This window comes from Mustelus asterias, chromosome 21 (assembly GCF_964213995.1).
Source record: "Mustelus asterias chromosome 21, sMusAst1.hap1.1, whole genome shotgun sequence".
NCBI lineage: Eukaryota > Metazoa > Chordata > Chondrichthyes > Carcharhiniformes > Triakidae > Mustelus > Mustelus asterias.
Genome location: NC_135821.1, coordinates 66,338,494 through 66,482,672, shown reverse-complemented (window position 1 = coordinate 66,482,672; position 144,179 = coordinate 66,338,494). Strand labels below are relative to the sequence as shown.

At 42.5% G+C, this 144,179-nt stretch overlaps 3 protein-coding genes across 16 annotated transcripts; 1 reads left to right on the top strand and 2 right to left on the bottom strand.

The window, feature by feature from the left end:
• Positions 1-10,500: 10,500 nt before the first annotated feature.
• Positions 10,501-26,234, bottom strand: LOC144509369 (zinc finger protein 706). The gene is made up of 4 exons (XM_078238102.1): positions 26,118-26,234; positions 20,467-20,615; positions 19,147-19,264; positions 10,501-12,483 (listed from the first exon to the last, which is right to left on the bottom strand). Exons 2-3 carry the CDS (start codon positions 20,596-20,598, stop codon positions 19,169-19,171), a joined length of 228 nt encoding a protein of 75 aa, XP_078094228.1. The 5' UTR covers positions 20,599-20,615; positions 26,118-26,234; the 3' UTR covers positions 10,501-12,483; positions 19,147-19,168.
• Positions 26,235-34,118: 7,884 nt separating this feature from the next.
• Positions 34,119-114,764, top strand: LOC144509366 (homeobox-containing protein 1-like). 12 transcript variants are annotated; one of them, XM_078238089.1, is made up of 11 exons: positions 34,119-34,246; positions 58,717-58,796; positions 63,922-64,378; positions 64,967-65,052; positions 73,002-73,112; positions 74,299-74,446; positions 75,853-75,935; positions 77,601-77,696; positions 78,626-78,720; positions 96,889-97,031; positions 113,785-114,764. In XM_078238089.1, exons 3-10 carry the CDS (start codon positions 63,930-63,932, stop codon positions 97,027-97,029), a joined length of 1,209 nt encoding a protein of 402 aa, XP_078094215.1. In that variant the 5' UTR covers positions 34,119-34,246; positions 58,717-58,796; positions 63,922-63,929; the 3' UTR covers positions 97,030-97,031; positions 113,785-114,764. The 12 variants fall into 12 exon arrangements, with proteins under 12 accessions (XP_078094215.1, XP_078094219.1, XP_078094214.1 ...); XM_078238093.1 differs by lacking the exon at positions 113,785-114,764 and having other exon boundaries at positions 58,713-58,796; positions 78,626-78,740; positions 96,889-99,186; XM_078238088.1 differs by lacking the exon at positions 113,785-114,764 and having other exon boundaries at positions 96,889-99,177.
• A 1,878-nt stretch (positions 114,765-116,642) lies between these two features.
• On the bottom strand, positions 116,643-135,292 carry ppie (peptidylprolyl isomerase E (cyclophilin E)). Of its 3 annotated transcripts, none has more exons than XM_078238082.1 (10): positions 135,232-135,292; positions 131,116-131,214; positions 130,707-130,750; positions 129,592-129,618; positions 128,974-129,055; positions 125,199-125,302; positions 123,445-123,568; positions 121,677-121,862; positions 118,763-118,905; positions 116,643-116,859 (listed from the first exon to the last, which is right to left on the bottom strand). In XM_078238082.1, the coding sequence occupies exons 1-10, from the start codon at positions 135,260-135,262 to the stop codon at positions 116,791-116,793; spliced, it is 909 nt and encodes a 302-aa protein (XP_078094208.1). In that variant the 5' UTR covers positions 135,263-135,292; the 3' UTR covers positions 116,643-116,790. The 3 variants fall into 3 exon arrangements, with proteins under 3 accessions (XP_078094208.1, XP_078094209.1, XP_078094207.1); XM_078238083.1 differs by having other exon boundaries at positions 135,133-135,237; XM_078238081.1 differs by lacking the exon at positions 135,232-135,292 and adding an exon at positions 134,288-134,367.
• Between the last annotated feature and the right edge of the window lie 8,887 nt (positions 135,293-144,179).

The following is a 144,179-nucleotide window of genomic DNA, read 5'->3' as shown; positions in this document are numbered from 1 at the left end:
GCCAGTTACCTATCCAATCGGCCAACTTTCCCTCTATCCCACGCCTCCTCACTTTTATCATAAGCCGACCATGGGGAACCTTATCAAACGCCTTACTAAAATCCATGTATAAGACATCAACACCTTCATCAACACTCTTAGTTACCTCCTCAAAAAATTCAATCAAATTTGTGAGGCACGACTTGCCCTTCACGAATCCGTGCTGACTGTCCCGGATTAATCCGCATCTTTCTAAATGGTCGTAAATCCCATCCCTAAGGACCTTTTCCATCAATTTACCAACCACCGAAGTAAGACTAACCGGTCTATAATTACCAGGGTCATTTCTATTCCCTTTCTTAAACAGAGGAACAACATTCACCAGTCTCCAGTCCTCTGGCACCATCCCCGTAGACAGTGAGGACCCAAAGATCAAAGCCAAAGGCTCTACAATCTCATCCCTTGCCTCCCAAAGAATCCTAGGATATATTTCATCAGGCCCAGGGGACTTATCGACCTTCAGTTTATTCAAAACCGCCAGTACATCCTCCCTCCGAACATCTATTTCCTCCAGCCTATTAGCCTGTAACACCTTCTCTTCCTCAAAAACATGGCCCCTCTCCTTGGTGAACACTGAAGAAAAGTATTCATTCATCACCTCGCCTATCTCTACTGACTCCATACACAAGTTCCCACTACTGTCCTTGACCGGCCCTAACCTCACCCTGGTCATTCTTTTATTCCTCACATAAGCGTAAAAAGCCTTGGGGTTTTCCTTGATCCGACCCGCCAAGGACTTCTCATGTCCCCTCCTAGCTCTCCTAAGCCCCTTTTTCAGCTCGTTCCTTGCTAACTTGTAACCCTCAATCGAGCCATCTGAACCTTGTTTCCTCATCCCTACATAAGCTTCCCTCTTCCTTTTCACAAGACATTCCACCTCTTTCGTGAACCATGGTTCCCTCACTTGGCCATTTACTCCCTGCCTGACAGGGACATACCTATCAAGGACACGCAGTATTTGTTCCTTGATGCTTGATGTTTCATTGCTGCCTTTCCCTGACAGTTTCTGTTCCCAACTTATGCCCCCTAATTCTTGCCTAATCGCATCATAATTACCTCTCCCCCAATATACAGACAAAACATACCATTCATAAAATACATAGGGGAAAAGGATTTGATTTATTGTTGTCACATGTATTGGGATAGTGAAAAGTATTGTTGCTTGCGCACTATACAGACAAAACATACCATTCATAAAGTACATAGGGGAAAACAATTTGATTCATTGTTGTCGCATATATTGGGATACAGTGAAAAGTATTGTTTCTTGCGTGCTATACAGACAACCCATACCGTTCATAAAGTACAACTTAAAGTTTATTTATTATTAGTCACAAGTAAGGCTTACATTAACACTGCAATGAAGTTGCTGTGAAATTCCCCTAGTCGTCACAGTCCGACGCCTGTTCAGGTCAATGCACCTAACCAGCACATCTTTCAGAATGTGGAAGGAAACCGGAGCACCCGGAGAAAACCCAGACACACACACGAGAAGAACATGCAAACTCCACACAAACAGAGACCCAAGCTGGGAATCAAACCCAGGTCCCTGGCGTGGTGCAGCAGCAGTGCTAACCACTGTGCCACCGTGCCACCCATATTATTGTAAAGTATTGTTTCTTGCATGCCATACAGACAATCCATAGAGTTCATAAAGTACCATAGGGGAAAAGGAATTGATTTGATTTATGACTGTCACATGTATTGGGATTCAGTGAAAAGTATTGTTTCTTGCACACTATACAGACAAAATGTACTGTTCATAAGGTATATAGCGGAAAAGGATTTGATTTGATATTGTCACATGTATTGGGATACAGGGAAAAGTAATGTTTCTTGCACACTATACAGACAAAACATACCATTCATAAAGTACATAGGGGAAAAGGATTTGATTTGTCAAATATATTGGGATACAGTGAAAAGTATTGTTTCTTGCACGTTATACAAACAAAACATACCGTTCATATAGTACATAGGGGAGAAGGAAAGGATAGGACACAGAATATAGTGTTGCAGTTAGTGATAGGGTGAAGAAAAAGATTCGCTTAATATTTGATTTGATTTATTGTCACATGTATTGGGGTAAGTATTGTTTCTTGTGTGCTATACAGACAAAGCATACCATGCATAGAGTACATAGGAGAGAAGGAAAGGAGAGGGTGCAGAATATAGTCGTACAGCCATTGTTAGGATGTAGAGAAAGATCAAATGGTTATTATAGAGTTTTGGACATTTTATTTTTTGTTTGTGGTTAGTTATTTTGAGATTTGGACATTTATTGTTTTTCTTTTTTTGATTTAATTTGTCACATGTATTAACATACAATGAAAAGTATTATTTCTTGTGCGCTTTACAATCAAAGCATACCATTCATAGAGAAGGAAACGAGAGAGTGCAGAATGTAGTGTTACAGTCATAGCTCGGGTGTAGAGAAAGGTCAACTTAATGCAAGGTAAGTCCATTCAAAAGTCTGACAGCAGCAGAGAAGAAGCTGTTCTTGAGTCGGTTGGTACGCGACCTCAGACTTTTGTATCTTTTTCCCAAAGGAAGAAGGTGGAAGAGAGAATGTCCAAGGTGCGTGGGGTCCTTAATTATGCTGGCTGCTTTGCCGAGGCAGTGGGAAGTGTAGACAGTCAATGGATGGGAGGCTAGTTTGCATGATGGATTGGGCTGCATTCACAACCTTTTGTAGTTCCTTGCGGTCTTGGGCAGAGCAGGAGCCATACCAAGCTGTGATACATCCAGAGAGTACGCTTTCTATGGTGCATCTGTAAAAGTTGGTGAGAATCGTAGCCAAATTTCCTTCATTTTCTGAGAAAGTAGAGGCGTTGGTGGGCTTTCTTAACTATAGTGTCGGCATGAGGGGATCAGGGCAGATTGTTGGTGATCTGGACACCTAAAAACTTGAAGCTCCTGGCCCTTTCTACTTCGTCCACGTTAATGTAGACAGGGGCATGTTCTCCTTCATGCTTCCTGAAGTCGATGACAATCTCCTTCATTTTGTTGACATTGAGGAAGAGATTATTGTTGCCGCACCAGTTCACCAGATTCTCTATCTCATTCCTGTACTCTTGTCTCGTCATTGTTTGAGATCCGATCCACTACAGTGGTGTCGTCAGCAAACTTGAAAATCAAATTGGAGGGGAATTTGGCCACACAGTCATAGGCATAGGAGTATAGAAGGGGGCTGAGAAGACAGCCTTGTGAGGCACCTTGTGGTTGTTTAATATTGTCTGTATAGCACACAAGAAACAATGCTTTTCACTGTATCCCAATACATGTGACAATAATAAATCAAATCATTTTTCTTTTGGGAGTAAACTTTTGCAAGCTTTTGACCATGGTTTTGCCCCCCGAATCCGATTGTTCTTGTCGTTGCCGTCACTTTCTTGAACCATTTGCAGTCCATGTGGTGGTGTACTGTAGATGCTGCAGTTCTTTTGTGTAGAGGGTGTTTGATACAACGGATCAGTGTTCAAAATTAAGGTAGCACAACACAAAACTTGGTAAATATGGTTAACTGAGGATTGTAAGTAAGCTTAAGCAGACGGTTTAGCTGGATAGATATCAGGGGAAACTTAATGGATAAATGCCAGTTGGTAAATTTGGGAGCAGTGTTGTAATGGACAAGGAGAAATCTTGTGCTATGTGATAGACTGTAAAAGAATAAATTTGATGGTTCAGACATGTAAGTCGATACAAGTGGAAGGACATGTTGTTAAGCCATTAAAGAGCTCTTCCAGGTACATTGATAAGTAGGGGCACAGAACACAGTAAATAAACATGGGTAGATTAATGTTAACAGAATTCAAATCATTAGTTAAGATCTTGGGGTGAATTTTACTGTTCCGCCTGCCACGGGAATCGGAGCAGGTGAGGGAATGACCATGGAAAGGTCTGTTGACCTGGGATGGGATTTTACGGTTTTGGGATAAGCACAGCTGTAAAATCCCACCGTTTGTCCAGTTTTGGGTGCCTTTAAAAATATGGCAAGGGCTTAAAGAGGGTTCTTTTTTAAAAAAGGGATTCAGAGTCAATACCAGAGATGAGGCTTTTATAATGAGGAAACATGATGGAAACTCCAATATTTTTCATTAGGGCAAGGAAGATCCGGGGGGGAGGGGGTGTGATAGATTCTCAAACTAAAAAGCTTTAATAAGGTTAAATCAGAGGAAAAATAATTCTACTGCTCAGTGATTCAGTAACTAGATGTAGTATGTGTACAAAATGATCACCAAAAAAAGGTGGTTAGGAGATTTATTATTTTCAATATACACTGTTGTTAGCATGTGGAATACTTATAAGTAACTTTAAGAGAAATTGGAAAATATTTGAAAGTATGAGAAGGGGCAGGGAAATGGAACTTGGATAGTTTTTTCAGGCATGATGGGCCAAACAGGCACCCCTTTAAATACAGGACAGGGGTTCACGTTAACAGCACTAATTTCTCCTCTCCCTACTGTGGCAGTATTGTGCCTTTAGGAAATGTATTTAAATCATGTTTCTCTGCAGGATGTTTTGTCAACACCATGCTGTCAGTAGCTGGTGTCCTTTATTGTTACTGAAGCAGTATAATTGATATCATGTTGATTTTAATCTGAACCGATTTGATTTGAATGCAGTGTTCTGTGGTTTTAATGTTCCCCTGGGATTGCTGAGGGGAGCTTGATTGGGGGTGATTGACAGGTTGTCATGTGACTGAGGACAGTTATTTTTCAGAGTATTCTGGCTTCAGGTTTGCTTTCAGAAGTAGCTTGAAGAGAAACAGCAGTCCCCCCTCTTTGGGGTTTTTACTGTTGCTTTGTTTGATGCTGCCAGAGACTGGGTTTACCTCAGGTGGTGCTGTTTGGAGGATATATCCTTCCCTGAAAACTGCTCAGTTTTGTCGTCCAGAAGTGTTAAAAAAGCTGGAAATCTGGCATCATGTGAGAATACTCAGTTTTGTGCTAACTAATGCTGAGAAGGGTGTATGGCTGGGGGATATTGCTTTACCTTGGAACAACAATGATAACTAGCTATTAGGAGTCATATTGGTACTTAAGTCTTGCAATTGGTAAAAGTTATGCTAATGTGTGTGTTATATTCCAACTTAAATAAACTTTGATAAAAGCTTTCTAGTGGGTCACTTGAATCATACCTGGAGTGAGACAGCTTATACACACCAATGCCAAAATCAAGTGTAAAATTTAAGGTCTAAACTAACTTCACAAAACACTTTGGAACGGGTCTTAATACCACCCTTCTATAAAAAAGTGTTCTGATTTGTTTCTGTCTTCTCACATGGTGGCATATTTTCCTACCCCTTAGTTTTGGTGTGAACCGATTTTCTATTAATAAACCCACAGCACACAAGTTTAGATAAACTCATTGGGTTAATTTAGTTGCACAAAGTGGAAAGGGCTGTCACAATGTCACCCCCTCACATTCATACAGTAAAGGGTTAGAGAGAAGTTTCACAGATAAACATTGTTTCAGATGTGTTCTACAGTCCAGAATCAAAGTCCAATGGGGTTTTCCTTCATGGAAGTCGGCAAGCTTAAAAACCAATGCTGTATAATTCACTTTTCCAGTGGTACTGACTTCACAAGAGGAGCTGGATAAAGATGAATCAGTCTTGTAGGCGATATAGAATTTCCAGCAGAAGCAGTGTAGGTAGGGCCAGGTGTTCCACCTGGACAGGGCTCCTTGTCAGAGAAGCTGCAAGTCAAATGGTAAAGAGCAGACTGAACTATTCAACTCAGCAAGGCAATGTTAAACATGTTCAACAAGCCAGAGGTCTAGTTCATATGATTCTCCACCAAAGGATGTGTATCCATTGTTTGGAAGATTGCTAAATATCTCAGCTATTACAAATTGAAAGGTTGTGGAGCCTTTTGTCTTAGACTAGTCTCCCTCTGGCCAAGCTGGGTTATTAAATGCAGATGGCCTTTGTAGCTGCACCTTGCATTTCACAAGTGTTCATTAGTGGCTCCTCAAGATTTGAGTTTCCCTGAAACTGCAGAATGGTTCCTTGGGATTTTCACAGGAACTTCATTGCAGCGTTAATGCAAGCCCATTTGTGACACAAACTTTTGTTCAGGGGTCATAAACAGACATATGTTCTGCCATTTTAAGAATCTTCAGTTTCAAAATCTAACAATGAGGATATTTTATAAAACTATACAGAGAGAGTTCTTAAGTCCTCAATTCCAAATCATAGAATGTCAATTTGTTATACAAAGAAACACCCCAGGGCAGAAGTCAAAATACACAAAGCCATTTCCAATCCTCCTTATTGAATCAAAGGTAAACAGACAAGACCATTGGACTCTTTCCTGTTATGCAAGGTTTTATAAAATGGTTGTTTTAGACGGTCTCTTATAAAAGACCTATTAGTCAGGCTCAGAGACCATGAAGACAGAGGGAGAGTGAGTGAGAAGATGCAGGGAAGTGATTGCATGAAAGCATGACATTGATGAGAATAGATTCCACACTTGAAAATTTACCATAGAGATTTAAAGACTAAGTCATGAAGTGGTGGCTTTCTGCCTGAAGTCCATGCGAGTACAGTCAGGAGAATTACATGAAGGAATTTTTAAAAGGACTTTGGAATACTTGCCTCATTGTAACAGGGAGGAGAGCCTGGCAAAATGCCAGGGGTGAGTCAGGACTTTAAAAATAAGGCCATATTGCTAAGATGACAGCATAATTCATTAATGTGGCATTGGATTGTTAGTCATGTTAACAAATAAGGAATATCTGTTTAGTTCAGTATTAGTTGAATAAAGATCACTTGGTATGCAATATTAATTAGCTTGTTACAGTAGGATAGAAACCCTACAGTGCAGAAGGAGGCCATTCGGCCCATCGAGTCTGCACCGACCACAATCCCACCCAGGCCCTACCCCCACATATTTACCCACTAATCTCTAACTACACATCTCGGGGACAATTTTTAACCTGGCCAATCAACCTAACCCGCACATCTTTGGACTGTGGGAGGAAACCGGAGCACCCGGAGGAAACCCACGCAGACACGAGGAGAATGTGCAAACTCCACACAGACAGTGACCCGAGCCGGGAATCGAACCCGGGACCCTGGAGCTGTGAAGCAGCAGTGCTAACCACTGTGCTACCGTGCCACCCCCAGTAAAAGTCTTCAAACTTGAGATCTCCCTTTAAATCACTTTAAAATGTTAACAATCTCCTCCGATCATAACCTAGTTATATCATGACATCTCTTGTTACTTACAATATTGTACCCAAAAATCCATTCTATTTGATCAATCTGAGAGAGCTTTGATACCCATGATGAAGGGTCTAATACAGTGGATAGGAAAGCTATGGCCCTCTTGGTTGAGAGGTCCATAGCCATGGGGCATAGATTTAGGGCAAGTGATTTAGAACAGATGAAAGGGGAAATCCTTTGTGTGAAGGGGATTTAGAACATTGGATGGATAAGAGGCAAAAACATTCATTTAGTACTTTCTGTACTGCAAGTGCTGTAGCCTACAAACTGAAAAGCTTAGAATGGCTAGTGGTTAACTGATTTGGACAGAATGGGCTGAACACCATGGTGTAAACTTCTACAATTCTAGTACTATAATGGTTTGGTCCAAAGGAGATATACCTTTAAAAGTTCACCATCAAAATTGAAATTGTCCACATTCCTCATCTTCCTCCATTGAATCGCTAGTGCAGAAGGGGTCATTCAGCCCATCGAGTCTGCAGAGACCACAATCCCATCCAGGCCCTATTCTGGTTACACCACATACTTACCCTGCTAATCCCGATACCAGTGTCAAATTAGCATGGCCAATCAACCTAAACGACATCTTTGGACTGTGGGAGGAAACTGGAGCACCCGGAGGAAACCCACAGACATGGGGAGAATGTGCAAACTCCACAGACAGTGATCCGAGGCCAGAACTGAACCTGGGTCACTGGTGCTGTAAGGCAGCTCTGCTAACCACTGTGCCACCCACCCCACTTAATCTCCTGATGCTAGGGAACTATGTTTGAATGTTTCCCTTCCCATCTCAGCAACCAGGGAACATTCAAGCTATGCTCCGACCAAGGGTATAGCTCAGACAACTTCTAGAATTTGAAACTCCATTGTTTTGATACTATTTTATATAATATGCAACTTTATTGATTACTGCTCAACTCTCGAACACATTGAATTTACTTGAAATAGAACCCGAAGTCCACTCTGGTCATCTCATACTTTATACCAATTTTCATTATTTCTCACTCAAGTCTACGAAAGCATTTTCATGGCAACCTATCTCCTCCCAAAATACCTTCAAATTTCCTTTCACAACACCAGTTACTAGTCTTTGTCCAAATTAGATATTCGGGACCACTTTGGTAGTGCTTGAAATGCTTTCACACTGTCCCTCATGGTTGAGTTTGTACTGCATTAACAGTAAATTTTCAATGTAAATTGAGATTCACACTGATCCAGAACAGTCCATTGTCTCAAAGGCAAAAAAAGCCCCTTTAATCCTATTCAATTTCTCATCCATATTGGCATTTCATCTCATTCTTAACACTTCAAACTTTAGTAACAGCCTTGAGTGGAATTCTGCAGCTTTTTTTACAAATCAATCCATAAAATGCAATCATTCTAGTTTGTTCCCTAACACCATGGCTCCAGCAATTCAGTTTAAAATTGAACAGCCTTTGTTTAGTTTGAAATATCTGTTGACATTTATGCCTCAATCTGGATCCTTTCAAAGTCAGGACAATAAATTACATTAAAACCTTTGAGAATAAAGAGAAAAGAGGTGAAATACCACTTATTCAGAATACAGGTCCATACAAGAATCAACAATTGGTAAAATTCTTAGTCCAAAGGTTCAACGATTCTTGGTAGACAAAACAAGGGGACAATGCATCACCGTTAGTGAGGGTAACAATAAAGTTAGGTTATGCAAGATATTTTCCAAACAACAATTTTACTACATATTCTACACCAAATGAAGTGGCTTCCCATTTCCAACATTTGAGGATTACTATACAAAGTTGTCTCCCCATAAACATTATCTCCCTGGCTACAATTAAAAACCACATTCCTTGGTCAATATTCAGTAGAAAGTTTTCATTTTTGCCAAATTTCAGGAAATTCTCTATTGATAAGATATTTGAAAGTAGTTTGTTCTTTATTTGGTGGTCAAGGACAGATAGTAAACTTCTCCATGGGGAAGGGGAAATCATTTCAATCTCGTCCTTCCACAAAGCAATCGGCAAATACACATGGTCATCATTCCTATATAAAAGGAAATTACTGCGGATGCTGGAATCTGAAACCAAAAAGAGAAAATGCTGGAAAATCTCAGCAGGTCCGGCAGCATCTGTAAGGAGAAAAGCAGCTTTGACAAAGGGTCATCTGGACTCGAAACGTCAGCTCTTTTCTCTCCTTAGATGCTGCCAGACCTGCTAAGATTTTCCAGCGTTCACTCTTTTGGTCATTCCTAGTTTGATTTGAACTAGTCCTTGACAATTTATAATGAGCCCATAACCACTGGTAATGTTTCATAGTATTTTATGACCTTTAGATTCATGCAATTTTTCTCATTTGTTTTTGATGCGCAATTAAACATTTCTGGAACTAAACAGTATTAATGAAAGCTGGAGCAAATGGTGTTTTTAAAATCTATTTTTGCCTTAAATGTCCAGTCCTAAACATCTTGCATAACTTATTTTAGTACTAGCTGATTTATTTCAGGAAAAAATAGGAACTCACCACTTAAACATTTCACTGGTAATTTAATAGCTGTCAAACGACCAATTCTCTTGACTGAAATCCATCTGTAAAGATCTCTTACCACCAGATGGCTCCCCATTTGCCGGCATTACACAGAATTCCCCACTATACGTACTCTAAATGTCATTAGAACAGTTTTTCTCTAATTTCTTTGTACCTCAAAAAATCATTTGATAAGAGACCAACAAACAAGTTCTATTGGGAAAATAATGTAAATCTATTGGCACACTATTATAATTGTATGAAATATGTTGAGTTAAGATTGAGGTTTATTTCAAATATTCAAAAGCACAAAACTTTAGGAAATGAGAAATTTTAAATTACAAATCCCCTGCAAATAGTTCCCAGAACATTATATTTCTGATCACAGCAGTTAAAAGTGAATTACCATCCAAAAATAAAGCTATATGTATATATTGTGTCAATGTTACGAAGATTTTCCTGTACTCCAACTGCTGAGCCATTTTTACAGAGTATAAATCCCATTTCGTCTCTCTCCCCCCCCCGCCCCCCAAGATGATTCCCTCCCCACCCCCCCAAAATCTACATTTAAAACACATGCAAGCAAGACGAAAGCTGTTGAAGGCAGGAATTAACAGAAAAACAGGAGATACAAAACGAGACCGACAACCATTTGATGACATGGCCGTAAGCAAATGTAACCAAATTTGAACCATGTTTCAAAATCAAAAATTTTTGGAAGTGCAATTTTAGAGAATATTTTTAATTTTTAATACAAGGCTCAAAACAAGACCATTTTACAGAAATTGCCATAATAGATTTTAAGTTTTGGATAGATTACAGGGCAAAACTAATCCAGCCAATTTGATGAGCAGTGAATGAAGCATGTCAAAACATTAATAGTGTTAAATTGGCTAGAAGCTATTTTTCAAATTTGTACAGAGGTTTAACACCAAACCTGGCAAATTTGAATTTATTTGCTCGTTTTCAGATCAATTCAGTTTTGCATCTGATTTGACTTCTACTTGAAAGAAAGCCTTTCAACTGGTTTCTTCCTTGATATCCTGGAAGACAGTATACTCGAAATGAGTATTTGACTCATTAGTAAATGGATACATTATCTTACTGTATCCAATTACAACTTAACAGCACACCTCAAGAAAACAAATGACTATTTTACTTAAACTCCCACACTGCAAACCACACCTGAACAGCAGAAATATTTTCATTTCCACATTTTATGTATTTGTAGAGCTGGTCCTGCTTCCATTCAAACCAAAGCAGTCGTAAGAAACGCAGTGCTAGACTACACCATGCAGTTTACAGTACAGGTTCACTTTAATCCAGAAATGTTACGGATAATGAAAATCAAGTGCTACATTTTCTAGGAAGCAATACATTACATCAGCAGGAATACCAGACTCAGTATAGCACTAGGAAGAATAAGGAATTCCGAGCCATTCCATTTACAAGAAAATGTGCTTCTGATATTTATTAAAGAAATTACAATGAGCTCCAGATAAATCACAAAATACTGCGTGTATGATTATGCAAAGGTTGCTACAGAACGAAGACTTAAAAACAGGGCCAAAGGATAGGAGTAGAACTAGGTGAAACACACAAGCTATTGCAACCCCAGTTACTGTGATTTCAAACAGGAATTTTCTCAAGTCAATTTCAGAATTAGCTTCCCTCTACATTTGAGGAGCCTCCAACTTGAGTTTCAGACATAAAAAACACAACTAGTTTAAGACATGTTACTATCAACCTGCCAACTTTGCGATGTTAACTCTACAATTCGTTAGCTACAAAGCAACAGTTTAAAGCAGTCAGCAAAGCTCAGACACATCCAATTATTAGCACTTATGCATCTAGAGACTGTGTCTCCAAGTGTCTGCTCCACATCAATGTATTTTAAACTGTTCGGGATACTACAGTATGATCTGCAATAGAAAAATCATGGAGCTCAGATGAAGTCTGTTATTTTCATCTAATTAAGCACTTCATAAAATAAGTGGTTTTAAAACAAGAAAAGTGGTTACAAGTTTAAACTGTTCTGCAATCATCTGGAAACATCCACTTTATGGCCAGTGAGAAAGACCCTATTGTCATCTTCAGAATTCTTCATGGGTTTGATCGCAATCATCATTTAAGTTAAGATTGCAACAGGGAAACAAATTTTAATATATTGCAACAACCCTTCTCCAAAGGTGAACACAAGCTGTACAATGGATACATATCCTGTTGTGGACAACTGGCCTATGCTTAGCAAGGTCAAGATTTATTATTGATAGGCCAGTACACGAACCTAACCAAACTTGTAAAAGCAACACAACATTCACTGATAGAGGTTCCCACAAAACCAATGTAACTATAAGCCACAGATTATATGCTTCCACATTATGGTTTTGCAACAGTCTCCAACAGTACAAGTATCACGATGATGCCAGTGCTTAAAAATAGTGAAGGGAAAGGATAAGCAAATATTAGTACTGGTCTATCACTAGGACAGTACCCCTTTCTCACCCAGCTCACTTGAAGAATTGGCAGCTTTGTAATGTCTGAAAAGAAAAATGTTCACTCCAATGCTCCCTTGTCCCCAAAACATAAGGAATAAACATTGATAGCTCAGTAGTAAGTAGAAAGTGAAAAGGTTGAAGAATCAAATATTCTTCATCTTTTCCAGGCCTTGTGTAGTAGGTTCAGTGCATCATGTCAGCAGAATTCCAAGTCTGAAAGTAATCACGAAATACAAGTTAGCAAAAAGTGCCATAAACTCACTTTCCACCAGCAAATGTCCACAAAATCTAACTGATTATTCAAATGAAATATATTATTCATTTAATAAAATATACATAAACAGTATGGACTACTGTTAATCAACATGGTTGTGCAATAGTCAAACAAGGTTAATTGTTTAACTTGAAATTCTCAACTTTCAGTAGCAGAGATAACTTTTCACCTTTTAGTCTGAACAATAGATCTTCAAACACAATGGAATTATTTAAACAAAGCTTGAACAACAATAGGGAAAAGCAGATTAGTTTTTGATGAATATGCTGATTGGGACATGAGTTTTTAAGGATTGGTTAACATTGTAAAGAAAGTCAAATTTGCCCCATCTCCCAAGTGTTGTTCGATTTAGAAATGTTGATTGCTTTAAGAACATTATGGATCTCAGCTGTTGCAGTAGAATTTGTCACAGCTGTCAAAATGTGGAAGCTCTTCAACAGAAAGATTTTTCTTAGCTTTGTAGTTAGAGCATCAGCCAGCCAGGGAAGCGCCTCAAAGAGCAGCTGTGTAATTGTAATAATGTTAACACAGCATGGTGGAGATATCGCTGAGTGTTCTCTTCACATGTTTGAGGATGTTAACATCTTAAAATCATTCTCCTAACAACCTGAAATGTAGATTACAATAATGGTTTATCTATATAAATAAACCCAGAATTAGTTAGCCAAATTATTCAATCTGGTTACAAACAAAGAAAATTACAGCACAGGAGCAGGCCCTTCGGCCCTCCAAGCCTGCACTGACCATGCTGCCAGACTTAAAACCCCCTACCCTTCAGGGGACCACATCCTTCTATTCCCATCTCATTCACGTACTGTCAAGACGCCCCTTAAAAGTCACTACCGTATCCGCTTCCACTACCTCCCCTGGCAACGAGTTCCAGGCACTCAAAAAAAATTGCCTCGTACATCTCTTTTAAACCTTGCCCCACACACCTTAAACCTGTGCCCCCCCAGTAATTGACTCTTCCACCCTGGGGAAAAGCTTCTGACTATCCACTCTGTCCATACCTCAATCTTGTAGACTTCTATCAGGTCTCCCCTCAACATCTGTTGCTCCAGTGAGAACAAACCAAGTTTCTCCAACCTCTCCTCATAGCTAATGCCTTCCATACCAGGCAACATCATGGTAAATCTTTTCTGTACCCTCTCCAAAACCTCCACATCCTTCTGGTAGTGTGGCAACCAGAATTGAACACTATATTCCAAGTGCAGCCTAACTAAAGGTTCTATAAAGCTGCAACATGACTTGCCAATTTTTAAACTCAATACCCCAGCCGATGAAGGCAAGCATGCTGTATGCCTTCTTGATTACCTTCACCTGAATTGCCACTTGGTGACCTGTGTACCTGTACACCCAGATCCCTTTGCCTATCAATACTCTTAGGGGTTATGCCATTTACTGTATATTTCTTATCTATTAGACCTTCCAAAATGCATTACCTCACATTTGTCCGGATTAAACTCCATCTGCCATCTCTCCGCCGAAGTCTCCAACTGATCTATATCCTGCTGTATCCTCTGATGGTCCTCATCGCTATCTGCAAATCCACTAACCTTCGTGTCATCCGCAAACTTACTAATCAATCCAGTTACATTTTCCTCCAGATCATTTATATATATTGCAAACAGCAACGGTCCCAGCACTGATCCGAGGAACACCACTCGTCACAGCCCTCCATTTAAAAACACACCCTTCCACTGCTACTGTCTTCTTTGACCGAGCCAGTTTTGTATCCACCTTGCCAGCTCACCTCTGATCCCATGCGACTTCACCCTCTGCACCAGTCTGCCATGAGGGACCTTGTCAAAGGCCTTACTGAAGTCCATGTAGACAACATCCACTGCCCTACCCTCAATCATCTTCGTCATTTCCTTGAAAAACTCGATCAGGTTCGAGAGACATGACCTCCCCTTCACAAAACCATGTTGCCTCTCACTAATACGTCCACTTATTTCCAAGTGGGAATAAATCCTGTCTTGAAGAATCCTCTACAATAATTTCCCTACTACTGATGTAAGGCTCACCGGCCTGTAATTACCTCAACTACAGCCATATGTATTGATAAATCAGATTCCAGTGAAATATCTGGTGTGCCACATGAATCAATGGGGAAAAGGTTAGATGGAAAGGATAATGTGCAGGTGTCAGGTTAAAGTAGGAACAAAACTAACATCCATTTTCCAAGGCACAGCTGAATTTACAAAAAAAAAGTACAAATGACTCAGCACAAACAGAACCCATGTTTGAACATTTCAGTGTATTTATTTTCTACCACTCCTGAAAATGCACAGCAAGTAGTCTTGCTGTGGTTAAACTCCAGAGGAGATGCCGTAGCTTCTCCTCCGGAGCCTTCAACATGTCATTGATGAAGACGAACATCTCGCCAAGGCCATCCCCACACCCCCACTTCTTGCCTTCAAACAACCGCACAACCTCAAACAGACCATTGTCCGCAGCAAACTACCCAACCTTCAGGAGAACAGTGACCACGACACCACACAACCCTGCCACAGCAACCACTGCAAGACGTGCCGGATCATCGACACAGATGCCATCATCTCACGTGAGAACACCATCCACCAGGTACACGGTACATACTCTTGCAACTCGGCCAACATTGTCTACCTGATACGCTGCAGGAAAGGATGTCCCGAGGCATGGTACATTGGGGAAACTATGCAGACGCTGCGACAACGAATGAATGAACACCGCTCGACAATCACCAGGCAAGACTGTTCTCTTCCTGTTGGGGAGCACTTCAGCGGTCACGGGCATTTGGCCTCTGATATTCGGGTAAGCGTTCTCCAAGGCAGCCTTCACGACACACGACAGCACAGTGTCACTGAGCAGAAACTGATAGCCAAGTTCCGCACACACAAGGACGGCCTCAACTGGGATATTGGGTTCATGTCACACTATTTGTAACCCCCACAGCTTGCCTGGACCTGCAAAGTTTCACTGGCTGTCTTGTCTGGAGACAATGCACATCTTTTTATCCTGTCTTGATGCTCTCTCCACTCACGTTCTTTGTATCTTAAAGACTTGATTAGCTGTAAGTATTTGCATTCCAACCATTATTCATAAAAATTGAGTCTGTGTCTTTATATGCCCTGTTTGTGAACAGAATTCCCACTCACCTGAAGGGGCTTGGAGCTTCGAAAGCTGGTGGCTTTTGCTACCAAATAAACCTGTTGGACTTTAACCTGGTGTTGTTTAACTTCTTACTGTGTTTGCCCCAGTCCAACGCCGGCATCTCCACATCATGACCTTCAAGTGAGTGCAGGATTTGTTTCACAAACAGGGCATATATAGACAAACTCAATTACACGATAATGGTTGGAATGCGAGTCTCAACAGGTGTAGACAATGCGAGTGGAGAGGGGGTTAAGCACAGGTTAGGTGGTGTGAATTGTCCAAAGCCAGGACAGTTATAATCTCCCAATTATCAAATCAATCATGCCAAATCACAATTGTCTCATATCCTTGGTGATCACATGCTGAAACCACACCTAGAATACTATGTACAGTATTAGTCTCCTCAAGGAATATAAATGCAGTTGAGGTTTACCAATGCCAGGAATGGGCAGGTTACCTCAAGATTGGATAGGCTAGACTTGCATTCACAGGAGTTTAGAAGATTAAGAGGTGAATTAATTGAAATCTGCAAGATCTTGAGCACTTGACAGGGTGGATGTGGAGGATGTTTCATAGAAACCCTACAGTGCAGAAAGAGGCCATTCGGCCCATCGAGTCTGCACCGACCAATCCCACCCAGACCCTATCCCCATATCCCCACATATTTACCCGCTAATCCCTCTAACCTACACATCCCGGGACACTAAGGGGCAATTTAGCATGGCCAATTAACCTAACCCGCACATCTTTGGACTGTGGGAGGAAACCAGAGCAGCCCCACGCAGACAGAGGAAGAATGTGCAAACTCCACACAGATAGTGACCCAAGCCAGGAATCGAACCCAGGTCCCTGGAGCTGTGAAGCAGCAGTGCTAACCACTGTGCTACCATGCCACCCTTTTGTGCGAGAATCTAGAACTTTAAAAATAAAGGGTCACCCATTTAAGACAGATGGAAGATCAGGGGGTTAGTGTCTCTGGAACTCTTCCTCAAGTGACAGTGGATGCAGTCCTTGAATGTTTGTTGGTAACGAGGAGAGATTTAAAGCAGTTCTGGGCTTCAAATGCCTACAAAATTCTGACTTCTGGCAATCTGCAAACCATGTGCATCATTCCACAATATTTATGTCAGATGTTACTGGGAAGTGAACTGCTAGCAGGCAGTAACTTAAAGCAGTGTTGAAAAAGCACATGTATATGTGGAATTTTATCAAAGAATTAAGCACCTTCACTTACATCTGTGCAATGGAATATAATTCACATTAATACGCAGGAGGATGCATACTCAATGTATGCTGTGGCTGGTTGCATTACACGAGTTCATATCAATGGTCTGGGTCTGCTTTTGTCTTACTGCCGCATAATTTCACTGCCTCCCTTCCTCAAGGTTTATGTGCATTTCCTCTAGTCGTACTCTTCCCACACCAGAATAGTCACCGTTTGCATACCCCGATGTTTCATTCTTGGCCATCTAATCCTTATCTAGTCACAGCACCATTTGCAGACTTATTTCTGTATGATGGCACAATCACCATCCGACATCAAACTGCAGATGAGCCAGTCAGAATAATCTGAGGCTGGAAACAGCTTGGACACTATCAAAACCTATCACCCCATCCAATGAACCAAAAACATGAATTCCATTTCACTTGAGACAGACGCCGGACCTGCCAAACACTCTTCATGTTTTTATTCCATCTGTTCCTGCTTGTTAGCAACTTCAATAGTCTGTTTGATCCTTTGAGCTTCAAACCCCACATTCACGGAGACATGCTTCCCACCTCACTTATTAAATCAGTACATCCAGACACCTCAAACGCATCCCAAATTCCACTTGCAACCTTCGTACTCATTCTTGCTTACCCATCACTTCTACCTTGGCCAGTATCCTCAGTACACTAATTTCAAAACCTTCGCCTGCAAATTTCTCCATGTGCAAATTCAACCAACTTTATTCAGTCCTACAGCTGTTTACATACCAATTATGCCATGTTTCCCCCCCAGTGGCAAAGCCAGCAGTCATTCTTACTTCATCTACCCTCACCTTCAAAACTCAAAATTGCAACTTCAGTAATTTACTCTAATTCCACCTTTCTCAAAGAGGATTACTGTTCCCCCACACCTGAAGCAGCACCCCAAGATGGTTTGCTATGTTGAAGCTGCAATAAGGACAAGTTGTCTAACAAAACAGGATTACTATACAGTCAAGTTGGATTCAAGGCAGCATGTTGGCTGATGCAAGATCAGGCTTGAGCAACTCAAGACAGAACCCATCAGCAGAGACCAATCGAAAGTGCAGGGGTATGTCAGTGGTGTGGATAACGTCTTAAAATAGTTTGAAGATTCTTCAGCAACATGATAAGCTTTAAAGCAAAGACTGACCAAAATAAAATTGTTACCTAGCCACATTTTTCAGTTCCTTTGTCAGCTGGTTTTGCAGATGCTGAGCACAGGTGACCCAGACACTCAGCTTGGGTTTAAGTATTTGAATTTTAGCCAACTCCTGATAAGAGCAAATTTCAATGTCAATTTAACAGTCAAAAATGTAGTTCTCAGCTTTAGACCATTGAATGCAGGAATCAGTTATCAAGTCTCAACTAGATTAAGCAGCCCATTAAATAGGAAATTTGAATGTGAAACAGTTTGAACAGTATTGTGTTCTGGCTCCAAAGTGCATCATAAAGGTACTGTGCTTAAATGCCAGTCCTGTAAAATTGGGACAGGTTTGGCTCACTACAACTCAACACCTGGCTGTCACATCTTGTCAGGTAAGATAGCCAAAGTTCAGGCACAGTTTTAAATAGTTTAACATTTCTAAATATTATTTTAATTTGGAGCATTTTGAAAGCCTGTCCCAGGGTCTACATTTTTGTTGCAAAAATCAGCTTGGCTAAAATTTGTTTCGCTCTTGCAGAATTCAAGGGACCCTGTTTGTAACTACGGAAAAATGTGAAATGCTACAAACCATCCAGTTACCCATACCCAATTTATTATTTTTAAAAGCTCTGCTGCAGTAAGAGGGGACTAAGTCAGAGCAAAGCATTTTCTGCTGGTAAAAAAGCAAAGACATGCCAAACCACATTAATTTACATGATTCCCAGTGATTTATTAGCCAATCTTAGTCAGGCAGCTACAAGGAGAAAAATGAGAAAAACATTTAGTAGAAAAGTGACAGTTTTTCATTAAAGCAGCAATACCTACAAGATTTTTTAAAATTACAAAACTTTGTAGCGATTAGAATTGGTGCTTTTCGTTTCATGTTTTGATTATTTCTAACTTTTTATAAAATCTTCACCAGACTTAAACAATTAATTACCATGTGACTCAATCAAACAATTGCACAAGTTCTTGAAAGTGCCTCATCAGATCATTCAGCAAAGCCAAGGAATCGTCAGCTCTGAAATTTAAAGACTGCGTAGAGTTTCTTTTGTGCCCATTTAGGGATGAACTTCAAAAAAATTCTCACCCAAATCCAAGTTTTGCTTTCTTTATGCCTGTACATCAACCAATTCAGGAGGCAAAGGAGATTTCGGGTGTTTACTCTCAAAATGCTGTTTGAAAGTTTTAGGATCTGGCATCTGCGTCTGAAAGAAATGATTATATCACAGCTGTAAGTAACTATTATAATTCTCAGTGCCTGGTTACTTAAAACAGCAATAAAAAGCTGAGAATTATCCAATCATTGCACTGCATTGTGACATTTAAACATTTAGCAGTTGCGATTGAAACACTAATCAGTGTTGAAGTCAACTGATCTGAACCAGGGTAGTAGTGCAAGCGTAACAATTCTTGTGTGCTGGAATTAAACTCAAGAACCAGAGTTGAAAACACTATGGTTCAAAACTGACTTTTCTCCAGCCTGATCCTTATACTTTGATAAGGCACAGTTCCACAGGTTGGGGCCATTGTTCATAATCTTGTACAATGTAAATTCCATATGCAAACTAACAGCTGGCTGGCTACTTAACCTCAAGAAACACCAGAGCAGATTCAGTGTCTTCTTCTGTCCTAGATTCAAACCTTCCCCTCAGTGGCATCCATAAATGCACACCATCAGCTTTCAGGAACTGAAACTGTCCCTGATAAACCCAGAGGCAGTGAAACCATTGGCAAATCCTGACTATGTCCCAGTTCATGATCACTACTTGGTATCATAGAATCCCTACAGTACAGAAGGAAGCCATTCAGCCCATCAAGTCTGTATTGACCACAATCCCACCCAGGCCCTATCCCTGTAAACACAGGTTTACCCTAATCCCCTTGGCACTAGGGTCAGTTTAGCATGGCCAATCAACCTAAACCACACATCTTTGTGTGTGGGAGGGAACCAGAGCACCCAGAGAACACCCACGCAGACTTGGGGAGAATGTGCAAACTCCACACAGTGATCCAAGGCCAGAATTGAACCTGGGTCCCTAGCGCTGTGGCAGCAGTGCTAACTAACGTGCCACTGTATGGACAGAGGTATAAACCAGATCTTTCTGGTCTGTATGGCTCAGAAATGCAGTGTTAATCAGCTGTGTTTTTAGTGAAGATCTTGCTATTATCGTTAGCAATATAGAAATACAAGGTATGAAACTGATACCCATGATAGAAATGAAATTAATCGATTCAGTGTAAATACTGTCATTAACTCATGCTCTTGAAATTAGTCTGTAATCTCAGCCTCAAATTTTAAAAAGAAAACCTGGCAATTAGAACAGAACACAGCAGTTGATCTAAACAGCAGAACTGATGCTTCCAAAAAGAAACATTACAGCACTGCATTGATGGCCTAGATCTTTACCTTGCAGACTGGACACGTGTGCACAAGTGCTGCTTTTGCTGCTGCTTTTTGATCAGATCCTCCCTTTTTCTTTTCAGCCTGCCTCTTGGCGTTCTTCTGCTGGGCCTGTATCTTCTGCTGTCCACGAGCCATGATGAAACTCAGGAAATCTAGCAAAGGATAAAGCAAAGTTTCAGTTACTGTACTTGATAATGAAAGCCACTACAGGCAACACTGGAGAAAGCTGTCATATGAAAGCAAATGCATCAAATTATAAAGCTCTCAATTTGAATGGGACCACTTTTAAGCACCCTAGCAAATTAAAGCAAATCACAAGAGTGCAATCCCAGCAGCTGAATGCCAAGTGGGAAAGAAACAAAAAGGGTGCAAATTAATCATTGTAGCAAGGAAACATGTATCGATCATTTTGAATCATTGTGCACGTTAATTCAAATTTGAAAGTATTTAGTGCATGCTGCTTAGGCAAAAATGAAAGTTTGGTTGAATACAAAGAACCAGCAAATTACCTATGGCACTACCAACAAACACCATGCACAAACACAATGTTCTGCCCAACGAGTTTAATTGCATTTGCCATTGTGCAAATCACTCAACTTGGTAAAGATACACAAGTTGCTGCAAAATTTACACTGCTCTGCCATTAACCAAAAGGAGAGAGAGAAGCTTGATGCTGTTCATGTTGCTGCAATCACGCATTAATTGTCAAATAAAGCCACCTAGAAGGTTAGGGCCACAACCTCATGAAATAAGTATCCTTTGTGAGGATAGTTATCAGCCTGCAATACCAATTCATCTCCAGTCCAAAAATGGAACCTAAACTGCAGTTTGAACAAACATTATCCAGAAGAGAAAAAGCACAGATTTACAAACCTGCAGCAAGATACCATTTGAGGGGCTTATGACAAAGATAATGCAATACATGAATAGAGAAATGTTTAAGGATAGAGCGGAGACAAAAATTGTAATTATATAGCTCATTTAAAGTAATAAAACATGAATACAAACGATTGGTCTAGTTGGACCAAGGAGCGGCACAGGCTTGGAGGGCCGAAGGGCCCGTTTCCTGTGCTGTACTGTTCTTTGTTCTAAAATGTTGCAAAGCACTTCAGAGAAATTACAAAATAAATACAGCCATGCAAGGAAATTAGCATAGATGACCAATCGCTTGATCAAAGGGGTAAGTTTTAAGAAATGTCTTCAAGGAGGAAAATGAGGTAGAGGGGTTAGGGCCCTAACAGTTGTATGCACAGCAACCAATGGCGGTGCAGTCAAAACTGGAGATGCTCAAGAGACCAGAGCTGGAGGCGTGCAGATATCAGAATGTTGTAGGGCTAGAGATTATAGATAGGACCCAGAACAAAGAGGATTTGAAAATATGAAAATTTTAGACTCAAGGGTTTTGGATGAATTGAACTTGGGATGAGTTAGGACATAAGCAGGGTTTTAGATGCCGCTACGTTGAGGGAGGAACATGGGAGGCAGACAGGACTATGACAGAACAACCAAGTCTACAGGAAACAAAGGCATTGTTAAAGGTTTCACCAGATGAAGTTTAAAGTTTGTTTATTAGTGTCACAAGTACACTTACATTAACACCGCAATGAAGTTAGTGAAAATCTCCTAGTCAGACTCTGGTATGTGTTCGGGTACAGTGAGGGAGAATTTAGCATGGCCAATGCACCTAACCAGCACATCTTCCGGACTGTGGGAGGAAACCTGGGAGAATGTGCAAACTCTGCACAGTGACCCAAGCCGGAAATTGAACCCTGGCGCTGAGGCAGCAGTACTAACCACTGTGCCACCCCATATGCATGATATATGAGGCAGGGTAAAGCCAGGCAGCGCCAGAGCTGGAAATAGGGAATCTGAGAGATGACATATGACAGCAGCTCATCTCTGGGTCAAATATGATACCAAGGTTGCAAGCAGTCCAGTTCATCCTCAGACAATTGCCAGGGACAGGGATGAAGTCATTAGCTAGGAAACAAAGTTTGTGGCAAGCACAGGAGACAATAGCTTTGACCTTCCCAATATTTCATTAGAGGAAATTTCTGCCCATCCAGTACTTCATATGACAGTCTGAATTTAGAGTGGAAGAGTGGCACTGCAGTAAAGCTGGGTACCAGTGTACATGTAGAAACTGAGGTTTTTTCAGATGATGCCATGAGGCAGCATGTAGATAAGTGAGGGGGCCGATGGACACTGGGGGTAACTGCAGGAGTGTGAGGAGAGGCCGCTGAAAGTGAGTTCCTGGCTATTATATAAAGAATGGAACCACAGCCCAGCCAGCTGAGGCAGTCAAGAGGATGATATGATCAACCGCGCAAAGAGCTGTTAATAGGGCAAGAACAATGAGGTACAGTTTGTCTTCAAATCGAATAGGATCGCATTTGTGGCTTTCATAAAAGCTGTTTCTGTACAAAACAAGTGAAGGAAATTTCACAATCTGGAAAGATGCATGTCAGGGTAGCAAAAAATATTTGCAATTAAGATCGAGGGAAGAATGTCAATTTGATAGAATTGGGGAAGTGCAGCTATTCAGCCCCTCAAGTCTACTTCACCATTTAAAGAGAGATCAGTCCACACTGTTGCCATTGCCCAAGTAATCGTTCTAAACAGTAGCAGGGTGACCTTGATGTGCAGATACAGGTTATTTTAAAGCTGGTAGTACAAGTAGATAAGACCACAAAGAAAAACAGTAACCTTGTATTTTGTGTACGCAAGAACAGTGACAAATATATATTAAACCACAGCTGGAACACTTAGTTTTTCTGCACCTTAAAATAACAAAAAGGAAAAAGTGACCAAGATTGTTATTTTAGTGAGAAAGGATAAAAGCTGAGACTCAAGCCACTGACTTGATAAAGCTTTAATTATAAAGAGCAGTTATAGATTATTTCCCATGATGAAGAATGAGAACTGTTAAAATCACAATCTAGGGGGGTTAGAAAAAATTAACCAAGAAAGAGGGCTGCTGCCAATTATTGTTGAAACTTATGAAATCTATTAAGAGAAACAAGCTACTGATTTGCTGAAGCACACCCTTGCCTCCACCATCACTAGTCCCACATTAAAACCTTGACACTCCCTCACCCTGGCTGTTCCCCCAGTTGTGTTCATCACCACCCCTCAAGTTCAAGTCTGCACCTTTTGAATAATATGGTAATTAGATTGGCAATTCACTGCCAGACCCAGTGCAATTGGGTCCAATGATTGCCTACTGAAATTGTTCAGTCGTCCAAGATCATTTCTGGCGTTCCTCTACTACCAATCTTAAACCCCACTCTTCCACGCTCATTTCCAAGTGGAAGGAGCACATGAGCTTTTCTAACACCAATTTTGAGACCACCTTATCAGGTACTGTTGCTTCGCTCTCCTTGGTCTCCCCCTATCCTAGCCCAATTTCCATTTTTCTTCATCTCCACTCATGCCCCACCACACCATCCAAATTAAAACTTGAGACCAACCACCTACACCCTCAACTCCCACTAAACTGCTAACCATCTACTCTAGCCCTTTTATATCTAGTTCACAACAGCTGAGTTTTAAAATTCTGATCCTCTTTTTCCATTTCCTCAACCTTCACTATCGTTCATTGCTTTCAGCTACATAACCCTTGAAATTTCTGCACTTCTCCAATTCAGGTCTTTTGAACATCCCAGAATTAAATCACCACCAATTCCCTCCCTCAACTTCTCTTTACTCCTCAAAGACTGACCTTAAAACCTACTTCTAAACAAGCTTCTGGTCAACTGCCCTAATATCTCCCAAGGTTTGGTGTCAATATTTTGTCAAATAACATTCCTACATTTTTGGACACTATCACACTAAAGGCAGTATACAAGTCCATGCTACCATCAACTTGGATAGCTACATCGTTATTTTAATAGAATTATTAAAGGACATGTATGCAGTGCAAGAAAATAGAATTAGGCTATATGCTCATTAAGGAAAATCAGCAGACAAGATGGGTGTGATGAACTGTTGCTGTCAAGCAACATGCTCGATTTTAACCCATATAAAACTCAGTTTAGGGACATCACAGCTTCAAATATAGGATCAGGAAATGACAAGATTTATATTTTGCAATTACTTGCCACCTGTAATACAGGGCTAGTACAGTTATTCCAGGCCACCATAATTCTTAATTTTACCTCCTAAAAATGTAAAGCAACCTTTACCCCTACAAATATAAAGACTGGCATATGAAGCCCAACTAAACAAAGTTTTACACACAAGGTGCAAACCTTGACTCAGTGATAGCAAGCCTCACTCCAAAGACAAGGACATAACCCAAAATGAAGTGTTCAGGACAGAGGGAATGCTGTACACCTTTTAGTAGATCCTCAGCCAGAACACTGCATTCATCTGAGCACCGTACCAGATGAAAATTATACTGCTGTAAAAAAGGTGGTGCAGTGTAGATTCACCAGATTTATAACAGAGGTATAAGAGCTTAAATTAAGAAAACAAGTTGCATATAGTTGGCTTGCATTTAGAAGATTAAGTGATCCAATTTGGATGATTACAGCAAACAAAGACATTAATAGAATAGATGAGGAAATAATTTACTCTGACAGGAGAGTCCAGAATAGAGTCACAGCCGAAAAATTAGTTAGGCTCAAACAAAACAGGATGCTGGAAAATCTCAGCAGGCCTGACAGCATCCGGGGAGCGAGAATAGAGTTGCGTCTAGATGATCATAGAAAGAAGAATCAGAAACCTTACAGTGCAGAAAGAGGCCATTTGGCCCATCAAGTCTGCACCAGCCACAATCCCACCCAGGCCCTACCTCCATATCCCTACATATTTACCCACTAATCCCTCTAACCTACACATCTCAGGATATTAAGGGGCAATTTTTAGCATGACCAATCAACCTAACCCACACATCTTTGGACTGTGGGAGGAAACTGGAGCACCCGGAGGAAACCCACACAGACACAAGGAGAATGTGCAAACCCCACACAGACAGATCCTTCCTCATCCAGACTCAAATTAGTTAGGCTATTCAGTAGTGATGTAAGAAAACACACTGACAGAAAGGGTAGTGGAAATATGGAACTTTCAGCCCCCGAATACTGTGGAGGCTGGAAGTCAATTGAAAATTTCAAAGCAAATAGACCCAGTTAGGCTACAAGAACTGACGCAGAGGGATGAAACAGAAATCGCAGAGTGCTGGAGGGGCCGAATGGCTTTCTCCATGAAAGCTGTGTAAACCACTCAAGCTTCACTTAGCACCCAGCGCAATGGCGGTGCGATATCCGCCGGAGGAAATGCAACTGGGATCCTCTGCTGGGTGAGGAAGGCGACATTTATCCAAAGTGAAGGGGATTTTCTCCCCAGTGAAGCGGGCTCATTCCTCCCTAAACGGAACAAAAGACAAAAAACCTGATTGCAAAGCTTCGCCCAATGGCGCAGAGATATTGGGGGGTTGGGGGGGGGGGGAAGACAGCGTCCCTGGACGACCTCAATCCAAAGTTAGACGGCTGCAGGCAGCAGGAAAGCTCCGGGGAACAGGGAGGAGAGGCTGTGTGGCCTAGCACCAGAAAGCTGCGCCACCGCCCGGACTCGGAGCTCGCACTCCCGGGAATGGGGGCAATCACAGATCGATCCCTCCCCCCGGGGAAAGGCAGCCGCGGTAAACTCACCTGGCGGGACCCGCCCGGGTAGCAGCGGGACTCAGACAGGGGAGGGGAGAGGGGGGGGAATGAGGAACACGATCTGCAACCTCTTCCTTGGCTCGGCGGCGGACTGACTGTTGCGTCGACGGAAGTGACGCAGTTACGTCTGGGGTGGGCGGGATCAGGAGGCGAGTCACGTGCAAGAGGGGGGAGTTGTGGAGAGGCGGGGCCGGGCTCGGGTAGTAGTCACGTGTGGATGGGCAGGGCCGGGTCGGGATGAGGGGGCGGGACCGGGGCGCAAGGGGAGGGGGGTAGTCACGTGTGGGGGCGGGGCCTGGAGGATGGGATTCACGTGCGCAGGGGCGGGGCTGGGATGAGGGGGCGGGGCCGGGTCAATGGGGAGTCACGTGCTCTCTGGGAGCTGCAACAATAGTGTCAGAAAGATACAGCTCGGTTTTGCAGCCCAATATTTGTCATATTGCAGCTAGTGTAATTCTCCACCCTCACCCCAGACAATTAAACTTGCAAAGAATGCAAATCCATTTACACAGGGGGAGCTGCATTCATTTTTTAAAAATATGATTCGTAAAAATAGGTATTTTTAAAGCACTTTATTATGCTTGCAATTGCCACTTGGACAGCATTTCATCCTGGCAGCATTTGTAAAGTAGGTCTTTCTAAAGCACCCACATCATGCAAAGGATATTTTGGCTTACTCATTATGCTTGGCAATTTGTTTTATTTATTAGTGTCACAAGTAAGTTTACATTAACACTGCAACTAAATTACTGTGAAAATCACCTAGTCACCACGCTCCGGTGCCTGTTCGGGTACGCTGAGAGATGATTTTTTTTAGTACGGCCAATGCGCCTAACCAGCAGGTCTTGCCCCTTTTACTTTATCCCTGAGTTATTTTGAGTTGGTTTATTTGGTTTGCCCTAAAAGAGACCTAACCAGCAGATCTTTTGGATTGTGGGAGGAAACCAGAGAAAACCCACCCAGACACGGGGAGAATGTGCAGACTCCACACAGACAGTGACCCAAGCGGGAATTGAACCCAGGTCCCTGGTGCTGTGTAGGCAGCAGTGCTAACCACTGTGCCACCGTGACACTTGAACAGCGTTTCTCCCGACGCATTAAAAGAAACCTGCATTTCAACCACTTCACAGAAAGGGGAGAAAGCGTGGATTGAAACAAAGTAAGGGATGGATAATTAGGCATTTGGCAGAGCTGACAGAAATGGCCAATAGTCAGAGTTCTGAAGGATAGAGCCAAGATAGTTAAGGCTGTGCTTGGTGTGGCTAAAGGTGGAAGTGCCTTATGGAAAATAATATATTACAACCCCAGTCAACTGGCAGAGTAGTGGGTATTGAGCCTATTGATAGGATCAAATTTCATTTAAGATGGTGTCTGTTGCAGATGCATCTATCCAAGCAAGCAGTGTGTATTCCATCATGCTGCTGATTTAATGCCTTATAGTTTGTGGATCTATCAATCCACAGCTGTTGGAGTACCCAGCTTCTCCCTCATTCTTACAGTATTTATATGGCTGGTGTTATTAATCTTCTCATTAGGAATTTCTAAACTGTTAACAGTGGAGAACATGGCAATGCTAGTTGAAAAGGTCATTATGTTTTACACTTATGTGGTGCCTATGTTAAATGTCACGTGTCAACCCAAACCTGGATATCACCCAGCTCCTACTTTAGTCTGGCATTATCTGTTTCAACATCAGATTAATTGCAAATTGAACAGCACACTGAAATCATCAGTAATACAGAGTGAAGGTCATTGATGAAGCTGCTGAGAATACTTCTTCCATCATCATCAGCAAGTACAGAAAGACCAAGGGCTTCTTTATCAGCTTGCAAGAGAATTATCACTAAGATTGAGACCATCTGTAAGGCTTCCTCTTGTGTACCCCCCCCCCCCCCCCCCCCGGCCTTCACTTTGCCCAATAAAAATATCTTGCACCAATCTTTCCCCACAACAACCTCACCATTTCCTCTAGTTCTTTCCTATTTCCTCCATGTCACCGCTGAGTTCATCTTATCCAGGTGACTCAATTTGTTCCTGCAAAGTCAATTACATCATCCTCTTTCTTCTATTGTCCAACTCAGTGAGACCAACCACATTGAGTTCCGCTTACCCATGCAATTATAACCAGAACATCTCCAGAAAATGTTCCTCTTTCTGTCTCCATGCACCCATTTCCCACCCCCCACCACGACCTTTGATTCCATCATTACCCCTCTTCATTCTCACCTATATGCTGTCTCTTGCAAAATGGGGTCATCTCTACCTTTGCACTATCTCTCTCCCTATCTGCTCCCTCTGTTGGTTTGCTTCTTTTGTCCAACATCCAACCTTTGATAAACCACAATTTCCAATTAAAAATTGGGAAGACCAAAGTCATTATGGCCAGTATTTGCCATAAAATTCCTACCCTCGCCAGCAATTCCATCTCCATCCATGTTTCAGGTTGAGCCAAGACTTACCACAATCTCAGTCTCCGATTCAACCCTGAACTCAGTCTCCAGACTCAAAAACTGACAATGTTGGTCATATTTGATTTGATTTATTATTGCCACATGTGTTGGTATACAGTGAAAAGTATTGTTTCTTGCGCGCCATACAGACAAAGCATACCGTTCATAGAGGAGAAAAGGAGAGGGTGCAGAATGTAGTGTTACAGTGATTGCTATGATGTAGAGAAAGATCAACTTAATGCGAGGTAGGTCTATTCTAAAGTCTGATGGCAGTAGGGAAGAAGCTGTTCTTGAGTCTGTTGACCTCAGACTTTTGTATCTTTTTCCTGATGGGAGAAGGTGGAAGAGAGAATGTCCGGGGTGCGTGGGGTCCTTGATTATGCTGGCTGCTTTTCCGAGGCAGTGGGAATTGTATGCAGAGTCAATGGATGGGAGTCTGGTTTGAGTGATGGACTGGGCTTCGTTCACAACCCTTTGTAGTTTCTTGCAGTCTTGGACAGAGCGGGAGCCATACCAAGCTGTGATACAACCAGAAAGGACGCCTTCTATGGTGCATCTGTAAAGGTTTCAAAAATAAATGAAGGTGCAGCTTTTGAATAATATAGAAGATAATAGATCAAAACTGATATATTTGTAAACCATTTTAAACCATCAACTGTACCAAATGGAACTCGAGTTTTTCATTTTTTGAATTTATATTTATAAGTAAAATATGCTACTGTTGATACTATTGTTCATGTTCACATTTGAAGCAATTATTATACATTCCTCTGGTGTCATATATTACTTAAAGCAGTGCAAATGTTTATCAGAAAGTTTTGGAACTACTATAAATTGATGGTTCATAGACTAATAAAAGCTTATTAGTATTTCATTGGGTGCAGTACTTAATACTCTAATTCAAGATGCAGTCTTTTGCAATTTTAAAATCCTGAACTTTCAGATCTTTACGCGGCAAAATATTACATTCTCTTTAATTGTCTTATGCTCTGTTTTGTTTTACTCCCCACTTTATTATTTGCCCAGAACATTTTGTCAGCATGGGTGACATTCTGTTCCGAAGAAAGTTTAAGGAGGTTGGGATTAGTTTCTTTGGCAAAGATTTGATTTCAAGGCCATTTGCTTAACAGTTTCAAGAATATTAATGGATCAATGGGACCAAAATTCTATTCCACGTTAGCTAGTTTTGGGGACTTAACTTTCCCTCTAAATTTCTGGTCTTGGTGAACAGAACTTTCACATTAAGGGTGGAAGCATATTGTCCAGCAGTTCTTTTAATCCAGACTGAGTGAATATTCATCTCAATAACAATGAACAGAAAATGCTGGAGAAACTCTGCAGGTCTGACAGCATCTGTGGAGAGAGAATAGGGCCTACATTTCGAGCTTGGATGACCGTTTGTCAGAGCAGAGTCATCCAGTCTTGAAACATTGAGCAGGAGTTTCTGGCCGCGCCTGCCCTAAGGTTGGAAAATCATGTCCGAGGTCATCGGACCTTTGTATGGTCCGTACCCCGCCCGCTATGATTCCCGTGGTAGGTGGGACAGGAAAATTCAACCCATTGGCTTTATTCTCCCTCCACAGATGCTGTCAGACCCGCTGAGATTTTCCAGCCTTTTCTGTTTTTGTTTCAGACTCCAGCATCCGCAGTAATTTGCTTTTAAATAACAATGAGCTCTATCTATGCACATACCCAGGACTGGTCAAACAGAACTATATAAATATAGATTCAGAGACCGGTTCCACTTATGTACCAGAGTGTACAGAAGCTTTTCAGAGTACAATGTGTCCAAGACTGAACGATATCTGCCTATTTTTTTGATGTGGTAAAACCAGGAACCACGTGACTCAGTTATGTGTACATAGCACCGATTTTTAATTTTAAAAGCTAACATTTATTTGATTGATGGTAACAACAATCTCAAAATGAAGACAGATCATAAACCATTCAGCGTCCCCCAATGAACAAATCTCTCTTCAGATGCAAAGAACTCAACAGATTTAGGTATTGTCATCTGAACTCACATATTACCTTCAGTTGGAACAAATGATCCAACAATTAAATGATTATCATGCAGCCCATTGACTATTGCAGAAGTTTCACAATGTCCCACTGCTACCAGGTTTCATTGTTTTGGATGAATACCACTACAAGCCACAATCAATAATTAATATTTGCCATAAAATGGGAGAAACAGGGTCAATTTTGGAGGGAAGAGGTCTGAGTGGGGACAAAACTAGTAATAGGGAGGAAAGTTATAGTATGTAAACTTACTCTTCTTTCTCTCACGCTACTGCAGGTTTACGAATATATTGTTTCATGTGAGAGATTTCTATCAAATGACACCCAAATAATTATTTAAGATCATCGAATCTACAATGCAGAAGTGAATTATAGAATCCTGCAGTGCAGAAGAAGGCCATTTGGCCCATCGAATCTGCACCAACCACAATCTCACCCAGGCCCTATCCCCATTACCCCATGTATTTACCCTAAGCTAGTCCCCCTGACACTAAGGGGCAATTTATCATGGCCAATCCACCTAACCCACACATCTTTGGACCGTGGGAGGAAACCGGAGCACCCAGAGGAAACCCAAACAGACACGGGGAGAATGTGCAAACTCCACACAGACAGTGACCCAAGCCAGGAATCAAACCCGGGTCCCTGGCGCTGTGAAGCAGCAGTGCTAACCACTGTGCCATCGTGCTACCCCAGAAGGAGGCCATTTGGCCCACCGACAACAATCCCACCCAGGTCCTATCCCCGTAACGCCACATATATTTATATTTGCTAAGGGAATGTTGAGTTTAGATTGGCAACTGATTGTAAATGCTTGGTTGCTACCTTTGGGTAAAGACCAGATTGGAAAAAGGCAGAAAAATACTAGCTTTCTCACTTTTACTTTTATATCTTTTCAAGATGCTTCTTGCCTGTTGCTAATGATTCTTGTGATTTGCTTATATTTATAGTATCTGAGAGATGTGATCTGTGAGATGATCAGTGGCAGATGTGAGAAAACCAGAGACAGTAAGATTCTTCGATCAATCAGTTTGAAGAATGCTCACTGAGACACACCATCTAAACCAGGAAGTATAAACCACAAATTATAAATTAGATTGAAATACTGTAACATAAATTTAAAAAGGTTGGGAAAGAAAGATGGGATTAAGAGGGAAAAATAAAAGAAACAGGAAAAATCTAAAACTTTAAGTCAGGAATGAGATCCTGCACTTGCACGATACAATTTTCAGGGCCAGAGGTAGTTTGGCAGCAATTATTGCCAATCGTGCCATCACAAATTTATCTACTGTCTAAATGTACCAGTCCTAACTTTCCCTAAGTGGTGCAAAAGTACAGAAACTTTCAATGCTGAGTCTACCAGTGAGGTACTGTGTTAGTGCAGTCTGTGGAGATGCAGTGTAACACAGACCACGACTGGCAAATTTCCATGTTTAATTGTGTATGTGTGCACTCTGGAAATGGCTGTCTGATTGACTCCATAATAATGATGCATGCTCACCATTATTCTCAGTGCAAAGTCCAAGCCAATACATTACCAGTCAACCACCCACATGATAATAGAGAAGGAATCAAGACCAAGTATAGCATTCAAATGAAGCAAGGTTAGAATAGCTCAGGGCTTGTGGATGTCATTGATGCATAATTTAGTAGGCTTCTTCTTCTTCTTTGGCAGTCCCTCAGGGTCGAGGATGACTTGCTTCCTCTCCAGGGAGGTGGGTTCTGCCACGGCTGAATAGTCCAATCCGGGAGCTGCAGATTCCGCCACCGGTGGGACAGGTGGTGTTTGATGAAGTGGGTGGGTGGAGTGTTCTGGATTCTGCACTCTCTTTTCACTGTTTACCCTTGGCCTCCGTGTGCTGCACCCGGTGACACTCGAGGTGATTGGCACCTTCGCAGATGCTTCTTCTCCAGTTTGTGCATTCTAATGCATGCGTCAATGGGGATGTTGTGCTTATTTAGGGAGGCTTTCAGAGTGATATTATAGCGTTTCCTCTGCCCTCCTGGTGATCGCTTGCCATTGCGGAGCTCAGAGTAGGGCCCTTGTTTCAGGGGTCTTGTGTTGGGCATGCAGACATGGCCTGCCCATTGCAGCCGGTCGAGTGTGACCAGTGCATTGATACTGGGGACATTGGCTTCACATTTGGAATGAAAAGCATCAATGTAAACATATCACGATGTAATTACACCCTCCTGCCAGTGGCAGGGCTATAGTGTCTCCATGAGAGGGGAGAAAGCGACTACAGCAAGGATTCAATTTTTTTGATTTATTACTGTCACGTGTATTAGTATACAGTGAAAAGCATTGTTTTTTGCATGCTGTAGACAAAACATACCATTCATAGAGTACATAGGGGAGAATGATTTGATTTATTGTCACAAGTATTAGCATACAGTGAAAAGTATCATTTCTTGCGTGCTATACAAGCAAAACATACCATTCATAGAGTACATGGGGAGAAGGATTTATTGTCACATGTATTAGTATACAGTGAAAAGTATTGTTACTTGTGTGCTATACATAGAACATTACAGCGCAGTACAGGCCCTTCGGCCCTCGATGATGCGCCGACCAGTGAAACCAATCTAAAGCCCATCTAACCTACACTATTCCAATATCATCCATATGTTTATCCAATGACCATTTAAATGCCCTTACTGTTGGCGAGTCCACTACTGCTGCAGGCAGGGCATTTCACGCCCTTACCACTCTCTGAGTGAAGAACCTACCTCTGACATCTGTCCTATATCTATCACCCCTCAATTTAAAGCTATGTCCCCTCGTGCTAGCCATCACCATCCGAGGAAAAAGGCTCTCACTGTCCACCCTATCTAATCCTTTGATCATCTTGTATGCCTCTATTAAGTCACCTCTTTAACCTTCTTCTCTCTAACGAAAACAACCTCAAGTCCCTCAGCTTTTCCTCATAAGACCTTCCCACCATACCAGGCAACATCCTAGTAAATCTCCTCTGCACCCTTTCCAATGCATCCACATCCTTCCTATAATGCAGTGACCAGAACTGTACTCAATGACCAAACATACAGACAAAACATGCCATTCGTAGAGTACATAGGGGAGAAGGATTTGATTTGTCACATATATTAGTATAGTGAAAAGTATTGTTTCTTGCACAGGCAGTTCCCACAATAAAGTTGCGCCACCAAAATGTATAACTGATCTCTAATGTATTAATAGCTGTGTAAAAATGGGTCATATTTAATCCAGAGTGAGAGAGCCTCACTCCATGGGTGAGACATGGCACTTAGGTAAAAGTGGCATGTCAACATTCCAGCTGTGAGGCAAAAATAAATAAATTAAATCTCCAAACACTGGAGCACTTTTTTAAAAATGTGTGGTTGCAGCAAGGACTGTGTGTGTATTGTAGCAGTAATGAGGGACAAACCCACCTCTCCACAGGGGCACCTCCAAGTTGCCCTGCCTCCCGCCCCATCGCAATCAGTTCCGGGGGTGCTGTGTGTGTGTGTGGGGGGGGTCAGGGGAGGGGTGAGAGGTGAGGGGTCAGGGGTGAGAGCTCCTCACAGGCTGTCATGGCGAATGATGGAGCCCAGACTTTGGCTTCAGTGTAACTCGGAGCGGCGGCTCTGAAAGCGGCCCGGGCGGGGGATCGCCAGGACGAGCCGGTGAGTTATTTTGTGTGGGGAGGGGGCGGGGAGTTTTTTTTTTATTTGATATTTTGCTGCCGGGACGGCTGGATCTGTCCCCCCCCCCCCCTCTCGCCTCCCCCGCCTCTTCTCCCGGAGAGACCTCGGCCGCTCAGGAGATGAGAGCTTCTTATTGCTGAGAAACCCCCCCCCCCTTCCTCCACACACACATTGTTCGCTGTGTTTTGGTGGCGAGTTTTCAGGAGGACAACACTCCTTCCTGAACCCAAAGCCGCCGAGTTGTCCCCCCAGTTAAAAAAAAATTTCGACCGGTCTTTTGTTTAATGTTCGGATGTTTATTTTTTTTAAATCTCCTCCTCCCCCCCCTCAATTTGTGAACTGAACTGTAATAAAACAGTACAAATCAGCAGCTTGGAGATTCCTTCCCCCCCCCCCCCCCTGTGTATTGTTTACAATCATCTTCCCCCTCTTTATAAAAGAAAGATCTGCCCATTTGGATGGTGTTTTTTTTGTTTATCTCCCTCTCCTACTGTTCGCCATCAAGGATATCCGAACCAGTGCAAAGTTAAATATCTCTCTCATCTTGTAAAGGGGAGAGAGTCGAGGATTGTTTTTCTTCACCACCCCCCCCAGAATTTTCTTTTACAAGCCATTACATTTTCAGCGATTGGGCAGATTGCAAAATAATTTAGGTGCATCAAGTTCTGTTCCATGCATTTTTCATATGTATATATACATTGCAGTTGGCTCCGGCTAAAGGGCTAAGATGTTTACAGCAAAAATGGATGTTGGAACTCAAAATGAATGAGACTTGACTATAATACAAAATGTTTAATACAATAAATCCCCCCCCCCCCCACCCCACTGTGGAAATAGTTCCCTGAGACATGCGATTCTTCAGATCTTGTTTAATATTTGAGTTGCCTGGTTTGGTTAAGGTTTTGTCACCATGCTGTATATTACATAAACAATCTGCTGCATTAGACCATTTTCGTAAAAAATATCAGGAATGTTTATTCAAATTAGGTCCCAAATGTAAACAAAACACATTTAAAGGATTTGAATTTGTGTAGTCTAATATTACTGCATGTAAACAAGATTTCTTTCAGTGTTAGTTTACTTTGGGGTTATGGTGACATGGGTTGTGTCACTAGGCTGGTGATCAAGTGGCTGGACAAAAGATTCAAAAAGTAATTCAAATTTAAATTCAATATGCAATGATAAAGCTAACATCACTAAAGGTAGCTCTGAAGCTATTGTAAAACTCATCTGATTCACTCATATGTTTTAGGTAAGGAATCTGCCATCTTTACCCGGTCTGGCCTACATGTGACTCCAGACCCACAGTAAATATGGTTGACACTTAGATCTGAAATGGCCGAGCAATCATCTCAGTTGTGTTCAAGGAGTAGCTGAATCTTCCCTTAAAGGCAATGAGGGAAGGACATTAAAAGATGTTCTCAGCAATGCCTACATCCCATGAATGAATTTTTAAAAAACTGATGACCACCTTCAATGAAATCGTGGACGCTGGAATTTCTTATATAAAAGTGTTTATATTCTAATTTTACACAGTGTAATGTGAGATCATAAATCAACTTTATTGAGAAGGTACATTATTCAGTAATTTTTCCCTTCCAGTTTTGTATGGCTGCTAAAAATCTTTCATTCTTAAATAGGATGAAATTTGAGCAGAGATTTGACAAGCGTTTGTTGGAGCTCCAGCAAGTTGGACCAAGTTGTTAACTAAATTAAGTCCCACCCTGAGTACTCAAAATGAAGCTAGAGTTGCAAGCCAGTGAGACAGAAGAAACTTGAAACTGTGTATATTTGACCAGGAATTCTGCTTAAGTGAGCAATCCAAAAATAATTGAAAAGGTTGGTGCTGGGAGTGAAACCTGACTGTGCCATTGGTTGACTGAGAGGTGATGTGGATTCTGGTTGGATAGAAGAGACTAGCAATGAGCTGCCAGAACTTCGTTCTGAATTACAGCAAGCGAGAGGGACTTATGGAAGACAAAATGTGTGTGGCACCTAAGTCCATTACCTTCGCTGAAGAGTTTGCTTATGATAATTCACTAACTGAAAATTAGGAACTAACTGCTCTGAAAGTGGTCAGCCAGCCCATTGGAGTGAGTCACTTTCTAAATGCAAGAACGGAAAGTTGACTGATGAATCCTTCTCCGTAAGACTTGCATTTCCTGGAGCATGCTACAAAGCCACATAGAGAAGTCTGGGTCAGGTCATTGGAGTGGCCTAGTCACAGGACACAATTTGTGTCAAGGAGAGAGAGAAGTCAAGTAAAAGGTGATGTACAAGAATATATTATCATTGATCAACAACTTAAGGGTATCTTCTGTAACTTCTTCATAAGTTTTAACTTTTGATTTTGAATGCAAGTACGTTAGTTTGAACAGAAACCCGGAAAATAAATTGTGCTGGTGTCATTTTCCAGAGTGATGTTTATAGTCATATCAGAAAAAAAACAGGAGAGCAGATTGTTATTCTGCAGGAAATATGGTGAAGATCAAATGTGTATATGTTTTGGGTGAATTGTTACTATTAGTTGATAAGAAAACTGGAAAGGCTCCAAAATTCACTCTCTAAACTTCTCTTCCATTCTCTTCGCCTCCAAGATGCTCCGTAATACCCACCTCTGGCCAAACTTTGGTAATATGGTCCATTTTTTCTGTGTACTGCTCAGTGTCCAATTTTGCCTGATGATCACTCCTGTGAAGTGTCCATGGACATTTTACTCAGTTAAAGGCAAGCTATAAATGCACATTATTGTTGTTTATATAGAAGCAGCTGTGTTTGATAGGCCAAAGACGGGTGGTGTATTTGGTTTAAATTGGGACTGAAAACAAAAGAGGTTAGTTTGTATGCATTGTTTCAGAGTACAGATAAGCTAAAAGGTGATTATATGATCTAATGTTCTGCTCCAATTTTATGTTTAACTTTTATTTGTAGTCACAAGGTCAAGATGATGAGAAATAAGTAAGCTAAGAAGAGGAGACTTAGGACCATAGTTTCTGCATGCAGGAAGTTCCTGCTTTATACTTTTTTTATTCATACATGGGATGTGGGCATCGCTGGCTGTGCCAGCATTTATTGCCCATTACTGAGGGCAGTTAAGAGTCAACCACGTTGCTGTGGGTCTGGAGTCACATATAGGCCAAACCAGATAAGAATGGCAGATTTTCTTCCCTAAGGCCCTAGCTAGCTTGCTAGCTCCTTTCAAAGTTAGCAAGTGACAGGGGTTAGGAAAAAGGGGAAGGAGATACAGTTCATCTGTTCAGCTGTGGCTCAGTTGGTAGCACATGGCTCCAGGAGTTCAAGTCCCACTCAAGGACTTGAGCACAAAAATCAAGGCTGACATTCTAGTGCAGTACTGAAGAAGTGCTGCATTGTTGGAAGTACTATCTTTCAGATGACATAACCCAAGGACCTGCCTGTCCCTACAGGTGGATGTAAAAGATCCTGTTGTATTGAGAGCAGGGGAGTTGATCAACATCAAAAACAGATTACTGGGTCATTGTTAATTGCTGTTTGTGGCAGCTTGCTATGCACACATTTGACTTCCCTATTTTGTACATTACAACATTGACGATACTTTACAAGTGCTTTTTTGGCTGTATAATGCTTTGAGATGTCAGGTGGTCATGAAAAGCACTATGAAAGCAAGGATTTTTATTGTAGTTCAGAGAAGATGGTATATTTTCTGATACAGTAATGTTTGAAGGGATGAGCCACTTAAGTAGCTGCATTGGCGCAAGACATGAAAAGCTTTTTGGAAAGTTGACCTTGTTTTACGTTCTAAGACACCCAACCTGAGAGCAGTGTGGTATGAGCAATATAGACAGAGTTGTGGCTGCAGCTGAGGATTTACTGCAACTGGGGTGGCATGGTGGTACAGTGGTTGGCACTGCTGCCTCACAGCGCCAGGGACCCGGGTTCGATTCCCAGCTTGGGTCACTGTCTGGGTAGAGTTTGCACATTTTCCCTGTGTCTGCGTGTGTTTCCTCTGGGTGCTCCGGTTTCCTCCCACAGTCCAAAGATGTGCAGGTTAGGTGCATTGATCACACTAAATTCTCCCTCAGTGTATCCCTCAGGTGCTGGAGTGTGGCAACTAAGGGATTTTCACTGGGGATTTTCACAGTAACTTAATTGCAGTGTGAATGTAATCGTACTTGTGACTAATAAATAAATGAACTATAAACTGGCAATGGTGCTTATTAGCTCTGCTTCAGGGATGCCTACTGACCTGAATGATGCAAATAAGAGCAGAGTTCTCCCAGAGACCCAGCCATCATTCAGTCCTCAAGCAGCACCATTTTAAAAAAAGTTTTCTGATCCTTATCTCATTACTGTTTGTGGGCCCTTTTTGTATGCAAATTTGCTGTCTTGTTTCTTCACAATAAGTGCATTTCAAAAACACTTCATTGACAGTGAAGCAATTGGAATTTCTTGAAGTCAGGGGAAGATGCTGCATATATAAAAGTGCTTTCTATCTGGAGACTGTGAAGAGTTCCCTGTGGTTCTTGCAAACTGACATGTCTGGATATATAGATATGGTTTGTGATATTATGTCAGGAATGGCCAGTCAAGTATTGTTGACTTTTGATCTCCCTAATATGCCTTTTCCAATAGCGTCTGAAATACTGTGATTGGAATGCTTTTACAGAACCAAGAGCATTCAGGTTAATTAAAGATTCACGGGTTGCGTTCATGACATTAGGTCTACAATCATGCCCTCTCTTTGGGTATACAGAGCTCTCTAATAAAGGAAAGTCTTTGCACCTCTCTGTGTAAATGCAAGTGTCAAGGTACTAATCGAAAGGAAAGTCTTTGCACCTCTCTGTGTAAATGCAAGTGTCAAGGTACTAATCGGTGAGTGTAGAATGCTGGTAATGCAGCCTAACCTGCCTGGCTTATTTCCATTGCCTTTCCTTTTATTCCTGAAAAAAACATAAGCATAAGTATAGGATGATTCCCACTGTAACAATTCTCTGATTCACTGAAACCCATTGTACCACTATTAGCATTGCAAAACAACCACACCAGTTGCCACAAAGACTTCTGACAAACTAATAGCAAGGAAGAGGGCTTTTTTGAAAATGTTGCTGAAATATTCAAGCCGGGCTCTTAAATCTACTTCTGTGCCCACAAGCCTAGATGCCAATTTAAATAGCAGGCATTTCTGAATGTCAGAGAATTGCTCAGACTGTTGAATTACATAATTGACAGGAAATTCATTTCTGAAATGAGGTTTCCATTAAAAATATGACAAACATATTTAGGGAAAATGGTGGTGCAGTTAGTTTCACTGGACTAGTAATCTAGAGAGCATTGCACCTCTCTGTGTAAATGCAAGTGTCAAGGTACTAATCGGTGAGCTGGGTTCAAATCCCACTTCAGCAGATAGTGAAATTTGAATTTAGTAAAAAATTGGAATTAAAATTCTAATGATGAAGCCATTGTCAATTGTCATAAAAACCCAACTGGTTCACTAACATTCTTTAGGGAAGGAAATCTGCCATTCTTACCTGGTCTGATCTATATGTAACTCCGGATCCACTGCAATGTGGTTGACTCTTTAAATGTCCTCTGAAATGGCCTAGCAAGCCACACAGTTCAGGGCCAATCAGGAATGGGTAATAAATGGTGGCCTAGCCAGTGACGCCCACATCCAAAATAAAATGATTGGAATAGCACAGAAATGCTCAAAGATCCTGAATAGCTTTAACTCTTTTTTTCAATCAGTTACACCCAAAAATTGAAATAACCAATTGGTGAGATTATATCGGTATGGCAACCAGATGTTTTCTAACTGTTAGTACTTCTTGGAACCTCTTGTATGTTATTAACAATTAAATACAGATGGTGGCATTAAATGTCTTGCTTGAGAATGCTTTGTTTTGGTTTTTCTGCATTTCTTCTCTGCTTTTTAATAGTTAATATTTCTACCACAGCAGAAGCAGCTTAGGTGCTTACAGGGTAAACAATTGAAGTGTTGTGCTTCTTTTTTTTCATGCCTTTCCCAGGACATTTCAAAGCTATAGGGAATCAGAATAGGGATGGGCTGTGGGGAATGGATGGAGAGGAATAGGAAATATTCGATCATGGCGATCCAGCCGTCCTGACCGGGCAGGCTTGATGGATCAAATGGTCTTTTACTTCCCTCACTTTTGTAAGTCATCAGAACCCCAAGATCGACCATCCAGATAATTCTGGTTTCGTACCATATACAATTTGGATTTGCGCTCATATTTTCCGATCTAGGTTACACCACAGATTTGCATATTTCACAACTATTACAAACTTGTGGTATATGTTTTTCTTTCCATCTGTTCCCACAGCTAAATTTAATGGTTCAGATTTGTAACTTCTGGGTATGATCAGGTATGGTTTACAAAACAATAAAGTGGGACTCTAATTGTGATAGCAGATAATAGAGCACAACCTGTGATAGCATAAAAGGCCAGTTTGTGCAAAAATACAATATTTTAGTTTTTGATTATATTGTGTATAAATTGTAAGAGTAATTTTGTTTGTTACTGCAGTAGATTTCAAAGTACACAGCATCATTTCTGAAAATGCAAGGCTAGAGTGCAGTATATGAAAAAATTGAGTTTAGCTAATAATGCATTAAATCAAAATGTCACAACCATATTTTAGGTAGGCCTTATCCCTTTGCAGATTGAAACTTGATCTTTTAACGTATTGTTGGGATAGTTATTAGTGGCCTTTTTGTTTATAGGTGACTGTAATGTGTTTTAATATATTGTATGTGAATTGCAAATTATTTAACACATATAGCCTATTTCCTTTATTCCATTTTGTTACTGTAGTCCGTAAAGTACAGATGCAATTTGATCCTTTATTAAAATCAAAATAGTGTTAGCTTTCCAATTGAAAGGTTGAAAATAAAGGCCCAGATTTTCCTATCTCAGAGACTGGACCTACTGCCTAATATGTGGTACAGCACCCCTCGGAAGTCCCAATGGAATGATTCTGTGGGAATTTCCCGACCTGACCTGACCTCATCAACCTACCCAGCTGCCACCCTACCCTCTTAAACACCCAACCCCTAACCCATTTACTTAACCGCTATACCCACCTGCTATCAACCCCTCACCCATCCTGCTCCCTTACCTGCTTACCTAACTGCCCAACCCAACTGCCACCCTACCCCCTTGCCCACCCTACCCACTTATTCACTTACCTTACTCATCCTACCCCCTTACCTTCTGCAGAAAATGCAGATGTATGGGATTGGGGGTGATCTAGGAAATTGGATCAGGAATTGGCTAGCGGATAGGAAACAGAGGGTGGTGGTTGATAGTAAATATTCATCATGGAGTGCGGTTACAAGTGGTGTACCTCAGGGATCTGTTTTGGGGCCACTGCTGTTTGTAATATTTATTAATGATCTGGATGAGGGTATAGTTGGGTGGATTAGCAAATTTGCTGATGACACCAAAGTCGGTGGTGTGGTAGACAGTGAGGAAGGGTGTCGTAGTTTGCAGGAAGACTTAGACAGGTTGCAAAGTTGGGCCAAGAGGTGGCGGATGGAGTTTAATGCGGAGAAGTGTGAGGTAATTCACTTTGGTAGGAATAACAGATGTGTTGAGTATAGGGCTAACGGGAGGACTTTGAATAGTGTGGAGGAGCAGAGGGATCTAGGTGTATGTGTGCATAGATCCCTGAAAGTTGGGAATCAAGTAGATAAGGTTGTTAAGAAGGCATATGGGGTCTTGGCGTTTATTGGTAGGGGGATTGAATTTAGGAGTCGTAGCGTTATGTTGCAACTGTACACAACTCTGGTGCGGCCGCACTTGGAGTACTGTGTGCAGTTCTGGTCCCCACATTACAGGAAGGATGTGGAGGCTTTGGAGAGGGTGCAGAGGAGGTTTACCAGGATGTTGCCTGGTATGGAGGGGAGATCCTATGAGGAGAGGCTGAGGGATTTGGGATTGTTTTCGCTGGAAAGGCGGCGGCTAAGAGGGGATCTTATTGAAACATATAAGATGATTAGAGGTTTAGATAGGGTGGATAGTGATAGCCTTTTTCCTCTGATGGAGAAATCCAGCACGAGGGGGCATGGCTTTAAATTGAGGGGGGGTAGTTATAGAACCGATGTCAGGGGTAGGTTCTTTACCCAGAGGGTGGTGAGGGATTGGAATGCCCTGCCAGCATCAGTTGTAAATGCGCCTAGTTTGGGGGCGTTTAAGAGATCCGTAGATAGGTTCATGGACGAAAAGAAATTGGTTTAGGTTGGAGGGTCACAGTTTTTTTTTTAACTGGTCGGTGCAACATCGTGGGCCGAAGGGCCTGTTCTGCGCTGTAATGTTCTATGTTCTATGTTTCTATGTTCTACCCACTTGCCTTCGCTTTGCAGCTTTTCAAAGCAGCTTTGGGATACTTAAAGTCTTTATTTAACAGAATATGGCAACTAGGGCCATAAAAAGGGGTTATAAAATCTTTACAGTGCAGAAAGGCCATTTGGCCCATCAAGTCTGCACCGAGAACAATCCCACCCAGAATCATATTTACCCTGCTGATCCCCTCAGGGGCAATTTAGCATGACCAATCAACTTAACCCGCACATCTTTGCAATGTGGGAGGAAACTGGAGCACCCGGAGGAAACCCATGCATACACAGGGAGAACGTGCCAACTCCACACACAGTCACCTGAGGCTGGAATTGAACCCATGATCAACATCCTGTGGGGGGTCACCATTGACCAGACATTTAACTGGACCACCCATATAAATAATATGGCTACAAGAGCAGATCAGAGGCTGGGAATTCTGCAGTGAGTAACTGACCTCCTGACTCCCCAAAGTCTCTACAAGGCACAAGTCGAGAGTGTGATGGAATATTCTCCACTTGCCTGTACGGGTGCAGCTCCAACAACACTCATGAAGCTCAACACTATCCAGGACAAAGCAACCCACTTTATTGACACACCATCCACTAATGCTTAGAGATAGGATGTATGCGCATTTAGAAAGGAATAAACTCATTAACGATAGTCAACATGGTTTTGTGAGAGGGAGGTCATGCCTCACTAACCTGGTGGTGTTTTTTGAAGAAGTGACCAAAATGGTTGACGAAGGAAGGGCCGTGGATGTTGTCTATATGGACTTTAGTAAAGCGTTTGACAAAGTCCCTCATGGTAGGCTAGTGAAAAAGGTTGGATCCAATGGGATAAAGGGGGAGGTGGCTAGATGGGTGGAGAACTGGCTTGGTCATAGAAGACAGAGGGTGGTAGTGGAAGGGTCTTTTTCCGGCTGGAGGCCTGTGACTAGTGGTGTACCGCAGGGCTCTGTATTGGGACCTCTGCTGTTTGTGATTTATATAAATGATCTGGAAGAAGGAGTAACTGGGGTGATCAGTAAGTTTGCGGACGACACAAAACTGGCAGGACTTGCAGATAGTGAGGAACATTGTCAGAGGCTACAGAAGGATATAGATAGGCTGGAAATTTGGGCAAGGAAATGGCAGATGGAGTTCAATCCTGATAAATGCGAAGTGATGCATTTTGGTAGGAATAATGTAGGGAGGAGCTACACGATAAATGGAAGAACCATAAAGGGTGTAGAGACGCAGAGGGACCTGGGTGTGCAAGTCCACAGATCTTTGAAGGTGACGTCACAGGTGGAGAAGGTGGTGAAGAAGGCATATGGCATGCTTGCCTTTATAGGACGGGGCATAGAGTATAAGAGTTGGGGTCTGATGTTGCAGATGTATAGAACGTTGGTTCGGCCGCATTTGGAATACTGCGTCCAGTTCTGGTCGCCACACTACCAGAAGGACGTGGAGGCTTTGGAGAGAGTACAGAGGAGGTTTACCAGGATGTTGCCTGGTATGGAGGGGCTTGGTTATGAGGAGAGATTGGGGAAACTGGGGTTGTTCTCCTTGGAAAGACGGAGGATGAGGGGAGACTTAATAGAGGTGTATAAAATTATGAAAGGCATAGATAGGGTGAACGGTGGGAAGCTTTTCCCCGGGTCGGTGGTGACGTTCACGAGGGGTCATAGGTTCAAGGTGAAGGGGGGGAGGTTTAACACAGATATCAGAAGGACATATTTTACACAGAGGGTCGTGGGGGCCTGGAATGTGTTGCCGGGCAAGGTGGTGGAGGCGGACACACTGGGAACGTTTAAGACTTATCTAAACAGCTATATGAACGGAGTGGGAACGGAGGGATACAAAAGAGTGGTCTAGTTTGGACCAGGGAGCGGCGCGGGCTAATTGTTCCTTGTTTCTCGTTTCAAGGCTTCATTCTATGATCATCTTGCTGATGCCAGTACAGAGCGAGACTGCGGATAGTTGGGAACCTGTCTCGGGGGCAGGGAATTCATATGGTGTTCGTGGAAGTGGAAATGAATAGGGTTGGGAAGCATTTTCCGATCAGGGCCATTGTGATCTCCTGGACTCGTTTCGATCGCCTCAGGGGGTCGGAGAGGAATTTCCCAGATTTTTTTTTCCCCATATTGGCCCTGGGGTTTTCACTCTGGGTTTTCGCCTCTCCCTGGAGATCACATGGTCTGGAATGGGGGGGTGGGGGTGAGTTAATAGGTTGTGATGAACAAAGCATCGTAGCTGTGAGGGACAGCTCGGTGGATAGGATATTGGTATGTAGATAGGCTGGAAAATTGGGCGGGGATCCTGGATTCAGGATTCAATCCTGGACCGGGGAGCGGTGCGGGCTTGGAGGGCCGAAGGGCCTGTTCCTGTGCTGTATTGTTCTTTGTTCTTTGTACCTTAAACATTCACTTGCTCTACCATTGACATGCAGTGGCAGTAGTGTTTGGCTAAAGTTACACTGCAGCAACTCAATGCAGCTTCTTTGACTGCACTTTCCAAACCAATGACCTCTACCTTCCAAACAGGACAAGGACAGGAGATGCATAGAAAACAATCACCTGCAAGTTCCCCGTCAAGTCACACAACATCCTGACTTGGAATTATATCACCATTCTTTCATTGTCACTGAGTTAAAATCCTAGACGACACATGGACTGCAGCGGTTCAAGAATGCAACTGAACGCAACTTCCTCAAGGGCAATTGGGGATGCCCACATACCGTAAAATAATTTTTAAAAGTGTATGTCTTGCAGCATGTTTTTAACATATTAGCAGTGATTTTCCCTTTGCTTTCTCCATTGTCAATCAAAGGTTATGCTTTTTTGATATTAACATGTGGCATGTTATGGGATGAGGATATTAATATCAAAGTCATTTAAATAAAATTAGCAAATATAATTAATCCACATTTATTGCCTGGAATCATGCAATTTACAGCAATATTTTGCAGGTCAAATTCAGCAACTGAGTATATTTTTGTAAAAACTATAAATTAGTGACTTGGATCAAATTACTATTGTATGTTTTCCATATATACCTCAGTGTCTAACTTCGGCCCACAATTCTCTGAATTGCCCTTTCCTCACCCAAACCTACTTGTAATGATCAATATTTTTGCAGCATCTTTTGCAGCAATACTTTTCTCAGCATCTGGAAATTTTTAATATAGGTAAGAGCTAAGAATTACACATTTAGGTAAAGGAAAATAAAATGGGTAGCCGTGGAGGTAGTGTGGGGGAGGGATGGCACTTGAGGCCTAAATGAGTAGGAGGAGCATATAGTGAGCAAGGAACGAAAACAGAGGGCAGGTGAAGATGGATAAAATCTACCAATGTAGATTGGTAACATTGGCCAGAATTTTACCCAGCTTGAACAGGTGCGTGCTTGACCCAAGTCTGCACGGAATTGCGCAGAAAGACACCAGACACGTGTAATAAGTCTTTGGAGACGGAAGTCCCTTCAACAAATCCCTTTATTTACAAACTCTAACAGCAGTACACAGAGTGCATCAGTCAGTAGTCTATCTCCGGGGATGTCAGAGGAACTGATACTCCCAGTTAAGTGCAAGGCAAAGACTCCCTGATTGGCCCATCAATTGGGCCAATCCTTAATCAGGGAGTTCATACTCCAATAGGCCAACCTCAGTGCCCTGATTGAAGTTATTACAACACACACCCTGATGTGTGAAATTTCGGTTGAATGCGAGTTGGAAGCATGCCCACTGACAATTGAAAGGGTAATTAATTAAGCGCGTTAAGCATGCGAATGGCCCTAATTTTAAGAACATAAGAACTTGGAGCAGGAGTAGGCTTTCTGGCCCCTTGAGCCTGTCCCACCATTCAGTAAGATCATGGCTGATCTTTTCGTGGACTTAGCTCCAGTTACCCAACCGCTCACCATAACCCTTAATTCCTTTACTGTTCTAAGACCTGTCATAGCAGTTCTTCCCCAGATAATCTAGCATTGCAAGAAAGAGTCCAATTTCAGGTATGCTCCACAAATTGGATTGAAGCTGTAGCATGGCACAAAAAAGTAGAAGCAAATGGCAATCCAATGATAGTTGTCTCTTCCCAGAAGATTCAGGCCACAGTCTTTAATCTCTTTAGCGTGAGAAATTTTAAACATGTTATTATAGAAATGCAGGACAACAGCAGTTGAGGATTAATAAGATGAGGAATTCAGCAACATAAAAGTCTACTTTAATCAATGAAACATGAGAGAAAAAAAATGTTGGTTACTGACGTCCAATTAGCTTTCCTGAGGTAACTTTCTCTTGGCATTTTCATCAAAATTGACCAGAGGACATGACTAAAAATCGGAAAGGTCCTGCATCACTGGAACAAGAAGAACTGGGTTAATCCCCAAGATTCCTGTGTGAAAATTTCAGTGGAGGCAAAATGGTTCCCCATCAGCATAAAAAAAAAGCAATTCTTTCTTGACATCTTATGTTTGGCTGTAGACAAAATAGGATGTTGTTGGGAGGCAGTATCATGTTCAGGACCTCTACCACAGAATGAAATAAATAAAATCATTATCTGCAACATGAAGTATGAACGTTAGACCTTTTAACAACACAAACTTGCATTTATATAACACCGTCTACATAATAAGCCACTTCACAGGTGTGTTATGAGATAAAATTTGACCCAAGGCCACATATCATAAGCTTGGTAAAAGAGGTAGAGATTTAATAAATGTCTTAAAGGAGGAGAGAGAGAGAGAGACTGGGAAGTTTAAGGAGGGTATTTCAGAACTTAAAGTCATGAGACAGCTGAGGCCACAGGCCACCAATGGAGGTGCAAAGCAAATTGAAGATGCACAGGGCCAGAATTGGAGGAATGCAGAGTTGTCAGGGGCAGTAGGGCTGGAGGAGGTCACAAGGAAAGAGAGGGACAAAGCCAGAGAAGGATTTGAAGAATGAGAACTTTAAAAATTATGGGGCTGATGGATTGGGAATCAGTGCAGGTCAACAAGCGCAGGGGTGATAGGCCTTGGTTCAAGTCCGGATATGGACTGAAGAGTTTTGGATGAGTTCAAATTTATGGAAGGTGTAAGATGTGAGGCTGGCCAGGAGAGCTTTGGAATAGTTAAGTAGAGGTAACAAAAGCATGGCTGAGAGTTTCAGCAGAGATGGGTTGAGTTAGGGGGGAAGAGACAAGCAATACGATGAACCAAAAGCAGGATGTTTTGGTGATGATGAGGATAATATGAGCAGACCAGGGTAGAATAGGATGTCAAGGTTGTTAATAGTTTAGTACAGCATCAGACAAATAACTGATCTAAAATAAAAACAAAATACTGCGGAAGCTGGAATCTGAAACAGAAAATGCTGGAAAATCTCAGCAAGTCTAACAGCATCTGTGGAGAGAGAATAGAGCCAATGTTTTGAGTCAGGATGACCCTTCGTCACAGCTGATCGAGTTACTGCAGATAAACCCTTCCTTGCGTACAGATGATTTTGGGAACTAAATTCTAGTAAAATTACATGTATTTCAATAGGTACATAAGAAGCTCAGTTTGAAATTGTAAGTTTACCATGATATGAATATGTATGTTATTATCTGGAATGTCTTCCAAACCTTAATTTTCAATCTTAACCCTTGCAGAACACTTCTGTGCCGATTCACTACGATGGAAACAAAAAAGATTGTTTTTGTGGTTTATTTTGGGTTACAAGTTTCACAAAACTGCAAACTGATTGATAGCAATGGTGAATTGGTGTCTAGATACTGATGAAGCACGGTGCTTTGTGGTTTGAGGTTTTCTGGCTTTTAAGTAGTTGCACAGCACTTTACAATGGAATTATATTTTAAAAATGTAAAAACAGAATACTCAGCAAATGTTTAACTTACACTTCCAACAGCTGTTAAAAACACCAGCAACATTACAATATCACAGGAAAATAGGAAATCCATGAGTTACTAGTTACAATATTGTACTGAATAAATTTGGAAAGAACTGATATCACAGTTTGCTGTGGAACCCTTTCATCAAAGCCATATTTCATTGGGTGACTGTTAATAGATTGTACATGTACTGTTCAGCAAAATACCAAAGCAGTTTCATTCTTGGTTTCATGAAAATAGCTAAGGACTACATTGGAAATGTTGCACAAAGTACAGCTGATGCTTAACCATGATCTGTAAACATCACCTGTGGCATGCAACACACCGTAACAAACTTCCAACATTTGGCCCATCTGTGAGTGTCCCTCGTGATTAGCTGCTATAACTGCAGTTTACTTCATGAAGATGGAGTATAAAAGCAGGGAGGTCATGCTGCAACTGTACAGGGTACTGGTGAGGCCGCACCTAGAGTACTGTGTACAATTTTGGTCCCCTTATTTAAGGATATATTAGCATTGGAGGGGGTACAGAGAAGGTTCACCAGGTTGATTCCGGAGATGAGGGGGTTAGCTTATGAGGAGAGATTGAGTAGACTGGGCCTGCACTCATTGGAGTTTAGAAGGTTGAGGGGAGATCTTATAGAGACATATAAGATAATGAAGGGGCTAGACAGGGTAGAAGCAGCGAGGTTATTTCCACTTACAATGGAAACAAGAACTAGGGGGCATAGCCTCAAAATACGGGGGAGTCAATTTAGAATAGAGTTGAGGAGGAACTTCTTCTCCCAGAGGGTAGTGAAACTTTGGAATTCTCTGCCCAATGAAGCAGTAGAGGCTACCTCGTTAAATGTGTTTAGGTCACAGATAGATAGATTTTTAACTATTAAGGGTTATGGGGAGCAGGCAGGTAAGTGGAACTGAACCCACTATCAGATCAGCCATGATCTTATTGAATGGCGGAGCAGGTTTGAGGGGCTAGATGGCCTACTCCTGCTCCTATTTCTTATGTTCTTATAAGAGCAAGTGGTCTATCTTGGGGCCAGTTGAAGGATATAGAAGGCAATGGAAAGAATGACATTGTTTTAATTCACTTATCGGCTATTTCTTTTGGATTGGTCTTTCTGCAATGGAGTAAGAATGAGGATGCTAAAAAATGATCACTAACAATAAGTTTATTTATCCGTAAACCTTTGATTCCGAGAAATACAAGTTGGCCATCAATCTCCCTCATTACACTTACTCTAACTGCGATGCAGTTCCATGGGTATGAGCAACCATCTGGTGCTTTGACCAAATAGCCAGTTTTCATGAATATGATCGCAAGCTATTCAATCATGGAGGATACCATAGTGGAGGCCAATAATGTCCTCACCAAGTATCCAGATAGTGCACTTTGCAGCAAATCTCACTGGATAGTGACCTGGAGTGGGAACCATACAATCTTAGGATGGTACAGCACAGAATCCCATGCCAGTGTTTGTTGGGTTTTGTCACCATGCAGCCCAGAAGTGCATTTGTATTTTTGCCTGCAAGCAGTTGAGCTGATTTTATCACGCCTTGTTTGATCTGGTTGAAGTAGGGCACACTAATAGGAACACCTTTCCTAAAAGTATACAACTAAAGCGAACAGAATAGTTAATACTAAAACTTTCAGTTTACTCAATTCAAAGGCTATCTCTTAGATCTGATATCGTAAGGCAACCGCTTGTTAAATAAATAAACTCTGTGATAAAAGGGGATAGTGACGTGGTGGTGGCAAATGTTACTAAACTAGTAATCCAGCGGCTTGACGAATGCTCTGGGGACACGTGTTCAAATCCCATTATGGCAGCTGGTGTAATTTAAATTCAATTAATAAATAAATCTGGAATTAAAAGCTAGTCTCAGTAATGGAGGGAATTAAACTATTTGATTGTTGTAAAACCCATCTCATTCACTGGTGTCCTTTACAGAAGGAAATCTGTTGTCCTCATCTGGCCTGGTCATACCCTCAGCAACCTGGTTGATTCTTAACTGCTCTCTCCCACTCAGTTGTACCAAACGGCCAAAGAAAAGTGGAAAAGGAATCCTCTGGGTGTTTCTACACTAGATGGACTGCAATGGTTCAAGAAGATGGTTTACCACCATCTCCAGACTAATTGGGATGGGCAACAAATGCTGGCCTTGCCAGCGACACTCACTGAAAGAATAGAGAAAATATTCCACCTTACATCACAAATGGGATTTGAAACTTATTTTCAGGAAAGATTTAGTCAGTATCTTGAATGAATCAGAATCATTATTTTAATTTTATGAATATTATAATAATTTATAAATAATTAAATATTTCAGGCAGCATTTAAAAATACTATAGCATAGCTGGTTTAATTGGCTCTTCCAATTATTATTTAATAATTAAATATACAGCTATATTATTATAACAAATGATCATTCCTAATCGAAAACAAAAGGTCATTTATATATTGGATCAAAGAACCTTCTGAAAATTTAAGATTAAATGTGTTTTCAAAAACAGGATTGTCTCTGAAAACATTTTACATTCTGAGGGGCCAATGGTTGGTGTCGCCTCTCCACGCACATTATGGCCATTTTATTCTACCATCATCTAAGAAATTGCTTGCTCAGTCGTGACAGTTTTCTGGGATTAAAAGCGAGAATAGAATTTAATACGATACTGTAAATGTGTTGAGACTGAGGTTTATAAATGAGATTTTTCTAATGCACGATCTCTACTGTGCAGTTGCCTCGACAGAGAACTAAGTTCAGAGATGAGGGAATTTTAAGGATTGATTTCTCTCCAAAATTTAGTTAAATTTTGCATTTAGCTAAACACTAATCTTGTGGTTTATTCCACAGTGTGAATGATAAACAAATTGCTTGCAAGTAGCAGTTGCACATTTAGTTAATTAGGCAACTGGTTAGAGCTGGTAATTACTGTCAGCAGAGACTGATAGTGTCCTAGGCTAAACCATCTTGGAGTTGTTTCAGTTGATTGGGATGGCAGCTCTGAGAGGAAGGTTGTCATCCTCAATTGGATGACAACCTGACCACAACCTCTTAATTAGCCATCACCGTAAAATCACCTCAGTGGTCTTGCTTCTACTCACTCAGTCTTGGGACCCTCTTTCAGCCCGGCTGTGAAACTTCTTTCCTTGACATAAAATTCAGCAATATTACTCCAGGGTGGTATTTTATGCTCTGGTGAGTTTGGAGGTGGGGAGGTTATTTAGTTGGTGTAATGGTGGAAGGAGGTGGGGTGTGTGGATTTGCCACCTTCCCTCCTCCACCTCAGCTAAGTCCAAGGTGGGCAGGCCGTGGATGACCTTCCTGCATCACGGCCAGTTGAGGCCCCTACGGGGCAATTAATGCCTAATTAAGGATCTCTTCCTACTGCCGCTGGGCGGAAATGCCATTGTTCGAAGGCATTCTGTGCTTGATCAGGAATGGGGATCTACGGAGGGTTACCCTGGCGACCTTGCTTCCAACTGCCCTGCACACCCACCCCCATGACCCCACTCCCAGAACTCCTCTCGCCATCAGGTATTCTGCAATCCTGCACCACTGGTGGGGGTCGTTCTGGCAACAACCATTGCCCCACCAGTGGTGCTGTGAGCAAAAGAGCTACCAGCCTCTGATTGGGCAGCAGCTTTCAGTGGGTTCCCACCCCTGGCTCTGATCTCTTGGAAGATCTGCTGATGACCCCTCAACTGTCTGATTGGCAGGTACTACCGATGGAACATCCTAGTGGGTTTCTCACCAACTCTCCAGCTGGCAGTTGAGTCCCTGGTTGCCTCCATAAAATTCCCCCTTGGTAATACTATTAGGGATCTGGAGCAAAGGCTGATAAATTGAGTCGATGTACACATCAGCCATGATCTAGTTGTGAACTGTGGAATGTGCTTGAAGGGCTTCCCTATTTTCCCAAGATTCAGTGTTGTTTCTCCTTCTTTTGTTCAAGTGAATAAACTGTAAAGGAGTGCTACTAGGGGTGGGAAATCCGGATGTAATTGGCACAAGCGAAAAGGGCCACCTGGTGACTCTACCACACAATTGAAATCAGGAACACAGCATGAGGAATTGTGGGCACAGACCCTCATCTCATCGTTATTCTTGAATACAAATTGTTTGAACATTCCGGCCAGTAGCCTTCAAGTAAAACACTGGTCTAAGTTCAGGCCTTTGGCACAATTCAATGGCCGACACTGTGGTATATTTTACCTTCCCCAATATCTGTTGTTTTATACAATACACAAATTTCCCTTTTAAATGGTTAATATTACAGTTCAGTAACTTAGGCTTATTTACACTATTGAGAGTTACAGCTGCGGTCACCAGTAACATAATCACAGGAGGCAGAATATCTGCAAATGATAGAACAAGCCATTCATAAAATGAGATATTATGATTTTTCTTGGCGTTAATTATGCAGAAAATATCATCTTAGCATTTTTAATTAATAGTTGCGCAACTCTATTACATAGAAACTAGAAGCAAGAGTAGACCATTCAGCCCTTCAAGCTTGCTCTGCCATTCATTTTGATCATGGTTGATCATTATATTGAATATCCTGATCTCTCCCCTTCCCCCCCCCCCCCATATGCCTAGATCCCTTTAGCCCCAGAGCAGCACAATGGTTAGCATTGCTGCCTCACGGCACCAGGGACCTGAGTTCAATTCCTGGCTTGGGTCACTGCCTGTGTGGAGTTTACACATTCTCCCCATGTCTGCGTGGGTTTCCTCCGGGTCCTCTGGTTTCCTCCCACCATCCAAAAGATGTGCTGGTTAGGTGCATTGGCCATGCTAAATTCTCCCTCAGTGTACCTGAACAGGTGCCGGAGTGTGACGACTAGGGCATTTTCACAGTAACTCTTTTGTAGTGTTAATGTAAGCCTACTTCTGATAAATAAACTTAAACTGAAAACTATATCTAATTTCTTCTTGAAATCAGACAACATTTTGGCCTCAACTGCATTCTGTGGTGGTGAATTCCACACATTCACCACTCTCTGGCTGAAGAAATTTCTCCTCACCTCAGTTCTAAAAGATTTACCCCTTATCCTCGAACTATGACCCCTAGTTCTGGACTCCCCCCACCATTGGAACATTCTTTCTGAATCTATCCTGTCTAACCCTGTTAGAATTTTATAGTTCCGATGAAATCATCTCTCTTCTAAACTCCAGTGAGTATAATCCTCACCGACTTTTCTCATATGACAGACTTGCCATCCCAGGAATCAACCTAGTAAACCTATGATGTACTCTCTCTATAGCAAGGACATCCTTCCTCAGATATTCTGTTATAGGATAAATACATGACATTTAAACATTGACTGTAGGAGCTTCTGAGAGAAACTGACAATTGAATGGAAAAACATTGGTAAAAGTAGCATTTTCTCTACAAAACTACTGTTCCCTTAGTTTAGAGGGACTTTCTAGTGTTTTCAGTGAAATCTGGAACATTCTATATTTAGGATAAGGATTTTTTTTTTGCTTTATTGGACATTAAAAGGCTTATGTAAAGGTTGGGCAGGTGGCTATGATTAAACTAGTAATTTTATAGTTCCTTTCCTTGAGTCTTTTGTTCCCTCAAAAACAGAGTGGTTTTTTTTGCTGTTTTGCATTACATTTTATTTTGTAGTGAATTCCAGTAACAAAACATTGTGGAACCACACAGATTAAAATTGCTCTTTGAAGCTTTTTCTACTGTAATTCAGTGGTGGCTAAATGAGTTTGGAATGAGGTCAGGTTGCTGTCTTTAAGAGTCGTGTCTCAGTTTTACAGTTTACTTTGTACAGACGGTCAAATGGAAAATTAATCTTCAATATAATCTCAGTTTCATTCCATCACTCTTAGCCTAAAAAAAAAAGCAAACCAAACTCTTGGGTTTACTTCTAATGGGATAGAATTGGAAAGTAGAGAAGTTATATGTCGTACTTTTATTAGGCAACAGTGGTGTACTCTGTACAGTTCTGGTTGCAATCTTATTATAAAAAGGACAAAGAAGCACCAGAGAGGGCGCAAAGATTTTGCAAGGCTGATTTTGCAAAGGTTTTACCCAATCAGGAAAGGATGCACTGGCTGGATCTCCTTTCTCTTGAAAAGAGAAGGATGAGGCATGATCCGGGAGTAGAGGTCTTTTAAAATTGTGGAAGGATTGATAGAGTAGACACAGAAAAGTGTTTCAACTTGTGGAAAAGAACAAAGCTGGGAGGTCATCAATTTGGGTTCGTCACCAAGAAATGGGGAATTCAGAAGAAACTTCTTTACTTAGAAAGTGGTGAGAACGTGGAACTCGCAGGAAACGGGTAAGGTCAATAAAAAAAGTAATTTAAGTGGAAACTAGATAAGTATAAGAGTGAAAAGGGTTAAACTAAGCATTATATGAACCAGAAGATGAGGAAGCTTGAATGGAGCATAGACAGACTTTTTAGGTCAGAAACTTTGGGCGCAATTCTCCCAAAAGCGCTGAATTGGCGGGAAAACTGTTCTGGATCCTGACTGTTTTGTCAGTTCAACTCCTCACCCGAATCTCCGCACTCTGTGCACTGCAGAGGTCCCAATCGTGAATCTCATTAAAAACCCGTGGAGGGGGGCCTATTCACGTCGGAGTCTGACAGTTCTGGAACTCTGCGCATGCGCAGTGACCCTGATCTGTCAAACTCCCCATTTGCTGGCCAGCCCAGGACCCTCCACGGTGCTGTCCCTCCAGCAACACCCCCCTACCCCCCAGCAACGGCCCGATCGTGGACCCACAACCATTCCCAGGCCAGCCCTGACTCCCCCCCCCCACCCCCAACCCAATGTCCAGCTCACCCCCTCCCAAGCAGTGGCGATCCCCTCACCCTGGCAGACCCCCCCCCCCCCCCCCGACCCCAGTCCACCCCAATCGCTGCCCTCCCTCCATCCCAGACCGATCCTGTTTGTAGAGTGGCAGCGGGACCCCTCACCGATCACCCCTAGGCCTCGCCCCTCCCTTGGCACTGCCCAATGCCCGGTTGGCAGTGCCAAGATGCCCCCTGGGCATGGGCACTTTGCCCTTTGGGCAGTGACAGGGCACAGGCTGGCACTGCCAGGGTGCCCATGCCCAGGGGGCACCCCCCCCCCCGGGGGTCCCGATTGCCCCCCGTTCATTCCGGCAGGGTCTCCCACTGGTTCCCCGAACGTGGGGAGCTACTCTAAACCCCGCTGGAGTGATGGAATGAAACTGGCAGGGTGGGAGATTCAATCGGGACTGGTAAGTTCCTGATAATTAGATTTAAACGACATTTAAAACATATTTTAAAAAGATTCAAATTACTTACCTGCTTTCCCGCCGGTTTCCAGCGTGGTCTGACCTGTGACTCTTCACCGGCTCTGGGAGATGCGTTCCCGGCACATGCACAAATCCCGGAACAAGGCCAGCGACGCACATCTCCCACCCCGACCCACCAGAAAAGTTGCAGGTTGGGATGGGAGAATCTCGGCCCTTGTTTCTGTGCTGTATGTTCAGTGTATACTCGGGAAACACCTTCATGTGTTAATATTTACTTGTTGGTCCCAAACACGTAGCCAATTCTGAAACATCCTAAGTTTAATCTTATCGTGATGAATGTTTGTTCTTAATGCACAATAGATGACGCATTCCACGTATGATGAATGCAGGTTGCTGGTTTTGAAAATACCCCAAAAAAAGGCATGAGATGGCAGCGAATTGCTGAACGTCATGTTGTTACCTGACCTGACTTGATTTCCTCATGAAAGTTTAATGACCCACTGAGAGTGTGGTAATCACAAACATCTTTACATTGAGTGGTTGGCCGAGTGGCTGGCTCAGTGCTGGAAGCCTAGATTTTGTCATCTCTAGGTGCTGGAACTCTGAAAGTAAGCAGTGAATCTTGTGGTGGCTACATGCAACTCAAAGCCGTTTATGACATTGTAAATGACTCAGTCAAGGAAGCTTAAATTTACTTTTGTAATTAAGAAGCTGCCAGGTGGCTCGTGAGTTTATTCAGTGAATAGCTCAGCCACATAAACAGGAAAGTCCAAGTGCAGGAGGTGCAGTGAGGGAGGAGAGGGCGGGCACACACAAAAGTGAGGATGTGGGCGGGCGCTTCTGACAAACTCTCAGACAGCTGCTGTGATGCTGTCTCAGGGAGCTGCAGACATGTACAAACTAAGTAAGTTTTTAAAAATGCAGCAAATTGTGTCTAGGCTGCATATTCAAGCACCTGACATCACAACTCAGAAAGCATCAATCTCCAGACATTTTTAACATTATACTCACCCTGGACATTTCACCGCAGCCTACATTGAGGTTGTTGCAAAACCTTGATGACCAATTTGCCCATCCACCAACTTTAAAAGTGGACAGGCCGCATAAAATCACTTTCAAGTGACTCCTCAATGGGCTTAATTTCCAGCTTATTTGTCCACGGGTATGCTTCTGACTGTTGTGGGCCCGCTGAATGAAATATCATGCGAGTGCGTGACGACTGCGCCCGATGTCTTCTCACACAATTTCACATGCTGTCGGCTCAGGTGCCCACCCCCACTCAAATTACATAAAATTCTGGCCATAGAGTTTTCTGTGCAGGGAATCCCATACAGACATTGCTGCTGTCCTGTGGACTGCTTATCCTGAAATTCACAAACGGATGCAATGGGATGTAATATGCGATTAGATCCTTTTGTAATGGGATTTTTGTTTCTATTACCATTTGCAGAAGTTAAGTAAACACGAATCAATTCTGCACCATGCTGAGTGCTTGTTCAATTTGTGGATTACCCCCATTTAAAAAAAGAGTTAAAAATGAACACAGTGCCATTGATGAAATGCAGTCATTTGACAGCTTTCAGTTCCTGTTATTTGGCAAATCTTTAATCCACGCCAATACGTTTTTCCCTGACACCATGAGCTTTTAATTTCTGCAATAACCTTTGATTTGTCACTTTATCAAATGCCCTCTAGCGGGGGACGGGGGATCAGGATATAAAATTCGATGATCAACCATGATCAAAACAAATGGCAGAGCAGGATCGAAGTGTCGAATGGCCTACTCCTGTTTCTATGTTTCTAGAAAACTTCAAGGAGTAGATCTGTTATCACTTTAATTGTGGTCGATCCGAATGGTGGAGGGTCCGTCCAAAGACTTGACAAATTCCACATTGGTTTCATGATGGACCCCTGTTGCTGGATTCTCTCCATTGGTACTCCATCAGAGGATTATTTGAGTTCTTGTTTGCTCCCTTCCTTGGTCACTACTTTGTCACTCACTTCATCTAAACACCTTTAGGAGTAATGATCTTCAGCCTCTTGGCAGCCTTTTGCAAACTGCAAACATCGGCGGCACAGTGGTTAGCACTGCTGCCTCACAGCACCAGGGACCCTGGTTCAATTACCGGCTTGGGTCACTGTCTGTGCAGAGTCCGCACGTTCTCCCCATGTCTACGTGGGTTTCCTCCGGGTGCTCCAGTTTCCTCCCACGGCCCAAAAGACGAGCTGGTTAGGTGCATTGGCCGTGCTAAATTCTCCCTCCGTGTACCTGAATAGGCGCCGGAGTGTGGCGACTAGGATTTTCACAGTAGCTTCATTACAATGTTAATGTAAGCCTACTTGTGACACGAATGAATAAACTTTTTTTAAAACTTTAAATTTGAAAACCACAGGCCAAGAGCTGTTTGCGAAACAGCTGGAAGCAATCTGTCAATGACAAATTTACAGCGTTGTAGCTTGTTTAGAGAATACAATTAATGATAAGTCCTCTGTCTGTGTATAGCTGGAATCAATTCTTGTCCTGTTAAGTCTGAGAAAATTGTCATCAAAGGTGTACGAGATTAAACCTGAGGCTAGAAAGGAATTTGGTCGGTTAACATGTACGATATAGTTGCCATGCAGCAGATACTGTAGCAAAACAGTGTTCATACAGACAGATGAATTTGCAAGATTAGGTTTAACTTCAAAACGGAATGCCTGTTTCTCCTGTCATCATCATGTTAAGACTAACTACTGTGAACCATATTCAGCAAAAAATTGTTTCTGAAATTGTAGCTTCTCCTGCAGAGACATTCCGATAAATTTCAGCTGACAAATCTCACGAAAATTGGCACAGTTTATATTAACCCGCTGATTTAAGTTTGGTCAGGTTTGTAAGAAATCTCCAGTTGGTAAGGGGAGAATGCAGTGAGTTTGTGGAGCCAAGTGCTTCTGGTAGTGGACAGGTTTTAAAATTTAAGTAAGACTTGTTTTGTTTTCCTTCTTTGTGGATTTCTCCGTGCTGCACAAGAAAGGCCAAGGGGACAGGAGCTGATTATAATTCGAGGAGGCCCAGATGTGGAGAGTTGTAGTAACTGGAGCTCCTGCACTTCAGGTTAGTAACTCCTCCTCTGAAATATTTTATTTAAACTGAACCATCATGACAGTCAATGATGGAGCAAGGCTAGTGCATGACCTGCTGGTGCATTTTGACTATTTGTACCATGAGGAAGTGTGAGAACTGCATAGAAACATGGAATAGTTACAGCACAGAAGGCCATTCAGCCCATCATGTCCATGATGGCCCTCTGCAAGAGCAAATCACCAAGTGCCCCTTCCCTGCCTTTTCCCTGTAGCCCTGCACATTTTTCTTAATCATATAGCGATCCAATTCCCTTTTATGTGCCTTGATTAAACCTGCTTTTACCATAGTGTCATGAACTCCATTCCAGGTTCTAATAAATCACTGTGTGAGAAAGGTTTTCCTCGTGATGCCATTGCTTTTGCCAATGGCCTTAGATCTGTGTCCTCTGGGTCTTGATCCTTACACCATTGGGAACAGTTTACTGTGATGTGACTGACTTGAAGGATCATTTCAAACAACAGTGTACAGATAATAGTCCAAAGATGTGCAGGTTAGGTTGATTGGCCATGCTAAATTGCCCCATAGTGCCCGAGTATGTGTAGATTAGGGGGATTTATGGAGTAAAAACGTGGATAGGGTCTGGGTAAGATGCTCTGTCAGGAGTTGGTGCGGACTCGATGGCCGCATGGCTTCCTCTTGCGCTGTAGGGATTCTAAGACCTGTATGAACACACAACAGTGACAACATTTTTCCTCTGTGAGTGAACAGCCCCTGTACCACAGACACTTGAAGTTATGGCATGTACTTTCAAAGTGGCTATTTGAGGATTGTCGCATTTGATTTAGTTTTTCATTATTCTTACATGAGCGTCGCTGGCTGGGCCAGCGTTTGTTGCCCATCTCTAATTGCTGATGAACTGACTGACTCACTAAACTATTTCAGAGGGAAGTTTATGGTCAACCACAATTACATTCAACACCATTATTCCTACAAAACTCATCTCCAAACTCTGTGGTCTGGGCCTCGGCTCCTTCTTCTGTGACTGGATCCGTGACTTCCTAACCCACAGATCGCAATCAGTAAGGATAGGCAGCAACACCTCCTCCATGATTATCCTCAACACCCCTGATTATCCACAACAAGGCTGTGTTCTCAGCCCCTCACTATACTCCTTATACACCTGTGACTGTGTGGCCAAATTCCCCTCTAAATCTATTTTCAGGTTTGCTGATGACACCACTGTAGTGCATCGAATCTCAAACATTGATGAGTCGGAGTACAGGAAAGAGATCGAGAATCTGGTGAACTGGTATGATGACAATCTTTCCCTCAATGTCAGCAAAACAAAGGAGATAGTCATTGACTTCAGGAAGCGTAGTGGAGGACATGGCTCCGTCTACATCAACGGGGACAAAGTGAAATGGTCGAGAGCTTCAAGTTTCTAAGTGTCCAGATCACTAACAACCTGCCCTGGTCCCTCCATGCCGACGCTATAGTTAAGAAAGCCCTCCAACACCTCTACTTTCTCAGGAGGCTAAGGCAATTCGGCCTTTTACAGATGCACCATAGAAAGCATTCTTTCTGGTTGTATCACAGCTTGGTATGGCTCCTGCTCTGTCCAAGACCGCAAGAAACTACAATGAATGAAACCCAGTCCATCAGGGAGCTGACAAGGCATTGACTCTGTCTACACTTCCCACTGCCTTGGAAAAATAGCCGGCACAATCAAGGATCCCACGCACCCTGGACATTCTCCCTTCCACCTTCTTCTGTCGGGAAAAAGATACAAAAGTCTGAGGTCACGTACCAACTTCCTCCCTGCTGCCATCAGACTTTTGAATGAACCTACCATACATTAAGTTGATGTTTCTCTATACCCTAGCTATGACTGTTACAGTATATTCTGCACCCTCTCCTTTCCTTCTCTATGTACAGTATGCTTTGTCTGTATAGCATGCAAAAAAACAATACCTTTCACTGTATCCCAATACATGTGACAATATTAAATCAAATCAAATCATTGCTGGGGTCCTGGAGTCACGTGTAGTCCAGGCCAGGTAAGAATGGCAGATTTTCTTCCCTAATGGACCTTAGTGAATGAGATGGGTTCTTACAACAATTGCTGATCATTTCTTAGCCTCCATTACTGAGACTAGTTTTATATTTCCAATTTATTAATGGAATTCAAATTCCACCACTGCTGTGACAGGATTTGAACCTATGTCTCCAGAGCATTAGCTCTGGATTACTCGTCCAGTGACAAACTATAGCAATGAAGGTACACTGGAGAGGTTGGATCCGTTTTCCTTGGAGAAAAGGAGATTGAGAGGAGACTTGACGGAGATATTCAAGATCCTGAGGGGTATGGACAGGGTGAGAGATAAACTGTGCCCTCTCAAGAGTACATTAAGAAGGAGCGGGCACAGATTCAAAATAATGGGAAAAGGAGTAGAAGTGATGTGAGGATAAATGTTTCCATTAAAAGGATGTTTGGAGTCTGGAATAAACTTCCTGAGAATGTGGTGGAGGCAGCTTTGATCAAGATATTGTAAAGGGAATTGGGTTGCTATCTGAAAAAATGTGCAAGGTTACGGGGATAAGGCAGTGGAGTGGAACTGGACAGAATGTCCTGTCAGAGAGTCAGTACTAACTTGATGGGCCAAATGGCCTCTCCCTGCTTTCTGTGATTATCCCAATGCCTAGGTCACAGTTGAAAGGGACAATTAATATTTAACTCATTTTGCCTGCCATGCATTTTTTGGTCCAAGTCTCATTCTGCAGGTGCTAGAATTATGAAATTTTAGAGAGAGTGCATGTAGTCCGTGTTGATGGAGAATCCTCGAGTTAATCAAGATAATGTTGCAAGTTTCAGTAGAAAGGTTCAATCGGCAGCCAAATCAAGATGGACGGGCCATAAACCATAGACAAGCACATCAAATTCCTTTCTCTCCATTATTTTCACAAGTTTAGAAATTTACCTTTTTAGAAATGGGCTGAAAATGACAAACTGAAAACGAATTGTTATCTTTCACTGTAATTAAGTTGGGAGATTTGGTGAAGTCAATGAAGCAATGACAGATTCAAGCCTGCATTGATCTGCAAAGTCATGATGTGGAGATGCCGGCGTTGGACTGGGGTGAACACAGTAAGAATCTGCAAAGGCAGAACGTACACAGATGCAAGGAGTGACTTTTACCACCTAACTTTTCTCATCACCTCAGCACCAACTCAGACTATTTTTTAAAGGGACGGGTGGAAATAAAGAGCCTAGTCACAGTTTTAAAATGATAATAGAGCAGCTGTGAGTCTGTGATGAATGTTTAAAACAATGAAAGTGCAGTTGAACCAGCGTGAGACTGCATCTTTAAAGTAGATTCGCACCATCTGCTGGAATGTCATCTGTCGAACTTTACTGATGCTGCACTTCTTTCATTGATGCAAAACTGAATGTATTTGACATTGATCTAACGGTTGGATCTTTGTCTGTGAGTCAGGTGTGCAGAGTCAGGAGAATTTCTGGATCCACGAACCCAACTTCTAGAAATGGCTGCCCAGACATCAGATTTTCATTTTGGTGAAATGGGGTGCGCTAGATTAGAAAGATTGCTCCAGCCATTATCCCTCACACCCTGACCCCCGACAAACTTCCCGTGCCCTATCCATGTCAACACATGCTACCTCATTCCTTGTCAAAAGACAAGAGTAAAATAACAAGCAATCAGTTATTTTACACTCCAGACATTTTTTCCTAGATTTACAGAGCAGGACTTTTAAACGCCTTGTCAGCTCCCTTTGACAGGTGCTTTTGACAGTTTCTCTTGACACTTTTGACAGCTCCCTTTAACAGGTATTTTCACACTTTTGATAGATCCTCAAGACATTTATGCACATTCATGCTAACATTTAACCTTTCCAAAGGGCACCTGACCCCACCAAAAGGACACCTTAACTCCCCAAATAGAATACTTGACCTCCCAAAGGTGCCCTTAGAGAGGCATCTCGGCTAGCCAAACAAATCTACAAAGTTCATACCCGGTTTGATCGGTGCACTTTTGGGCTACCAAAATCTGACTTTAGTGGAGGCAGCTGATGATTTAGGTGGCCTGAATCGCTCCCCTGTTACAGCCTCCACAACAATGGAAAGTGCCTTGTTTGGGGGTGGGACTTATGACTTTCGCCACAAGGGAGAGCTGTCTGTTGGGGACAAAAACTTGGGCCAAAGTGTGTAGTGTAACTCTCCTGTAAGATTCCGTTTGGTAGAAATCAAAGTATTGCGAAGGTATATCATAGAGTCATATCGAACAGAACATTCATATTTCAGAGGCTCCCTCAGGGGTAGCACTAAATCATACAGACCAAAAGGTTTTAATTTCTGTTCTATGCTGAGCTAGCTATCTCAGCCAGGTTAGTAACATTAGGTGCCCCTGTGCTCAGATTAGGAAGATGAAAGTTAATTAATGTTTCTGCCCCTGATTAATATCCTGTAACCCTCCTATGCTAGAAAATTAAAGTGTGTGCATATCAGCTGAGAATAGAAGTGGGCAGGGCTGTAATGCCCTGTGAAGAGCCTGACAACATTCATTGTCTAGAGTCGGATATGGGGAGTATCCACTAGGCTGACGTAACCCTTGTTGTGATAAGGCCAAGCAAAAGTCAACATTTTAGGAGGAGAAGGAAGAGCTAAAGGATGTTAATACGGAGACCAAGGCAAAATACTGTGGATGCTGGAAATCTGAAATGAAAATAGAAAACGCTGAAAATACTCAGCATCTGTGTAGTAACAAAAAGTGAATGGTTCAAATCAGAATCTTTAATCAGAGCTGGTTGTAAATGTTTGATCTAGAGAGTGAAAATAATGGATGATGTGGAGTTACTGGCATTGGACTGGGGTGGGCACAGTAAGTAGTCTCACAGCACCAGGTTAAAGTCCAACAGGTTTATTTGGTAGCACGAGTTTTCGGAGCGCTGCCCCTTCATCAGGTGAGTGCAGGATTTGTTTCACAAACGGGGCACATATGGACACAAACTCAATTACAAGGTAATGGTTGGAATGCGAGTCTTAACAGGTAATCCAGTCTTTAATGTAGTTATTGGACATCCCCAGCCTCGGTTTCTCTAATTTTTCGCTGACCTGTTGCCTATTTCTCCTTTGCAGATGACATCATGTCTTACTACAATGATGAGCCCCGATACACTATTGAACAAATTGATCTTCTGCAGCGCCTGCGCCGATCAGGAATGACTAAACACGAAATCATTCATGCACTTGAAACAATGGAACGGCTAGACCAGGAACAAAATGAGAAATTTGTCAGGCGGCCCAACTATAGCAGCAACTATGGCAACAACGTGTCAGCGTCCTCTTCAACTGCTTCTGCTGCTACACAGACTCAAAGTATAGCGCAATCGCCGTCACCTAGCAATAGCTACGACACATCCCCTCCACCCTACAATGCAAGCCACACAGGGCGAGAAAGCACCGCAAATGAGAGACTTGTTGCCAGCGGAACATTGTCTCCGCGGTACCAGAACAGTGGGAGTCAGAGGTCGTATAGTTTTGACACAGGAGATGATGATGCAGATTTGGAGGATAAAGTGGAGGAGTACATGAGGTAATGTGGAAAATCCATGTAGACACATAAGTATTCAGGATAGCTCCAGGATTTCGTACTCCGCAGCTGTTTAGAAGGTCATACATTAAGTTGCACCATCCATCTTGGCTTGAGTTTTGTCTTTCTTGCCTAGCCAGTCCGAAAGGTGCTGATTAGGTGCATTGGCCATGCTAAATTCTCCCTCAGTGTATCCGAACAGGCGTCGGAGTGTGGCGACTAGGGGATTTTCACTGTAACTTCATTGCAGTGTTAATGTAAGCCTACTTGTGACTAATAAATAAACTTTAGTAAATAAACTTTAACTTTTAATAAACTATTTTGAAGGATTCCAATACAGAAAGAGGTGTTTTGCAGACAGAGGGGAAAAAAGGCCATGTCTGAATTGCTTCCTTCCTTGGCCAATGTAGGAGCAGTGTTGATGGTGACAGTGTATTAGGTTCATGAACAGAAGCAGCTGGGTTTGCTGGATGCAGGGGACCAGGTCAGCATGCACAGTCTGAACAAATGGGAAGTTCGGGGTGGTGTGGGGGATGAAAGGAAATAATAAAGCAAACTGACAAATCAATGAATGTTCTCTTTTTTTTCCAGAAGGGACAGTAATGCAGTAAAAGAAGAAATCAAAGCATTTTTAGCCAATCGGAGGATTTCTCAGGCTGTAGTGGGGCAAGTCACAGGTAAGATAAAAAAGGGTAGAAATTGCTTATGAGCTCAGTTATTCTTTGGCGTATTGTATTATCTGTGCTTTGCACTGTTCCTGAAATCAGGCATAGAATTAAATTGCAAAAAAAATTGTCTTTGAGTCTAAGGTACCCTATTGTTAATTCCAAATAGAACTCCCTGTACTGAGCTTCTGCAGTTTCTCTCTTCCACTGTCAAGTTTATAAATAGGGCAGAGACATTAGCATAGCTTCAAATAACAGTACCCCTTTGTAATCAGCCAATAAGAGGGGACATATTGTGTTGAGCAAGATGGTTTGTGCCAATTTTTCTCAATTAATGCAAACCATCTTGCTTCTTGAGGTATATCCCAGAAATAGAAAAGTTAGCACAAACACTGCTGGTGAAGTTTTTATATATTTATATGTATTATAAGATCTCCTGTAATTTATAGATTGATAGGTACTTGTAAATTGCTGGCTCCAGGTCAGAAGAAAGTAGCGCAAAATAAACTTGCTGTTTTTAAAAAAAAAACAATTGATGATTTAGACATGAGAGCTGAGGTGTTACTGTGGGCAGTAAAGTAGATGTCAGACTTATTTTTTAATGTGCGACTTGTCTGGATGACAACAACCCTTAAGAAGCTCGACACCTTCCAGATCAAAGCAGCCCACTAAATCCACCATCATTTTCAATATTCACTCTCTCCACCATCAAAACATAGTAGTAGCAGTGTGTGTACAATCTACAAGATACACAGCAGAAACTCAATAAGAGTTCTTTAACAGCACCTTCCAAACCTGAGACCTCTATCATCTAGAAGAACAAGGGCAGCAGATACATGGGAACACCACCATCTGTAAGTTCCCCTCCGAACCATACACCATCTGACATTGGAACAACATTGTTGTTCCTTCACTGTTGTTGGGTCAAAAATCTGGAATTCTCTTCCTAACCAGCACTATGGATTTTTAAAAATTTATTAGTATCTCAAGTAGGCTTACATTAACACTGCAATGAAGTTACTGTGAAAATATCCTAGTCGCCACACTGCGGCGCCTGTTCGGGTACACTGAGGGAGAATTTAGCGTGGCCAATGTACCTAACCAGCACATCTTTCTGATTGTGGGAGGAAATCAGAGCACGCGGAGGAAACCCACGCAGACACAGGGAGAACGTGCAGACTCAGCACAGACAGTGACCCATGCTGGACATAGAACCTGGGTATCTGGTTCTGTGAGGCAGCAGTCTAGCCACTGTGTCACCCACTGTGCCACCGTGCCGCCTTTGATCTCAGTTGATGTTATAACTAGATGGGAAGAACTCAGAATGGAACCTTGGCTCAAAAGATTGTAATTTTTACTTATTTTTAGAAAACATGGAATGAACAGAGTCACAGGACTGCCAAATAGCTTTTAACAACAAGGGGAAAAAAATCATTAAACATGAAAAGTTTGACTATAATGCAGTACTCCTTCACTCCCCTCTTATTTTCAACAATATACTCAGATTTCAAGGATAACACAAGTTACACGGCATATCTTATGCTACAATGTTCTCAATAAACATGTAGTCACTTTAAACCCACAGGCTGACTGTGGTCAGACACATTCCACTCTGAAACCAAGTGACAGACACCACCCAAGTGAGCATCTTTGGATTTCTCCTTAAAATCCCCTTCTTGCACCATGAGCCAACTTATCTCACTGGACCAAAACAGAAAATGCTGTAAAATGTCAGCAGGCCTGACAGCATCTGTGGAGAGAAAACAGAGCTAATGTTGTTCTCTCTCCACAGATGCTGTCAGACCTCTGAGATTTTCCAGTATTTTCTATTTTTATTTCGGATTCCAGCATCCGCAGTAATTTGCTTTTATCCCATGGATTCTGGCTTCCACACAAATGATTCCAAATTCCACTCTCAAAACGACATGCTTTAGAATCTTCTTTCAAGCAGTGCTTGCCCTCAGCTATCCCCAACAAGGATCTGCTTCCAGGTTTTGAAACTCTCCTTTCAGTATTCCTTTGTGTTGAATGGTTTCAAGCTTTCACACAAACTCTCAGAGATCCAGCCACGAATTGTCTCTCAATTGCATCAACTATCACTTCATAGACTGTAGTAAACTATTACAAACCTTATGTTCATTTCAGATATCTTTGGCTTCTCACTGGACAACTTTTTCTCAGCTCTGCCTGTGACTTCAATGAACAGTACCCTGTTCCAGTTTCTTCAAACTTCCTGGAACGTCTCTTTTCATTCTTTAGCTCCCATAACTAGCTGAACTTTAGTTTCTGGTGTTCTTTCTGGGAAGTCTACTTTTTGTAATTCCCTTGCCCTGCTTCTGGCAGAGCTGAGAGAGCTGCTCTATGCTAGCTTCCTAGCTCCATCTGCTTGGAATTCAGCTAAAACAAAATCACAAAGTCTGTCTCTCCTAAAGTGGCCCCTAGTTGCTAAGCAACATCTCATTCTTTTTCCAGGCCCTGTGTTTACTTCACATGTCATAAATTCTCTCAGCACACTACATCCACAGTTTGAACTGAAACCAAAACTCCCATACATGCAAACACCCTTGATTTGATTTATTATTGTCACTTGTACAGTGAAAAATATTGGTTCTTGCACGCTATACAGGCAAAACATAGCTTTCATTAAATACATAGGGGAAAAGGAAAGGGTGCAGAATATAGTGGTGCATTTACAAGTAGGGTGAAGAGAAAAATTAGCTTAATATATAATAGGACCATTCAAAAGTCTGATGGCAGCAGGAAAGAAGCTGTTCTTGAATCTGTTGGTACAGGTTTTCAGACCTTTGTATCTTTTTCCCATTGGAAAAAGTTGGAAGAGCGTATAACCGTGGTGCGTGGGGTCCTTGATTATGCTGGCTGCTTTTCCGAGACAGTGGGAAGTGTTGATGGAGTCAGTGGTTGGGAGGCGGGTTTGTGTGATGGACTGGGCTTCGTTCACAACCCTTTGTAGTTTCTTGCGGTCTTGGACAGAGTAGGAGCCGTACCTCACTGTGATGCATCCAGTAGGATGCTTTCTATGGTGCATCTGTAAAAATTGGTGAGAGTTGTAGTGGACATGCCAAATTTCCTTAGTCTTCTGAGAAAGTAGAGGTGTTGGTGGGCTTTCTTAACTATAGCACCAGCATGGAGGGTCCAGTACAGATTGTTGGTGATCTGAACACCTAGAAACCTGAAGCTCTTGACCACCTCCACATCAGCACCATTGATGTGGACAGGGGCATGTCCTCCACTATGTTTTCTGAAGTCAATGACTAGCTCCTTCATTTTACTGACATTGAGGGAGAGATTATTGTCTTTGCACCATTTCACCAAATTCTGTATTTCTTTCCTGTACTCTGTCTCATTGTTGTTTGAGATCCGACCCACTACGGTGGTGTCATCAGTAAACTTGAAAATGGAGTTGGATGGGGAATTTGGCCACACAGTCATAAGTGTAGAAGGAGTATAGTAAGGGGCTGAGGACACAACCTCGTGAGGCACCGGGTGTTGAGGATAATCGTGGAGGAGGTGTCTTTACCTATCCTTACTGATTGCAGTCTGTGAGTTAGGAAGTCAAGGATCCAGTTGAAGAGCAGACAGGAATCTATGTAGAGTTTTACTCTTCTTCACACACACATACTAAATTAAACCCACTTAAATTTGTATCTTATTTCTAACATTCAGCAATGTGGATATAGATCACTTAGAACTACCTCTGCTTCCTGACAATGGACCACCGCCTTCTCGAGGGCTATTTAGGTTGGGCAACAATCAGTAAGGGAATAAATGGTCATGGGGATAAAGCAATAAAATGTCGTTGAGAATTATATCAGTACAGCACAGGAAACAGGCCCTTCGGCCCTCCAAATCAGTTCAGCCATGATCTCATTGAATGGCAGAGCAGATCTATGGGCTGAATGGCCTACTTCTGCTCCCACCTCTTATGGTCTAACAAATGCTGACCTGGTCAGTGATGCCCACATCCTGTGAGAGAATTTTAAAAAATCTATATTGTTGGATCTCATTTGATATTGTTCACAATAAACGGGAGCAAACGGTGTATCTTATCTCTTACTCACTCTGTCTCTTCTGCATTTTTTTTGTTCCTTTCTGTTGGAAGGTGCTATGGTGAGATGAGGCAAGGAACTGTTTAGCATTTTGGGGAATATTTTCCTGTGATAAATGCAAGGAAAGTGCAGCCTGCAGTGCTTGGTGTTCCCTTCCTATCCACACCCTGTCCCTTTTGTCCTCCTTTTTCACATTCCTCCCTCTCACCCTTTGCTTTTCCGCTATCCCTTCCCTTTACATCATGTCCCCTGTCATCTCTCCTTTGCCTATACATTTTACAGCTCGATTAGCACGTTTTAAAAAAAAAAACTGTTGGTTTTCCAGTTTTGTGCATTGTATGCCAAGATGGCAGTGATTTGAATTTTGGAATTTGAGACACCAGGAAAGAAACAATGCAGTAAAGCAATGGTGACTCTGCATGATATTAGCCCAACAATTTTCAAAGGTTTGAGGCTGTGATCTTAAGGAAGCTAAAAGGTGCCTTCAGTTTCCGCCACTGTTAACCCAAATAGTATGTCAGCAGGTTTGAACAGTAGCGTTCTAATAATTGAGGGAAATTGGAAGTTGCTTTCACATTTTAATCAAATTAGTAAGACTGGATTCAAACACTGAAAACATATTCAATTTCCAAAGGCTAAAACTTTATTTTTGCTCTTATTTTCTTCTCACCCTCCTCCCCCTCCTCTTATTTTTCCCTTCGAGCCATGCTATACTGTTAGTTTGTCCCTCTTTGATTTGTTCCTCTCCCTTTCCCTCCATTCCTTGTACGTATTAAACAGCATTGTTTGTTCTCCCCTTGAACTCGGACACGGATTCGGTATGATCTAGGTGTGATTTTGCAAGCCTCACTTGTGCATCTATTTATTATTACTGTGTTTAATAAATGCGATTAATAGCATATGAGAGTGATAATCGGATGGAAAAACAATTTTTAAAATAGAGGCTTGCCAGTGGACTTTTGGGGAAAGTGATGAATGGGGTTGAACATGCAACCTCTGTATGAAATGTATATGGTCCTATCTGGGCATGTAGACTTCAACCATAGAACCATAGAAACCATAGAAAATTACAGCTCAGAAACAGGCCTTTTGGCCCTTCTTGTCTGTGCCGAACCATTTTTTGCCTAGTCCCACTGACCTGCACTTGGACCATATCCCTCCACACCCCTCTCATCCATGAACCCGTCCAAGTTTTTCTTAAATGTTAAAAGTGTTTTTATCCGGCAGCTCATTTCACACTCCCACCACTCTCTGCATGAAGAAGCCCCCCCTAATATTCCCTTTAAACTTTTCTCCTTTCACCCTTAACCCATGCCCTCTGGTTTTTTTCTCCCCTAGCCTCAGCGGAAAAAGCCTGCTTGCATTCACTCTATTTATACCCATCAAAATCTTATACACCTCTATCAAATCTCCCCTCAATCTTCTACGCTCCAGGGAATAAAGTCCCAACCTATTCAATCTCTCTCTGTAACTCAGCTTCTCAAGTCCCGGCAACATCCTTGTGAACCTTCTCTGCACTCTTTCAACCTTATTTACATCCTTCCTGTAACTAGGTGACCAAAACTGTACACAATACTCCAAATTCGGCCTCACCAATGCCTTATATAACCTTGATGTGGAGATTCGCATTCCAACCATTATTCATGTAAATTGAGTCTGTGTCTTATAAGTTCTGTTTGTGAACAGAATTCCCACTCACCTGAAGAAGGGGCTCAGAGCCTCGAAAGCTTGTGTGGCTTTTGCTACCAAATAAACCTGTTGGACTTTAACCTGGTGTTGTTAAACTTCTTATTATATAACCTTACCATAACATAGAACATAGAACATAGAACAGTACAGCACAGAACAGGCCCTTCGGCCCACGATGTTAACACTCCAACTTTTATACTCGATACTCCGATTTATAAAGACCAATGTACCAAAGGCACTCTTTACGACCCTATCCACCTGTGATGTCACTTTTAGGGAATTCTGTACCTGTATTCCCAGATCCCTCTGTTCAACGGCACTCTTCAGAGTCCTACCATCTACCCTGTATGTTCTACTTTGGTTTGTCCTTCCAATGTGCAATATCTCACACTTGTCTGCGTTAAATTCCATTTGCCATTTTTCAGCCCATTTTTCTAGTTGGTCCAAATCCCTCTGCAAGCTTTGAAAACCTTCCTCACTGTCCACTACACCTCCAATCTTTGTATCATCAGCAAACTTGCTGATCCAATTTACCACATTATCATCCAGATCATTGATATAGATGACAAACAACAATGGACCCAACACCGATCCCTGCGGCACACCACTAGTCACAGGCCTCCACTCAGAGAAGCAATCCTCCACAACCACTCTCTGGCTTCTTCCATTGAGCCAGTGTCTAATCCAATTTACTACCTCCCCATGTATACCTAGCGACTGAACCTTCCTAACTAACCTCCCATGAGGGACCTTGTCAAAGGCCTTGCTGAAATCCAGGTAGACAACATCCACCGCCTTCCCTTCATCCACTTTCCTGGTAACCTCCTCGAAAAACTCTAATAGATTGGTCAAACATGACCTACCACGCACAAAGCCATGTTGACTCTCCCTAATAAGTCCCCGTCTATCCAAATATTTGTAGATCCTATCCCTTATCACACCTTCCAATAACTTGCCCACCACCGACGTCAAACTTACTGGCCTATAATTTCCCGGATTTCTTTTGGAACCTTTTTTAAACAACGGAACAACATGAGCCACCCTCCAATCATCCGGCACCTCCCCCGTGAATACTGACATTTTAAGTATGTCTGCCAGGGCCCCTGCAAGTTCAACACTAGCTTCCCTCAAGGTCCGTGGGAATACCCTGTCCGGTCCTGGGGATTTATCCACTCTGATTTGCCTCAAGACAGCAAGCACCTCCTCCCCTTTAATCTGTAAAGGTTCCATGACCTCCCTACCTGTTTGCCCTATTTCCGTAGACTCCATGCCCATTTCCTCAGTAAATACGGATGCAAAAAAAACCATTTAGTATCTCCCCCATCTCTTTTGGTTCCATACACAGTCTACCACTCTGGTCTTCAAGAGGACCAATTTTATCCCTCACTATCCTTTTGCTCCTAACATACCTATAGAAGCTCTTTGGATTTTCCTTCAGTCTGTCTGCCAAAGCAACCTCATGTCTTCTTTTAGCCCTCCTGATTTCCCTCTTGAGTAGCTTCTTGCACTTTTTATACTCCTCGAGCATCTGATCTGTTCCTTGCTGCCTGTACATTTCATACAACTCTCTCTTCCTCTTAATCAGTGTTACAATCTCCCTCGAGAACCAAGGTTCCTTATTCCTATTTACTTTGCCTTTAATCCTGACAGGAACATACAAACTCTGCACTCTCAAAATTTCTCCTTTGAAGGCCTCCCACTTTCCATTTACATCCTTACCAGAGAACAGCCTGTGTCAATCCACACTTCCCAGATCCCTTCTCATTTCATCAAATTTGGCCTTTTTCCAGTTCAGAACTTCAACCCGAGGACCAGATCTATCCTTATCTGTGCAGTTAAATCAGTCTTTATGAAGTCGGTTGTTGGAACGTGGATGTTTTGCCATAGGGTTTGATAAAGTAATGATCACTGTATCTTTTATGGGGAAATTGGATAAGTACAGAGTTATGGAGAGAGAGAGAACGCATGGGCAGTGGGTCTAGTTTTGGATTGCTTTAGCAAAAGAGCTGAAACAGGAACAGGGGGCCTAATAGCACCATTTTGAGATGTAACCTTCAGTAGTTTTATTTAGTGTGAGCTGCAAAGTGTTTTGGGTGTATAAAGATTTTTTTTATTTCACAAGGAAAGAAATAAAAATATTAACCTTAATCACTTCAATTATTTATTATAAAATTCCAAATAACTTCTGAATTTTCTTTAATACAGGTATTAGCCAAAGCTATATATCCCAGTGGCTGTTGCAGCAGGGTCTTGATATGAGTGAGCCCAAGAAGAGGGCATTTTATAGATGGTACCTTCTAGAAAAAAATAGTCCAGGTGAGCGACATTCTGTAAAGTTAAAAAAGGAGTCCGAGTGAAGTAATGTAAAAAACAAACTTCAAGTTTACCCATTGTTCTTGAATTTTCAATAAACGTCAAGCATTGATAAATAACGAGCCATGTTACGAGCATTTACACTTGAGGGCCCAATCTCTGCAAATAAAAGGAATACTGTATGTTCAAGCCTTCCACCTTTTTTGAATTACGCGGGAGCTCGGGGAACTGATAGTTTTCTTTGCTTTTTCCTTGGCAACTCCTCAGCCATTCAGAGCCAACTTGCCAACCTTTTTCTCCTGCAGTATAAATTGTTGTGATCATTTGAAATTTGGCATTCGTGTGTTTGTCCTGATGAGTGCAAGACCAAAGACTTCAGCAACCTGCCTCTCTTTTTGGCAATGTTCAAGATCTGTCCAACCAAGCAACTGTTCATTCTAAATGCATAAGTGGGGTAGAATTATATCTGGCTCAGACTGGCTGCTGGAAATCTGCCCCTCTCTACCTCCACTGATGAGGAAAATACCTGTATTAATTTTTTTTTAAAACATGTAAGTTGTGTACTAAAGGATTAATTGGTTGACTCATATGTCCATGTTTTTAGTGAGCACAGATTGAAGAATTAGGGCTATCTCTAGTCTTTGTTCCATCGGACACCGTTTCTCTACTCTGACTGCAGCAGTGTGGAATTAATCCTTCAATGTCCTGGACAAACAGCAAGCTGTGAAAACCTTCTATCGTTAAGCAATGTTATTTCAGACTATTCTGAGACAAAAATAGAGGGTGGGACATAGGAAACAGATGCATCCACTTAGAGAGTGTAACTTCACATAAAAATACAAATCAAATGCATTTCTGTAAATAAAGTAACTTCCTGCTTCACCATGTGTGATAAACATATTGTTAATATTTAGGAAAGAAATTGTAGGAGCTTTGCATTTGAAGCAGTATTTTTTGTTTACCTGTGATTACAGTTCATTTTACATTCTTTCTTCGTGGATATGACCTTATAATTTTCCCTGTTATCTAATTCAACAATCTCTCACCCACGTGGACAACATTTGAAATAATATGTGTTGTGAGGACTTGAGTTAAATGTAAAGCTTAATGAAAAATCAAATATTTTTCTAATTAAAATTCAGGTGAACAATATCCTTCGTCAGTACAGCTTTCATTTTTACCCATTCAGGTGCTACTTTAAGTATGAGGCCAGTTTCGACCACAACAACAGAGGACCCTGAGTGGCGGTCAAACGTCAGTCCAGTGACAGGAAACTTTCGTCTCAGAAGAGGAAGTAGATTCACCTGGCGCAAAGAGTGCCTGTCTGTCATGGAAAGGTTGGTAAATGGAGGGCTACCACTCATTTCGAAGACTTGTTTACACCAGTGCACACTTGATTTGTGTTCCCAGAATGGGGTGAGCTGGAGATGGAGGACAGTAAGCTCCCCCCCCTCCCCCCCCCCCCCCCCCCCCCCCCCCCCCCCCCGCCTCCACCTCCCAACCAGCAAGCCTAGTACAACATTGCATATTTGAAACTAGAGTAAATATAGGCTTGGACTTAGTTATGGTAGCCCTCACTAACTCTTGTCCAGATATGAGAATAACACATGGAATGAAGTATTGAAGTAAAGCACTACCCATTCAATCATGTGGCATTTTTCACCAAGAGAGGAAAGCTCAGAGGGAAATATTCTAAAACAGTATAACTGACCAGTAAATTGAGCTAAAAATGGCCATAATGGCTGCTATATGCACCATGTGTCTGATTGACATTCTAGCTCTCAATACACCTTGCTAATATTAGTCCTCTGGCTCAAAAACCAAATAGCATCTCATTACAAAAAGACTGTCACATTTCCAGCCCAATTTATACTGGCCAATTATGCTATTTTAGAATATTTCCCTTTAATATTTCCCTCTGACTCTCCTCTCTTGGTGATAAATGCCACATGTTACATGATTGAGTGGGCAGTGCCATACTTTAATACTTCGTTCCATGTGTTGTTCTCATATGGATATCTGGACAAGAGTCAGTGAGGGCTACTATAACTAACTATGTATAATTATACCATTGCTATGGAACCACCAAATCTTTTTTGCACTGGAGACTGAAGAAGGGTTTCTACAGGCCAGAATTCCACAGTCACTATCTAGTGTAAATTAGGATGGCATGGTGGCACAGTGGATAGCACAGATGTCTCACAGCGCCAGGGACCTGAGTTCAATTCCAGCCTTGTGTGACTGTCTGTGTGGAGTTTGCACATTCTCCTCGTGTCTGCGTGGGTTTCCTACGGGTGCTCCGGTTTCCTCTCTCACTCCAAAGATGTGCCATGCTAAATTGCCCCTTAGTTTCAGGGGGACTGGCAGGGTAAATACGTGGGGTTACGGGGAATAGTGCTTGGGTGGGAATGTTATCCGTGCAGGCTGAATGGGCCGAATGGCCTCCTTCTGCACTGTCGGGATCCTATGATTCAGGCCTTAAAATTGTTATTTATCAGCACGGCCAAATGAGAGTTCGATTTACTCCTCAGCTGGTAACTGTATTGACCGTACATTGAGCCGTAGCCCATAACCTCATAACCAATGGACATCACTTAACCTTCAGAGTTAAAGCGAAACTTGATTTTGCATAAGAGTGACTTAAACACTTTTATATTCCTCTACTTAATGCAGATACTGAATAACAACGTATCAGAGCTTGAGCCAGTTTGTAATTGTGCTTTGTTTGATTTCAATGTCTTAGTTATTTTGGTGAAAATCAGTATCCAGATGAGGCAAAGCGTGAAGAAATTGCAAATGCCTGCAATACAGTCATACAGAAACCGGGTAAGCAGTCGTGGTTTGCAGTTAGTGTAAAATAATGCAAAAAGAAACAGCTTTGCCGGGGTTATCGTGCCTGAAGTTGATGGACCTTTTGCTGATTTGTCAAAGATTCCCCCCCCCCCCCCCCCGCCCCCGCCCCTGATGATTCCTACAGCAGGTGGGACTGGAAAATCCCCAGAAATCAATGACAAAGTGTCTTAAAATACCTGGTTTCTGGCACTAAATGTGTCAAACACAGCCCAAATACAGAACATATTCACTATTTGAAAATTTGGTTAGTGCAGCACCACTTGCACTGAACACTTTGCAAGTCTCTTGTATTTTCATTTCAAACTTTGCATATTTTCCAACAGTGATGAGCAGATTGTTGGAAGAGTTATAAAATGGGCATACTGTATCAGGAAACAAGTTTTTTGTTAAATCTACATAATTACTAAGCAGCCAGATATGAGATTACACAAAAAGTGGTGAACTTCCTTCACAAAAGCTGCAATCTTTGAGTGTTTTAAAAGTTCTCCTTTGCTCATCCTCAATATTACATTTGCAAGCACAAATATTATAGAGACAATGATTGTTGAATGAGAAGCGAGCAGTCATATAAAATCTGAAGTATTGGGAAACTAAGAACAGGAAAGCCTAGACAAGACTTTCAATCAAGCTGCCAACTTCTATTCCCCATTACATTACTGACCAATACAAACTGATCAAGTTCTACTACAAGTTAAGCTTTTTAAAAATTATTTTGTAACTTTCATGAATTCTAACATTGATGTTGTATTAAAGGAAGATGTCCCCAACACAGACTAGAGGAACAGCACCTCATCTTTCAACTGGACACATTGCAGCCCTCGGGACTCCACACCGAGTTCAATAGCTTTATGTTGACACAGTGGTTAGCACTGCTGCCTCACAGTGCCAGGGAGCCAGGTTCGATTCCTGGCTTGGTTCACTGTGCGGAGTCTACACATTCTCCCGTGTCTGTGTGGGTTTCCTCTGGGTGCTCCGGTGTCCTTTTACAGTCCAAAAGATGTGCTGGTTAGGTGCATTGGCCATGCTAAATTCCCCCTCTGTACCCGAACAGGCGAAGGAGTGTGGTGACTAGGGGATTTTCACAGTATCTTCATTGCAGTGTTAATGTAAGCCTATTTGTGACACTAATAAATAAACTTTAGACTGTGAGCTCTGTTCTCCATCTCGATCCCTTTTGTAATTACATGCATACGCGCGCACACACACCCCCTTACAGACACACACAGCCCCACACACACATGCACCACCCCCCCCTAGACACACACACACCATATAGCTATGACAGAACATCGTACCCAGGCTATCTGTAGTCTTGTGCCCTACATATCATTGTGCAATCTGTCCTAGCTCCCACCTATCGCTGACCTTCTGTTTCACTTCATCTGCTCCACCCCTTCTTATATGTATACATTTCTCCCAGTCTTTAGCCCTGAAGGAGAGTTATACGGACTCAAAATGTTAAATCTGTTTCTCTCTCTGCAGATGCTGCCAGACCTGCTGAGTTTTCCCAACATTTTCTGTTATTATTATAAAAGAAAGACATTGTTAGCATCAGATGATTGTATTAAATGTATATATGTATGATGAAGTTTTTTTTAAGTTTAACAAATTTTCCTCTCTGTTGCTTACTCCTACCAGGTAAAAAGTTATCAGAGTTTGAGCGAGTTACCCCTCTGAAAGTGTACAACTGGTTTGCGAATCGTCGGAAGGAGATGAAGAGAAGGGCAAACATAGGTAAGGCCATTGAAATCTCAGCAGGAATGATTTTTTAAAAATTTACAGGCCGTCGAATACTTGCTTCAGCACCACATCATGGTGAATTTGAAAATGAAGTTCTTTTGTATTCAGGCTCTGGTCTCAGCTACATCCAGCTCGCCACTGACCTCTAGATGAAACACCACACTGCAGCAAACCAAGATTCAGACAGATATTCTGCCCACATAGTGCTGAAAACACAGCTGCATTAACCAAATGTGTGGCAGGACAGCTGTCATTCTGTCTGTAGCTGACTATCCTGCTACAAGAGGTCATGTAGCAGAAAGTATTTCAGTTTAATAGTTTTGTTTCTCAGCCGTTTCTCGGCCCTTTGGCTAAGATCAAGCGTCAGATCAAACCCGAGATGGGTTGCAATGCCTCATCTTGTCAGCTTGGATCTTGTTGATTTCTCTTGTGGGGACCATAAATTGGATTCAATTGGAATTTGAATTTGGTTTTTGGAGCAAGCAAGGAATGAATGGATTTGGGTTTTCCGGTCCGTTCTGAGCATTGGCTTTGTAACTTTAAGGAGAGAGCAGAAAATCTGTTTAAAAAAAAGTGGACTCATTTTTTATAACCCTTTTAAAGTAGGTAAATAATTAATGATTTCTTCTTTAAATGGAATATTGTTAATAAAATTGAGCTCCCAAATAGTACAATTGGTTAAGACATACTGAGTAGGAAGTCCATCTTCAGTCTGTCCTGCTTTGCCTGCTTTCAGCTAATTTGACAGTAAGTCTCTGTGACCTTGGCTCGGGAGGAGAATGCCATCCAGAGCTTTCACTCATTGCCATGACCCCTGATGGAAACCAATACTTGCTTTTACAGATTTGGGCTTGCTTTTAAAATATACATGATGTAGGTTGTTTTTAAGTTTAGTTAGTTTCTGATCAATCTTCTTTTCAAAGAAGCAGCAATCCTGGAGAGCCATGGGATTGATGTTCAGAGTCCTGGTGGACATTCCAATAGTGACGACATCGAGGGCAATGACTACTGTGAGCAAGTGAGTCACGACTATTAGAGGTTAGAACTACAAAAGTTACTTCTTTGAATCTTCTTATTTCTCTCTAACAGGTGTGTTGAATAAATGTATATATTACATAATCAGAACTTATTACCAACTTCTAATCTGTGTCATTGAGCAGCCATTTGTCAGATGACAGATTAAAGGTTTTCATTATAGGCAATTTAAGGCTAGGTCTAAATCATCATTTGTTGGTAGGTGCATGAGTCCTGCAAAGTGTTCTTAAAGGCAACTTCACTGTGCTGTTATGGTTCGTGCTGTGCATTCAAGCCATAAAGGAATCCCAGTTCACAAAGATGCTGGCACATATGAGATGGGAGGAGGGACTTATGGATGGCATTTAAAGGAGGAAACAAGAACTTAGACAAGTTTTTTTGCAAACTTTTGAGATAATTTGATTGTAGTGGGAGTGCATTTTTTTAAAAGAGAAGTGCAGGACATTGTGCAGTTCTAAAACCCTGTTTGGACACACTGTGGTAGAATGGTAATTCCCAGAGCTCAACTAGACTTACCACACAACAAGCTTAAGATTCCTGCTTTTGATCACTGCTCATGATCTCTCGAAAGTAAATGTCAAGTGTAGACCAGATCTGCCAGATATATGATGCTCTCATGATAAAATAGCCTTCATGATAAAATAGCCTTCTAACTCTATTCCCACATATGCCTTGTTGACAAAAAAATAGGACAAACCCAATTACTGCCCCATCAGCATATTCCCAGTCATCAGCAAAAGTGGTAGAATAAGTCATCAATAGTGCTATTACATGACACTTAGCAATTACCAGCTCATCAACGCACAATCTTGGTTCTGCTAGGACCACTCAGCTCCGGGTCTCATTACAGCTTCAGTCCAAACATGAACCCAAGTGCTGAGTTACTGGCCTTGACATCAAGGCAGCATTTGACGGAATGTGATGAAGGGGCAAAGCTCCGAAAGCTTGTGCTACCAAATAAACCTGTTGGACTTTAACCCTGGTGTTGTGAGACTACTTACTGTGCCTACCCCAGTCCAACGCCGGCAACTCCACATTATGTCTTTAATCCTGTACTCCAACCCTCTTGCAATAAATGTCAATGCATCATTTGCCTTCCTAATTGCTTGTTGCACTTGCGTGCTAGTTTTCATTGACACCTAGATCTCTTTGGACATCAACACTTCCCAATGTCTCATTATTTTAAAAATATTTCTGTTTTTCCTACCCAATTGAATAACATAGTTTTTCCACATTATATTCCATCTCCCATTCATTTAATCTGTCTAAATCCCCTTGAAGTTTCTTTTCATCCTCCTCAAACCTCACACATTCCTATCTAATTTCGTGTCATCAGCAAACTTGGAAATATTTAATTTGACCCCCAACATTTAATTCATTGGTTGTGAATAGCTGGGACCTAAGCACTGATCGTTATGGTCCCCAACTCGTCACAGCCTGCCAACCTGCAAATGGCCCATCTATTCGTACTGTTTTCTGTCCTTTAATCAATTTAGAGTGCATGTATATTACACCAATCCCGTGCACTCCAATTTTGTTTATTAATCTTTTGTGCTTACTACTTTTCTTCCTACCAGTACCAGCTTTGTTTCCCTCCTATCTGAATCCCTCTGTTTTCCATGCCACTGCTAAGCTAATATAAATCCTCTCCCATAACACTAGCAAATCTTCCGGCGAGGATACTGACCCTGGTCCTATTCATGTGTAACTCATTCACCTGGTACAGGTTCCATCTACCCCAGAACTGTCCCAGAAAACTAAAGCCCTCCCACCTGCACATCTTTGACCTCATGTGTTCGTTTGCTGTATCTTCCTATTTCTGCACTCACGAACACGTGGCACTGAGAGCAATCCTGAGATTACTGCCTTTGAAGTTCCGCTTTTTAACCTCGCTCCTAGCTCTCTCAAATCTGCTCTCAGGATCTCATCCCTTTTGCCACCTGTGTCATTGGTACCAGTGTGGATCACAGCCTCTCACTGCTCACCTTCCTCCATAAGAATGCCCTGCTCTTCCACTCTTCTTTCTCCTCCCTTGGACAGCTGAGCCAGCGACAGTGCCACAGACATGTTTCTGGCTGCACTCCTCTGATTATTCAAAACCCAGTTATTGAGTAAGATTGACACATGGGACTCCTGCACTACCTACCTGGTCCTCCCAAACTGCCTGGTGGTCACCCATTCCGCCTCTGCTATACTCTCCTAACCTGCAGTGTGACCAGCTCCCTAAACATGACATTCACGTAGTTCTGTGCCTGTTGGATGCACCACAATGACTCCACTCATCACTCGGCTTCTAAAACACGGAGCTCAAGTTTCTGCAGCTGGTGACACTTCCTGCTTCGTGCTCTGGTGGAAGGTCATCCAGTCTTGGAACGTTAACGCTGTTCTCTCACCATAGATGCTGTTAGACCTGTTGAGATTTTCCAGCATTTTCTGTTTTTGTTACACTTCCTGCACATGTGGACACATGTGAAAAGCGTCCATGACTTTCTACGTGTTACAGGATGGGCATTCCACATAGCTGAGCTGCCCTGCCATAACTTTACATTACAGATTATTTATTACAAACTGGAGACTAGAAACCTGGATCCTACTGTTTCTAATAAACTTTACTACTACTAATAAAATCTTACAATTATGACTAAATTACCAGATTTTGACTTACCTGTTTCCCGGTGATGTTACATTTTGAATTGTTTTCAGACTGAAACCCCTAGCTCTTTTAAACTGTTCTCTGTGTTCCTTTAAGCAAAAGATTAATTAGCTGCTTATGTGAACAGCACCCCCTCCCTCACTGCAATGAATTCCTTCACTCATCAAAATCCCAAGCTCTGGGCAGCACGGTGGCACAGTGGTTAGCACTGCTGCCTCACAGCACTAGGGACCCGGGTTCAATTCCCAGCTTGGGTCACTGTGTGGAGTTTGCACGTTCTCCCCGTGTCTGCGTGGGTTTCCTCCGAGTGCTCCGGTTTCCTCCCACAGTCCAACGATGTGCAGGTTAGGTGAATTGGCGATGCTAAATTCTCCCTCGGTGTACCTGAACAGGCGCCAGACTGTGGCGACAAGGGGATTTTCTCAGTAACTTCATTTCAGTGTAAATGTAAGCCTACTTGTGACTAATAAATAAACTTTAACACATCCTGTGACTTGCTGCACTCAGTGACCAGCTGCTGTCTTCTTGCTTGCTCACTTTATGCAGTTAGCAAGGTCCTCTAATTATACTAGCTGAAATTCCACAGAGATGAGTCAGCACTGCGTCCAGAGAATCTGGTTCAAACTAGTTGTCTACTCAACTAACTGTAGCTGCCTCTCGTTAGGGAGCTTTTTTATCCCTAACTAAGACTGAAAGAAACTTAACCGTAATAGTAAAGTCGAATCATAGTTGGATGATGCATGATGGAACTGACAAACGCTGCCACCATGGATCATAAAATCATAGACTCCCTACAGTGCAGGCCCATTGAGCCAGCACCGACAACAATCCCACCCAGACCCTACCCCCATAACTCCACATAGTTACCCTGCTAGCCCCTAATATACACATCTTGGGACACTAAGGGGCAATTTAGCATGGCCAATCCACCTAGCCTGCACATCTTTGGACTGTGGGAGGAAGCCAGAGCACCCGGAGGAAACTCGCACAAACCACGGGGCGAACGTGCAAACCCCAATAGACAGTCACCCAAGTTGGGAATTGAACCCGGGTCCCTGCGCTGTGGGGCAGCAGTACTAACCACTGTGCCACCCTGGTTTGTAGTGAAATGTTAAATGAAAACTGAACTAGATTTTAAAAAGAGATTGACCCTTAAAATTCTGTCGCTCACCAAATTCCCAAGCTCGCACTCTGAATAGCCGCACTCAGCTACTGTCTTAGTGCTTGCTTAGTGACCTTTATCCAGTGAACTGTTTTTGTTCAAATCGGCAATCAGATTTTTCTTTCTGTGAATTACACAAGTAGACCAATTTATTCCAGTAAATTTAATTTGTGCAGTTGATTCACTAACACTTGGTGCGATTAGCTTCCCATTGACACCAACATTTGATACGCACGTTTTCAAAGAGAGAAGTTGTTCCTCACAGGCTACTAATTGAGCAATTAGGCCTCAAAATGACTCCGACCTAATGCATTCCTCTAAATATATTTTGTGTTTTAAGATTATGATGAATAGTTTTTTGCATTGTTTTGTTGGATTTCTTTGCATTATTTACGACTGATTTTGAAGTATTTACCTAATGTAGATTCACTTGTTTGACGTGATTTCATCAAAACAGCATTTGAGGAATGAATGAGTTTAGAGAGACTGTTTACACTTTTTAAAAGACAGCCCTTGTGTTGAATAGCATTGACTTTAGAAACCTTGTGCAGAGAGCAAGCAAATTAGAAACATTGAATCTTGCATGCTAACCAGTGGACACCACACGGGATTGACTATTGCATTTACTGATTGCCATTTACTTTATATTGATTTGTATTTAAAAGCATCATCCATTTGTGTTTATTGGTGTCCTTCAATGAGGGATATGCTCTAGTGTAGTTAGGTTTTTGCCTGATCACTGGTAAATACTTGCCGATACATTCTTCAAGTACCCTAGCATATAAAAACTAGGTTAAAACCTAACCCTGGTTATTTTCATTTAGTAAGAAGTTTAACAACACCAGGTTAAAGTCCAACAGGTTTATTTGGTAGCAAAAGCCACACAAGCTTTCGGAGCGCTGCTCCTTCGTCAGGTGGAGTGGAGAAATGCAGCATTTCTCCACTCCATCTGACGAAGGAGCAGCGCTCCGAAAGCTAGTGGCTTTTGCTACCAAATAAACCTGTTGGACTTTAACCTGGTGTTGTTAAACTTCTTACTGTGTTTACCCCAGTCCAACGCCGGCATCTCCACATCATATTTTCATTTAACCAGCCAATGTTTCATTAAACAACAGATTTCTAATTGAAGCATTTAGAACCTATCTGAACCCACCAGCTGCTGCTTAATAGATCCACAGATCTGTTTAACAGATTTTAACATCCTTTTAACAATAGAATGCAAGTTGCATCTAATTCACACTTTCTGAGCAACACTTTCAACAGTATTTACAATAGCATTTTTGGCTGCATCAAATTCTGATTGCAGTTGGACATCTTATTGAAGTTGTACAAGACATTAGTAGGGCCACACTTGGAATACTGTGTACAGTTCTAGTCACCCTATTATAGAAAGGATATTATTAAACTAGAAAGAGTGCAGAAAAGGTTTACTAGGATGCTACCGGGACTTGATGGTTTGAGTTATAAGGAGAGGCTGGAAAGACTGGGACTTATTTCCCTGGAGCCGAGGAGACTTAGGGGGGATCTTATAGAGGTCTATAAAATAAAGAGGGGCATAAATAAGGTAGAGAGTCAGCATATTTTCCCCAAGGTAGGGGAGTCTAAAACTAGAGGGCATAGGTTTAAGGGGCGAGATACAAAAGGGTCCAGAGGGGCAATTTTTTCACTCAGAGGGTGGTGAGTATCTGGAACGAGTTACCAGAGGCAGTAGTAGAGGCAGGTACAAATTTGTCTTTTAAAAAGCATTTAGACAGTTACATGGGTAAGATGAGTATAGAACATAGAACATTACAGCGCAGTACAGGCCCTTCGGCCCTCGATGTTGCGCCAACCAGTGGAACCAATCTAAAGCCCCTCTAATCTACACTATTCCAATATCATCCATATGTTTATCCAATGACCATTTAAATGCCCTTAATGTTGGCGAGTCCACTACTGCTGCAGGCAGGGCATTCCACGCCCTTACTACTCTCTGAGTAAAGAACCTACCTCTAACATCTGTCCTATATCTCTCACCCCTCAATTTAAAGCTATGTCCCCTCGTGCTAGCCATCACCATCCGAGGAAAAAGGCTCTCACTATCCACCCTATCTAATCCTCTGATCATCTTGTATGCCTCTATTAAGTCACCTCTTAACCTTCTCTCTAACGAAAACAACCTCAAGCCCCTCAGCCTTTCCTCATACGATTTTCCCACGATACCAGGGAACATCCTGGTAAATCTCCTCTGCACCCTTTCCAACACTTCCACATCTTTCCTATAATACGGCGACCAGAACTGTACGCAATACTCCAAATGCGGCCGCACCAGAGTTTTGTACAGTTGCAGCATGACCTCCTGGCTCCGAAACTCAATCCCTCTACCAATAAAAGCTAACACACCGTACGCCTTCTTAACAACCCTACAAACCTGGGTGCCAACTTTCAGGGACCTATGCACATGGACACCCAGATCCCTTTGTTCATCCACACTACCAAGTATCTTACCATTAGCCCAGTACTCTGTATTCCTGTTACTCCTTCCAAAATGAATCACATCACACTTTTCCGCATTAAACTCCATTTGCCACCACTCAGCCCAGCTCTGCAGCTTATCTATGTCCCTCTGTAACCTGCCACTTCCCTCCGCACTGTCTACAACTCCACCGACTTTAGTGTCATCCGCAAATTTACTAATCCATCCTTCCACGCCCTCATCCAGGTCATTAATAAAAATGACAAACAGCAGTGGCCCCAAAACAGATCCTTGCGGTACACCACTAGTAACTGAACTCCAGGACGAATATTTCCCATCAACCATGACCTCTGTTTTCTTACAGCTTGCCAATTCCTGATCCAAACCACTAAATCACCCTCAATCCCATGCGTCCGTATTTTCTGCAAAAGCTTACTGTGGGGAACCTTAACAAACGCTTTGCTGAAATCTATATACACCACATCAACCGCTTTACCCTCATCCACCTCTTTGGTCACCTTCTCAAAGAACTCAATAAGGTTTGTGAGGCACGACCTACCCTTCACAAAACCGTGCTGACTATCCCAAATCAAATTATTCCTTTCTAGGTGATTATAAATCCTATCTCTTATAATCCTTTCCAATACTTTGCCCACAACAGAAGTAAGGCTCACTGGTCTATAATTACCAGGTTTGTCTCTACTCCCCTTCTTGAACAAGGGGACAACATTTGCTATCCTCCAGTCTTCTGGCACTGTTCCTGTAGACAATGACGACACAAAGATCAAAGCCAAAGGCTCTGCAATCTGCTCTCTAGCCTCCTAGAGAATCCTAGGATAAATCCCATCCGGCCCAGGAGACTTATCTATTTTTACCCTTTCCAGAATTGCTAACACCTCCTCCTTATGAACATCAATCCCATCCAGTCCAACAGCCTGCATCTCAGTACTCCCCTCGACAACACTGTCCCTCTCCAGTGTCAATACCGACGAAAAATATTCATTTAGTGCCTCTCCTATCTCTTCAGACTCCACACACAACTTCCCACTACTGTCCTTGACTGGCCCTAATCTTACCCTAGTCATTCTTTTCCTCCTGACATACCTATAGAAAGCTTTAGGGTTTTCCTTGATCCTACCTGCCAAAGACTTCTCATGTCCCCTCCTGGCTCTTCTTAACTCTTTCTTTAGGTCCTTCCTGGCTAACTTGTAACTCTCAAGTGCCCTAACTGAGCCTTCACATCTCATCTTAACATAAGTCTCCTTCTTCCTCTTCACAAGAGATTCAACCTCCTTAGTAAACCACGGTTCCCTCACACGTCTGTTTCCTCCCTGCCTGACAGGTACATATTTATCAAGGACGCGTAGTAGCTGTTCCTTGAACAAGTTCCACGTTACAATTGTGCCCATCCCGTGCAGTTTCCTTCCCCAACCTATGCCAGCTAAATCTCGCCTCATCGCATCATAATTTCCTTTCCCCCAGCTATAACTCTTGTCCTTTGGTATATACCTATCCTTTTCCATTGCTAAGGTAAATGTAATCGAATTGTGGTCACTGTCACCAAAGTGCTCACTTACCTCCAAATCTAACACCTGGCCTGGTTCATTACCCAGTACCAAATCCAATGTGGCCTCGCCTCTTGTTGGTCTATCTACATACTGCGTCAGGAAGCCTTCCTGCACACATTGGACAAAAACTATACAGGGTATAGAGAGATATGGGACAAATGCGGGCAATTGGGACTAGCTTAGTGGTAAAAATTGGGTGACATAGACAAGTTGGGCCAAAGGGCCTGTTTCCATGCTGTAAACCTCTATGACCCTAAAGTAGGTACCATAAGACAATTGCTGTAAAATGTGGCAAGGCCAGAAAATGGGCATGAGGATCACTATGGGCGATTAACCCCATGTCCTTTGTTCCCAATACAGTCTTTTGTTCTCAGTGTAGGCTACATTGGATGTGCAAGCCAGTGCAAAGTGTGCTGATGAGTGCCTCAATGCCTGAACAGCGAGTGCAAGTAAAGGCTAGCCTCCACTGGAGAGGTGCATTTTGATTGCGGTAGATGCTGGAAGTGCCTGGGGAAGAATGTCTGCGCAGGAAGAACTTTGAAAAGTGGCACAACAGGGCAGAGAGTATGCTCCAGGGTTCACTGATGTAGCATTGGAGGCCTTGGTGCAGGAAGTGGACAGGAGCAGAGAAGAACTGTATCCTCAGTGGACCAGGAGGCCCTCGAGATAGTACAGGTAGCCATTGTGGTCAATGCCAGCGGTGTGACCACAAGAACCTACATGCAATGCTGTAAGTAGTTCAGTGACTTCACTGAAGGTCAGTGAATGCATCTTCAAATGCCCTTACAAATGAGCCCTTGGCCTTGCACACTGCTCAATTCACCACCACCCCTTCACTCATCTACCAAGAATATCCGTCAACCACGACTCATACCTCACATTGTAGCTTGACCTCGCCCTCACAAACTTAGAATTGCTACAACTTGCACCCAAATCTCACAGCTTGTACTCACTGTCAGCTAGTCAGCCAGGTCAGAAATATCACCAAATTTCACCACAGTGCCGTGCAAAAACAAGAAGGCAGATTACTACCTGAATGGCTGTAAATTGGCAGAGGGGAGTGTGCAGCGGGACCTGGGTGTCCTTGCGCACCAGTCACTGAACGTAAGCATACAGGTGCAGCAGGCAGTAAAGAAGGCAAATGGCATGTTGACCTTCATTGCGAGAGGTTTTGAGTACAGGAGCAGGGATGTGTTGTTGCAATTATACAGGGCCTTGGTGAGGCCACACCTAGAGTATTGTATGCAGTTTTGGTCTCCTTTTCTGAGGAAGGATGTTCTTGCTCTCGAGGGAGTGCAGCGAAGGTTTACCAGGCTGATTCCAGGGATGGCGGGACTGATGTATGAGGAAAGATTGACTAGGTTAGGATTGTTTTCACTGGAATTCAGACAAATGAGGGGTGATCTCATAGAGACTTATACATTTCTAACAGGACTACATAGGATAGATGCAGGAAGGATGTTCCCAATGGTGGGGGAGACCAGAATCAGGGGTGACAGTCTGAGGATTCAGGGTAGACCATTTAGGATGGAGGTGAGGAGACATTTCTTCACCCAAAGAGTGGTGAGCCTGTGGAATTCATTACCACAGGAAGTAGTTGATGCCAAAACATTGAATGTATTCAAGAGGCAGCTAGGTATAGCACTTGGGGCGAATGGCATGAAAGATTATGGAGAAAAAGCAGGATTAGGCTATAGAGTTGGATGAGCAGCCATGATCGGGATGAATGGCAGAGCAGGCTCGAAGGGCCAAATGGCCTCCTCCTGTATGTGAATAATATGTAATTATATTGTTAAGATGCATGGGGAAAATCATGTTTAATTAAGTACTTTAAGGACCATGGGGACAGCTGGGACACTAGGTATTGAGAGGAACTGGGTCACTGAACTGGTTAATAAACTCTCTCAATAAAGAAAAGTCCTGTGTCTTGATTTTGACTTCAACCAGCTTGGATTCTATTAACAAATGAAATGAACAAAGAAAATTACACCACAGGAACAGACCCTCCGTCCCTCCAAACCTGCACCGACCATGCTGCCCAACTGAACCAAGACGCCCCTTAAAATGCTTCCCTCTCTCTTGCTGGAAAGGTAGCACACAACTGCAGGAAGCAGCACCTAACAGGCTGGGACAGGCACAGCCAGGGTGACCATCTCCCAGCATCCCACTTCCCTCACATCCTGCAATCTCTTCTGATTCACAAGCTCCAGATGGTCTTAAGTTTGCATATTTTGCTTTCCTCCACTACTCCTTCCAGATGCCCAAGAGCTGCAACCTGGGCAGGCAGCAGTGCAGCAGCAAGAATAGAAAAGGAAGAAGATTCGGGTGATAAAGGAACACTATCATTCAATCTCTCATTCACAGCCACCAATTCAGATACTGAGACCGTGCGTGGTTTAGGTGGGGAATCTACATATGGTGATACACTGGGCATGAGTGAGCAGTTGCCAAGGCAGCGCAAAAGGGTAGCCGAGGTGCCATTCCATCGTAAGGTTATACACGAGTTCTGCAGTGGAGTCACATGCGTATTTCGATGGGATGACCCAGAGAAAAAGACTGAGATTATGCAGAATGAAATGCTTGGTGCTTTGGCTGGTCTGCCAGGACGCCTACAATTCTAACCAAGGAGCATGGAAGGGTCTGGAACCAGCTTTGCACAGAGCTTGGAGTCTCAAGACCTAGAACCTCAAGAAGAGCAGGAGTTGGTCATTTGGCCCCTTGAGCCTGTTCTGCCAGGCAATCGGTTCATGGCTAATCTGGTGTGGCTTTAACTCCACTTTTCTGCCTGTCTCCCATAACCCTTGACTCTCTTGTCAATTAACCTAACTCAACCTTGAATATATTTAATGACCAAGCAGTGGAAGAGAATTCCAAATGTCAGTGGCACTCAGAAAAGAAATTCCTCCTCGTCTTCATCTTAAATGGGAGACTCATTATTTTCAAACTGTATAGCCTAGTTCTAGATTTCCCACGCAGGTCCAGTCCTGTGGTTAAATGATGTCACCCTTTCCAGCAGGCCAACTCCATTACCAGCCTGCAGTGGAAGCTTAAATTAAAGTCAAACAGGAGCAGTTTGTTGCCATGCAGGCTCAGTCTGCATCCATCATGGATATGGACACCAGTGCTCAATGACCAGGGTCTCACAGCAATCAACCCATTGATACCGTTGCTAAACTGCTGCATTAGAGGAAAGGCATTGGCACCGTTCAGCATGAACCTGCTATCCTCTCTCAGGATGACAGCATTTGTCCTCCTAGCACTGCCAGTCTATCAGTCATCCAGCCCAGATAGCTGCTGCCCATTCTGAGGTGGTGACGGTCAAAGTTGGACTTTCTGGGGCCAGAGTGACTCAAGATCGTCCTGTAAAGCTGTCTGCAGTCTTCCTCATGGAAAGTCAGCAGCCTTCTACCCATCAACCATCCTGCAGCCCCAGAGGGGCAGGAAAGCCAGGGTAAGCAAAAATACACAGGCGACAGACACCAAAGAAATTCACGAAGGAGTAGCTGACTATTGGACATAAAGTTAAAGTTTATTTATTAGTCACAAGTAAGGCTTACATTAACACTGCAATGAAGTTATTGTGAAATTCCCCTAGTCGCCACAGTCCGGCGCCTGTTCGGGTCAATGCACCTAACCAGCATGTCTTTCAGAATGTGGGAGGAAACCGGAGCACCCGGAGGAAACACACGCAGACACGGGGAGAACATGCAAACTCCACACAGACAATGACCAAAGCCAGGAATCAAACCCGGGTCCCTGGCGCTGTGAAGCAGCAGTGCTAACCACTGTGCTACCGTGCCGCTGTGGATAGTCTGATTGGTAAAGTTGGTGTGGACCTTTGTTTTGTGACATTGTTTATTTCAGCATTGTGGTCAAATGGTTGCTGCGATGATGAGTAAAAGAAGGAATGGAAGGTGTCGAACTATTTGGGTGAGATTTTCCAGCGCTCGCACCAAAACCAGAAATTCCTGCCCGAGGTCAAAGGACCTTTGCATGCTCCTGTCTTGCCTGCCAGGATTCCCATGGCGGGCAGCAGGGGTAAATTCAGGTCTTTGTGTTTGGGCAATTGGGCTTGTGAGCACTGTTAATGCAGTTGGATGAACCAATCTCAGAGAACCCCAGCCGGAAATGGGATGTGTTGGTTTCATCCTCCCTCCTCTTTCTTAGCTGCTTGCCTGGAGGAAGGGACTGTGACTTCATGATGAGCAAGGTTATGGAGGCTGCAGCAAACCAGGACAAAATGTGACATGAGCTTAAACGAGTAGTGCAAGAATCCTCCAGCGCTTTCAAAGTAACAGTGCCTAAGGGGCAACATGTCTCTAGTTACGTGCGTGCTTTTCACCGATACACTGGTTATGGCACTGGAGTCATGAGCCATGTGTTTGGTAAATAGGCTTTTTCGACCAACCCATCATCCCCTGGTTTCTCATGGTGACTGGAATGCTGGCAGCACACAGTGAACGGGCACAGAATAAAGACATCGTGATTTCTAATATAAAAGCAAAATACTATGGATGCTGCAAATCTGAAATAAAAACAGAAAATGCTACAAACACTCTGCTGGCCGCAAACCTGAAACATTAACTCTGTTTCACTCACCATGGATTGTTGCCAAGACTGCTGAGTATTCCCAGTATTCTCTGTTTTTATAGCATCGTGGTTGCTGTCAGGATACCAGCTATTAACCTGCGTTATGTGCTGTGTACGATCACACTCCAACTGGACATTGAGGGAATGGAACCCCTTCTGGTTGTGATGTGCCTCTGAATTTCCATCAATCTCATGCAAATTGACCTGTGCAGTCAATGGTGCCATGACCGTGGGGAGCACACAATCTCCTGTCCTTAGCCGGTCTGGCCTATATGTGACTCCAGAGTCAGAGCAATCTCATTGACTCTTAACTGTTCTGTCAAGCTACCTAGTTGCAACATACTGCTATGAAGCCTAAAAAAAGAAATGAAACTGGGTGGACCACCTGGTATTGATCTGACACCGAAATGACAACAGCAAACTCAGCCCTGACGACCCTGCACAGTCCTCCTCGCTAACACCTCAGGGTTTGTGCCAAAATTGGGAGAGCTGTCCCACAGAGTAGTAATGCAACAGCCTGACATAGTCATTCTTACAGAATGATACCTTACAGATAATGTCCCAGACACCACCATTACCATCCCTGGGTATGTCCTGTCACCAGCAGGACAGATCTACCAGAGGTGGCGGCGCACTAATATATAGTTGAGAGGGCATTCACCCGCAAATCCTCAACATTGACTTTGGACCCCATGAAGTCTCATGGCACCAGGTCAAACACGTGTAAGAAAACCTCCTACTGCTCACCACTCCATCTCAACTGATGAATTTCCTCTTCCTTCCACTTGGAAGAAACACTGAGGGTGGCAAGGGCACAGACTGTACTCTGGGTGGAAGATTTCAATGTCTGTCACCAAGAGTGGCTCAGTAATATCACCTACAGACCGAGCTGGTTGAGACCTAAAGGATGTGGCTGCCAGACTGGAACCAACAGGTGGTGAGAGAGGAAACGAGAAGGAAAAACCTACTTGACCTCATACTCACCAATCTGCCTGTCACAGATGTATCTGTCCATGACAGTATTGGTAGGAGTGACCACTGCACAGACCCGTAGAGAGACAAAGTCCTGACTTCACAATGAGAATACTGCCTATCGTGTGGTGTGGCACTACCACGCTAAAAGGGGATAGATTTTGAACAGATCTCGCAACTCAAAGCTGAGCATTTATGAGGTGCTATGGGCCATCAGCAACAGCAGAATTACACTCGAACACAATCTGTAACCCCATGGCCCGGCATATCCCCACTCGACCATTACCATCAAACTGGGGGATCAACCCAGATTCAATGAAGAGTACAGGAGGGCATGACAGGGGGTGGCACAGTGGTTAGCACTGCTGCTTCACAACACCAGGGACCTGGGTTCGAATCCCGGCTTGGGTCACTGTCTGTGTGGAGTTTGCACATTCTCCCCATGTCTGTGTGGGTTTCCTCCGGGTGCTCTGGTTTCTTCCCACAATTTGAAAGACATACTGGTTAGATGCATTTACCCAAACAGGCGCCAGATTGTGGCGTCTAGGGGAATTTCACAGTAACTTTATTGCAGTGTTAATGTAAGTCTAATGTGACTAATAAATAAACTTAGGAGCAGCATCAAGTATACCTAAAAATGAGTAGTCAACCTGGTGAAGCTACAACTCGGGACCTCTTGCGTGCCAAACAGCATAAGCAGCATGCAACAGACTAAGTGATCCCACTATCAGCAGATCAGATCTAAGCTCTGCAGGTTAGGCCACATCCAATTAACAAGCAGGGGAGCCTTCACAACTATCCCCATCCGCAGTGATGTGGGAGCCCAACATATCAATACTAAACAACAAGGCTGAAACATTTGCAATCACCCTCAGCAGGAAGTGCTGTGTGGATGAACTATCTTGGCTTCCTCCAGAGGTCCCCAGCATCACAGATGCCAATCTTCAGCCAACTCGATTCACTCAACGTGAAGGCACTGGATGCTGCAAAGGCAATTGACCCTGCCAATATCCTGGCAGAGTACAGAAAACTTGTGCTATGAACTTGCCACGCCACCCCACCCTCCTGTCAAGCTATTCTAGTAAGAAGTCTCACAACACCAGGTTAAAGTCCAACAGGTTTATTTAAATAAAATAAACCTGTTGGACTTTAACCTGGTGTTGTGAGACTTCTTACTGTGCTTACCCCAGTCCAACGCCGGCATCTCCACATCAAGCTATTCTAGTGCAGCTACAACACTGGCATCTACCCGGCAATGTGGAAATTGCCCAGGTATGTGCTATCCACCAAAACAGAAATAATCCAATTGCCATAGACAATCTATACAAAGTATTTAAAACCATCCAATCAGTCTACTCTCGATCATCACTAAAGTGGTGGAAGGGGTCATCAACAGTGCTATCAAGCGACACTTACTCAGCAATAACCTGCTCACAGACGCACTTTAGATTCCGCCAGGGCCACTCAGCTCCTGACCTCCTTAGCGTCTTGGTTCAAACATGGACATAAGACTTGAATTCCAGAGGTGAGGCAAAAACAACTGCCCTTAACATCAAGACAGCATTTGTATGATTGTGGCATCAAGGAGCCCTATCAAAACTTGTGTCAATGGGAATAAAGGAGAAAACTCTGCACTAATTGGAGTCATAGCTAGCACAAAGGAAGATGGTTGTACTTGTTGGGGGTCAATCATCAATGATCTTTCTTCCATTGTAAGGCCAGAGTGAAAATGTTTGCTGATGATTGCACAATGTTCAGGACCATCCACGGCTCCTCAAATACTGATGCAGTCTGTGTCCATATGAAGCAAGACCTGGACAATATTCAGACTTCTGCTGATAAATGGTGAATTACATTTGTGACACTCAATTGCTGTACCATCTCTAAATTCCCCAATTGTCAACATCTTTTGGGTTACCATTGACCAGAAACTGAACTGGACCATTGTGGCTACAAGAGCAGGTCAGAGGCTGGTAATTCTGCAGCAGGTAACTCACATTGTGACTCCCAAAGCCTGCCCACCATCTACAAGTCAAGAGTGTAATGGAATACTCTCCACTTGCCTGGATGAGTGCAGCTCCAACAGCACTCCATCCGGGACAAAACAGTTCACTTGATTGACACCTCACCCACCACCTTCAACATTTACTCCCTCGACCACCAATGCATCGTAGCAGCATTGAGTATCATCTATAAGATGCACTGCAGCAATCACCAAAGCTTCTGAGACAGCACCTTCCAGACTTGTGACCTCAATACCCAAGTAGGACTAGGGCAGCAGATGCATGGGGAAATCACCACCTCCAAGTTCCCTTCAAAGCCACATACCACTCTGACTTGGAACTATATTGTCATTCCTTGCTGTCTCTGGATCAAAATCCAGGAACTCCCTTCCTTAACAGCACTGTATGTGTATCTACACCACATGGATTGCGGCAGTTCAAGAAGGCAGCTCACTACCATCTTCTCGAGGGCAGTTAGGGATGGGCTAGCCAGCAAAGCTCACATCCTATGAAAGAATTTTTTAAAACCTCCCCGTCCAAAGCATCCATGACTGCCATTGTATAACAATGGCTGCAAGATGTTGGAGATGTTTCCTGTTCCAACCTGGCAAGAACCTGATGTGAAGGCGTCACTGGCAATGCCACCCTCGCCCTGCTTGAGGTGTCAGATTCCAATGGGCACCTTATTGAAATTGCACACACTGTTCCTCATTTGAGATAGGAGAAACTACTACGGCTCGACTATTTTATGTGGTATCCATATCTGCAAGATTACTTTAGAATCTTATCACTCACTCTCAGATACTCATTAGAAAGCAGTGATACTGTGTCTTGGTGAATAGGCACAAAAAGAAGTCTCACAACACCAGGTTAAAGTCCAACAGGTTCATTTGGTAGCATGAGCTTTTGGAGCGCCGCTCCTTCATCAGGTGAGTCACCTGATGTGATACGTCTTACTGTGCCTACCCCAGTCCAACGCCAGCATCTCCACATCTTGATGAATAGGGTTATTGGTGAATGATAGATAATATTTGCAATAATCACTCCTCCAGGCTTGTTCTTTGTATAAAAAACAATGTTAATTGGTTGGAAGAGTTAAGATAAAGCAGCCATTGTCTCCAACAATAATTTGCTTTTAACGAAAAAAAGCATTCTGATTTGTTTCAAAAGCATTCATTCCAGTCCTGAGAGGATACCTAGAGTGAGATTTGGTTTTTAAAAAAAAGCTGGCTGTAAATAGTAGCTGACACATGTTCCATTATTATTTTCTGTTGTCCTTAAAACAGCACATACAATATTCAAATCAAAGGCTCTAAATAAATATCCAGGGAATTTTTTGATATCATAGATTCTCAATGTTGATAATTCTAGCACCTGACCCACAGCAGGTGCAATGTTGTAATATCAGAATCAGGAAGATAAAGAATTTTGAGAGAATATTCACTGGCCTCATTAATGAAGAGAATTAATAAGAAAGTATTATTACATATATTTGGAAAAATCTGCATCTTCTGTGGGTTTCTTGGATAAATGTTTGTTTTAAGTGAGTGGTTGAGGAAGTTACACCTCAGGCAGTAGACGTATATTTGTATCTCCATAGAGAGAACAAGAAGTTTTATTATATAGCACTTTTATCATAGTAAAATGTCCCAGTGAGATTCACAGGAACATTATCAAACAACATTTAGCATAGAGAAGAACAAGAAGAGTTTTACAGTGGTCACAGTCATATATGATACCATTTGTGACTTTGATAAGATGCACTTAGAGTCATAGAGCAATACAGCATGGAAACCGGCCCTTCAGCCCAACTGGTCCATGCCAACCATAGTGCCCTCCCAGCTAGTCCCAATTGCCCACGTTTGACTCATTTCCCTCTAATCCTTTCCCATCTATATACTTATCCAAATGCTTTTTAAATGTTGCTAATGAGCCTGCCTCAACCACTTTCTCTGGCAGCTCATTCCATATACTCACCACCCTCTGTGTGAAGAAGTTATCCCTCAGGTCCCTTTTAAATCTTTCCTCTCTCACCTTAAACCTACACCCTCTAGTTTTCAATTCTCCTACCATAGGAAAAGGACTCTGTGCATTCATCCTACCTATGCCCCTCATGATTTTATACACTTTGGTACTGTGACGGGGTGCGGAAACATGATGGGAGGCATTCAAACGTGGAGTTCTGGGAAAGATGGGTACTGATTGGGAGGCTACACCATGTTCAAGGACTCTGGAGAGGATGGGGAGGTTGAATATGGAGTGGTCGTTTGCAAAGGTGAAGAGTTTTTTGAGGATAGAGTTGATGACAGGGAGATTTGGAAGAGAAGGGAACGGCATGTGTGGAGGGAAAACCATTAACAATGCCAACTAGCATGGGAGTAATAGAGGGAGGTTGGGTGGTCAAGAATTTAATAGGAATAGGATTGAGGGAAGGAAATGGGTCTCATGGACAAGATGAGCTCAGGGAGGGCACGAGGAGAGACAGGCGAGAAACGAGAGAAAGATGTGAGCTCAGGGCAAGAGCAGTGAGTGCCTTGGTGAATGGAGAGCCGAAGGTTGCACTGTTAAGATTCTGAGGAGTGCAGTTCTAAGTGTAATAAGAGAGAGTTTTTTTTTACAGAGCGGACTCCAGGAAATAGATGGACGCACAATTGATGTTAAAGCTGAACTGTAAGATTATGTTGAATTTTTGTTAAATCCAGTGCTACTTATATGGCAGTTTGTGTTTCCCCCTCCTCCTCTCCATAGGATGAAAATACTTGCCATAGTGACCATCAGCAAGACCCTATCTCATTGGCTGTCGAAATGGCAGCTGTCAATCATTCAGTCCTAGCTTTGGCCGGCCAGGGTGGAAGTGAGATCAAGACAGAAGCAATTGACGATGATTGAACGTAAGGCTGAAGGCAATCAGGATTATATAATGTTATAGACTATAGCCACCTTCTTCCCTATTATATGTACTGTTCCGCAACAGACTATTTAGATGTATATTTATCATTTGTTTGTTCGCTGTGCGTTTAAATTGAAAGAAAAGTTCTCATATCATTTTTATAGCTGCCAATGTGATCATCTCATATTAACATATCAGTGAATAGAAGTTGTCAGGTGTAACTTGTGCTAAGGTTTGCTGACAGCTGACTGTGAACTCAACAACCATGTTTTTAATGTATTACTGCACATTACCCAATACAGTTTGAAATTATTAGCTGAAGGCAAAACAAAAGCGTTTTCTATTTTCTACATAGCTAGTTTTTTATTAGGGAGATACGAACAACAAGTCAAACCAGACCCAAACTGGCCCAAAATCGGGAGTTGTATGAGTCCAGCATCCTCACTCTGCAGTTTCTTCAAGCTTCCAGTCTCCGGAAACTAAGGAGGTGGTGGCTCCATAACACACCCTTATCACATTTAACCTTGGGCAATTCAGATTGGGCTTTGTTCGTTTGCTCCTACTTTTTAGCATGTGTATAAATCAGGGATAAGGTAGACATTGTACAGTCAAATCCTGTTGTGGTCTTTCCCTGATGAACTCATTTCCCTCTGATCAAATTTTATTTTTAAAATGTCTTTTTGACTTAATTGTAGATTTGGTTGTATGTCAGCCTCTGAGCATCCTCTGGACGAGCTGCCGAGCCCCTCATCATGTCTGTTTGTGTATGTGCAATTTTAAATGGTGATATTTACAATAACTAATAACATATTAGAATTTGCGTCTCAGGTTAAGGAGGAACAAAATGTTTGGATCTGACCATACCCTCTCAAAGCGACACTTCACTGTCATTGGGTGCATTCTGCCAATTTCCACTTGCCCAGATGATTAATTGCGATAGAAAAGAACCTCAATATTGCAATGTTTCCATCAATCCAACAGCCAGTGAGTCTGTAATTGGGGTGGGTAACGGTGCACTATAAATTTTATATAGAGAAAGTTTTGTAATGTGTAAAGAGTGTTACAAAATCAAAATCAGTATTAAATTTGATATTCAAGAAGTTATCTTGTTAACTGTTTACTTTGGGGAGGGAGAGAGAGAGAGGTCCAGGTCAACGTAGAGTGCTGACAGATTAGATCCACCCGCACCTAGAGAAATGTTTCCAGCGCCACATAGCCTCATTCTATCTAGTGCTGTTGCATCTTGTAACAACCATCTATGAAACAGTGCTGTTACTTCAAAAATTAATACTTCTGGTTATTTGGAAATTGGTTGGGTAACAAAACAGCAGCTGTATTTACCAGAGAAGCCAAAGAAACCCCAACAGGACAGTTGAATTTGCTACCTTCTCTATCATTGGCTGAGGGATGTCATCCCACAGTTAGCAGTACTGTCCAATGTTTCTGTCCATGAGGACACTGGTTTAAGGAGGTTGACCCAAGTGTAGATGAGATGGGTGTGTGGATGAACACTGGCAGAATTCACGATTGTCAGATTCAAACTTTGTGCTCATTTGTAATCTGGGTGCCTGCAGAACAAGGAACTCAAGTGATTTTATAAGTGGCTTTTCAATGTTGTAAAACTTGCTCAGCCAGGAGTTTACCTTGTGCTGCAGTGTCTCCACGTCTCCCAAAGTTAAAGTTGAAGAAAATTTGACCTGTTACTGATCTTTTCGCAACTGTTTATTTACCCAAAGTTTGAGACTGTGGTTCATGTCAACATGAGGGATCAGAGTTGTACCCCTTGAAGCTGCTATTGCTGACAAAAGCTTCAAAGGAATGAATACAAGTCCTTAGCAGTAACTTTAAAAAAAAAACATTGCTGTGTATTTAATTTTAGACTTTAGTTAATAATCCACATTCACATGCATTCCTGCTTCCTGCGAAGTAGTTATAAACAATACCGCCCTGAATTGGGCAAGGTTCAGAGAATCTAGAAACAAGCTGGTCTAGTCCCAGTCCATAATGATGTGGTTTCTAAACTAATAATGTCCTTGGACACTGCTGCTAGGAATGACATAAATGTTGCATATATTAATTTGCTTGATTTGTCATGCCTATGACACATGGAAAAGAGTGTAATTCAGTGATAAAACTTGCTAAGTGTTATTTTGATTATTACCATAGTCAGTATTCTATACATTCTGCTCTTTGTTCATGCAGCATTGATCTAAGGTTTCAGCTAATTTCATCTGTGTAGGTGTAAAGCCATTATCAGTTTCAAACTCTCTGGTTTTCTCATAGTTCAGGATGCTGCCCTTCATGATAAAATGGATGCCTTCACACCGAAAGATTCATAAACCTTAACATTGCTACTTTTACTGTAGAAAACACAATGTCTTCACATGGCATTCTTTTGTCCGCTATTTTAAAGGACATTTTAACTCATTCATTTATTTCAAGTGGCTCTAGATCCTTATTAAAACAGTGGACAAAGAGACATCATTCAAACACTAATATCTGGACTGTGTAACTTCAGGGATACTGAAATTTGAAATCACAGTTTATCCACGGGGGGGGGGGGAAAAAATCCTTAGAACTGTTTTAATGAATTTCTAAAACAGAATCATATGTATCATCATGTATTCACTAACTGAGGATGGGTGAACTATAACTCTTGACTGTTGTTCAAAAGATATGGTGTCACCCAAACTCATTTGAAGGAACACAGTATTCTGCAGTTTAACGTGTGGAATTCTCCATATACTCAAATAGTCTGTTGATAGTAAGGCCCATGACGAAAATATGACAGTTTTTTAGAGTCACGATAAGAGTCATTTCGAGTATGAAAGTTAACCTATAAGTATGAGAGATTATTGAGTCAAGGCACTTTTCTTCCCCATAAATGTTGCTTTAGGGATGTGCAAGAGATTGAGATCAGAGTTGAATCTGGTTGCTTATAAATTCTTATTTCAACTGTGTTACTACCACATGAGGAGAGGTGAAATGTCTCCCCTATTCTCCCACTTCAGGTTTGACCGTCACAGGTTTTTTTTGTGAATATAGAAAGGATGTGCTGTGCCAATTGTGTAAGAGTCCCACTATTTACGCTTTCAGATTTCAAGGAATAGTAAGGCAGGGTGTTTTAGGTTAAACAAAGAACAAGTTAAGTTTATTTAAACCATATCCCAAACTTTACAAAACTAGATAAATCACAACCACTACACGTGTGCGCGCACACACGTACGGATGGCAAACTAAGAGGATAGGCTTATAGGATTTTTATAGTTCATGAAAAATAAAACAGAGGAGCATACGGTTAGCTATTTCGTAGCTGGACTCAATGCAATGATTGTATGTTGTGGTCTTTCTGTTCAGTTGTCTTCCTGGATATAACTGCATGAAGCATATTTTTACATTTTATTCCAAAAGGTCTCTTTGCAGTAGGTTTCTCTCTCAGGGTGGTTATTTTGCAAAACTGGGCACGATATGTCTGAGAGAAAGAAGCAGAGGGGCATACAGCTTCAAAACCTGTGTTCAGCACAGCATCATCTTTCATTCTCTCCCTACTGTTTGGTAGCCATGATGTGGAGATGCCGGTGTTGGACTGGGGTGGGCACGGTAAGAAGTCTCACAACACCAGGTTAAAGTCCAACAGGTTTATTTGGAATCACGAGCTTTCTGAGCGCTGCCCCTTCATCAGGTGAGTCTCACCTGAATAAGGAGCAGCGCTCCGAAAGCTCGTGATTCCAAATAAACCTGTTGGACTTTAACCTGGTGTTGTGAGACTTCTTACCGCACTGTTGGGTAAGCAGTCCTTAAAAGTACCTTGCTGGCAGTATATTCCGGAGAAATTCTATTAGTTCATGTCCGCTGCTGTTATTTGCTTCAGAACAAATCATTGCATTTTGATGTCTCATCTCAGAAACATTTGAAAAGTCTCAGGGTGGTGTGAAGCCAACGGAGCGGTGGAGTCTTTCATGTCCCCGGGGGCTTGAGTGTCTGTTTGTTTTTTCATCCCACTTTGGGGGATGTGAGATTGTACGGATTGCCACAGTCTGGTCAGTTTTCCATTGTCTGTAGTGAGTGCCCGAGTGGTTCTTTTAAAAGTCTCTAGCCAGGAGAAGAAAAATTGGGAATTGTATCTTTAAAAAAGTGCATCTTCGTAGCAGTTGTTCCAGTTAGAACCGGTAGCCCGTATAATTTGTCACTTTGTAAGTAAAGGATTGTTTTATGTAATAAGAACATTCGTACATTCACAAGACCAACCTGGTGAGTACAGCCAGCAGTGTGGCTGTAATAGCATGTCCACAGAATAAGAGGCCAACTAACAGAGACCTCTACCAAATAATGATACACACCTCAAATAGACACTAGATTGCGAGCAGATCTAGAGAGCACTGACGTTTAATCGTCAGTCTATACATCTTCTGATTAATTTGTAGTTCTATTGCAGCTTTTGCTTTAAAAAATAAATAAACTGAGACAAATTATAAAATTAGCTGATTGAACCAATTTAACAAAGTAGTAAACTCAAGCTTATCTTGCTCATAGTTTTTTGGGGCCCTGTAACTCAATACAGCTGACCGTATTGCTCTATCTTTTCGGAAACAAAATATTGACTGCAGCAGATTTATCGGCTGCTTTTATGGGTGTTAGCCATAATTCCACGTGATCTCATCACCGGTGGGAAAGGAAAACACACACCTGGCTCACTCTTGCATTACGATACACATGAGAATTATGCTTCAAGAGTGAACCTATTGAGTAGTCGTAGAAAAACCTGTGACTCAGAATGTAATAATTCAACAGCTAAAATATGCAATGCACAGCCAAGCCCCCTACAAAAGAAAAAAATCAGCAGAAAATGGTATTCTGCAATGCAAAATAGCAACCTTGTGCTTTTGAGATGTTGGAAAATATTGCTGCCCTAAACTAGAAAGATGTAAATATATATCAGCCGACGGACAAGGAATAAACCATTGATTGATTGATTGTAAATGAGCAGCGAGTGAGTAAAATTCCTGCATTAAAATTACCACAAGAAGCTTCAATGTGCGTGAATATGCAGCAGTTTGGCACAGTTACATAGCATTTTTTCACATGGTCTTCAGTATTCTTCTGGGGAATAATCTGTTTGAATTCACAAATTCAGTATTCACATTCTTCCGCCTGCTTAAGACTTTATAAGCACCAGTTAAAGGCAAATTCGCTTGTTTTGGCTTCCACTCATGCCTGCTATAAAAATGCATTATTCCAGCAAGAGTATCAGGAGAGATCCAGCAGGGAAGCATAGAAAGAAACAACTGAACTGTTTCAATCCACACAGCAGCACGGGGATGTTAGTGAGTTTGACTTTGCAAGATAAATCGTTGGAGGCGGAGGTTTGCCAGAGGAAGAGAGCCTCCTGGGTCCAAGGCCGAAATAGGACAATGTGGCAGGAGTCAGTTGGAATACAGTTTCCCAGCAGATAAGCAAGTTGACCCATTTTGACATTTCTGAGGCTACATAGAATTCAGCACTACGATACAGTAGTAGATAGACAGATGCAGGACTTTTAGAAAGATACAGCATTTCCAGGGTACAAAATTACACTGGCTATACCCAAACTGCCAATCAATAAGCATTGCAATGTCCCAGGGTACTCGAGAATGAAAAAGGGATACTATTCAAAGGACATGCCGATGGTGTGAAAACACTGCATAAAAATTTCCTATATCAATGACATAAGGCATGCTCATAATATATGGGAATCGTGGATTCCTCATTCATCCCATGGTGAGTACAGTTTAAATAGTTGGCTCTGGCAAAGATTCAGGCTACCTGTTTGAAACATAAACCATGACATTGCTATACAACTCTTCAACAAAGAATTCACAGTAATCCATGCTTGAGCATCAAGATCTTCAACACGTAGATATTTGATATATTGAAGGACTGGTTCTGGTTTCTGCCCCACCACCCCCCCAGTGGCGGGATCTTCCGTTCCTGCCACTGTCAATGGGGTTTCCCGTTCTATGCACCTCCCCCGGCCAGGAAGCCCGTGGTGGGGGTTCGCCGTCGGTGGGACCAGAAGATCCCAACAGCAAGAACGGCCGGAAAATTCCAGCCCTGATCTATACACATTGCTGTGCCGACTAGGAAGCTATTACAATGGCGCTAGCGCTCTGCATGCTGTAGAGAAGTCACACAGAATAATAGTGTTAATTCCTCTATGTAAAAAAGGGGAAAATTGTTGCCATTTAATGCCTTAGCTGTGTAGCAGCCGGAATTTCACCACGTGAAAGGTATATTTTCACTTGGAGCAGCATACTGAACACATGAGAGGCTCAGAGCCATTTGGCCAGCTCTAATTGCTAATTATGGTACAAATCTAACTAGTTATTGTTGGTGGATGGACATAATTCTCACCCTGTCTCTCCCCATCCTCCCCCCCCCATTATTCATCGCAAATAAAGAACACAGAACGTTACAGCGCAGTACAGGCCCTTCGGCCCTCGATGTTGCGCCGACCTGTGAGACGAATCTAAAGCCCATCTAACCTACACTATTCCAATATCATCCATACATTTATCCAATGACCATTTAAATGCCCTTGATGTTGGCGAGTCCACTACTGCTGCAGGCAGGGCATTCCACGCCCTTACTACTCTCTATGAGTAAAGAACCTACCTCTGTCCTATATCTATCACCCCTCAATTTAAAGCTATGTCCCCTCGTGCTAGCCATCACCATCCAAGGAAAAAGGCTCTCACTGTCCACCCTATCTAATCCTCTGATCATCTTGTATGCCTCTATTAAGTCACCTCTTAACCTTCTTCTCTCTAGCGAAAACAGCCTCAAGTTCCTCAGCCTTTCCTCATAAGACCTCCCACCATACCAGGCAACATCCTGGTAAATCTCCTCTGCACTCATTCCAATGCATCCACATCCTTCCTATAATGCCGCGACCAGAACTGTACGCAATACTCCAAGTGCAGCCGCACCAGAGTTTTGTACAGCTGCAACATGATCTCATGGCTCCGAAACTCAATCCCTCTACCAATAAAAACTAACACACCGTACGCCTTCTTAACAACCCTATCAACCTGGGTGCCAACTTTCAGGGATCTATGCACATGGACACCGAGATCTCTCTGCTCATCCACACCACCAAGTATCTTACCATTAGCCCAGTACTCTGAATTTCTGTTACTCCTTCCAAAGCGAATCACCTCACACTTTTTTCCACATTAAACTCCATTTGCCACCTCTCAGCCCAGCTCTGTAGCTTATCTATGTCCCTCCATAACCTGCAACATCCTTCTGCACTGTCCACAATTCCACCGACTTTAGTGTCATCCGCAAATTTACTAACCCATCTTTCTACGCCCTCATCCAGGTCATTTATAAAAATGACAAACAGCAGTGACCCCAAAACAGATCCTTGCGGTACACCACTAGTAACTGAACTCCAGGATGAACATTTCCCATCAACCACCACCCTCTGTCTTCTTACAGCTAGCCAATTGCTGATCCAAACCGCTAAATCACCCTCAATCCCATACGTCCGTATTTTCTGCAATAGCTTACCGTGGGGAACCTTATCAAACGCTTTACTGAAATCCATATACACCACATCAACTGCTTTACCCTCATCCACCTCTTTGGTCACCTTCTCAAAGAACTAAGGGACTGGGACTTTTGGGAGTCTCGGGGCCCCTTTGTCATTATTGGGCAAAATAAATCACAGGCCATTTTCCAGTGAGCCACTCGTTGTGGCACGGTTCCAGTTGGGTTTTAGAATGCTCCATCCATATTTTTTACAACCGTTTTCAAAGCATTTACTTTGGAACTGAAAGGAAACATATAAGAAAGATAGGTGATGGCCAAAAGAAAAGGCAGTCTTTCTGTTGCTGGTGGTTATTGTTAGAGGTAAGGATATCTGGCTAAACAATCAAAAGTAAAGTTATAGCTTGGTGGGTGGGGTGGTTTAGAGTACTTGGCCTTATTTTTCAAAAATACATCACTAATGTTAAAGAATGAGAGATTTGGACATATTGACAAACATGCTCATTTTACACTGGTCTCCAAAGTCACGTAGATTCTTAATATCTAGTAAACATTGAGTTAAATTGTTTAACTTCAGAAGCATCTTCAAAACAAACAACAATTAACAATTCTATCTAGCGCATACCAGTCAATAAGTCCAGGTTTAATTGTGATGCCCACAACATTTAATTGGCTTCCCAGTATCTGGCAACATTAAGAATGGTGGCCTGGGTGAGATACCAAAGGGCTGCTGGTGCCTTTTGGACTGTGCCCCAATAAAGTTAGTGTCGCCAGGAAAGGGGGCAGTGCGAAAGCAAGCAAGTCACAAAGAGTAGGGCGGAGGCAGATTGTTAAAGGATAAAAGAGTCCCAGGATGCAATCGGTATACTGAAGCTTATCAGAAATGAATTACTGTTAAAACATTATCAGACATAAAAACTGCAGGGTGACTAAGGAAAGTATTTACATTTATATAGCTTATTTTATGCCCTAAGGCCTTCAGAAGTGCTTTGCAGTCAATCACTTACTTTTGAAATGCAATCACAATTGTCTTGTCGGGCAGGCAACACACAGCATGAAATTTGCACAAAGATTGGGTCCCCCAAGCAGCGGTGAGATACTTGAGCAGTTTCTCTGTTTTTGGTTGGTTGTGTTGTTTGAGGAAGAAACGTTGACCAGGCTGCCCTGTGCCCTTCTCTAAATAGTAACTTGGGATCTTTTATTTGAGGTGGCAGACACCCTTGTCAATGCACTGAAGGACTAGCCTAGACGTGTCCAAATCCTGGAGTGCAACTTGAACCCCTAACTAACTGTCTGACTCGGGGCATGAGAGTTCCCACTGAGCCAAGCAGATCATTAATCCTAATTGCACTGATATAGATAAGTATTTCTTAAGTAGTATGTCATAGGTCTCCATATTGCACTGCAGTCAACTTCTAGCACTGATGTTGTCAAGTCTTTAGCAGCGGACAATTACATATGGTAAATATTTTAAGGGTTCTTTCTAAAATGTGAAGGAGTACATCGAAGCGAGAGCGCCCTCTGGTGCATGATTCCCATTTTGCAGACAGAATGATATGAAATATATTTTAACCATCCCATTATACTGTGCTTATGTTCCAGTGGGTTTTTATATTATGGGAACGTGACGTGTATCTGTGAAGAAGTGCCATCTCTATCGACAAGTATTCTGTTGTATAAGGCTATTGCAGTCTATACAAGGCTATTCAATGGTGCACAGTTTTTTTCTTTGCATCCATTTAGGTTTACGGCACAGGCAACGAACTGGACGATTGAGTCTTTCCTGACTCTTTCCTAGAGTGGCCAGTGGCACAGCGGTTGGCACTGCTGCCTCACAGCGCCAGGGACCCGGCTTCAATTCCGGCCTCGGGTCACTGTCTGTGTGAAGTTTACACGTTCTCCCCGTGTCTGTGTGGGTTTCCTCCGGGTGCTCTGGTTTTCTCCCACAGTCCTTAATGTGCAGGTTAGGTTGATTGGCCATCCTAAATTGTCCCTTAGTGTCAGGGGGACTGGCAGAGTCAATACATGCGGTTACGGGGATAGGGCCTGGGTGGGATTGTTGTTGGTGCAGGCTCAATGGACTGAATGTCTTTTTTCTGCACTGTAGGGATTCTATGATTCTAGAGGTTTCCAAATTTAATTCTCTTGTTGTTCTCTCAGAGATCGGTTTCAGCTTTTGTCCAGACATGTTCTCTCTCTCCATCTCTGTATTGTCAGACTGCTTGTCAAACATTCAGTACCAGATCAGCAGAAGTTTGCACAAAGTAATTACTGGGAAGGCCAAAATGATTGCCATTAGTTCTTGTGACAAATTCCATTTTCTAGCCAACAGAAAAAAATCCCTCTCCCAGGCAACTGTCTGAGGCAGAACCAGACTGTTCACAGCCTTGGTGTCAATTTTGACCCAAGGTAAGTTTCCAACTACATATCTGCACCATCGTAACGTCACTTAACTACCCCTCCGTCAAATCATCTGCTGCTAAAACTCTCGTTTAAGTCTATGTGATCTCTGGACTTCAATATTCGAATGCATTTTTGCCTGGTCTATCGTGTTCTATCCTTTGTAAACTGCCCCTGTTTTAACTCGCGCCAAGTTCTGTTCACTCATTCCCCCCTGTGCTGACCTACTTTGGTTTCCACTTAACCAACGCCTTGATTTTAAAATTCTCATCCTTGCTTTTAACTCCTTCCCTAGCCTTGCCTCTCCCTATCTCAGTATCTCCTCCAGCTCTACAGTCTTCTCAGATACCTGCTCCTCCAATTTTGGCCACTTGAACATCTCCAGCTTTGATCCCCTCACCATCAGTGACTGTACTGGCTGCTCTGGAATTAGCTTCCTACACCTTTCCACTTCTTTCCTTACTAAAGATGCTCCTTAACACCTATGGGCGAAATTCTCCGGCCTCCCAGCTGCGTGTTTCCCACCGGCGGGAGGTGGCGTGTTGTTTGCTCGCGGTGGGATTCTCTGGTCCCATCACTGTCAATGGGAATTCCCATTGACGTCATCCTATGCTGGCGGGAAACCCGCGGGCGGGGTTGCACTGCCGGCATGAATGGAGAATCCCGCTGGCGTGAACGGCCGGAGAATTCCGGTCGATGTCTTTGAACAAGCTTTTCATCATCTCTCTTCAAATCTCCCTTTTGTGGCTCAGTTTCAATTTTTGTTTCGCAATGTTCCTGTGAGGCACATTTTACCACACTAAAGGTGCTATATAAATAGAGGTAATTGTTGTTGTAGTTGTCTACCTTTCCCCTAAAAGATGCAGTAATCTCTGCCTCCATCATTCGCTGGAGCAGAGCATACTCAAAATAATATTTTGCACTAAAAAATTTCTAATCTTCTCCTCACTCTCAGTGAATATTACAACTGATCAGTTCTAAGAAGCCAATATTTGACATTGAGATGGTGAGCATGAGGCCAATACTTGATTGTGTTAAGATCCCCTTCGAGACCAATAATATTTAAAAACAAATTGAACTTCTAGTTAATGATTGAAAAAGATGACGCAACAAGATTTCAGATTTTTGATTTTTACTGTAACAAATGACTAAAAATACTCAACATTTTTTATAGGTTATAAACTTATACTTCAAACTACAGTAAAGAATGTTCCCTGTTGATACTTACCACACTTCTTGGCCACGCCAGAACAAATTTCCTGGATTCCTTAGATGGGTGCAGAAGCATTTCTTCAACTTTCCACTTCTTTCCTTACTAAAGATGCTCCTTAACACCTATGGGCGAAATTCTCCGGCCTCCCAGCTGCGTGTTTCCCACCGGCGGGAGGTGGCGTGTTGTTTGCTCGCGGTGGGATTCTCTGGTCCCATCACTGTCAATGGGAATTCCCATTGACCATCTCTCTCCCATATCCAGCTTTGGATGGTTGCCAGGAATGAGGAGCCTCTTCCCTCTGCTAACCGCACCAGTTGCTGTTTGTTTCCTCCCTCTCTTCTTCCTTCTGCCCCAAAAGCTTAGAACCAGTAAGTCTATTTACTGTAAGCACAGCTGCTCTTGCCCTTAGTTCCCAGGTGTGGGAACCTTACACCTCTTCAGCCAGTCTATACCAGGCTTGTTGTCAAGCAGAAATCAGTCGTCACATGATCCCACCTTCATATTAGCCTGATGTAATCCAAAATATAATAATCTTATCATCCTTACAATTGCAACAACTGACAGGTTGGTAAATGGAGAGGGAGGGTTGGGGAGGGATATAATTCCAAATTTATGCTGAACATCCTCGACCACATCACCAGTGAAACCTATGATCAGGGTGCTAGGACCACAGTTTCCATTCTGAAAGGATTGAACCACCCAAAACCTCTAAGCACCCAGCGGTAAGCTCCATCCAAAAATGGCACCAACTATGTCATCAGTGCTAAGATTGCTAATCCTATGTTGGGGCTTTTACTGCTCTGTTAATGCCAAGTGTGGCCAGGTAAATCAGCACCCGAATGATTCCCAAACCAAAGAAACCACCTTTCCTTATTGAGTAGATGGAAATCCTTCATATTTTTAAAGAGTAGTAAGTCCCTTCTCAATCTTTTATGTTGTGCTAGGAATGGTCCCGGTAGCTTCATAACCAAGATCTCGCACTCCTGGCATCGTCCTGGTTGATTCTCACTATGGCTTTAATGTCATCTACATTACAGAGTGCCCATTGTTAGACATAATGGTCCAACAATGACCTAACCATTGCCTTTTACAGATTCTCTACGGCAGAATTAATGCTGCAGACTATGGGCAGGACTTTCCAACCACAAAACCGGAAAATCCCGCCCGGGGTCAACGGATCTTTCCATGGTCAGTATCCCGTCCACTACGATTCCCGTGGTGGGCGGGACGGAAGAATTCCGCCTTTGATGTTGGAAGCTACATGGATCAGTGAGGCACCAATTAAGTTTGTAAATTTTAAACATGAGAATCACACTTTAAATGTACGATCGGTATTTACTGATGTAAATTCAGCAGATGTGGAGTTGTAAAGTTCCATTGCACATCTATAATGTCCCGCACATTATAACAACAAGCAGTGTTTGTTGTTGTGTGTGTGCTTGGCTAATGAATTGAAAATGGTTTTTAAAGAAGTGAAATGAAGTCTTAATTACTGTGTTATTGAAACAGATTGGTTTGTGCAAAGTTGATTCATTTCAAGTGAGTTGGGATGGTAAAACTAGTCTCAATGGTCCAGGCCAAAGAGGACAAGATAATAAAGTCAGCATTCATTCTTCTAATTGCTGCCCAGTTAATGTAGTTAAAAATGTGCATTTGCGGATATCATGAGCTAGGAGAATACTGTATGAAAAATATCAAGAGCTCTAATAAAATGGAAAGCAAATAGGATTCCTTGCAATACTAACTGGAAAGCAAGCTTAAAAAGCACAATTTTAGTTGAGTGAAAATAATTTTTTTAACAGTGTAAAATTGGACTACTGCTGAAAAAAGACATTTGTCAAAGCTTTTCATCTTACACTTAGCAGGACAATAGCACAAATACTGGTGAAGAATTTCAAACAATGCTTGGCAGATACCTGTCAGACACCATCAACTGGTGCATTCTCCATAGCAATACTTCTATCAATCAGAGTCCACTTGTCAACCAATCAGCACCCTCTTTTCATACAGTATAAAGTTACTCTTTTTCCTGACATTGGTATTCTTGCGATTGTCCCGATGAGTGCAAATTGAAAAACTTTTGACAAAATGTCTTCTTTCAACCGTACTCAAGTTCTGTACGACCAAATAACCAAGTGTAAAGCTTCTTGAAAATTGACTTTTAAACTCATTGCCAAACAAATTCCGAAGTTGCCTTTTTTTTAAAAAAGACTGCCTAATGCAATTTTACAGTCACTGCCTTTCAAATGCCACAACTAGAGTTCTACCACTAACCTAACTAGAAGTACTAAATTTATGCACTTTATTTTACTGAGTAAATATACTCCAGCATTTATACTGCATGATGTTGAAGGATACTGTTAATTAACAGTGCCAAATTATTTTTTAAAAATAATTCTTATCCATTCTATTTATTGTTTTAAAATAAAACACTTTGAAGTAGTCTTCCCCCTCAAAGTGGCATGTCCCAACTATCCAAGATGGTAGGACAAATTAAAATGTGGATATTTCTACACCCTCATTGCTCCATACACCATTAACAAGGAGTTTGCTTGCTGCAGGAGGATGATTGCGTCCATTTTGCCCCCCAGTCTCTCCATCACAAGTAGCTGGTGACAAGAATTGGTTTATATCAGCCCCAGGTCAGTACAAGAGTCTTTTACCACTCATGGTCCAAACATTGAAGTTAAATTTAAAAAGTGCTAAACATTATGTCTGGACCAACCTTCACCTTGGCCTCCCATTCCCCTACTGCCCGTGAAAATAATTATCAAGCACTTAACAGTTGTTGGAGAAGCTAATTTTATTTGTGTTTATAACCTGTCACCTCTGAAGGATAGCCTATCCTAATAGGAGGAAGAATACCTTTGTGCTGCTTAGAAGACACTGGAAATACATTAGGACAGATCTGTATTGTAGTGCAATTGTAAACTTTCCAATGATATATGATCCTGTTACAAAAACTGAACAAAGCAAAGTCCTTTTCCACACACTCTCAAAAGCACCCTGATCACATCCGTCTTATTTCTGCATGACTGCTGCATCATAAGACCATAAGACCATAAGACATAGGAGCGGAAGTAAGGCCATTCAGCCCATCGAGCCCACTCCACCATTCAATCATGGTTGATTTCAACTCCATTTACCCGCTCTCTCCCCAATAAGACCATAAGACATAGGAGCGGAAGTAAACAGGCTGATGTAGACAGGACAACCATCTCCAAAAATAAATTCTAAATTTGTAAGTTACAGATAAAGATATAAGTTTGATCTGCATATTTCTTTGTGGGCTGAAGTTTGTACCTTTACAATTGGAAGCATGTGTTTCTGCTGAATGTGCCCCCATTGTCCTATATTGTTCACGGTTCCTTTTTTTGGAGCACGTGTGACTCAACATCTGAAAACTGTGTCTGATAATCATTTAACCCAGTACCATAATGATTGTTAGATTGTACGTGGGCACAGAAACAAAATGGTGCGGATACCGAAAACGCTGGAAAAATTCAGCAGGTCTGATAGCATCTGTGGAGAGAGAAACAGTTGGCATTTTAAGTCAATGACGTTTCAGCAGAATTATCGCATATTGGCATGGTTGTTTTCATTCTTGAGTTCCGTGAATATCCAACCCATCGCTTCTTGCATTTCGATTAGCTTGAAGATGCGGTTATTTGATTGTAGACATGTGAGCAGGCATCCGTTTGGAAAAATTGATCTGATCTTCATTTGATAAAACAGATCCCACCTTGCGTGGAGTCGAGCGCAACTGTACAAGATTAGAATTGCTTTTATTCTGACAAGTGTTTCCACGTTTTCAGTGACTGCCAGACTAAATTTGCAAACAGGCTGCTGGCCTGTGTGGGAAAAGATTCACTATCCAGGATATTCAAAACATAGAGTAGCTTTAGTAATGGGATGAGTACGTGTTGATTTGCAATTATATGTGTCGTTTGTGATTGAAACCAGCAGCAGTTTAGGCTGTTAAATTGTCCAGATGTCTGTCAGCAGTATATAATTGGGGACCCTCAGAGTGGACGTAATGTCATCCAGCCAAATATGGCAGCCAAGCTCACTTAATTACGGGAAAGGCCAAGCACAAGTACCCCCACAGCGGGTAAATCTCCTGTGGTTAAATCAGAGGTGGGATTCTCGCCCACTCATGATGAGATGTTATTTGGCCTCATTAATGAGCCAGTTAACACTAATTATCTCTCAGCTTATGGGAATTTAGTGGTGGCTCAGGAATTAAATGGGTGGTGCACAGCTTTCCTGTACCTCCCCTCAAACCCAACACCCCTGCCAGTGTGTCCCTTCTTGTCAGGCACTCTGTACCTGATGGAGGAGCCCGGCTTCAGGAGACTGGGGGGTGTGTGGAGGGAAGCCCTTGGAGCACTGCTGGTGGCGCTGCCAGCAATGGAGAGCTGCTGGTCCCTGGCCACTCTGCAAAACCCCCAGGGGAAAACACTAAAATAACCGAACAGCATTAGGCCAGATTCATTCAGTAACAACAGGGCTGCCAGATGCAGACAAGAAGGCACAGATAATAAAACAAACTGCTAAAACAGATCCTACACAAGAAACATGACCCAGATACATTTCTCAAAGGCTCAGTATCGTCACACCTGTCTCCTCTTTAAAAAGTGCAAGAGTCTCGTATAAAATGAAAAATGGGCAGTCTTAAGTTGTCCGTGGGCTTAGGTCTGTATTGAATACTGTCTCCTTAAACCATGACGATAGCAACACTTAGACTGGTATGAACAGAGGCACATTATTGCAGGAAGGTAATGGTGGAAGAGGGGGTTTAGTTTTACTTGGCACCTGGTCTGTGCTATAACAGACCTCCCAGCAGTTAGTTTCGAGTGGCATTGGGGGAAGTCTGGGAGTTAGTTAGCTACCCAATTCTGTCATACACATTGGCTGTAAAGTACTTTGGCATATTTGGAAAGGCACTATAGGAATGCAAGTCATGCTCGCTTTATCTTGTGAGGGAACCCTCAAAGATTAGAAAGTAGAGCCTGCATTTCTTAGAAATTAGGTTTAAAGTTTTGAGACAGGGATGCCAATTTTAAAAAACATACGTATACTATTAAAGTTAAAATTAATGTTTGTACTATTAATATCTTGATTTGTGGTATCGCTGTATGACTTTGCAGTTGGCATTTGTTAGAAGCTTAGCATACTGATCATAATTTGAAAAAATCTTCAATTTTTCAAATTGTATCTACAACTAACAAAATATGATTAACTGTCTTAAATAATTAACCTAAAATTAAAATGCTCACACATCTGCCATTATTAATAGTAAGCAAAATACTCAATTTGCTGCATTAGAAGCTATGGACATCTTAACATGTTACTTCCCTAAAATAATTTAATATATCTAATTATAATAGCAATAGACTAAACATTTATTATAATTCTATGCACCTCAGAGTAAAGCTTCCATGAATAATGTAGATAATTTTTTTTTGGAACACTGCCTATGTTGATCTATCAAAAACTTTAATCGGGGGTAACAGACGCTAGCCATCTAGCTTTCCAAATAACTGAAATAGCATCATGATTTTAACGGCATGCCTAACTCTATGACTTCATGTGGTTTCATTTATTTTAGGTGAGATTTGTACAAATAATCACCATGTCCATTTGTATGCCCCATTTAATTGAGATGGATGACAGTGTAAGAGATTACAATAGCACCTACGTGGAAATCTGGCGAATTGTTAGACCTCCATGGAGAATTGACATTCAAATAAAAATGTGAGCAATCTGACCTGGAGTGGTGAACCTTGAACTTTTTTTAAAAATTGCACTATTGGTCAATAGAAAAAGGTACAGTATTATACTATTCATTCTGCCAGATTGAAAGGGTACCCGCTGTACTGTGGGCAGTGTATTGCACTTAACTTTGTATCCTATTTAATTGTCTGGTTATTTAAAAGACAAACTTGGGCTTCTCCCAGCTAGTAATTTCTGTGAAAGACTGTTGAGTTATGTGTATAACAAAGACAGGTTTTAAGTCTATAGTTTTGCAAGATATATATGTATATACATAAAATATTAATGCTACCCACATCATCTTTCCAACCCCTATTCCGAGATCCAAAGGGTATAAACATTTCATCATTCACCAACTAACAAGAGTCTGGCCAGTGTAAATGTCATACTTCTTAAATCTTCAAAGATAGTCCAATTGCATCCGATTATTGTAAATATTTTTTAAAAGCACTTTTTTAAATAAATTACTTTTTGTACTCTAGTATGTTTTAGTGGATGAAAGTAGCAGATCAGTTGCATACTTGAGAAAATTATATGAGGTGCGTAATTACACTGCCCACAGTACAACAGTAACAGCAGTGCCCATTCAGACCTCTTCATTGACTGGATTAGACCAGCTTCCGGCCTCAGCTTTCAAAGTTAAAAGAAACATGGGTTTCTCAAAAGGTGTGTAAGGGGAGCATCCAAATTTCTCTCTGTATAATTTACAAGCATTTTATGTAATTTTGCTGTGAGTTTTTTTAAGTAACTATTGAAATACTGTACACTGTAAAATCATTACTGTTATTAAAATTACTCTTACTTTGTATGCACTGTAAGTAACTTTTCACATGTACTTTTATTTAGTTCCAAGGAAATACAGGACATCTTATATCTGTTTAACCAAACTCAGATTGTACAAAAAGTCTAATTATAGATTGAATAGTGTCTGTTAAACACATGCTTGAAAACAGTTTTCAGTTAAGCTTGTACTAAAATTCAGCAAGGCAACTATGAATGTGTATTCACTAACTTGACAAATCTACTGCCATAATAATTGTTTGGGTTATTTTCCACTTAAAGGCACTGGTTTGGTGTCTTATGTCCAGAGGTTAACTGTATCTACATACATACAAAAATATGCAAGTGAAAATTGATCTACTGAACTATCAACTATTGATGCATCTATAATATTGTGGAATTTATAATAGCCATCTTCAGTTTACCAATATCTTTTTAAATTATACTTTCCCTTCATGTGGTCTCTCACCTCCTTTAACTGAAGTGGAGGTGAACCAGCCACAGCTTTCAGTGACTGATGCCTATGCCACTCTGTGCTCAAGCCAACAGGTGCACTTTTTATAAAAGCAAGGACCTTTGCGGGGGAGGGGGGGTTGGGGGGTTGTGGCTGGGTGACGAAGGATGGCCTGTATCAGTTTTTCTTCGTAAACACGACTGCAAGACAGTGCACCCAGTGGTCGAGACAAGAACTGATGGAGTTCATCAGAAGCTTGGCTAGTGGATTTGAGCATCAAACCAAGCACTGGAGTAGAAACAGAAAATACACATCAGATCTAGGACTTTAATGCTCAAAACCACAACTGTAAACCAAGCATCTTAAGACACTACATTACAGGGACAGGGTCATAAACTGTTTATCATGCAATGCATGATAGCACATTAGTGGAAAAAAAATGCCCTCCCATTTATTCTGTCCCAGGAAAGTGACTGGAAATAAAAGGAAAAGACAATTGTAAGAATTTGGTTTATTTGTGTTCTGTGCTTGTGTATCCTGTCCTTTTATTCTGTGTCCATACATATGCTTCCATATGTATATAATTTGTAGTTAATGGTCTGGATTAGTGCCTTTTGACAGTAGACTGTTATAGAACCCAATTTATAGTTTTTGTATATTTTCATTAATTGAATTTTTGGTTAGTTCAAATTTTATTTTACCCCAATAAAGCAATAAACATACTCAACTGGACTTGCTGTTTTATTTTAAGAACTTCAATTAATTTATCAATTATGTATAAAGTTGCTCCCTCGAAACAAAAGTTAGATCACAAATTTTAATCTGCGATTTTTCTTTTAAAGGACACTTTAGATCTGGGAGCACATTCTAGTGTTGATATGCCATATGATTGCAAACTTGAAGAACTGAGCATAAAGAATCATAAAAAAAACTGAAGCAGAAATATCCTTACACTGTTTAAATCTGAGGGGACATCACACAGCCATCTTACTGGGGTATTTAGGATCTTAATTGAGAAATATTCTCAAGAGTCTGAATGCAGGAGCTTGGTTCTTCAGCACAAGCACAATTGGATAGTCTCTATTTTCCACATATACTTCTGCAGTGCAAAAGTATCTTTTAAATGCCTGAACTATCAATTTTAATGTTTTAAAATGTATTTATTATTAGTCACAAAGTAGGCTTACATTAACACTACAATGAAGTTATTGTAAAAATCCCCTAGTTGCCACACTCCGGCACCTGTTTGGGTACACTGAGGGAGAATTTAGCATGGCCAATGCACCTAACCAGCACGTCTTTCGCACTGTGGGAGGAAACCGGAGCATCCGGAGGAATCTCACACTGTCTGCAATTTTAATTACAAATAAAAACTGACCTGGATATTTTATTAGCTTTTACACACACTGCAACAGAAACTTTTTTTAATTACATGTTTATTGGTAAAGAAAAAGGCTAACTTTTTTTTAAAAAATGACTTTATTTTGCATGTTGAAAGGTATTTACAAAAGACTCCACAAGTTAAAAATCTTTACAGATAATATTGAATATAAAGGATTGCAATCCTTTATATCTGATAGCTGGAGCTATCCTTTACAGACACTGGAATCACACATACTCTCCGCAGTCTGAGATGATCACTTTCTGCTTTGGTTTTCCATCTTTAGAACCTTGAGCCTGTAATACAAAAAAGTGTGACAAAAGAGTCAACCACAAATAATAATCCAGAGAAAATGCAACTGTTTGTTGGAGATTTCTTTTGTTTTTGAAATAAAATTCATTAGTTTTGATCAATTTTTTAAAAATCAGAGGCTAAAGCATTGAAGACTTTTACTGTTCTGGTCAGGTTTGATTTATCCTGCTTCGTACAATGCTGATATCGCCAGAAGTTTTGCCTATGTCATTCAGATCTATGGGTAAATGATCTGTACACAGATTATCTTCAGTACAAAGACAATATGATGGATGGACTACTTGAAATGTAAGTTTCTCTGCTTTGCCTATAACAAATGCTTATGATGTCTTTAAACAAAGAGCTAACTGACTCCAATTTCCCAGTTAGATTCATAGAATCCTACAGTGCAGAAGGAGACCATTTGGCCCATCGAGTCTGCACCGACCACAGTGCCCCCCCCAGGCCCTATCCCCATAACCCCATGCATTTACCCTAGCTAGTCCCCTTGACACTAAGGGACAATTTAGCACGGCCAAGACACCGAACCTGCACAAGTTTGGACTGTGGGAGGAAACCAGAGGACCCGGAGGAAACACACGCAGACACGGGGAGAATGTGCAAACTTCGCACAGACAGTGACCCAAGCCGGGAATTGAACCCGGGTCCTTGGTGCTGTGAGGCAGCAGTGCTACTGTACCACTGTGCCACCATTTGTTGTAAAGCAAGCAACCAACCAACAAACAAAACACAATTCTTTTTTTAAAAACTCGTACCTGAACAATGTTAGAAATTCAACAGTCTTTGACAATCGGAGAGTAACCCATTTCGATTGCTCCAGTAATTTTCACATGCACAAAATTTCCCTCATTTGGGAGTTAGTGGGTTTTTCGCCCTTCAGCTGGGTCCTGGTCATATCCTCTCCTGTGCCTTTGATAAAGCGCAGTCTGTCCTTCCTTCCACACCCCCAATATCTGCTGAATATTTCAGGTCTCTGCACAATCCTGTTCTACTTTGGCTCCCTGGCCCAAGAACCTTGGTGGCCCAGTGCTTTTTCTCCCTAAATTGACCATCATTAGCAATACTTATCCACTTCCTGAGGCATCATAAAATGAGTTCAGAGAACACTCAATAAGTTCAATTACAAATGAATTTTTAGATTTAGAAACATAGAAAATAGGAGGAGCAGACCATTCGATCCTTCAAACCTGTTCCACTATTCAACATGATCATGGCTTATCCTCTATCGCAACACCATTCTCTTGCGCTCTCCTCATACTCCTTGACATCTTTAGAGTCGAGAAATCTATTTCCTTCTTAAATATATTCAGTGTTTTGGCCTGCACAGCCTTCTGTGGTAGAGAATTCCACAGGTTCGCCACCCTCAGTGAAGAAGTTTCTCTTCATCTCAGTCCTAAATGGCCCATTCCATATCCTGAGACCTTGCTCTCGCCCTCCCAGCCAGATGAAACATCATCCCTGCATCCAGTCTGGCCAGCCCTGTCAGGATTTTATACGTTTCAATTAGATCCCCTCTCATCTCTCCTCGTATGACAATCCTGCCATCCCAGGAATCAGTCGCTGAACTCCCTCTATGGCAAGTGTATCCCTTAGGTAAGGAGACCAAAGCTGCACACAATACTCCAGGTGTGATCTCAAAGAAATGAAGTAATTTAAAACAAAAAAAAGTGAAACAGTTCCAATGCTCAAAAGGCGTGAACGATCACAAGATTAGCCAGGGTCCATCTGGATGTGCTGCCTAAATGACAAAGGAAATATGTATTGGGAGGAGGCTGGCATTAACATTGCTTGTCGTATAGGATAGGGGGGGTAAGCAGTCAGGAGATGGAGAGAAAGAAAGACTGGACAAAATAACTTATCGCACTCAATCCCAAATTTTATACTCACTTCAATCTGTTTGACAACATCCATTCCCTCCACCACTTCCCCAAATACCACGTGCTTTCCATCCAACCAGTCTGTCTTTTCAAGGGTAATGAAAAACTGAGAGCCATTTGTGTTGGTTCCGGAGTTTGCCATTGACAGTAAACCTAAACAGAAAACAGATCATAAACACCACCGTGCATGGTTTATCAGTCTAAAATTCAATAATTTCCCCATCTGCTAAAATATGGTATTTTTTTGATTAGCTCCTTAGGTTGTGAAGTTACCGTAGGAATTATTGCATTCCAAGCACCAAGAAAATATCCTACAGAGAGCGGAATAAAACCATTGTGAAGTAAAACAGACTGCATCGAAAAGATATTGAAAAATGCTCAATCTTGGGTTTCTCCAAGTGTTCCAGATGGTAAATTTTTATTTATTCATTCATGGGACATGGGCATCGCTGGCTGGGCAGCATTTATTGCCCATCCCTAGTTGCCCTAAGGGCAGTTGAGAATCAACCACATTGCTGTGGCTCTGGAGTCACATGTACGTCAGACCAGGTAAGGACGGCAGATTTCCTTCCCTACAGGACATTAGTGAACTAGGGTTTTTCCGACAATCGACAATGGTTTCATTGTCATCAGTAGATTCTTAATTCCAGATATTTTTTATTTGAATTCAAGTTTCACCATCTGCCGTGGCGGGATTCGAACCCAGATCCCCAGAACATTAGCTGAGCTTCTGGATTAATAGTCTAGCGATAATACCACTAGGCCATGCCTCCCCTTTTAAATGATGGCAAATGCACCACCTCATGAAGTATTGAGCCTTCATAGAATCACTACAGTGCAGAAGGAGGCCATTCGGCCCATTGAGTCTGCACTAACCACAATCCCACCCAGGTCCTATTTCCATAACCCCATGTATTTACCCTGCTAATCCCCTGACACTAGGGTCAATTTAGCATAGCCAATCAACCTAACCCACACATCTTTTGTGCTGTGGGAGGAAACTGGAACACCCAGAGGAAACGCACGCAGACACGGGGAGAATGTGCAAACTCCACACAGGCAGTGACCCGAGGCTGGAATTGAACCCAGGTCCCTGGTGCTGTGAGTCAGCAGTGCTAACCACTGTGCTACCATGCTGCCCCCATATTGCCTACAGAGTTTATAGATTCAATCCCTGGGCTGTGCTGAGTTAGTTGCTCTCTATTGCAGCAGTGGCAGGGGCACTATCAGTGGTTGTAATGTCCTCTGTGCTCAGGAAAGGGAGAAACCTGGTTCCTGCTTCTGATCATTCTTGCAAAGACACAGAGAAAGAGTCGTTTCAGCTTGAACTATGATACCCTCCACAATCAAATAGCCTGCCAATGTTGACCATCCAGAATGACAAAGAACAAAGAACTTCTCAAATTTATGATATCCTGTTGGAGCTTAAGGAACAGGAAAGTAGCAATTTGACTTAAACTGAGAAACTGCGGTCAGAAAATTTTAATTAGGTACTTTACTTACTAAGGCAGTTTATCCACAGAATTTTTAAGGATTTATTTTATAGTATACAAATATAAATGATTATGAGCGACAGGTGGCAAATATAATAATACAGATATGTAACTATAGCCAACTTCCATCTATTAATAATGTAGAAACATGTCTATAACTTTTCCATTATCTTTACTATTCATTAGCAAAAAGGTAAACATTTTTAATTTGCCGTTTGCAGGTAAACCAACCAGAATAATAGAGAACATAAATAACTGGGCCCCAGACCAACATTCCCGCTAATATTTCTTTTTGTGCTTATACTTTTAAGCAAGCGAACAGTAACTTAAAGGAGCCCATTTGTGTTCCTCCTGCACAGCTGAGAGGGAAAATGGGAGCTGGTTAAGATCAGCACTGCCTGTTTCAGGATTATAACCATGTCCAGCTGAAGGATGTGCAGCTGTAGTTTACACACTAAGGGCCCGATTTTACCATTTTGATTCTAAGTGCTGAATCTGGGCGTGATTCAGATCCAACTTGTAAACCCTGCTCTCAGGTGCCCCCATACGCACTCAGCTTGAAAAAAAGTCGTGAATCTGAATCGCACTGTGGGCGGGGCTTATTGCGCCCGAAAAACTGCTGCTCCGATCAGAGCTTTCAACTGCACGTGCGCAGTGAAAAATTGAAAACGCTTCCCTGCCACATCGCTCCCGGGCCGGATAAAGCGGCCAGGAGCGATGGTCCCCACAGACATTGCCCCACCCCCACAACATAACGGTCCCCCTTATCCACCCACCTCCCCCCTCCGCTACCCAGACCGAGGTGACCTCCTGCCCCACTTTCCCGCACCAATCGCCCACAGAGAGGTAGCGGACCCTCTCCTGCCCCTGCCCCGCCACCCCCACCAGAGATACATCTGAGCTGCCTCTCCCCTCCCCCCCCCCCCCCCCCCCCAAGAATGATCTGGTCTCCCTCCTCCTCTCCGCCACCCCCCCCCTCCCGCCCCTCCCCCGCCCCGGGCCTCCCCCCCGCCCACCAATCTGAGTTCGAGAGCCGCCGGAAGCTCTGAACTTACCTCTTCAGAAGCTGAAGCGCCCGAAACAGACTTTTGTCGAGCAGGTCTGTTTCGCGCCGAATCTGGACGCGATGGTAAAGGGGGAAGTGCCGGTAAGTTTGGGCGTCCAGCTCATTGTTAATTTAAATGCATACAAATGCATTTAAATTGACATCACGCCCATTTCGGGCGGGGTGCCGATCGCGTCCGGTTTCAGGCCTTGGTAAAAGGGGAATCGGCACAGACGCAGGCACGGATCACGCTATTCGCCTCACACCCGACATTACCAAGTTTTCGCGCCCGAAAAGGGCGCAACGTAATGGTAAAATGAAGCCCTAAGGTTACATTTGAATCTAAAATTCACTGACGATTTAAAAAAGATGTTAAAACACCGTACCTGTTGCTAAGTGCTTTAGGATAAAGTTTTCATCATCAAACTTCTTGCCGTAGATGGATTTGCCGCCTGTTCCGTTGTGGTTGGTGAAGTCGCCACCCTGACACATGAACTGTGGGATGACACGATGGAAGCTGCTGCCTTTAAACCCAAATCCTTTCTCGTGTGTACAGAGACAACGGAAATTCTCTGAAAGAAATGTGCTGTTAAGTATCCACAAAAGGACAACTTGAGGAATCTTACTAAACCCCCACACGAGAGCACGGGAATTAGGAGCAAGTGTAGGCCATTCGGCCCCTCAAGCCTGCTCCACCATTCAATACAACCATGGCTGATCTGATTGAGATCTCAACTCCTCTTTGTCACCGATCGCCCATAATCCTTGACTCCCTTGTCAATCAAAAATCTGTCTAACTCAGCCTTGAATATTACCCCCCAGCCTCCACTGTTCTCTGGAATAGCAAATTCCACAGACTAATGACCCTCAAAGAAATAATTCTCCTCATTTCAGTATTAAATGGGAGGCTCCTAATTTTTAATCTGTGCCCCCTTGCTCTAGATTCACCACAAAGGGAAACATCGTCTCAACATCCACCCTGTCAAGTCCCCTCAGGATCCTATCTGTTTCAATAAGATCACCTCTCATTCTTCCAAACCCTAATGGGCGTAGGTCCAACCTGCTCAATCTTTCCTCATAAAATAATCCCTTCATCCCTGGAATCAGTTCAACGAACCTTCTTTGAACTGCTTCAAACACAGTTATATCCTTTCTTAAGGTACCAGCTATTAATGAGATAAAAGCAAAATACTACAGATACTGGAAATCAAAAATAAAAACAGAAAGTGCTGGAAAAACTCAGCAGGTCTGGCAGCATCTGTGGAGAGAGAAACAGAGTAAATGTGGAGTTGAATAAGACTCTTCCATTCAGGAAATAACTGACTCATAAGTGGCTTAAGTTTGTGAAAAAAAGAATGCTTAACTCACAACCAAATTGTTGTAAATCTTAAATAAAATCAGAAAACACTGGAAATAAAGGGTGTGGCTACATAATGGTTTTGTTACTGAGCTGGTAACCCAGAGGCTGGGACTAAAATCCAAACACATGGGGCTGGGAAATTTAACTTCAATTAATTAAATACACTGGAAATAAAAAGCTAGTCTCACTAATGGTAACCATGAAACTACTGGATTGTCATAAGAACCCACCTGGTTCACTACTGTTCTTTAGGGAAGGAAATCTGCCACACTTACTTGGCCTGGCCTACATGTGACTCCAGACCCACAGCAATATGGCTGCCAAGGGCCAAGCAAGCACTCAGCTGTATTTAAGAAGGTGGCTCACCACCTCTCGAGGGCAATTATGGATGGACAGTAAATGCTGGGCTTGGCAGAAACATTCACATCCCAAAACGCTAGCATGCGGGTACAGCAAGTGATTAGGAAAGCAAATGGAATGTTGGCAAGTTGCCCCCCCCCCCCCCCCACCCCCCCACCCAAACCCTCTCACTAGTCTGCCTCCTCCACCGCCCCTCCACCCCCCATAAAGTGTCAAATCCAGCCCATTGAGTTGCCACAAATGACCCATGAACCACCCAGACCCAAGTCACTCATGGTACTCTCAGATGGAAAGGTCCAGAGAGAGAGTTGCAGCTTATATAACAGACAATGTAAATGAAAGGGTGAAAACACTTTGTCATCAACACAATTTATGTGGCCTTTGCTCACAATAATTAGGCAGGTCACACAGCTGCGTACAAAGTTCACCTTTACCTGCAGTCATTGGAACAACATCAGCTCGCAATAAAAAGCGTAATCTGCCAACGGGTTTATTGCCAATCTTGATGTCCATGTAGACTTGAGGATTGGTTCTTGTTTTTTTGGCCGGTGGTTCACCCTGAAGAAAAATCATTCATTTTTAATGTTTTTTTCCAAAAATGTGAATATAAGAAAACATTTTTTTAAATCCATGCATTTAAAACCAGGAAGATTTTTCTAATCTCACAAGTCACTTCAATCTCTGATTAGTGAACGGAGATCGGATACCTACGCATTTTTAACACATCATTTAACATATATAATCCATTAATGCTTTACTTCACAATTTGCCACTTTATACTCAAATGAATCACCTTACCTCAAATACTGTGTGGGTTGCACATTAGATAAAGGTGCATTTTTAAATTATAATACACACACCATCACACATCTTCAAGAAATTGGGCAATGCACCTTTTTACCAGTGTTTCAAGAAATGGTAGACGATGTGATACAAGTATACACTATTTACAAGATGCACTGCAGCAACTTACCAAGGCTCCTTCGACAGCACCTTCCAAACCCTTGACCTCTACCACCTCAAAGGACTTGGGCAGCAAACCCATGTGAACACCACCAGCTGCAAGTTCCCCACCAAGCCACTCACCATCCTGACTTGGAAATATATCACCATTCCTTCACAGTCACTGGGTCAAAATCCTGGAATTTGTTCCCGAACAGCACTGTGGGTGTACTTACTCCTGAGGGACTGCAGCATTTCAAGAAAGTGACTCATCACCACCACCTCCAGGGCAATTAGGGATGGGCATCAAATGTTGCCTTGCCAGCGATGCCCACATCCCTTGAAAAAATGTAAAAAGTTACTTTTCACCTTTGATTCCAAGAAGGGCGGCACGGTGGTACAGTGATTAGCACTGCTGCCTCACAGCACCAGGGACCCGGGTTCGATTCCAGCCTCGGGTCACTGTCTGCGTGGAGTTTGCACGTTCTCCCTGTGTCTCCGTGGATTTCCTCCAGGTGCTCTGGTTTCCTCCCACGGTCCAAAGATGTGCGGGTTAGGTGGATTGGTCGTGCTAAATTGCCCCTTATGTTCAAAGATGTGCAGGTTAGATGTATTAGCCATGGTAAACGTGTGGGGTTACGGGGATAGAACGGGGTAGTGGACAAGGGTAAGGTACTCTTGTCAGGCAGTCGGTGCAGACTCAATGGGCTGAATGGCCTCCTTCCCAAAGCTGGCCAAAGGCGGGCTACCTCCACAAAACATGCCTTTGGGTGGAGGGGGGGGGGGGGGGGGGATGACACGTGCAGCGTGGAAAAGTGTCAGCTGTATGCTTGGGGAAACAAAAAAAAAGCTTCTGCTATACTTGCTCAGGTTGCACCATCAGAAGAATCCTGCATACTGGAGCGGCAGTATTCTAATTTCCCACAGCTCTCTGAGCAAGATTTCCCAATATGGACATTTTCCTACCTTAGACCTAGAACTGCTTTAACATTTCATACGTGATCCTTCCCGACCATAAAGCAGGTATTGAACCCATCAGTCAGGGTAGGATTTGAACCCACACCCCAGAGGTGCAGGACCATTTCAGTCAGTCCCCTCGGTCTTTAGAAAATACCATAGATGTTAAACTAGAACATTCCGGGATCAAAATAAGCATCAAAATGCAGTAGAATTCTGCTCAACCACAAGTTGCATTTACGTGGCGCCTTTAACATAGGGAAATGCTCCAAGGCGACATCCATCTCACCTCCTGTGTTTGTGCCTTTCCATCTCCTCCTCCTTGCTCTTCATTTTCATTCTCTTCCAGCGTCTTTCCAGCAAACTTCTTTAACCAGTCATCATCTGACCACACTAGAAAGAAGCAGACACTCTTTACCTTTCACCCAAAAGCCTCAGATCATTTATAATCTCGATAAACAGTTTTCTATTATTTCTTAAAATTACTAGGTCTGTCGCAACTTCTATCCCAAAAATGCGCACTGAAATCTCCTTTGGTCAGGCAGGGAAATTCATTTTAAGCATTGACACGTACCCACAATATCAACACTGTGCCTGTCGGTGCTACTGGATTAAAGCCATTTCATTATCAAAACCACTTTGTTACTCAAATAAAAAGCACCTCTATTGTTACGAACAACTCCAACCTTCCTTTCTGCTGCAGGAAATCCCCCAGGCCCTGTTGCCTTCCAAATCTGTGCCCATCTCTTCTGCAACTCCCTGCATGAGTCTGTGTAACCAGTTAGTGCGGCCTCTCAAAATGGCCTTACTGATGTTCTCTGTAACCATTGTGCATTATTCATTCTTGATCTCTCTGCAGCCTCCGACATGGTCAGCCGTAGCATCGTTCTCAACAGATTTCTCTTCCAATCTCTGGTTCAGTCAGACTACTCAGGTTTGGGTCCATTAGCATCCATCCTCAGAACCACAGCATCTCCAGCAATGGCTTCCCTTCATTAACTCCACAGTCCCACCCCAACCCCACCCAGACTATCCTTAGTGCCCACTCAAATCTAAACATAGAGACAGAGTCAGCTTCCTCATGTAGACTTGTGGTATCCACTGCCTCAGTTTTACAGAGGAATTAGGAGCGGGAGTGGGCAATTCAGCTCTTTGAGCCCGCTCCGCCATTTAACATGATCGTGGCTGATCTTATCCTGGTCTCGACTCCACTTTCCTGCCTGCTCCCCACTGCTCTTTATCCCACTTTCCATCAGAAACATATCCATCTCTTTCTTGAATCTGATGATTGATTGATTCTGCCTCCACTGCACTCTGGGGCAGTGAGTTCCACAGGTTCACAACCCTCTGAAAGTCCTTTCTCCTCATCTCAGTTTTGAACCCACCTCCTCTCACTCTATGGGCGGGATTTTCCCGTTCCGCCCGCCGCAGGAATCGGAGCGGGCGAGGAGCGGACCACAGAGAGGACTATTGACCTCGGACGGGTATTTTACGGTTTCGGGATGAGCGAGGCCATAAATTCCCACCCATCGTCTACGACCTCTTGTTCTAGACTGTCCCACAAGAGAGAACATCTGCTCAACATTTTATTTACCTCAATCAGATCCCCCCTCATTCTTCTAAACTCCAGTGAGTACAAGCCCGAGCTATTCTGCCACTCAGACAGTTACCTCAGACCGTTTGTCTGACTGCTATTTTAATGAGCCACAATTTCATCCATTTAAACAGAAGACCAAAGCCTCTCTGGCCCAACAAGCATCTAGTATCATCTCCCCCTGAGTTTTATCCTAATATATCTTAGTGGGTGATTTGAAATGTATCCCACCACAGGTACTACACAGAAATACAGTGGATCAAACCTCCCTCCCTCTGCAATGTTAGGTCAGAATAAACAGCAATAGCCTACAAATCTTTGCGCAAAAATAAAATGTTGCTACAGATTGGTCACACAGGCTGAGAGTACCGGCAGCCTCTTAAATCAGAGAGCAACAGTGAGAATTCAGCATGGGGTAAATGGGATTGGAGCAAAGGAGGGGGGAAGAAAAGGCGGTATTAACTTTTATTAACGTGTGAAGCTGCAAGGGTGGAACCTGCAAACTATCCCCTGCTGCAGTTAGCTTTGCATCATTGCTCTATGTCTTTAAACCGATTTCCTCCAATAAGGTGGAATCAAATTTCACTCCCTCAATGATTGTATCCGTCCATTTCAACTCGCGACATCAGATATACAGCTGCCTTTCCAATAAATCATTTCAACACCGTATCTCGAGTTTCCTAGTCTATTGTTCTTACTCGACAGATGTGCTTGCAATTGGACTGATGATGTACAATGAGTCCTTCATAACTGGATTGGGCACAGCACAAACATAGATTGAGCGAATAATCACAGACTGTGCCGACGTGGTGTGAAAAGTTATTTGTCTTGATTCTGTTGAACCCTGTTTCAGAATGAACAGAAACACTGCTCTCAAAGGGTTCACCATCGATTAAAATTGTCAGCTTTTGTTCAGCTCCATTTTTATTGACAATCAGTTCAAATAAACAGCAGTGAGAAAATCCCGGAAAGTTATATTTTTCTTTAAATCGCATCTGCCTTCTTTTATGTTTTTGACCAAATTTCCTTCCTCCCCTCCTGAAGGAATTGATTCTGTTGATATGATTCCCTATGTGCTGCACGGATACCAAGTAGCCTCCAGCACCTGATTGAGTAACCATTATTTACGCCTACACCTTAACAGTACTGACTATTGCTGACTAATTCAACTATTGCAGCATCTGAGTTTTTGCATCATCCTTCACAATATGAACAAAAAGCCTGAGTGGGCCATTCGGCCCCTCAAGTCTGCTCCACCATTTAATAAGATCATGGTTGATCTGATAGTAACCTCCAATCTGCATCCCGCCTACACCCGATAACCTACTACCTCCTTGCTTACCCAGAATCTATCCAGCTCTGCCTTAAGAATATCCAAAAACTCTGCTTCCGCTGTCTTTTCAGGAAGAGCGTTCCAAAGACCCACGACCCTCAGAGAAACATTTTCAACTCATCTCAGTTTTAAATGGGCACACCCTTATTTTTTAACAGTGACCCCCCCCCCAGTTTGAAATTCTCCCACAACAGGAAACATCCTCTCCACATCCACCCTGTCCAGACCCCTCAGGATCTTATATGTTTCAATCAAATCACCTCTTACTCTTCTAAACTACAGTTGACACAAGCTTAGCCTGTCCAACCTTTCTTCATAGGACAACCCGCCCATCCCAGGTATTATTCTGGGAGACCTTCTCCAAACTGTTTCCAATGCATAAACATCCTTCCTTAAATAAGGTGACCAATACTATACACTGTGTTACTGATATGGTCACATTAGTGCTCTATAACTGAAGCATAACCTCCCTAATTTTATATTCAATTTCCCTTGCAATAAACAATAATATTCCATTAGCTTTCCTAATTACTTGCTGTACCTGCATACTAACCTTTTGTGATTCATGCACTTGGACACCCAGATCCCTCTGTACCTCAGAGCTCTGCAATCTCTCACCATTTCGATAATGAGCTTCTTTTTGATTCTTCCTGCCAAATGGACAATTTCACATTTTCCCACATTATACTCCATTTGCCAGATCTCTGCCCACTTCCTTAACCCATCTATATCGTTTTGTAGCTTCCTTATGTCCACTTCACAACTTACTTTCCTACCTATCTTTGTGCCATCAGCAAATTCGGCAACCATCCCTCCAATTCGTTCGTCCAAGTCATTTATATAAATTGTGAATAGTTGAGATCCCGGCATTGATCCCTGTGGCACATCACTCATTACATCTCATCAACCAGGAAAAGATCCATTTACTCCTACTCTATGCTTCCTGTTCGCCAGCCAATCTTCCATTCATGCCAATATGTTTCCCGAGCTTTTATTTTTGGCAATTCCTTGCCTAATTTGCCAGTTCAAGCTGGAGGTTGGTCCTGGATTTTTCTTTTTTCAGTTGACCTTGCTCACTATCTAAGCCTGCATGAGCCTCTGGTCAACAATCAAGCGTAAGTTGTTCCCATTCCTTACCTGCTCTTGAGGATCCCTCTTTAATTCGCATCGGTTTTGCCAGATTCACTCGGATTGTCCTTCCAAAAAGTTCAGATTCATTCTGATAAATGGAAAGACAGAAGGACAGTTAACCCTCTATTCATTATGACACACTCATTAAGTTAAAGTTTATTTATTAGTCACAAGTAGGCTTACATTAACAGTGTAATGAAGTTATTGTGAAATTCCCCTAGTCACCACACTCGGCTGCCTGTTCGGGTACACTGAGAGAGAATTTAACATGGCCAATGCACCTAACCTGCACATCAATGGACTGTGAGTGGAAACCCGCACAGACACGGTGAGAACGTGCAAACTCCACACAGACAGTCACCCAAGCCAGGAATCGAACCCAGATCCCTGGCGCTGTGAGGCAGCAGTGCTAACCACTGTGCCACCCCTTTGTTATATCATGGTGTTATACAATGGCTCTTTGGTCAGCACTGACATTCCAGGTTATTTAGTATTTATAGAAATAGAAATTGTGTTTTCAAGAATCCAACTTTGTTTACAATTATTATAAAAAGATGCCACTTATTAAAAAGTGGTTTAGAGCTGCCAGTTTGCCCACTTTTCCCAGACTGCAATGCCACTTACCATATTATCAATGGCAGCTGCAGCATCCTGGAAGAGAAGGTGAAAGATTGTGAATTGTCAATAAACAGCAGAATGCACTCAACTCCATTATCAACTGAGCACCTGGGGAAGAAATCTGTAAATCACACTGGGGATTTAATTGATGAATGGGATAGTAACATTAAAAATAAAATGAATGAAGACCAAATGATCTCCACAGCCTCCCGCAGAGAGCCTGTGTGTTACAGATATAAATATATGGGAGCAAAGTGTGAAGAACATGCATGGCTCAGGCAAATCCTCACTCAAAATCCACACATTCCAAATGTTGTCCACTGATCAACAATTACAAGCAGGAGCTCTGACTAACGATTGCCCTCCTCAGGACATGGAACTAGAAACCGATTGTTATTCAAGCTTCCATGAAACTTCCTATAAATAATCTCAGAGTGCGGTGGATAGTAAGGTTAAGGACCACAGAAAGCCAAGTTGGCCTTTCAGTACATTTCACACCAACAGCGAATAAAGATTAAAACAAAGATCATAGAAACACAGAAGCTAGAAGCAGGAGGAGGCCATTCGGCCCTTCCAGCCTGCTCCACCATGCATTTTGATCATGGCTGATCATCAAATTCAATATCCTGATCTCCCCTTTCCCCCCATATCCCTTGATCCCTTTAGCCCCAAGAGCTATATCTAATTTCTTCCTGAAATCAGACAATGCTTTGGCCTCAACTACTTTCTGTGGGAGTGAATTCCACACATTCACCACCCTCTGGGTGAAGAAATTTCTCCTCACCTCAGTTCTAAAAGGTTTACCCCTTATCCTCAAACTATGACCCCCAGTTCTGGACTCCCTCCCCACCACTGGGGACATTCTTTCTGAATCTACCCTGTCTAACCCTGTTAGAATTTTATAAGTTTCATTTACTCTAAACAAATTAAAAACTTGACAGCTGATATTCAGGTCTTTCAGGCACCGGATACTTATTGTTTTCACGTGATCACTTCCAATTAAAACGTTATTCAATCAGTGGTTTCATCAAATCCATCTAGTACACAAACTGTATTTCATCACATCCCCAGTGTTAAAGGCTTTTTCAGCTTCAAAGAAAAGATAAAAGCAAGCATCTCACCTCAGCATTCTCAAATTCAATGAATGCAAAACCTCGGTGTTTTTCTGTTTAATAAAGAATTCAGATTTTTACTCATTTTATTAACTTTATTACTGAGTTACCAACATAAAAGCATCGAGTTTCAATCATTGTTACACAGAAGTAGCTCTCACTGTATCTGGAAAATCATACTGAGTGCTTTATTATCAATTCTTTACAAATGTTAGATTTCGACCTATTTTTTACAGACTTAATTTTCAGCATAAGAATTTTGGAAAAGAATACCCACATTCAATGATTCAGATGTTACTTAAATTTGCAGGTAAAGGGCCGCATTTTGTAGAAAGATTCACAAAAGAACTTGGTATTTACTCTCAGTTTGCACGTACTCAGAATCTGACCCATTCAGATTGGGGAATTTTATAAGTACCTGTTTCATAGTCTAGTGGAATTTGAATGTCCATTATGTCTCCAAATGGAATAAAAGCTGCATGAAGGACCTTCTCATCCACCTCTTCAGCAAGGCCACCTAAAGATGATAACACAAAATTTAACAATATAAGAGAAAGCGCTTTCTGTGCGAACCACAGGAGCTGCAAGCTCACCTCCAAGTCACAAACCAGCTAACTTGGAATTATGATCAGTGTTCCTTCACTGTGGGTGGGTCAAGTTTCTGCAGCTTGTCTCCTGATGGCACGGTGGATGTACCTACATCACATGGACCGCAGCAGTCGAAGGCGAGAGCTCATCACCACCTTCTCAAGGCCAATTTGGGGTGAACAACAAACGCTAGCCTAGTCAGCGTGCTCACATCCTGTAAAAGGATTTTTTTTTAAAAATCAAGCAACAAAAAGCCTACTCACTCCAATCAGCAAGAACGCTGACAAGCTCGTGAGACAGCAAGAGAACATGAGGTGGCACATTTCATAGAATCCCTACAGTGCAGAAGGAGGTCGTTCGGCCCATCGAGTCTGCACTGACCACAATCCCACCCAGGCCCTATCCCCATGACCCCACATATTTACCCTGCTAATTCCCTGACATTAGGGTCAATTTAGCATGGCCAATCAACCAAACCCGCACATCTTTGGACTGTGGGAGGAAACCGGAGCACCCGGAGGAAACCCACACAGACACGGGGAGAACGTGCAGACTCCGCACAGACAGTGTGACCTGAGGACTGAATTGAACCCGGGTCCCTGGCGCTGTGAGGCAGCAGTGCTAACCACTGTATCACCGTGCTGCCCCATTTCAATTAATGCCAAACTTTTTGTGAGAGGTTACATTTAACTAAGTGTTACGTTAATCACAGGATATAATAGGGTACCTCCTCTATGAAAATTCTATCCCTTCAATCCTCACTCAGTCTTTTAATTGAGTGATTGTTTATTCTTAATTACATTAATCTCGACCCAAACTCACTTTGCCCACTGTATTATAATTCTATTTGACAACTCTGTACCAAGAGACATTTTTATTTAAATAAAATTCCTTTGAATTCACAATCAGAAGAGTCTTGCCTTACCTAATGGGTTTAAAGAATCATATATTTTGGACTGCCTGAACCTCTTTTCACATTAATTCCCCTTTTAAAAAGTCAGTTTTCCCCCAATATTTTCACATTAATTTTAAAGCAAAACATGATCTCTCTGAGCAGGTCAGGTCTCTGATAAAGTGAAATTATTTATGCTGCATGTGAAACACGATGTTCAGTATTAACAAATCTGTAGTTATTTACAGCACACAGCACCCAGAAGATGCCCGTCGTTTTGTCTGTGTATTTTAAAAGTGGAAAATTGCAAATATTCAAAACATTTGCCCTGGCAAAAGAAATCGTCTCAAACATTCCACTGGTATTGAAACGAGTGATTGCCCAATATCTTATTACACAAATTAACAATCTAAAAATGGCTCACGACAGCGCCTACAAATGAATTTGAATGGCGAAAATTCATTCCACGAAAATTGAAAATGCAACATTTCTTAAATAAGTTGTCCAAATCGTACTTTTCCATTATTTTTTTTACTTTCAAGCAAAATATTTTTTTGGTCACATTGTGATGAGCTAAGAATAACTTACTTCACCTCAAAACAGTACGTTTCCCATTATATACTCCTCCTCCAGATAAAAGTGATTCATTTTGCAACATAAAACTGCTGAACATAATGCAACGCAATCGACAAAGGTGTATGGAACACAGCAAGCTGTGAATAAACAGAGCCTTCCAATCTGGCACTTCTTGTCCAACAAAGAGCTCCTCAACTGTTTAAGAAAGGGATCCATTACTTTTATATGCCTTCGCTTTGACATTTAAATATAAAACATATTTTTACTGCAACAATATTTTCTAGATCAGTGTTATCATTAGGCTGCAGCACCAACAGAGCTCCTTGAAATCCACTGCCTTACTTCTTGGAAGAAAACACATCGCTTGCAAAATATGTCGACCATGTGGGTTAGATGTTATATGGTTTACTGCAGTCTTAAAATAAGGCCATGTACTATTTAAACACTCACATATAGAGATCGCATTATCTCTTGACCAGATGCAGTTGTAGAGTGCCTTACTAGCTATCATAGAATCCCTACAATGCAGAAGAAGATGATTCAGCCCATCAAGTCTGCACCAACTCTCCGACAGAGCATCTTATCCAAGCCCAGCCCACGCCGTATCCCTATAACCCTACGCATTTACCATGCTAATCCCCCTAAGGGGCAACTTAGCATGGCTAATTCATCTAACCTACACATCTTTGGATTGTGGGGGGAAACTGGAGCACCCGGAGGAAATCCACGTAGACAAGGGAGAACGTGCAGACTACAGACAGACAGTGACCCGAGGCTGGAATCCCAGATCCCTGGCACTGTGAGGCAGCAGTTCTAATCACTGTGCCAACGAACTGCCCCTTATTAAAATCTCTACAGTGCAGGAGAGGCCATGCGGCCCATCGAGTCTGCACTGACTCTCTGACAGAATATCTTACCCAGGCCTTCTCCCCCATCCTATCCCTGTAACCCCACACATTTATCATTCATCTTACCTACACATCTTGGGACACTAAGGAGCAATTTATCATGGTCAATCCACCTAACCTGCACATTTTTGGACTGTGGGAGGAAGTGAAGCACCCGGAAGAAACCCATGTAGACACAGGGAGAACGTACAAACTCCACACAGTCACCCAAGCCAGAATTGAACTTACTGGAGCTGTGGTGACTTACCACCAACAGTCTTTTCTTATCCCAAAGACACAGTCATTTATGCATAGAAGGAGGCCATTCCATCCATCAAGTCTATGCTGGCTCTCTGTGGAGCAATCCAGTCAATCCCATTCCTCCACTCTGTCCCTGTATCCCTCCAAGTTTATTTCCTTCAAGTTCCCATCCATTTTCCATTTGAAAACATTGATTGTTTCTGCTCCCACCACCCTCGTGGGCAACTAGCTCCAAATCATTAGCATTTACTTCAAAACTAAAATTCTCTGTCACATTCCCCTGGCATCTATTGTCCTTAAAACATTCTGCACAGCTATTATTCCACCTCTTTGACTTTCAGATATTTCTCCTTCCTGTACCATTTGCTAACTTTTGAGGTATCTACCTGGGGTGCATGACGAATGGCCACTGAGGAATAACAGCCTGCAAATCCTCCCTCCCATCAGGGGGAAAGCCTCACCTTTCCATTATGTCTTTTCTGACATGGCCCATCTGAAATCAAACATTCAGATAACCAAACATCCCGTCATTCTATAGTGTTAACACGCTTACCTGCTCAATTAATGGAACATGTAACTGCTTAAGGATCAATGCACTTTGGATATTCCCTTTTTTGAAAAAAAAATTGTGTTTTTATAAATATTTACTGCAATGAAAATTAAGGAATCTACCCACTAACCCAGCTAAACTGTCTCCACATTGCCTGAGTGGGCTGGATGTGACAGTAAGCCAAGCAAGTCAACACATGACACTATCAGGAGCTGTAAGATGACCTGTCAAAATGCCAACACCTACAATCACAATAGGGGTCTTTCTCAGGTTATAAACATTCTCATTATCTGGATAATTGTGGGTTACTGTGTTGAAAGCTATTATACTAACAACGCTAAATTATGTATAATTATTCCTTCAACCTCCTGGTCCAATTTATAATTTGATAAATCTTCAAAGGCCACATGAATATTTAGCCATAACAAAATAAGGCATTGGCTGTTCAGGTTAATGTTCTAAACAGTTGATATTTTGTACAATTCTACCCGTGAGCTTTGACGGGTTGGAGAATAGGTGCTGGCCGTTTATTTAGAGCTTGTTGTAATGTTAAAAACAAACTATAAAAGTCCCAGAGAGGCCCGGCTTCTCTTCACAATGCAGCGAGTGAGTGAATGGTCAGCCTGAGGGACTCCCCGCCCCGCAATCCCAGCTCGATCCAGCCCAATTTAACCCACACACCGCTTCACCCGGCTCTGGAGGGACTGTAAAGAGAGACACAGTCTGTGCCTTTCTGTTCGGAGGGAGAGAGAGCCGCCGCCGCCACCTTTCCTCACTCACCCACATACAACACTCGCTTGGTCGTCGCCATCTTGCCTTGAACTTTCCCCCTTCACCTCCCACCTTTGACCCAGAGGGGCTGTTCCTGAACCAGCTCACTCTCTCTCTTTTAAAAAAAAATAGTTGATACCAACTTGAAAAGAACTTGTTATTTTTTAAAAATCATTTTCTTTTGTTCTTCCAAGTGAATTAAGACAAACTGGGGGTGGCACAGTGGTCAACACCGCTGCCCCACAGAGCCAGGGACCCAGGTTCGATTCCGGGCCTTGGGTTACTGTCTGTGTGGAGTTTGCACGCTCTCCCCGTGTCTGCGTGGGTTTCCTCCGGGTGCTCCAGTTTCCTCCCACAGTCCAAAGGTGTGCGGGTTAGGTGGACTGGCCGTGTTAAATTGCTCCTTAGTGCTGGGGGGACTAGCGAGGGTAAATGCATGGGGTTATGGAGATAGGGCCTGGATGGGATTGTGGTCGATACAGTCTCAATGGGCCGAATGGCCTCCTTCTGTACTGTAGGGATTTGATTCTATGAAGGGTACAAATTATCATAGATTTTCAGCAAAAATATAGAAGATATGATTGTTGATGTCATCGCATCAATGGACTTGATTTTTAAATTGTTTTAAAAATTAAAAGCTTAGAGCTATCAGGGAACCATATAATCTTTACAGTGCAGAAAGAGGCCATCCGGCCATTGAGTCCGCACCGACTCTCTGGAAGAAAGAGCATCCCACCCAGGCCATCTCCCCTGCCATATCTCTGTAACCCCACACATTTACCATGGCTAATCCACCTAACCTACACATCTTTGAACACTAAGGGGCAATTTAGCAAGAACAATCCACCTAACCTGCACATCTTTGGACTGTGGGAGAAAACTGGAGCACCCAGACAGACACAGAGAGAAGGTGCAAACTCCACACAGTCACTCAAGACCGGAATTGAACCCGGGTCCCTGGCGCAGTGAGGCAGCAGTGAACCCGGGTCCCTGGCGCAGTGAGGCAGCAGTGAACCCGGGTCCCTGGCGCAGTGAGGCAGCAGTGAACCCGGGTCCCTGGCGCAGTGAGGCAGCAGTGAACCCGGGTCCCTGGCGCAGTGAGGCAGCAGTTCTCACCACTGTTCTGGACCTGCCCAATTGCTCTGAAGTCAATAGGTTTTGGCTGGCTCACCACAGGATTATGTTTATTTCTGGGATTTTTTTGTTAACAATTCATTGTTTGTTAACAATTCATTTTTGTGACAAGTATTCTCACAGCAACTCTTTGAAAAAAAGTAAAGCCGAAGGAATAGGGCTGATTATATGATTGAGACCAATTCTGTGATCCTTACAGCTTTAAAACAATCTTGTTGTTAATACGTGTGTGGTTACGGTAGGCGGCACGGTAGCACAGTGGGTTAGCACTGCTGCTTCACAGCTCCAGGGACCTGGGTTCGATTCCCGGCTTGGGTCACTGTCTGTGTGGAGTTTGCACGTTCTCCTCGTGTCTGCATGGGTTTCCTCCGGGTGCTCCGGTTTCCTCCCACAGTCCAAAGATGTGCAGGTTAGGTTGATTGGCCATGCTAAAATTACCCCTTAGTGTCCTGAGATGCGTAGGTTAGAGGGATTAGTGGGTAAAATATGTAGGGATGTGGGGGTAGGGCCTGGGTGGGATTGTGGTCGGTGCAGACTCGATGGGCCGAATGGCCTCTTTCTGCACTGTAGGGTTTCTATGATTTCTATGTTAATTCAAGTTGTTGGCTTTACTGCTGTGGTACACGGTCTGGTATTTGTATACTCCTTATTACAAGGGATTTCCAGATTTTCCTATAACACTAAGTTATAGGGGGCGGCACGGTAGCACAGTGGTTAGCACTGCTGCTTCACAGCTCCAGGGTCCCGGGTTCGATTCCCGGCTCGGGTCACTGTCTGTGTGGAGTTTGCACATTCTCCTCGTGTCTGCGTGGGTTTCCTCCGGGTGCTCCGGTTTCCTCCCACAGTCCAAAGATGTGCGGGTTAGGTTGATTGGCCAGGTTAAAAAAAAATTGCCCCTTAGAGTCCTGGGATGCGTAGGTTAGAGGGATTAGCGGGTAAAATATGTGGGGGTAGGGCCTGGGTGGGATTGTGGTCGGTGCAGACTCGATGGGCCGAATGGCCTTCTTCTGCACTGTAGGGTTTCTATGATTCTATGATTCTACTTGAGTGGGGAAGAAAAAATGGACGCCTGCATCAGTGTGAAAATAAGATTTTTTAAATTTCAACAAGCAGAAATGATCATTCAAAAGCAATTAACACCCATTCTCTCCTTCCATTTTAAAGAACAAGTTGGATCTTGCAAAGGTTGATGACTCTAGGTGAATCATTAGAAGTTTTGTCCTGTTAACCAACCATCAGAAGAAGCACAATAATTCTAAGTTACATTTTTTCCTGTTTGGAATATACATCCCATTCACACAGTATTTCCTCTAACCATGTGAGGGAAACTGCAGCCCCCCACCTCCCCACCACATTGGTAGAAAAACAGTGTTCCATGAACTTCAACACCCCACCATCACTTCTGTTATATATTTATAGATCTTTCACAAGCATATTTACAGATGAAAGTAGCCACTGAATCTCAAACATTGCTCACCATTGTTACTCATAAAGGTCTTTTTCATGCTGAGAGATTGCCTTTTGGAATAAAATCTGCACCAGCCCAATTCCAAAGATCAATGGATCAGATTTTCAGTGGTCTCTCTGGTGCACAATGTTACCAAGGTGATATTCTAATTACAGGGTTCAGTGAACAGGAGCACTTGAATAATTTAGAAGCAACATTGGAATGTCTTCAAGCACATGGCCTGCATAAAAAGAAAGAAAAGTGTGACTTTCTTGAGATGTCAGTCCAGTTTCTGGGTCTTGTTATAGATAGCAAAAACCTACATAAAGCACCTAAAAAGATGAAAACTATTTTAGAAGCACCATGTCCAACAAATGCAACACAATTGAGGTCCTTTCTAGGATTAGTAAATTATCATGGCAAATTTGTTCTTAATTTTTTTACATATTGAAGCTATTGTATAATTTATTGTGCGTGAAACAGTCATGGGACTGGACAACAGACTGTGAGAAGCATACAAGGATCTCAGAAATGCTTCACAGAAGTCTGAAGTATTGGTTCATTTTAATCCAAAGCTATCATTGCTGGTTGCTTGCGACGCTTCACCTAATGGAGTTGGGGCAGTAGTTTCACATACTATGCCTTCAGGAGAAGAACGACCAATAGTTTTTGCTTCACATACTCTGGTTATGCTCAGCTAGAAAAAGAAGCACTGAATATAATTTTGGGGGCGAGCGAAGGTTTCATCATTAGTTATATGGTCGTCATTTCACAATATTGACTGATCATTGACCCTTAACTATTTGTGGGCGGTACAAAGGCATACCTTTGTTAGCTGCTAGTTGATTGCAAAGATGGTCACTGATCTTGTCTGTGCGCTCTTACAATATAAACTATCAGTCAGAGCAGCATGCTAACACTGATGCATTGTCACACTTAGCTTTACCTATTGAGCAGATGTCACCATCTAGTTTTGCTAATAGTCTTTATTTTTTTTGCTAGTAGATCATATGCCTGTGACAGCTTCTCAAGTTCAAAAATATACCCAAATGATCCTATGATGGGGAAGGTGGTGGATACGGTATTGAAAGGAATAGCTGGAATGCATCATACGTCTCCTGATTTGAAACCATATGAGTCAAGAAAGCTTGAGTTGACCATCCAAGGTGGGCGTCTATTGGGGGAATCCCAGCGATCGTTCCTCCTCAGCCTCATGGAAGAGTTCTTGAACAACTGTATGAAGGGCATCCCGGTGTAGTCCGGATGAAGGAATTAACACACAGCTGTTTTTGATGGTTAGATCTGGATGCCCAGATTGAAGACAAAGTGGGACAGTGTCAATTCTGTGCATGAATGAGAAATACACCACCATTGTCTCCTTTATACCCTTGGGAGTGGCCTAAAATGCCCTGGAAACAACTGGATGTAGATTTTGCTGGACTGGTTTGAGGATTACATGTTCTTATTTATAATTGATGCGCATTCAAAGTGGCCTGAAGTTATCATGAGATTTACTATAACTGAACAAACCATTGAAAAACTTGACAAAATGTTTGCAAGATTTGGGAAAACAGGACAGATTTTCAGCGATGATGGTTCAGTTTACTTCACAAGAGTTTGAGTACTATCTCAAAGTAAATGGTATTCAGATATAAAATCCACACCTTATCATCTACCAACTGATGGATTAGCTGAAAGATTTATACAATCCTTGAAACATTCTATAAAAGCTTCAAAAGAGCAAGTTTCATTATCAGACCACGTGAATAGCTTTTTGGCATCATGTAGGAATACTTTGAGTCAAAGTTCACCTGTATTACTACTCTTAGAGAAAGTTACCAACTATGTTTGATTTATTACTTCCAGAAACTTCAGGAATAGCAGAGTATCAACAACAATCTCAAGTTGCTAGACAAGACGTGAGGGCAAAACGGCACTCATATCAACAAGGAGATTGTGTGCAATAATGCCACAAGTTAGAAGTGGTTATCAGCCATAGTTTCAGCAAAATCCGGTCCAATTTCCCTCGTGGTTCAAATCGAAGGTGAACTAGTTAGGCGACACAAATTGTTGTCAGCTCAAAGTTATTTCTCAGAATCATCTCCAGATATCAACTGCTTTAGTCCCTAGTGTTGTGAACACAAATCTGGAAAACTTGGTTTAATCTGAATTGCCTGATGATTGTGTCTTAACTATTATACCATGTGAGAATGATGCAGCATTAGTTCCAAAAGAATTGTCTACTGCAGTTCCTAATCATACTTCTAAGGTCAAGGACAGCAAAATTCCAGAACTCTATATACAACCAGAGGAATAGATGTCCTCCTGATCAACTTTCTTATTGACTGTATAATGATTGATGATGCAAAGTACTGTGTCTGGAGTATTATTGATCCCTATATAACATCACATAATTTGTTTTTATGACCACAGAAGGGGAAGGGATGTTAAATATTTAAGCAGTTGCATAATGGCTTCAAGAGCTGGTCACACAATTTGCCTGTGATGTCATTAGGATGTAGCACAGGCTGCTGTTTGGAATAAACCTGTTGTGTTATTAAAGTTTATTTATTAGTCACAAGTAAGGTTTACATTAACACTGCAATGAAGTTACTGTGAAATTCCCCTAGTCACCACAGTCCGGCACCTGTTCAGGTCAATATACCTAACCAACATGTCTTTCAGAATGTGGAAGGAAACCGGAGCACCCGGAGGAAACTCACGCAGACACGGGGAGAACGTGCAAATGCTGGGAATTGAACCCGGGTCCCTGGCACTGTGAAGCAACAGTGCTAACCACTGTGTTACCGTGCCATCCCACTTTGAATCTGTGTGTGCAAACCCACAACCCCTAACACAGTTAGGATATTACAACTTCACAGCCATGAAACATTTTGGACACTTTTAATTCGTTTTTTCTCAGTTTGGAAGAAATAGACCTAGGTAAAGCAGAGCAACAGAATACTTCTATGATAGCAGTACACCTATGCAGTTTTGCGTAGGTGGTGATGGCCTAGTGGTATTGTCGCTAGACTATTTATCCAGACACTCAGTGAATGTTCTGGGGACTTGGGTTCGAATCTCACCACGGCAGCTGGTAGAATTTGAATTCAATAAAAAATATCTGGAATGAAGTATCTACTGATGCCCATGAAACCATTGTTGATTGTCGAAAAAATCCATCTCGTTCACTAATGTCCTTTAGGGAAGGAAATCTGGCGTCCTTACCTGGTCTGGCCTACATGCGAGTCCAGAGCCACAGTAATGTGGTTGACTCAACTGCCCTCTGAAATGGCCCAGCAAGCCACTCAGTTGCTACAAAGTCAATTAAAAGTAATGAAACCGGATGGACCACTTGGCATGACGGGCACTGGAAAAAACACCCAAAAAAAACCAAACAGCCCTGTTGACCCTGTAAAGTCCTCCTCACTAATATCTGGGGGCTTGTGCCAAAATTGGGAGAGTTGCCTCAGGCTAGTCAAGCAACAGCCTGACAGTCATTCTCACTGAATCATACCTTACAGATAACATCCCAGAGACCACCATTACCATCTCTGGATATGTCCTGGATATATCTCTGGATATATCACCAGGCAGGAGTGTTCTCTTCCTGTTGGGGAACACTTCAGCAGTCACGGGTATTCAGCCTCTGATCTTCGGGTAAGCGTTCTCCAAGGCGGCCTTCACGAGACATGACAACGCAGAATCGCTGAGCAGAAACTGATAGCCAAGTTCCGCACACAAGAGAACGGCCTCAACCAGGATCTTGGGTTCATGTCACACTATCTGTAACCCCCACGACTTGCCTGGGCTTGCAAAATCTCACTAATTGTCCTGGCTGGAGATAATACACATCTCTAACTTGTGCTTGGCCCTCTCTCCACTCACGTTGTCTGTACCTTTAAGACTTGATTACCTGTAAAGACTCGCATTCCAATCATTATCTTGTAAATTGAGTTTGTGTCTGAATATGACCTGTTTGTGAACAGAAGTCCTCACTCACCTGAAGAAGGAGCGAGACTCCGAAAGCGAGTGCCAAATAAACCTGTTGGACTTTAACCTGGTGTTGTGAGACTTCTTACTGTGCTTACCCCAGTCCAACGCCGGCATCTCCACATTATGTCCTGTCCCACAGACAGGACACACCCAGCAGAGCTGGCGGCACAGTGGTATATAGTGAGAAGGGAGTTGCCCTGGGAGTCCTTAACATTGACTCCGGACCCCATGAACTCTAATGGCTTCAAGTTAAACATGGGCAGGGAAACATCTTACTGGTTACCACTTACCATCCTCCTTCGGCTGATGAATCAGTACTTCTCCATGTTGAACAACATTTGGAGGAAGCAGAGGGTGCCGGGGGGCAAAATAGGTGGGGGATTTCAATGACCACCACCAAGAGTGGCTCAGCAGCAGCACTACTGACCGAGCTGGTCAGGTCCTAAAGGATATAATTGCTAGACTGGGTCTATAGCAGGTGGTGAGGGAACCAACAAGAGGGAAAAACATACTTGATCTCATCCTTGCACCTGCAGCCCGCAGATTAGTATCTGTCCACGATAGTATCGTTAAGATGGACCACTACACAGTCCTTGTGGAGATGAAGTCCCACTTTCCTATTGAGAATAATCTCCATCATGTTGTTTGGCGCTATCACCGTTCCAAATGGAAAAGATTTTGAAACAGATCTAGCAACTCAAGACGTACCAGGAGCAGCACTAGACATACCTAAAAATAAGCTGTCAACCTGGTAAAGCTATCAAACAACAAAAGCAGTAAGTGATAGACAGAGCTAAGTGATCCCACAACCAACGGATCAAACTCTGCAGTCCTGCCATATCCAGTTGCGAATGGTGGTGGACAATTGGAGGAGGCTCCACAAACATCCCCACTCTCAGTGACGGTGGAGCCCTGCGCATCGGTGCAAAAGACAAGGCTGAAACATTCACAGCAATCTTCAGCCAGAAGTGCCAAGTGGATGATCCATCTCTGCCTCCTCCAATGGTTCCCAGCATCAGACGCCAGTGTCCAGCCAATTCGATAAAAACACTGGCATCTACCCGACAATGTGGAAAATTGCTCAAGTATGTCCTGTACACAAAAGCAGGGCAAATCCATCCTAGCCAATTCCCGCCCGATTAGTCTACTCTCGATCATCAGTAAAGTGATGGAAGGGGGTCATCGACAGTGCTATCAAGCAACACCTGCTCAGCAATAACCTGCTGTGACGCCCAATTTGGGTTTTGCCAGGGTCACTCAGCTCCTGACCTCGTTACAGCATTGGTTCAAACATGGATAAAAAAAGTTGAATTCCAGAGCAGAGGTGAGTGACAGCACTTGACATCAAGGCTGCATTTGAACGAGTGTGGCATCAAGGAGCCTTAGCAAAACTGGAATCAATGGGTATCAGGGGGCTAACTCTCCACTGGTTGGAGTCATACTTGGCACACAGGAAGATGGTTGTGGGGGGGTCAGTCATCTAAGCTCCAGGACATCTTTGCAGGAGTCCCTCAGGGTAGTGTCCTAGGCCCAACCATCTTCAACTGCTTCATCAATGACCTTCCCTCCATCATAAGGTCAGAACTGGGGGCGTTCGCCGATGATTGCACAATGTTCAGCACTATTCGTGACTCCTTAGATACTGAAGCAGTCCATGTTCAAATGCAACAAAATCTGAACAATATCCAGGTTTGGGCTGACAAGTGGTAACACAAATGCCAGGCAATGACCATCACCAGTAAGAGACAATCTAACCACTGCTCCTGACATTCATTGGTATTACCATCATTGAATCCCCCACGGTCAACATCCTTGGGGGTTACCATTTACCAGAAACTCAACTGGACTCACCACATAAACACAGTGGCTACAAAAGCAGGTTAGAGGCCAGGAATACTGCGGCGAGCAACTCTCCTATGATTCCCCAAAGCCTATCCACCATCTACAAGGCACAACTCAGGATTGTGATGGAATATTCCCCACTTGCCTGGATGGGTGCAGCTCCAACAACACTCAAGAAGCTTGACATCAGCGAGGACAAAGCAGCCTGCTTGACTGGCACCACATCCACAAACATCCGCTCTCTCCACCACCGGCGCTCAGTAGCAGCAGTGCGTACTATCTACAAGATGCACTGCCGGAACGCTCCAAGGTTCTTTATGTAGCACATTCCAAACCCACAACCACTTCCATCTAGAAGGACAAGGGCAACAGATACATGGGAACACCACGACCTGCAAGTTCCCCTCCAAGCCACTCACCATCCTGACTTGGAAATATATCGCCGTTTCTTCGCAGTTGCTGGTTCAACGTACTGGAATTCCCTCCCCGACGGCATTGTGAATCAACGACAGCATGTGGACAGTAGCGTTTCAAGAAG

Bases quoted from the DNA above. Each gene is read 5' to 3' on its own strand.
- LOC144509369 (XM_078238102.1), bottom strand. From the start codon at position 20,598: ATGGCTCGTGGACAGCAGAAGATACAGGCCCAGCAGAAGAACGCCAAG. The intron at 19,265-20,466 runs GTAAAGATCTAG...CATTTCTTTCAG, and splicing joins ACACGTGTCCAGTCTGCAAG to ACGCAGATGCCAGATCCTAA.
- LOC144509366 (XM_078238089.1), top strand. From the start codon at position 63,930: ATGTCTTACTACAATGATGAGCCCCGATACACTATTGAACAAATTGAT. The intron at 64,379-64,966 runs GTAATGTGGAAA...TTTTTTTTCCAG, and splicing joins AAAGTGGAGGAGTACATGAG to AAGGGACAGTAATGCAGTAA. The intron at 74,447-75,852 runs GTTGGTAAATGG...TCAATGTCTTAG, and splicing joins TGCCTGTCTGTCATGGAAAG to TTATTTTGGTGAAAATCAGT.
- ppie (XM_078238081.1), bottom strand. From the start codon at position 134,345: ATGGGAGGGAGGATTTGCAGGCTGTTATTCCTCAGTGGCCATTCGTCA. The intron at 130,751-131,115 runs GTACTTATAAAA...TTTATTAAACAG, and splicing joins TCCACTAGACTATGAAACAG to AAAAACACCGAGGTTTTGCA. The intron at 121,863-123,444 runs GTAAAGGTGAAC...CATTTCTTTCAG, and splicing joins TGTTGTTCCAATGACTGCAG to AGAATTTCCGTTGTCTCTGT.